Source organism: Medicago sativa, chromosome 8 (assembly GCF_051527215.1).
Source record: "Medicago sativa cultivar Bolivia chromosome 8, Bolivia_mono, whole genome shotgun sequence".
In the NCBI taxonomy this organism is placed as follows: domain Eukaryota; kingdom Viridiplantae; phylum Streptophyta; class Magnoliopsida; order Fabales; family Fabaceae; genus Medicago; species Medicago sativa.
This window is the reverse complement of record NC_140756.1, coordinates 12858347-13002525: the sequence shown is the minus strand read 5'-3', so window position 1 is coordinate 13002525 and position 144179 is coordinate 12858347. Positions and strand designations below refer to the sequence as shown.

Sequence of the window (144179 nt, the reverse complement as noted above, 5' to 3'; positions counted from 1 at the left end):
CAATTTTTATTTTTTTTAGGGGATTGTTCCACCAAAAATTGTACACAAAAAAAAAAAAAAATTGTTCCACAAAGAATAACAACGAGAAGCAGGTCTTTCCCATACTAAACCCCACCCGAGAAGCAATGCCCAAAGAAGCAAGTTTATCCGCACAACAGCTGCATTCTCTAACATATGAGAAACTAAAAACATCATAAATTGAATCAAAAGACAATGTTTCCATCTTTTTTTAAGATTTCAAGGAACAATATCAACATCCACAATGATAAATAAACACCTTTTACTTTCATTCAACACATCATTTTTTTTATGTATCTCTTCCTATGACATCATCAATCTATCATATTATTTTCACTATTTCTTTCTCTCTAAAGTTGTCAAAGAGAGATTTGGGTGTCTACAGAAAATTTATCTATCAACATTGGAGATAGCATCCACCAATCTATCGTATAACTCTCTATTTCTTTCTCTCTAAAGTTGTTGAAGAGAGATTTGAGTATCTACAAAACATTAAAGATAGCATCCACCACAAGTTTGGAATCACACTCTAACCAAATATCATTCCCACTCTTTTGATAAGAGAGATCTCAATAACTAGCATAGCCATTGAGAATTCAGGAGCGTGAACTTTAACTCTAGACCTCTTTCTTGAAACTCTTTTGGTGTCTCTTAGCTCAACCCGATCTATGTAATTTATTGCCAATAGATTATAATTATAAAATTAAAAACAAAACAATCCTAAAAGCATTTTTATTTTGATGAGAGTAATACCATATTAATTGGTGACAAATAAACAAATTCATATATCATGAGATATTCTTTCGTGAATTGGTTGTTTGAGTACGTACTGTTTTGTTCTTTGTCTTGGGTGTTGTTATTTGACGGGCCGGTGCAACATATCAAAAGGCCTAAATCAAATTTTATAATGAGGCATTTTGAACTTATTAAAAGCATAATAAATCAAGTTTTGTTGAATCCAAGAGACCAAAAGGATTTGAGGTCATAAAATTGATCAACTATGTTAGATAAATATTGATTATTAGCATGTCATATTATATATTTATAGCTAAATTGACTTATTTTGAGGTTTTTTTTAACCCAAAATCTTAAGGCCTAAAGCCTTTGCTTGGGTGGCTTGGCCCTTAGGCCGGCTCTGGTTATTTGATTTTTCGTTTTAAGTTGTTGGTGTGGTTCAAATTGTTAGGTCAGCATCGATCTAATATAGATTTAATCAAATGACATAGACATCAAGATTACATGTCCGGATACATGAATATTTTAGTTACTTAAGAGTAAAAAAAAAATTGAGAGTAAAAAAAAATTTGTATGGATTTACTACACATGGATCATGTTGATATATGAGAAAGACAGACTTGTAGCTCTTTTCAATCACAAGCTCTATCTTTGGGGTGGAGGGGTCGAAATTGAAATAATGAGCTGATCGTTATGCATATTGCCTGTCCCTTTTATTTTGAATTGATGTACCACTGTGAAGCCCCGATACTTCAAAATGGATGACGTACCGTATCCCCTGCGTATCCTGCACCGATACCTGCCCGATACTTCCCGATACGTATCCGAAGAGTATCCAAATATTAAATTTTATTTTTTTTAAAATTAATTATCCGATACTTTCCGATACGTCCCGATACACACGGATACTTGTGTTTTTTATATTATTTTGATTTCTGTTTTTTTTTTTTGTAAAAAATAAGAATAAAAACATTATATTACTATAATATATATACATTTCCTTTATCTTTCTTTGGTGCCAGTACGACCCACACCACACAAACAATTGCATCTTTCCCTTTCTAAGAAATTAGGGTTTCAACTTTTTCTTCTAAAGTGGTCGCCGTCCACTTTGGCCACCGTCGAAGTCTTGGTATCGGACGACTTTGGTATATATTGCGTATGTAATTGACTAATGACCCCTCTCTTAATCGTCAATATTATTTATATTTATGTTAATGTGCTATGAGCCTGATTTCTTGTGTTTGTTAATATATTTGCATATTAAAAAAATGGTTATAATTATATTGTACATTTAATTATATAATTTTTTTATTAACGTATCTCAGCCGTATCGTATCTTGATTTTTGAAATTTTTCCGTATCGGCGTATCGGTGCAGTATCGTATCCGTATCGTATCTCGTATCCGGGCATCACAGATGTACCATAATGATAATTGCTTTTCAACGCTTCTTCAAAAAAAAGATAATTGCTTTTCAATGATTTCATTTTTGTAGCAAAAAATTGTAGACAGAAAGTTCACAAAAAACCTCGTGCTGACATGACATGCAGGCCTTTTTTCACAATAATGTCATGGGGCATGAACTATGGTAGTGGGAAAATTTATCTCTACCCCTGCAAATAGTGAGGTAGAAATGAGCTACTTAAGTAAATACAAATATTTATTTTTATAGATATTTTTGACCTACTTAAATAAATGTAAATAATTTATTTTTATAGCTATTGTTGTTATATTTGATTTTGTAGTTTGTGTTAAACATTTTTATCTTTTTTACATAAAACATTTTTGTTTATTTAAGCATATTATCTTGCATTAATTTTGACATATTTAATTGTTAAATATAAAATTTAATTAAAATAGGTTTCCCTATCAAATCATACTCTCTAAATATGATGTTACTTTTTTTGAAGATGTTGATATGAAATAAGTTTTTAAGTAAGCTTGTACGCGATAACATATTTTTAAAAAGGTCAAATTGTTGACCAAAAATAAACATATGATAGGTAATATGTCATACTTATGCCCAGGGGCGGATCTCTATTGAGACCCCCAGGTGCCGTGGCACCCCCCAAGTTTACTATATATATAGTATTATCCATAATACAGCAAGGAATTTCCAGTTGTTCTAGCGGATAGGGGGTGTTTTTACAAGTCTAAAGGCTAAAGGTCGTGTGTTCGACCCTTTAGCCAGTATATTTTTGATATTTTCTTGTGCATTTTTAATATTTTATCAAAAAAACGTTCCCAAGGAGAGGAGAATCGAACCTGCAACACAACGCTTATTTAAATCAATTCAAACCACCAGATCACTTATTATTGTATGATATTACTTGAAATATTGTAATATATAAACGTTCATTAAAAGTGGAGTATACAAAAGCATTTGGCACCCCCAAGAAAATAAGTGAAGATCCGCCACTGCTCATGCCTTGAATTTATTCATCATGTCAAATATCTTTATGTCTTAGGGAGAAAAAATTTAAACAACTTAATCCCTATCGTTAGAAAATGAGTTATTTTATACCAACATATGGAATTTTTTTTTTTTGAACAATCAAAAATGGGATATATATATATATATATATATATATATATATATATATATATATATATATAGAGAGAGAGAGAGAGAGAGAGAGAGAGAAACAAAACAGGAAGTCTCAATAGCACAAGGCGTGCCAATGAAACTCCTAAAAATACAAAGTGTCAATCAGCTGAACAAAACAACCATTAGCCGATGCCCAAACATTGAAAAGGGCTCGACCACCATCTATCTGTGCCAAATACAAAGGTAACCTTTTTGGCTTTCAGCCAACCTAAAGACAAATATTTTACTTTATCCAGGAGCCTGTGAATAGGAGTAATAGCATTGTTAAACACCATATTGTTACGTTCAGTCCATAAGACCCAGACACAAAGAAGCCATAAAAGCTGAAGGAAAGACCTCCTAGCCTTACCAACACCTGATAAGTGAATAAACTGGATAAAATGATCAGACATTACATTGGAATCCACCCCATACAACCGATCCAATCACGAACCAAATGCCATAAAGATGCAAAATCAGAACACGTTAGAAATAAATGTTGAGCCGTTTCAGCAATGCCGCACCCAGAAACACACAAAGAGGCTTCTGGATAAACAACACCTCTATTAACCAGATTGGATTTAGTAGGTAATCTGTCACGCAGCAACCTCCAGGCAAAGACTGAGACCTTGAGAGGAACCTGATTATGCCATATCAAATCTTCCGCCGAGTCCACTACCGAAACACCCTGAGTAATAAGCAGCTGGTACGCACCTCGAACAGAATAACCACCTGTCGGATCAGGTAACCAAATCCACCTATCTGAAACATTATCAAACAAAGTAACATCAAGTAAAAGAGACCTACACTCCTCTAACAACTCCTCTCAAGCCCATAACCTCCTCCTCCACTGCCACGCTCCCCCCATGTACCCCACACCAAGGGAAAACAAATGAGCTACCGTGATGGATTTGTTATCAAACAACTCAAACAGCCTGCGAAAGCGCACACACAAAGGAACCGGCCCTAACCATTTATCAAACCAAAACAGCGTGTCAGTCCCATCCCCCACCTCTCTCGACACAGACTCCTCAAACCAACCACCTACATCCCCACTTCCCCCATCCCCGATCCTTCCCACCTCCCTCCACCAAGAAGAACAACTCCGGCCCCCAACCTCCAACCTCCCACCTACCTCGCCATAACGGGCGACTAAAATTCTATACCACAAACCACCCCTATCCACTAACATTCTCCAGCACCATTTTCCTAGTAAGGCAACATTAAACTCCTTCAACTGTCTAACCCCCAACCCTCCATACTCCTTTTGAAGGCATACAGTAGTCCATCCTATCCAAGATATTTTCCTATGATCCTCACACCCACCCCAAAAAAATTTATTCAATAAAGATTCAATGGAAAAGATTATACCTGATGGAGCTTTGAAGAAAGAAAGAGCATAGACAGGCAGAGAAGTTAGGACGGATTTGAGAAGTACCAAGCGGCCGCCAAAAGAGAGAAAACGACTATTCCAACCCGACAGTCTAGATTTAATACGATTCACAATAGGTTCCCAAAAACACAAACGCCGAGGATTACCACCAATAGGAAGACCCAGATACAAAAAAGGAACTTTTCCCACTTTACAACTCAACACGGATGCAGCCTCATTTAACCAAGATGTAGCAACGTTTACCCCAACAAGCATACTTTTATGAAAGTTTACCTTCAGACCCGACATTGCCTCAAAACTCACAAGAACCGCCCTTAAAGCACGGACATTCGCCCAGCTTCTAGTTCCCAACAACAAAGTATCATCAGCAAACTGCAAATGCGACACAACCGCCGGATTGACCTCCCCAATGCTATAACCAGTAAATAACTGAGTCTCAACCATAGATTTCATCAAAATATTTAGACCCTCTGCCGCTAGTAAGAACAAAAAAGGAGACAAAGGATCACCTTGTCTTAACCCCCTCTTTAACGGGAATTCATCTGTAGGACTTCCGTTCAGTAAAACAGACACTGTAGCTGTACTGAGACATTCTTTAATCCACTTTCTCCATAAAACAGGAAAAGCCATATGTTCCAAAACAGAGTCCAAATACCCCCAATCTACTGAATCATACTCCTTTTCAAAGTCCACTTTAAACAACATAAGGTCTTTCTGATTCTTACGCGCCTCATCGACAACTTCATTAGCAATCAAGATCCCATCAAGAATTTGTCTATCTTTAACAAAAGCAGATTGAGACTCCGAAACAACAGAACCAATAACCCCACACAATCTATTAGCTAACAGCTTAGCCAATATTTTGTACAAACACCCCACCAGAGAGATAAGACGAAAATCATTAAGCTTCTGAGGACTATCTACCTTTGGAATTAAAGAAATAAAAGTAGTAGTGCTACCTTTAACTAATTTTCCATTGCGATGAAAATCAGACACAAAACGCATGATCTCGTCCTTCATGTCAGTCCAAAATTCCTTAATGAAACCAAAATTAATTCCATCAGAGCCTGGACTCTTGAAACTATCACAGTCCCACACAGCTTCCTTCACTTCCTCTGTCGAGAACGGTTTGATTAAACCCACACCTTCCGCCACAGACAAAGACTGAAATCGCATATTAGCCACACTGGGACGGTCTACATGAGGTGACTGGAAATGACCTGCAAAATGCGAATAGACAGCATTACGAATAGGTTGTACCCCTTCCACCACCACGCTGTCAACTAAAATAGAGCACAAAGTATTATGCCTCCTCCTATTAGACATGATTGAGTGAAAAAATTTCGAGTTAGCATCACCATCACGCAACCATTGAACCCGGGATTGCTGCCAACAAATACTAGTATTAAGTCGAGACAAAGAGTGAATATCCGATGAAATACCATGTAACTCAGCACAGTCATCTTCATTCAACACCTCAATTATGCTTTTACCATCTAACACTGCCAAACGTTCCTTCAGCGCATCAATTTTCCCTGGTAAATTTTTTGAATGAGAAACATGTCATTCCTTAAGAGCCATTTTAATCAATTTAAATTTTTCCTTTAACACAAAACCTCCCCAGCCATCAACCTGGAAAGATTTCCACTTATTACTCACAAAGTGATGGTAACCAGGAATATCACTTCAACAAGCGAGATGGTCTTGGGCCCCAATTTTCTTCATCAACAGACAAAACCAACGGGCAATGGTAAGATAAACCTCTCAACTGAGCAATTTGTAAACAATTCGGCCACAACAGACATCATTCCTCAGAAAGCAGAAACCTATCAAGCCGACTCATCGACCTACCATCCTATTTAAACCATGTAAAATTCCCACCTCCAAGAGGAAGATCCAACAGGAAATTGTCATCAATGAACAAGTTAAAATGAACATAATCCGAAGACAATTGACTACCAGACACAGACCGTCTTTCCTCCCTGCACCTAACATCATTAAAATCACCACAGACACACACTTTCTTACCCCTCAACATATGGAATTATTGTCAATGACCTAATTATCTCCTTTGAAATGAAATGACACGATGGATAAACACATTGGTAAGTCAGCACACAAGTTAGAAAATTGCTGTTGACACATTAGAGAAGGCTGGGACACACATGTAAAATACGCTTTTGCCCCCTCGGCAGTTAACTGCCGAGGAATTTTAAATCCGGCTGCAGTTAACTGCCGAGGATTTCCTCAGTAGTTAACTGCCGAGGTTCTTCTGCTACAAGTCTGGCAGAAGCTCTCTCATCTCCATTATTCATCACATCTTCAAAAAAAAATTCTCAAATCTCTCTCACAAATCTCTCTAAAAAACCCAACCAAATCCAACCAAATTTATTCAACAAAATCACAAGTAAGTAATTATAATGCTATTAACTTAACTTTTAGTTGTTATAAATGTTTTTATTTTTTAGTTTTTGAGTAGATTTATTTTATTTTAGTTTTTGAGTAGATTTACATAGTATAATTCATTTTTAGAGTAAAATGTTTGTATGATGTTTGTATGATGTTTATGTTATAGTTTAAAGTTTATTGGTTATTTTTTAATTTGGTGTTTTAAATTAATTTTTTATTTTAGTTTTTTATTAGATTTACATGTTATAAATCATTTTTAGATTAGATGTTAGTTGATTAATTTTGTTAAAATGTTTGCATGATGATTATGTTATAATTTAAAAAAAATTGGGTTATTGATTAATTTGGTGTTTTATAATTTTTATTTTATTTTAGTAAGACTATATGATTTATTTTAAGAGTAAATATAATTTGAATAATTTTGCTATATTTTACGTTAATTTTTTTTTTAGACAATTACATTTTAGGATTATTTTTATGATTTTTATAGTCTATGTATAATTTGCACATTAAGTGTTTGATGAAATGTTTGAATGAGTTTTTCATTTTTCATTGATTATTTTAAATTTCTATGTGTGTAGATTTGAAACAATGGCCGGATGGATCGACGTTCATGCAACATTCAACGGCGGAGAAACGCATAGGTTGAAGGTTCGGTGCCTTGATGTAGCGTTAAGAGGTCTCAAGGATCAACTGAATGAATTCTACCAAGGAGTCATCCCCAGAGACACAAGGAGGGTGCAAAATATTCTGTATAAATGTCCAAAGCTCGACGAGGGGAGCGTATCATTCACTTGGGTGGAGTTAAAAAACGACGAAAACGTGACTAGCATGTTTTGGGAGCACACCAAGTTCCAGTGGATCGATATGCGGGTGACGTTGCTGAGATCAACTGAAGATATCATCAACAACTTGATTCCGCCAGAAGATCGTCTTTAGTTAGGGTAAGGTGCATTCTTACTACAACAATTGTCTTACCTCTGAAATGGGGTAATTCAAACTTGCCAAACGGCGAGGACTCAAGCATTTCGCTTCGCATTTATGTTTTTCCTTTGAAAAGATTAAATTTTTGTTAGACTTGCTTAGATGATGGTATTAAGTGTCAAGGAATGGACCTCATTTCGTTGGCACTTGAATACCATCATCTAAATCAAGCCTAACAAAAATTTATTCTTTTCAAAGGAAAGCATGAATGCGGAGCGAAATGCTTGAATCCTGTTGTTTGGCAAGTTTGAATTTATCCCATTTCAGAGGTAAGACAATTGTTGTAGTTGGAATGCACATTCCAACTGCAACAATTGTCTTACACTGGATGGGGCAATTCAAACTTGTTAATCGGCAGGACTCCAACATTCGATGAGCATCTTGAACAATGGTATTCAAGTGTCAAGGAATGGACCTCATTTCGTTGGCAATTGAATACCATCGTTCAAGATGTTCATCGAACGTTGGAGTCCTGCTGCTTAGCAAGTTTGAATTTGCCTCATTCAGTGGTAAGATAATTGTTGCAGTTGGAAGGTACATTCCGGAATGTGATGTAATTGTTTTTTTTTAAAATACGTCGTTTATGTAATGTAACGAAACATGTATCGCAATATTTATTCGAACGAATACATGCTATTGTAATATTTATTCGAATTCACGTTATCGCAATATTTATTCGAATTCACTCTATCGCAATATTTTAAATAACATAAAATAATTTTTAAAGAATTCCTAATAATTTTCTAACACAATTCTATTCTAAACAAAATAAAACAAAAAAAAATTAAAAAACTCGGCAGTTAAGTGCCGAGGAATACCTCGGCAGTTTAGTACCGAGGAAAACCTCGGCAGTTTACTACCGCCGGTTTCATCATTTCCTCGGCAGTTAACTGCCGAGTCGTCCTGAAGCCAGAATTTGCAGAACCTGTTACATGTGTTTTTACACATTGTAAACACATTGTTTCGATGCCAAACCATAAAGCTAGTCAAATAAAATTACAAACATAATTGAAATTGAAAATATAATACGAAAACGAGCAATTGTCATAAAAAAATGTCATCGAAACAACGTAACTACAAATGTACTGGAAGTACTAACAAAACGGCCAAATGTCATGAAAATACACCAAGTCCTAAAAATAAATCCTAAAAATAAATCCTGAAAATACATGCTGTCCTATTGCTGGTCCTGGTCATGCTGGTGCTGTTGGTGCCTCCTCCTCGGTCTCTAGGCTCTCCTCCTGGTAATGATCGGCGCGATCTGCTGCCTAACATCCTGCAAGGCCGCATACAACTCCTGAGGGGTCATGCTTGTCACCTCCTGACCCAAAAACTGATCAGCATGGGCAACAGCGCCGCTAACCATGTCATAGGTGTCAGGGGAGCTTCTCGCCTCGTACCGCTCCCACTGCTCTGCAACGATCTGCTCCTCGTTTGGAGGCCTCAGAACATCTCCCGGGAGAAGTGGCAAAATCTGAGGGTGAGACACAACCGTGTACCATCGTACATAGCCCTCTGCCATACACCATGGTTGCTCTCCTGCCTGCTCACCCCAATCAGCCGCCTTAAGCGTGCGAGGGCGGAAGTCGATGAAGGCCTGCACAATCTCAGCCGGTGTCAGCTCTGCAATATCCGTCGGAGGTCTAGGGACCGACTGGACGTATCCGTACTGCCTCAATACCCTCTCCGGGAGGTGACGGTACACCCTAATATCGCCGCACATGATCCGGCCAGAATACCAGAATACCTCCTCGAACGGCTGGAACTCCCTGTGCCCTTCGTACGGCCTCCAGCATACGTCATCAAACGTAATGCGATCAAGCAATGACCGATACGTGGCCCCCTCTCCATGACCCTTCTGAAGAGTCCACCTCGCCGCAACCGGTAAATTTTCAATGTAGTCTGGGTTTGGATCAACAGTGTAAAACTTAGGGAAGTGCGACAAAAACCATGCCTGCATAAACCATACAAATCACATATAAATAAATTAAAGTTAACTAAAAAAATAAAATTTACAATTAACAAAAAAATATAACAAAATATAACAAAATAATAATAGTTAACAAAAAAAATTAAAGTTAACAAAAAAATATAACAAAATATAACCAAATAATAATAGTTAACAAAAAAAATTAAAGTTAACAAAAATATATAACAAAATATAACCAAATAATAATAGTTAACAAAAAAAATTAAAGTTAACAAAAAAATATAACAAAATATAACAAAATAATAATAGTTAACAAAAAAATTTAATTTAAATTTAATTTTTACTTACAGTGAGCAGTGTCACGCTTCCCCCAAGCTGCCTGTCTCCGGGAAAACAGGCATGAGCTAACTCATCGTACAGGTATGCAAGTGTCATCCCTCCCCACGAATAAGCACGCATCCCCGCGTAGCCGTCCGCCATAGTCGTCAAATAGATCAACTGGATGCGCTTGTTGCTTCTATCCCCAAACAACAGGAATCCAACCAAGTATAGAAGGTAGCACTTCACACAATAAGTCCTAACCCTCTCCAGCTCCTCCAGCTCCTCTGGATCCTCTGTATTCGCCAACAAGTTAGCTCTACCAAGGTGCGTCGTATAGAAATCCCTCAGCTTTGGATAACTAATGTATCCACCATACTCTGTATTGTAGATTTTCTCTGCCTCCTTCCTCGACGCACCTAAGTGAGTCATCAGTAGTGCCTCTCCCTCATGTCTCAGTATCTTCTTCCGGTGGCCCAACATCCGCCCTTCAATCGGGACATGCATAAGACATGCGACATCGTCCAAAGTCACAGTCATCTCCCCAATGGGCATGTGAAAAGTGCTGGTCTCGGGATGCCACCTCTCGCATAGAGTCATCAGCAAATCGTGGGGCACAGTGGCGTAGCCCAAGTAGACCAAGTCATGTAAGCCACTCGCCCTAAGCGGATCCCAAAACCATCTCTGATTGGGGTTTGGACGTCCGAGACCCAAAATCTTAGGGTCGTGATTAATTGGCTTTACATAACGCTTCTTGCGGCACTGAAAAAATAGAAAATTAAACATAGTTTAAACAATGTAAACATTTAACTTATAAATATAAAACTTAACAAATGCTAAAAAAAAAATAAAGAAAACATATAAAGAAAATCACATATAAATAAAACATATAAAGAAAACATATAAATAAAACAATTTAAAGAAAATCACATATAAAGAAAACATATAAATAAAACATATAAATAAAACATATAAATGAAACAATTTAAATCAAGAAAAAAAAAATAAAGAAAATAATTAAACATAAAGAAAGGACTTAAAAAAAAAACACATATAAAAGTTAACTAAAAGAAAGAACACATAATTGGCAATACTTACGTCATCCATATAAAAAAAACACATATAAAAACACATATAAAAAAAACACATATAAAAAACACATAATTAAACATAAAGAACGAATATTTAAAAAAACAATACTTACGTCATCCTTATTATACCAAAGCGGCAATGCCACATGATCGGCATAAGAGTGAAGCAGCTCAATGTGTTGCGGTCCTCCAGGAAAGGGAGGGTCCTTAGGCAACACCTCCGGGGCAGCCGCCATAGCAATGTCATCCTCGTCTGCCTCCTCTGGCATATGCGGCTGCTCTGGCATATACTGGTCGTCGTACCCACCATCAGTCACATCATGGTGATCCTGATAGTTCAGGTACTCCACCGCCTGGGTCGGGTCAACCACCTGCGACTCTTCAGGCTGTGCCTGAGAAGCCTCAGAAGGCTGAGAAGTCCCTGAACCATCCGCCCTCCGACCTCTTCCCCTCTTTGGGATGTGCCCCCTTTGCCTCTCCCTCCGGTGGCTTTGAGTCATCGCACGCCTACCACCAATCATCTTAGATGGATCAATGGGCTCCTGATCGGCCATATCTACACATCATAAAATCAGTCATACAATCATCATTATGTCCATCATTCATAACCTAAACTAAAATCATCATTACAATCATCATTATGTCCATCAATTCCATCATAACTTAATCATTTCTATACACTTAATCATTTACATCATAACCTAAATACACTAAAAAATCGATATACACTTAATCAAACTATAATTAACATCACTTCTATCATTTCCATAACCTAAACTAACCAAAAAATCAATATAATTTTCGTTGAGGCATTTGATCAAACACTTTGTGTGCAAAGTTTCAAACATATTCAAATTGTGTTAATTAGACATCATTCAAAACCACATTGTACTTAAAACTCATTCAAACAACATTCACAACACCTACATTCAATTATAAAGTACATGCAATCATCTAAATATCAATTCCAACATCAATCCTAACCACATGCAAACTACCAATTTTTTTTAAAAAAAAACTACACAAACTAACATTATGATTAAAAATGAGTCAAGATACTTACTTGTGATTAAATGGAGATGATGCACTTGATTTTGCTCAAAAATCGAAATTGAAGGGCACTTGGGGTGGTTTTGGAAGTGTTTGAAGACAAAGAAAGAAACTGGAACTGCTTCTGTTCGTGTTGAACATAATCAGAAAACCTCGGCAGTTAACTACCGAGGAAATCCTCGGCAGTTAACTGCAGCCGGATTTAAAATTCCTCGGCAGTTAACTGCCGAGGGGGCAAAAGCGTATTTTACATGTGTGTCCCAGCCTTCTCTGATGTGTCAACAGCAATTTTCCACAAGTTAGCATAAAAAGACTTATTTTTTATGTTGATTCAGTTAAAGTAAACGTTATTTTTATTTTTCTTAGAGATTAAATTGAATTTTACTATTTTGTTATGGAGAATATTGAATCTTCACTCAGTAAATGAATTCAAAATTATATTTACACAATCTTTGTATTACTTTCAACAAGATTAAATTTAAATATGTCGAAATAGAATAGATTCTAGATAACTAAAAATTTGGATTTATGAGAGTTGAGATGTTGGAACACATTTACGTTTACATTTTGAAAATTCTATATAACTGGAATTTTGAATTTAATAGAATACATTTACATTTTGGTAGAGTTCTTTTGAACTTTCAGCACAAATTGAAAATTGTTCTTCTCCCTTTCAAACTTGTCAATTCCCTTAATGTGAGTTAACTTACGCTCAACATTTTTCAGCGGAAGTTAACTCACACTGACACTTTTAAGATCGGTTTAATATCTTTTTAAGTCGGTTCAACAGATCTTAAGATCGGTTAACTCACGTTGAATTAAGGGAATGAACAATTTTAAAAGGGACATGAGCAATTTCCACACAAATTTGGTTTTTCTAAAAAATGAGATTTAGGGGTTTGTAGGGTTAGAGGTAAAAATTTCTGGAAGTGGACTCAATAATTATGTGTGGGCCTGACAAAAGGCACTTTTGGATCTTGTTTTTGCACTATCCAATAGAATAGAAACTGTATAGAAGGTTCATCTTTCTTATGAGTTACTATGACCCATGCACGTACGTTTACATTCATCAATTGCTATTTGCATTTAATCTTGAGTCTTTTAGTCACATGGAATTCAGCAAAAGGTGAAAAAGAAAATAAAGGCTGCCCTATAATTGAGTACCTGGTAAGCAAGCCACACTCTAGAAAGAAAGAAAAAAAGTACTATCAAAGTTCAAAATTATAATGTCGTGGAGTATCATCTGTAAGATTATTTTGATATCAAAATTTTTTGCTTCCTACATTAGTCTAAATTTATTCAATTTGAGCCTTTGTCTAAGGTAAAGCCCCATGTAGGTGGTTACACATACATAGATGCTCCATGATTAATATCCACTAGGGCTGGCAATGACAATGAAAAGGGAATGGAGGGAGTATTTGTGTGGTGTATTAGAAAACACCAAAGTCCCGCATTAAAAGAGAGGGGTAGTGCTATTTTCAGCGAGAGTTTTCATCCCGAATTACTCACGAATATTAAGCCAGCCAATTAAATCTCAGCAATGGCGGGAAATCACGGCAGATTGTGGGTTAAATTTTTTTTAAATTTTAAAAAACGTACTCTCGTGATATTGTCGTGAATTGGTTTCTCATGATGTCACGACAATATCACGAGCGTACATTTTTTAAAATTTTAAAAAAATTTAACCCACAATCTGCCGTGATTTCCGGCCAATGCTGAGATTTAATTGGCTGGCTTAATATTCGTGAGTAATTCGGGATGAAAACTCTCGCTAAAAATAGCACTACCCAAAGGGAGACATCTTTAACTATACGATAAATTTTATAAGGATAAATAAGACTCAATATATCAACTCACTCATTTACTCTATTTCTTCATTCATGTAAGTGTGAAATATTCCAAAATATGTGCAGCTTTAGCAAAAGTAATTTGTCCAAAAATGAAGAGGGGTGTATTAAATTAAGATTTTGAAATACTATTTTGACAAAAAATTTAAAAGTTTTTAAAATATTTTGTAGGAAAGTATTGACCTTTAAGATTTCCTTAAAATACTTTTTACAATTAGGATTTTAAGTTTTGATTTTGATAGTTATATGGCCATATGATACCGTAAATTCCTTTTGTAAAGAAATTATATAAATGTCCAGGAAAGGTGTCTTACATTGCTTTGAAGCTGGATAAAGTTTTGAAGAGTGATTTTTGAAGTATTGATTGATGTTGTACGTTCCGTGCAAGAATTATTAAATCTTTAATGTTATGCATGATATACCAAAAAATATACTCCCTCCGTTTTTAATTTATAAATAAATTTAACTTTTTTGGTTCATTCAATTAATGAAGTATGTGGTCGTGGATCACATACTTCATTAATTGAATGAACCAAAAAAGTTAAATTTATTTATAAATTAAAAACGGAGGGAGTGTACCATATGCACGTGTTTTTGGCATTCAATGAAGTAGTAGGATAACATAGATGGGAAGAAGTAGGAAGAGAAGAGAAATGTAAAAACATAAAAATAATAAGAAATCAGAATCCTTATAAATTTGTATAGACTTTTTAAAGTTAAAAATTGACTAAATGTACACCCAAGTCTATTAAAATCCTATTTTAGAAGCAATCCATCGAAATTATAAACTTTTTAAATCCGATTTTTTTTAAATTGTAAAAAGTTTTGGTTACCTTTTGTAAGTTGTATAATATTTTGATTAAATACCACTAAATTTTTTAAAATTAAACAAAAATCTTGATACAATACCACAAGACTTTTTATCATAAAAAAAAAAAAAATCTTAAAAATCCTTTCAAATCCTAATGAATAGACCCCGTGTAATTTTACTTTTTCAATGCAAATTTAATTTATTTATTTCAACTCTACCTCTAATTAATATTGTGTACACTATTTTCTCTAGTCATTAAATCACAACATGCATTTTCCCTAAAAAAAAATCTGACTATGCCAATGTGACAGTAGATCAACAATAGTTAATGGGGCAATTTTGTAAACTGATACATTTATGTTTTCATTCATTTACTGTTTTTCTTAATTCATGTCAAACATTATTTTGAGACGGAATGAGTAATTAATAAATGTAAAGTATTAATTTGTCAAAAAAAAGTGTATGGTATTAATTGACAAAAATGTAGTTAATGTCACCTTTATTTAAATTTAAAAACAACAATTAAATAGTAACAGGTTCCTAAAACTTATAGTAACATAATACTCCCTCCATTCCTTTTCTTTTGATGTTTTAGCTCTTGACACAAGTTTTAAGGAGTAATTAAAGTATATAAATATTTATGTGTTTTTGACTAAAATGTCCTTATTTATCATTAAATTCACATGTGATAAACCAAATGTCACAACTACTTTAATAGTTTATGATGTTTTCCAACAAGGGTAAACTTGAGAAAACAATCATAAATTCACTAAAACATCAAAAGTTTTGGAATATAATTGAAACTCTAAAACATCAAAAGAAAAGGAATGGAGGGAGTACATTTCTAAGGGGGCGTTTGTTTCAAGTTAGGGATGGCAAAAAGGGTCAACTCGTCCCGCCTATCCCTGCCTCGTCAATAATCCGTCTAAAAAGGGACGGAGCTGGGCGGGCCAACTAGAGAAATATGGTTGAAATTTCACCCCGCCCTGTTTTAAGGCGGACCGGTGAGTTAACCCGTCGGTGTTTTTAAAAAAAATATTAATTATAATCTTTACATTAACAATGTAAAAATATATAAATTTAAAGAAAGAAATGCCAATTCAAAGAAATCTTTTTTGGTGGTGGCCGGGGTTTGAACCGCGAACCTTGCATATTTTATGCATTGTCCATACCAACTGAGCTAAGCTCACGAGGACCAATTTAAAGAAATCTAAATATATAACTAATGACTCCACTAAAAATATTAAAATAATTATTCAAACATATAAATTACATCTTCTAAAATTCTATAATAAATAAATAAATAAGACGTTGAAAATAAAAACTCCATGAATTATCAATTAACTAACTGTTAAAAATATAAGGCTAAAATCATAAAACAAAAGTGATAAAATTAATTGAATTTTTTTACCCCAATATATGGTGGTGAAAATTGGAAAATTGATTTGACTTATAAATAAAAAGAAGTGAAAAAGAGAGTTTCTTTTTAACATATCAACCCAACGGGTCAACCCGCCCCACCCCCGTCACGGCCCCGTTTTTTAGCGGATTAGGTAGAGCAGGCACCCTACTTGTGGCGGGTTCAAAATCTCAACCCACCCCGCTACAAATGGCGGGTTAAACGGGGCAATCCGACGGGTCCAATCTATTTTACCATCCCTATTTCAAGTCATATTTGGAGATTCCCAAGAATATGATAGTAGGAAAGATATATTCTTATGTTTGCTTCGAATTTTTAAAATTTTATTCCTGGGAATAGAAGTTTTCTGGGAATGTTGTTTTGTTCCTGGAAATTGGAAGGAATAAAGTTCCCATGAAGGTGAGAATAGAATCATTAATTACTATCCATAAATATCGTTTTATCATTCATTCTCATGAATACTTTAAATACTATCCAAACACATTTTCTCAGTGAACTCGGGAATAAAATTCCCATCCTTATATTCCCAGAAAAATTATTCCCAAATTTATATTTTGTAAACTTGAAACAAACACCCTTTAAGTCCCAAATTATAAGTTGTTTTGTTTATTTCATGCAAATTAAAAAATATAATTAATGTTGTATAGTTTTGCTTTCACTTGCTTTTAAACTTTTGGTGTAATCTGTTCCCTTGACAGGCTTTCTTCAGTACTCCTTGTACTGAAGTAGTCTGTTTTGGTTTGTTTGTTAATATATCTCGTTGCTCTTTTGGCCTTTTCAAAAAAATAATAATGGTCTTATTTATAAGAAACAATTGACTTTTTTGATTCATTACATAAATAATGTATTTGATCTATATTCTAGTGGTTAATGACTTCCTAGGATGAATCATTCATGGGAATCTAAGTGCAATTTTATGTGAGAACAATGTTTGGTCATACTTTACTTACATCCCGATCAAACTCTAGATTACTAAACCCCCTTCCCATTAAAAAATAATCATTAATGCTTTATTCGTATTACAAAACAATTGATAATTTGAAACAAATTTTTTTCCCTTAAGAGACTTATAATTTGATATTGAGCAAGTAGTTTTTAAGTATAATTTCCAATTTGCCTGGAAAAAAAATATTTATTTCCAACTAAGCCTTTAAGTCTCAAAATGGGCACACCGGTCCATTTTACATTCTTAAGGTACTTTTTTTTGGGAAATTCTTAAGGTACTTTTACACCATCCGATCATTATTATAAATAAAAATTAACATTTTAGATTTATCCAATTAATGATACATGTGGTTATCATATGTCAAAATTTTACTTATAATAATAACCGAAGAGTTTAATACATTTAGGGTCCGTTTGATGGTCGGGATAAGATAAAGACATGATATGATATAAAAATGGATAGACATGATATAATATAGACATGATAACATTTATCATATCATGTGTTTGACGCGCACATGATAACAAGTAAGATAATATTATTTTATCATATTAAATGTCATAATTACCCTTATAATCAATTTTATTTTGTAACAAGCTTTCATAATACAGCACCATCAATGGAAAATAATTGAAATCAATAAGTAGAAAAACAACACCAATAGGAATCTTTATAAAAAAAACGGATGAGAAATCAATTAAAAAAGAAGCGGAATAAAAAAAATGAGGAATTGAATTTTAAACAAAACAAAAATGAATTCAACAGAATTCGTTTCAGAAAGATGATTTGAATGGGAATTAAAAAAAAGGGGGAATTAAAAAAGAGGAAGTGAAATGGATGGGATCCATGAAAAGAAGAAAGAATAAAAATGAATATGTACAAGGGAAAAATTGAAATCCGATAATTAAAAAAAAAGTGAAATTTAGGAAAAAGATAGAGAATACAGTGCATATGGCATCAACAAGAGGAAGAAGAAGATGAGAGGAGGACATCGATCAGGTAGAGAGGACAAAGGTGAGGGCAAAATTAGGATTTCTTTTTATTACTTAATTTTAACCCAGCCTAAAATCAGGATAAAAAATACAAAGGAGTAATAGGATATGATAAGTTAAAGGAATAATTTATTATATCTTATTGGTGCATCAAACGAAGGATTAAGACAGGATATGATATATCTTTCTTATCCTGACTCTATCCTGACCATCAAACACACCCTTAGGGTCAATTTTACGATCTTCGCTTAATGCTTATCGAGTCATTATTGATTTGACCTGAATTAGAGAGTGCTGATGTGGCAAGGACAACTCATTCTTTGATAAAAAAAATATTTAACTTTTTAAGAACTTAAAATTGATCTCAATAATTAATGCAGCTTTATATTTTTTTTTCGTTATAATGCATTCCATTCCACAATTTTATATGATTAAATACTAATTGTTACTCCCTTCGTTTTTAATTATAAACAAATTTGACTTTTTAGGTTCATTCAGTTAATGATGTATGTAGTTCATAATATGGACCACATACATCATTAATTGAATGAACCTAAAAAATCAAATTTGCTTATAATCAGAAATGGAGGGAGTATATATTTTCTCAAAAAAAAAAAAATAGCTAATCAATAGTATATATATAAAGTAAGGTTTTTTATGCCACATGTCACTTCCACATTCATTCTCGATATTTTTATTATTTTTTCTATTTTATTTAACATAAATATCTCAACAAACTACACATCAATCAATCAATCAATAGTATATATATAAAGTAAGGTTTTTTATGCCACATGTCACTTCCACATTCATTCTCAATATTTTTATTATTTTTTCTATTTTATTTAACATAAATATTTCAACAAACTTTTGATCTTATGCACTCAGTGTTTTTTATCTCAACAAAATACACATCAATCAATCAATCAATCAATAATATATATAAAGTAAGGTTTTTTATGCCACATGTCACTTCCACATTCATTCTCAATATTTTTATTATTTTTTCTATTTTATTTAACATAAATATCTCAACAAACTACACATCAATCAATCAATAGTATATATATAAAGTAAGGTTTTTTATGCCACATGTCACTTCCACATTCATTCTCAATATTTTTATTATTTTTTCTATTTTATTTAACATAAATATCTCAACAAACTACACATCAATCAATCAATAGTATATATATAAAGTAAGGTTTTTTATGCCACATGTTACTTCCACATTCATTCTCAATATTTTTATTATTTTTTCTATTTTATTTAACATAAATATCTCAACAAACTTTTTATCTTATGCATTCAGTATTTTTTATCTCAACAAACTACACATCAATCCATCAATCAATCAATCAATAGTATATATATAAAGTAAGGTTTTTTATGCCACATGTCACTTCCACATTCATTCTCAATTTTTTTATTATTTTTTCTATTTTATTTAACATAAATATCTCAACAAACTTTTGATCTTATGCACTCAGTATTTTTTATCTCAACAAACTACACATCAGTCAATCAATCAATAGTATTTATATAAAGTAAGGTTTTTTATGCCACATGTCACTTCCACATTCATTCTCAATATTTTTATTTTTTTTTCTATTTTTATTTAACATAAATATCTCAACAAACTTTTGATCTTATGCACTAAGTATTTTTTATCTCAACAAACTACACATCAATCAATCAATCAATAGTATATATATAAAGTAAAGTTTTTTATGCCACGTGTCTCTTCCACGTTTATTCTCAATATTTTTATATTTTTTTCTATTTTTTATTTGACATAAAAATCTCAGCAAACTTTTGATCTTATCCACTAAATATTTTATTTAATTTTATATTTAATTCCTAATATTTTGTGTAGCCAAAATATCTCAACAAACTATATATAATACTTTCAATACTATCCATTAAATCTTCCTTTATTTTTTTCTTTCTTTTTTTTAGGAAAAGAAGTTTCAATTAGTTTTTTTCATTGAGGAAAAAAAGGCTTCGATTTGTTTTTTTTTAACTATAAATAAAAGAGAATTTTTTAATCACGTAAACACATATTTTGAGCAGAAACTGAAACTCAAACCTTCTTTTGATCTAAGCTTTTTCTTTCTTTAGGTTTGACGAACACTTATACTATTGTTTCTTTTACTTATGCTTAGATTTTTATTTTTATATATAATAGGAGAGGGAACTAACACCTACGAGTGAGTTTACCGATTGTTTTTTTTTCTTTCAGGTCCTTGAACTATTGTTCCTGGCATCCATTACAAACACCTACGAGTTTCAGGTCCTTGAACTAACATCTATACTATTGTTTCTGTTTCAAGTCCTTGAACTAACACCTATACTATTTTTTTCCTTTTCGTTTCAACGGCAGCGTTTTAATATTATTAATCACCTATACTATTTTTTTCAGACCCTTTTCGTTTTAATATTATTAATCAATAGCGTTTTGATTTTAATAATAATATTTCAGGCTGAAATATTTTTATTTAATTTTATATTTAATTCCTAATATTTTATGTAGCCAAAATGTCTCAACAAACTATATACAATACTTTCAATACTATCCATTAAATATTTCTTTCTTTTTTTAGGAAAAGAAGTTTCAATTAGTTACTATCTCCTTTAGCACCATATTATTCAATTAGTTTTTTTCATTTAGGAGAAAAAGGCTTCGGTTTTTTTTAACTATAAATAAAGGAGAATTTTTTAATCACGTAATCACATATTTTGAGCAGAAACTGAAACTCAAACCTTCTTTTGATCTAAGCTTTTTCTTTCTTCAGGTTTGACAAACACCTATACTATTGTTTCTTTTACTTTTACTTATGCTTAGATTTTTATTTTTATATATAATATAAGAGGGAACTAACACCTACGATTGAGTTTACTGATTGTTTTTTTTCCAGGTCCTTGAATTATTTTTGTTGGCATCCATTACAAACACCTACGAGTTTCAGGTGCTTGAACTAACACCTATACTATTGTTTCTGTTTCACGTCCTTGAACTAACACCTATACTATTTTTTTCTCTTTTCGATTCAACAGTAGCGTTTTAATATTATTAATCACCTATACTATTATCACATATACTATTTTTTCAGGTCCTTTTCGTTTCAATATTATTAATCAGTAGCGTTTTGATTTTAATAATAATATTTCCAGTCCTAAAATATTATTATTTTACCAGTAGCGTTTTAATATTATTAATCACCTATACTATCATTTTATGATAACACCTATACTATTATTCTAGGTCCTTATTTCTAAATAATTATTATATACATATATCAACCACTTTTTGATCCTGCTTTTTAATATAACATGTTTTCATCTTTTTGTTATTTTTATTTTTTGATTTTTGTAGACGAATTTTTAAACAGCATTTTAAAAATTTCTAATCATGTTTACGCACACTTGCAATACCTTCATTCAAATTTGATTCCTATTTAACCAATAAATTTGATCAGTTTGGTTTCTAATTTTCTTTTTCAGAAATTATGGCTGCAAAATTTTGATCTCATTGATAGCAAAACAATCAATAATAAGTACAGAGTATGGAGATTCAGGATTATGATCATTAGAATGTGGAGAATGCCAAACTTTAAAGATAGAGACTAGGTTGATTTAATCGATATGGTTTTCATGGATGAAAAAGTATGCATCAGTTCTTTTTCCTTATTAACTTTTACAAACTAATTAACATGATTTTACATTATTTAAAGTTATTTTTTATATTATCATTAATCTTTACCGGTTTTTATTTGTTTTGTTTTATTATTGTTTTATTATTCACAATTTTTGTTGACTTTTGCTCTTTCTAATATTCAAGAGGAGTAAGATTCAATGTACTGTGTGGAGTGACAAAGTTACAAAATATCAATCTATCGGAGACATTGTTCTCATTCCTAGAATTACAGATAACCTTAATCTACCATTCAAGTTTAAAAGAAGACAATTTCCAGTATCCATTTGTTCTGGTATGACCATTAACAAATCTCAAGGACAGACACTTTCAATTGTTGGGTTGTATCTTCCAAGACCAGTCTTTAGTCATGGTCAACTGTATGTTGCTCTTTCAAGAGTTAAAAGTAAGCAAGGGATAAGGATACTTATTGAAAATAGTGTTGATCTTCTTCCGAATACAACAATTAATGTTGTATACAAATAAGTATTTGAAAACTTAATATAGCAAGATATGTAGCATTTGTCTTTCATACATTAGTTGGGATTTAATTTTATCGACAAAGTACTATTCCTTTCAATTATCACATTATTATATTTTATTTTTGCACTACACTTATTAATTACAACTTTTGTATTCCAAGATTAGATAGCTTATTTTATGTTCTTTAATATTTTTTATTTCTAAATTTAAATCATTTCAATTTTTTTCATGTATGTGTCCATGAACATAACCTTATTTAATATTTTCTATGACTATTCCGGGCAACGCCGGGTCACTACACTAGTTGTTATATAAGAGCGATTCTTATAGAAGGCACATTATCCTTTTTCAACGGTGGAAACGTTCTTACCTCTAATAAAACTACTAAGAACTAACATTGGACATGGCTTAAACTAAGAAATTCCATTCTATCTACCTCAAACTTAGTAAATCAATCACACCCTATATCATTAAGCAGTCTTGGACATAAAACAGTAAGAGTTACATATTATTGCAGTAGACGGCAACGCCAAAAAGACAACAAACGGAATCATAACATCCATATCCATACACAATACTTGCATGAAAATACGGTCATAGCAGTCTTTTCTCAGAACCCTGTTTTGCCCTATTCCACCTAGTCTTATCATGAAGTGAACTAAGGTGGCTACGTCGAATAGTTACCTCTGAAGTCAATGAACTAAGCTGTGATCCTAAACCGACCCTTTGCTACTCTTCGAGCAATTACCCTTCTGCCACCCCTGGTTGCCTTCCTGCTCAAGCAAAAGAAAAAACACGTCATATAGACAACACAGTTTTGTTTTTTCTTGGATAACTAATGTGAATCTGCACGTAAGCAATATGGAAAATTTAGCAGTTACTTCCCATTTATTCACAAAAGGAAATGCCGGAATATTTCATATTGACTAGAAAGTAGGCTCATGTAGCCGATCCTACTTAGTGGGATAAGGCCTTGTTGTTGTAGAAAGTAGGCCCATGACAATTCACTCAATGATGAGGGGCAGCGACAATTTAAAAAAGTAAAAAAAATGATGCAAGCAATCCTAGAGCCTAATAAAATCATGTTCTAAGTATGACACTTTTCCTGGTCGTAATCTGCCAATTGTTCAATCTTCTTTTTAGAAAAAAATATCCAGATTATGCTAGAAGCCCTTATTATCAATGTATATTTCATTTATGCAAAAATCAAAGCAACCATACTTTTGAGACATAGGCAACAATATTCAAACGTGATGTCATGTTCCAAGAAAAAAATCTCTGTACAGCTCAAACATAGGCTTTAATTTTTGTTTATTAAAAAGAATTCAAATACTCTTCATGGTTTAGTTATTAGTTCGTTAATCATCTATGCCCCAATCCAAAGGTATAATGTAATCATATTAGATGTCGACATTAAAGCCATCTCCTTCAAAACCTCTGTATATGCCCCTATTTGATCTTGCATAGTCATTGAGTATCATGAAGCATAGTGACATTCTCCACAAGAATTTAAAATTTACCAACACTAACACACAAGTAGAAGATAAGGAAGGCTTAATCAGTCATGTTTTCTTGTTTCATAAAATATAGGACTAAATGAGACATCAGGGTGGAAGTATGAGATTACCGAGCAAAAAACCCATGATTCCTCTTCCGCCGGATAGTGCTAGGTTGAAATGTCCTTTTTGGGAATAAAATCATTGCTTCATCTGATGAAGAATCCCCTGCAAAACAACAGTGAACAAATAACTAAAAAAATATATTCTACATGGATGTAGTTTGTTTAAAATTTCAGAAAACATCGTCGGGTTTAAATTAGTACGAGAAATACACCTTGTAATAGAAATGTAAAGCATAACAAATCAGATAGCAATTTTAGCGCATAGGTAGAAATCGAGCATTGTAGGAGTAAGTTTCGCCAAACTACAAAACTTACTCTGCTTAATAACTTTTTATGAGCATGAACTGTTAAGTTTCGTCAACATATATTAATACAACATAAAAATAAATCAACACTTCATTGGACAACTTTACTTCAGTGACTGAAAATTGGTGTGGATAACCAGCAAAAAAATGTCATACCACTGATATTACTGATATCCAATGGTTGGATTTGCTAAATATGCATTATACAAAAAGTTAACAAGCAAATAACTTTTGACCAAACGTATGCCTAGAGTAAGTGAACCCCTATATAGATATATTTGGGGACAGGCATCCTTTTCAATTCTTGAATTCGCTTTTGATGTTCAAACTTTCCATGACTATACAGGCACAACAATCAAGCAGAAACCCAAACTAGAGGCAGCAGAATTTTCCATGATTTCCATAACAAAATCCACAAAATTTTACATTAAAACAGCTTTCCTTATCAATCTGGCGTTGAATGCATAAATGAATTGAACTAACACTACAATGGAACCAAACTAAGCCTCTTTTTATTCAGCGGTTTGATCTTGTAAGTAAAATTTCAACAGATAGCGGAAAAAGGGTCATATATCTAACTTAAGTTTAAGCTTCTAATACAACAACAAGTCAACAACAGCCAAGCCTTATTCCAATAAGTGGGTTCAGCTACATGGATCAAATTACGCAATAATGTTCTATCATAAATCATATTTCGATCCAACTCATTAATCTCAGGATCTTTTTTAATAATTTCTCTTATAGTTTTTCTAGATCTTCCTACGTCTCTAGTGATCTGATCATCCTCTATCTGATCTACTCTCCTTGCTGCAAAGTCTACAGGTCTTCTCTCTATATGTCCAAACCAACTAAGACTAGTTTCCATTTCCACCATCTTTTCTACTATAGGTTCTACCCCAACTTTTTCTCTCTCTCTAATGTTGCATTTCTAATCTTATCTCGTCTAGTCTTAGCACACATCCAAGGCAGCATCCTCATCTCCACTATGTTTATTTTATTTTCTTGTTGGTTCTTTACCGCCCAACACTCTTTTCCATACAACATTATTCGATAAAATTATTATACAACACAATTTAAACAAACTACGTTAAAACTTTGATGACACAACTAAGAAAATATTACTAGAAATCAGCCTAGTGAATCAATGAACAACTTAAAATAGTTATCACCAAACAACACAAATCACAACAATTGCCAAAGAAACTCTCCATTTTTTTCACTTTCAAATTAAAACCTCTCTGTCACAATAATTACCAAATAAACATTTCAACTAATGCATATCATCTTCACTCACATTTTCTCATCAACCACTAAAAAAACAAGACTTTATAGCCAACAAAAAAAAAAACCTTTTTTTTTTTTTTCATCAAGCACCATAAAAAAACAAAACTTTATACCAAATAAAAAGTACCCATTTTTTTTTTTTCATCAAGCACCCCAAAGATCAAAACTTTATACCCAACAAAAAAAAAACCATTTTTTCAACAAAAAGATGAAGGAGAGAGAAAGTACCATCGGGCAAGAAGAAGCGAAGAGAAGGGAGGCCACAAGGGTAGAGAAACCCATCAGAGCAAAGAAGCTTCTTCACTGATTCAGAGTCGTCTTGAGGAAAATTCTGGAGCTTGGATATGGATGGGAAAAGATAAGGTTGAGGGTTAGTAGAATTAATAAGTGATTTTGAATTTGATAGTGATAATCGATTCAACAATGCAGCACCATTTCTCAGAAGCGATCTTGAAGCCATTTTCGTAATTGGGTTTGCTCAGAGTGATTCGTAAACCCTAGTGGAAGAAGAACAAAGAAAGTGGATCGGTGATTGAATTCGGGTTTGAGTATTCGACCCGGGAAATCTGCCCCGATACATTATTTGGTGGCCTATATATTACACAAAATTGTCATTAAATAGAGATCTAATAAAACTTTAGGGAGGAAAAAACAACTTTTTTTTTTAAACAAAGCAAAATTATTGCATTTTATTAAAGATCAAGGGATACAAAGTAGGAGAGATTTTTTGAAAAGTATTGTGGCTAAGGTGCGATAAAGTAGCTCTAGCTATGTTATGAGCTACCTTACTTGTTTGCTTCCAAACAAACGACACTATATAATCGTGATTACTATATAATATATGAGGCTCTTACATTCAAAAACTAAATCACCAAATTCATTGAGAAAAATATTACGAGCTGAAATAGCGTCCATCAAAGTCTTACTATCCGTTTCAAAGGTAACATTGTGCATGCCATTAGAGAATGACATTTGTAAAGAGTGAAGGAGGCCAAGAGATTCCGCTTCCACCACAAATACAGATAAGCGGAGGTATTCAGATTTACCTGTTAATAAAGCATCAATTGAGAAAAAACAGCTTTTAATTTTAACAAAAATTTAAAATAATTCACGAAACGATCCTTAAACATATCTCATGTATACATGCCAACAAAAAACATAAATTAGATTAAAATATTAATAAAAACAGTGATTAATTTGAGGACGACTTATATAGAACCAATTTTATGGTTTACTCAAATAAATGGTCGTGAATAAATCAATTTCCCATATCACATAGTCCAGTTTTCTTCTCTCGCTGCAAACAACGACAGACAGTATTGCGTTCACTCTCAGGTTCCTCTCTCTCATTAGTTTATTGGATAAAATAAATCAATGTTCTTTCGTTCTGGGTTTTTCAATTTTTATCTCTAGTTAACAAAGTCATGAGTTATTAAGATTTCTGATGAGTGGACTAATAATTATACATAAAAGTTGAAGCATTTTCTATTTTACATATGATATGAGTAATAAGATATAGGACATGAATTACCTATGTTTTTGGATTTGGAGGTGAAAATTGGGGATCATTAGGATAAAATACCAATGAAGGTTGACTCAGTTCGTAAGGAGTTGGTTCAACTCCCGCTGCTGATCCGAGGACCTCTTTGGTGGATGATCTGTAAGTACCTTTGTAAGAGCTCGTGTGAATGGAGAGTGTTTCTTTGACAATCTTATGTACTTTTATTTCCCTATTTCTGTTGAATAAAGACTTCTAGTGAATCTAGTCATTCTTTTGATTACTCAACATTGTTTGGGAATTCAAATGATCTTAACACAGTTCATGCATTCCGTAGATGCATATTTGGGAAGCATGGTTTTTTCATTGCTTAAAATTTTAGTGGTAGATATACAGTTATACTATTCTGAGCTTTATTATCCTAAATATGAAATTTCTCTATTTCAACAAGGTGGTGCAAAATAGTGGGATAAATTGGAGGAAAGATTTTTGGCTTTTAGTTTGTAGAGGCCGCTTTAATCATGGTTTGGCTATAGCTTAAACATGGCTCACCAATTTGTGCAAGTGAATGTGATGCGGTTTCGGATTGGCAAAATAGACATCAACCTGAAACTTAATCTAATATGTTTGTGATGTTGAATGTTCTTGTTCCGTGTTACTTCATCTTTGCTGATAGCAAAATAGCAGTGAGTTAAACACGATTCTATTGCATCTCAAATTGGGTCTCATTCGTAATTATGTCTTTCTGCGACTCTTGAATATTGGACAGTTCTCATTACTTATATAAATGGAGCTCAATGAAGATCCTGGGCCAATTGATAATTATGTACTTTATCACCAAAATAATCATGTTTCTCTGGCAGTTTGGGATGGACAGGTGGGTGCATTTTCTTTTCCATTTATAATTTCTGGTAAGTCACATTTCTTAATATTCATATTATTGGTTACATGATGATATTTGTGCATACCAAATCCACAGGAGCGTGGCGTTCTTAGATGCCATGAACACACTTCACTGCTTGATCAGTGGAAGCTCACACCTAAACAGATTAAGTTGGTTGAGAAGGCCGGTTTTGGTTATCTACGATTACTTCCTGCTATGAGTCTAGACAATGCCCTGATAGCTGCTTTGGTTGAGCGGTGGAGGAGAGAAACGAATACCTTTCACTTGACCGTTAGAGAATTAACAATAACCCTGGAAGATGTAGCCTTGTTACTTGGATTGGCTATTGATGGAGAACCTGTGATAGGCCCTATAAGTGCACCAATTGCAGCTTGTGAAAAACTACTAGGGAGAGTACCGGAAGACTTGAATGGTGGAATGGTGAAGCTTACTTGGCTGAAGGAATTCTTTTCCGAGTGTCCTGAAGATGCATCGCCGGAGGAAACCGAGCGCTGTACTCGTGCTTACCTTCTATACCTAGTAGGCAGTACCATATTTTCTACAACATCTGGGAACAAAGTCCCTGTTATGTACCTTTCTTTGTTTGAAAACTTTGACAGGGCTGGGAAGTTTGCTTGGGGTGCAGGAGCATTGGCGTTTTTATATCGAGCGCTTGGCAATGCCTCCCTGAAATCTCAGAGCACTGTTAGTGGCTGTTTAAATCTATTATAGGTGAAAAAGTTACTTCCCTTTACTCTCTTTTTAATCTGATCGTTTCAATTTGACTAATCGAAGAATAACTTTTCAGTGTTGGAGCTATTCTCGCCTCAATGTTGGACAGCCGAATTTTAATCAAGATCCTGACAGTTATTGCTTTCCCTTTGTGCTTAAATGGAATGGGAAAAGTGGTTTTAGGACGAAATGTAATGTAGTGTCCTACAGAAAGGCTTTGGATTCTCTTAATCCTTGTTATGCAAGTGTTGATAACGTGACCTATTTGATGAATTAGGTAGAAGAAGATAATAAATCTGCTTTAGTGTTGACACTCAGGTCCAGTGGCTTCCTTACAAGGATATGAACTATGCAGCCATACCAGCATATATACAAACTAGTCTGGCTTTACGGGTGTCTAGGACTATGCTATTGTGTTTTGACAAGGCAGAAAGGCACCTTCCCGATCGTTGCTTAAGGCAATTCAACATGCATCAAACCATCCCAAAAGACGTCGAACGGTGGGAAAGGAAGAGTCGTATAGTGGATCATGGGGTAGACTTGATGGGTAAAATGGACACAGCTCTCAAAGAATGGTCAGTGTTGGTTTCATATTGTTGAAAATGGCGATATTTTAGACGAGAGTGAGTACATGCAGTGTTAAGATAAGTCAACTATTCTGTTAGCTAAATTAGGCAGTAAGATATTATGATAGCAGTAAATGTAAATTAGTCAATTGTACAGTGTGTAGTTAATTGGCAGCTGTCATTCCCTTAATAGAGGAGGAACTATAGGGAGTCTTGTGTATATATGTAACGTTGCATTACTCTATGAAGATATATATGAAATTATTCTCTGAAACTTTTCTATATGGTATCTAGAGCCAACACTGACTTCCTCTCTACAATATAGGAATCAGTGCTTGTTGGTTTCTTTGAATAATTTCTTATGGCTTCTTCCGAGAATGATAAACCGGAGAAACCGTTACCCAATTCTTCCGCTGCGATCCACTATCATGATGCACTAACCCCGGAACGACTTGACGGGAGAAACTATGTCGAGTGGTCGTTGAATGCACAAAACAAGATCAGAGACAGAAAACGTTGGGGTTACGTCACCGGAACAAAGGCTGCACCAAAAGACCAGAAATCTGAGGAATATGAAACATGGGAAGATGAAAACTGCTTGGTCAAGTCTTGGCTTCTGGATTCTATGACCAAAGAAACCAGATCCCTCTTCATTCGCTTGGCTATGGCAAAGGAAATTTGGGAAACCGTGAAGGAGACGTATTCAGTAAACCAAGATGCATCAAGAGCATATCAATTGTATCGTGAGGTAATCTCTACTCAACAAAATGGTGGATCTGTTATTACATACTTTAGTAAATTGCAGAGGTTATGGCAAGAGTATGATGCTATTAATGATTGTACCATGGAATGCCCTAAAGATGTTGAGAAGTATAACAAGATGGTTAATTCCCAACGAGTTTATGTTTTTTTGGCCGGGCTGGATTCACATTTGGATGGAGTTCGTGGTCATATCCTTGCTACCACTCCGCTCCCAAATGTTCAATCAGTGTATGCAACTGTTTGTGCTGAAGCAAATCGCCAAGAAGCTATGCTTGGTAGTGAGCCTACTGAGGGGTCTGTTTTCTCTGTGAAGAAGTATCCCAAGAAAGGAGTTCGTAAGTGTACCCACTGTAATGGTGATAATCATGTAGTGGAAGCATGTTTTAAACTCCATGGATATCCAGATTGGCATCCAAAAGGAAAAAGTAATTCCAGCAATAAGGCAGAAAATATGAAGAGCCATAATTCTACGGCTGCAGGATTCGTAACCAAATCAGGTATATCTAACTCTGCTCTTAATCTTTCTGTTGTTACTAGGGGTAGAGATTGGATAATCGATACAGGGGCTACTGACCATATGACTTGTGAGCGTCATGTATTTACTAATTTTTTCTCTGGTGGTTCTAATTCTAAAACAATCATTATTAATGCCAATGGAGTCCCATCTCCTATTGAAGGTGTTGGTACTGTATCCCTTTCACCCTCCTTATCAATATCTGATGTCTTATTTGTTCCTACTTTGAATTGTAACCTTCTCTCTGTCAGCAAATTAATCAAATCACATTCTTGTGTTGCTATGTTTTACCCGACTCATTGTCTTTTACAGAATATACATACCAAGGAGAAGATTGGCAGTGGTAGACAAAGTGAAGGACTGTATTATCTTGAAAATGTTTCACAACAAACCCATAATGCAGCATTGGCTCATCTTGCAAGTGATCACATACAAGATAAAAATAAAAAGGAAATTTGGGTATGGCATAAACGATTAGGACATCCTTCTTTTAGTTATCTAAAAAAATTATTTCCATCGTTATTTCATAAATGCAATATTTCAGATTTTCTTTGTGAAACTTGTGTAATGGCAAAAAGCCATCGTGCTGTTTATCCTTTAAGCAATAAAAAAACTGATTTTCCTTTTTCGTTAGTACATACTGATGTTTGGGGCCCTGCCCCACAATCTACGCATAATGGGAAAAAATGGTTTATCAGTTTTGTTGATGATTGTACTCGGGTAACTTGGGTATATTTGTTAAAACATAAAAGTGATGTGTATGATGTGTTTCGCTCCTTTTATCAAATGATAGTTACACAATTTAACACATGTATAAAAGTGATTAGATCTGATAATGGAGGGGAATATTTTAAAAAGGAATTAATGGAGTTCATGAACTCTAAAGGCATTTTGCATCAAACTACATGTCCTTACTCACCCCAACAAAACGGAGTGGCTGAGAGGAAAAATAGACACATATTAGAAGTGACACGATCACTCTTAATAGATGGTAATGTTCCATCTCATTTGTGGGGTGAGGCTGTGAACTCTGCCGTTTACTTGATTAATCGAACCCCTTCTAGTGTGCTTAACTTTAGAAGACCTCTAGATGTGTTGTCTGATCATTGTGTTCTTCCTTCCATTGTTCATTTACTTCCTCGTGTTTTTGGATATGTTATATATGTGCACTTACACCCACATCAACGTACAAAGTTTGAAGAACGAGCTGTTAAATGTGTCTTTGTTGGGTATGGATCAACTCAAAAGGGTTATCTTGCATACCATCCCACATCAAAGAAATTTTATATTTCTATGGATGTAACATTTCATGAAGATAATTTTTTTTTTCAATTCTACACTTCAGGGGGTGAATGAAAATGAAGTGCAACATCATGATATTAGTTTATTTGACATTTCAAATGTAAAATTATCTTGTGGGGATCACTCTGCAGGAAGTGAGCCAGTCTTAAATATGGACATTCCACTTTTAGATAATACAGTGTCTTCCGATCATATCCAACTAGCTCAATCTTCTCCACAGGTTCAACATGACTCTTCAGAGGTATCTCTTTATCCTATCCTTGATAATACACATACAGATGAAGTTGATCCTGTTTTTAATTCTGAAACTGATCATGAAATTGATCCTGGTTTACATGATCCTGTTTTTAATTCTGAAACTGATCATGAAATTGATCCTGGTTTACATGAGACCACCATCACACCTAACACTGAGTCGACTACTGTCCAATATATTCTTCCACCCTGGTCTAATCGTGGTCAACCTCCTGTCAGATATGAACCAGACCCTCAATCCAAAGCTAAATATCCCATTAGTAATTATGTGTCAACTCACAAGTTATCCCGGTCATATGCATCATTTGTATCTCAATTATCCTCAATTTCTATTCCTAGTAATGTACAGGAAGCTTTGGCAGATCCTAGATGGACCGAAGCAATGGCTGAGGAGATGACAGCTTTAGAAAAGATCAACACTTGGGATATTATGACTTTACCAAGTGGGAAGAAACCAGCGGGGTGCAAATGGGTTTTTACAATAAAACACAAGGCTGATGGAAGTATTGAGAGGTATAAAGCTCGCCTAGTTGCTAAAGGTTACACTCAGTCTTATGGTGTAGATTATCAAGAGACGTTTGCGCCGGTAGCCAAGCTCAACACTGTGAGAATACTTTTGTCACTAGCAGCAAACCAAGATTGGCCTCTTCTACAATTTGATGTGAAAAACGCTTTCTTACATGGAGAAATTTTAGAAGAAATTTATATGGATTTTCCACCAGGTATGGCAGAGTCCATGATAAATTCAAATGGAATGAAGGTTTGTAAATTAAAGAAGGCTTTGTATGGATTAAAACAATCCCCAAGAGCATGGTTTGGAAGGTTCACCAAGTCTATGAAGGCTTTTGGCTATAGAGCAAGTAACTATGATCATACCTTATTTTTGAAGAAAGGAGAAGGTAAAATTACAGCCTTAATTATCTATGTAGATGATATGATAGTTACAGGAAATGACCAAGATGAGATTTCTAGTTTGCAAAAATATCTTGCATCTGAATTTGAGATGAAACAACTTGGAAACCTCAAATATTTTTTGGGTATTGAAGTAGCTAGATCAAACCAAGGTATTTTTCTATGTCAAAGAAAGTATACTATTGATTTATTATCTGAAACTGGGTTGCTTGGGAGTAAACCAGTTGATACCCCAATTGAACAAAATCATGTGCTTTTTCAATGTTCAAATTCAGCTAGCATAGATAGAGGGAGGTACCAGAGGCTAGTGGGAAAATTAATTTATTTGTCTCATACACGTCCTGATATTACCTATGCAGTAAATGTTGTTAGTCAATTTATGCATGATCCACGCAAACCTCATATGGATGCCATTGAGAGGATTTTGAGATATTTGAAGTCTACTCCCGGAAAAGGAATTTTGTTCTCAAATCATGGAAACTTAGAGGTTGAAGGGTACACCGATGCTGATTGGGCAGGGTCAAAAAATGATAGAAGGTCTACCTCTGGTTACTTTACGTTTGTAGGAGGAAATCTTGTAACCTGGAGGAGTAAAAAACAACCGGTAGTAGCAAGATCTAGTGCTGAAGCAGAGTTTAGAGGCATGGCACTTGGGGTATGTGAACTTTTGTGGGTACAAAATGTTTTGTCAGATATGGGTTTTAAACCAAAGGAAGCTATGAGGTTGTACTGTGATAATACATCAGCAATAGCAATTGCTCATAATCCTGTCCAACATGATAGAACAAAACATGTAGAGATTGATAGACATTTCATCAAAGAAAAGCTTGAAGCTGGAGTAATTTCCTTTCCCTTTGTAAGATCGGAACGGCAGTTAGCCGATGTTCTCACCAAAGGAGTGACAAGCAGAGTGTTTAATGAGTCATTATTCAAGTTGGGAATGTGTGATATCCATGCACCAACTTGAGTGGGGGTGTTAAGATAAGTCAACTATTATGTTAGCTAAATTAGGCAGTAAGATATTATGATAGCAGTAAATGTAAATTAGTCAATTGTACAGTGTGTAGTTAATTGGCAGCTGTCATTCCCTTAATAGAGGAGGAACTATAGGGAGTCTTGTGTATATATGTAACGTTGCATTACTCTATGAAGATATATATGAAATTATTCTCTGAAACTTTTCTATATGCAGTGGTACCAGAAGATTACTCGAAAATACATCGGGAGAGTTACATCATCTGTAGAGTCAGAGTATCAGAGAACAGTACGATTTTTCTTATTTATGGTTGCTTATCTTTCTCTTGAATATATGTTATGAATACGTTGCTGCTACATACTGTTACAGGTTACTGCTATGAGAGAAATCGCAAACCATGCTGATATATTCTCAACAGAAGGGTTGGATTCTTATAATAAAGGGCTAATCGATGAAGTGAAAAATATTGCGCATCAGTGTTTAACAGAGCAGTTTGAAGAAACACCGAAGGAGAAAGTAAATAAGAAGGGTAGTCGGAAACGTAAGCAAAAGGATCATCTGAGTATGGAGTATGAATAGCAGAAGACTGTAGAACTAACCGAAGCTAATCCCCCTCCCCCGGGATAATTATATGATGTTGGTAAAGGACTTAAGGTATATAATCGAACGTTCAGCACCTCTAATAGAACAGTTCCTATAGAAAAGCTTGGCAAATTCATCAACAGCTGAAAAAACTTGAGACATTTGGATGCAGATAGTTAGTAAATTTATGCTGTAAAGAACCATTTGATCCTATTGTTATAGATATTTATTGGAAGTTTTTCCTTTCCTTGTTGATGTACGGCCTTGATTTTACATGTTTATGATATTAAATACAAGGGCTGCTCATCATTTTACTTAAAAAACAGACTTAGCTACCTAAAAACAGACTTTCAAAAATCTCCATTACAGCATCTTCAAAATTACAAAGAACAAATGGAAAAATTATTGTTGACAGTCATATAAGAAATAATTATTTTCCTCACCTTTTTATCAAATCAAATATGTATAGTAAGAAATGACATACATATTGATCATTATATAATGTCACATTAATGATATTTCAAGACAAGAATAGAAGAGCTCAAAATGAACTTTCACTATAAGAAATCCAGTATTCCACTCCTACTTTCTTCTTATAATTTTCCATTTAATTGTGCTTTCTTCATGCTCCAAGCACTCAATCTTGTGATCTTGACATTGGTAGTTCCATTATTGAAAGCATAAAGTAGTGCCTTATCATTGATGGCCAATGTAGGATAAACTCTGGATGTAATGCATGCCTTCCCTTCTCCTCCAAAACTCTCTACCACAGAGTGATCAATCTGTGAAAAAGGCAGAAACTAATTTATTAGAACTCCAAATGGAAAATATAATGAATGCAAACATAACTAAGACCTCTTATTGATGATACATTTCCTCTAGTCTTAAATATAAACAAAAAAGTCTATGCATAATGCATGTGTTAGGCAAAAAAAGTTTTCTGCATCATACTACTATCTCATTTCATGACTTCATAAATTGCAACTTTTGTGGACCACACTACAATCCATAAAAAAAAAGTTGGCGCATCTTAAATATTGTCAAATGCCTTAAATGCTCAATCAATTAGAACTTACCAAACTTCTCAATGACAGCTTCTCATGAAGAACATCCACGTCTATAAAAGTCCCATAAGTGGTCAAATCATTATCTTTATTCAAAGAAGACCTGTTAATTAAAGATGCATTTTTATAAGATAGAGTTGGAACTCAAATTTGAATATAAGCATAATTTATGAAAAGAATAAAAGATACATTTACACACAAAATTGATAACAAGAATCTTATGCAAATAACTAGAGGGCAAAGACAAACCTGCTTTGGTCACTACAAAAGAGCACCAAATTTTTTTGTTGGTATTTGAATATTCTAAAGAACACTGATGTGAACTCTTGCAAGCCCTTTGACGCAAAAACTAGCAGGCCAAAAGGTCCCAATCCACTTTTCATTGATGTGCCCTTTTGGCTACACAGAATTTGAGGGTCTGTCCAATTCTCCAAAACTTCAGCCTCTCTAATATTATTCACTTCAAATGAAATTTCAACATCAGCCTGCATAAAATAATTGATTAATTAATCTAACGTGAACACAATCATAATTCATAATCATTAATATATACTGCCTTGTAAATTTACTCTTTTAATTTGAATCATTATTGGAGGATGACTACATGAGTTCAGATACAGAATCTGATAATCTTCTTTCATGTAGAAAGAACCAAATATATCTTATTAGTCACAGTAAACTTGATTAAAATATTGCATTGTAAGACTTAGAGATGTGGCTTCAAATTGTGCAATATATAATATATGCATATATAGTTGCAATATTTTATTAATGTCATGAAGTTATTATGATAGTAAAAAAAAAATATAGCTTACTTGGGCTGGTGTGACACCATTAATTGGCAACAATTCACCTCCTTTGAGTATTTTGGTGGGCCATTTGACAGGATTTACTCTTAACTTCTCAACTTCCACAACTGGCCACTGTATCAACTGTTTTCCTGACTTGTGTAACCAAATAGTCCTTGGAATTGTCTGCATATACATGTGCATTATTGCATTATTATTAGTGAAATTTTACCCTGACTATTTAGCATAAACTAAACTACTTCAAGTCAACTTTGGTTATTCTCATGCTTGATCTTAGCTGGCTCATGATATATCAAAATATATATTTTATTGTTATCATTAAAAACCATGCCCTAGAAAATAAACTAAGGTAGATTATTGAGTCAATAGTCAATATTTATAACTATATTTTATTTTAGAAAATGAACAAACTAATAACAAAAATATCAAGGAAATTATTGCAACCAACTCACATGAATTCCAGACCATCCTTTCTTGATATCATCAGCAACACTTGAGGACTCATTGACCCATCCAAGCAAAATCCTTCTCTTCTTCCCATCATCAAAGAAAGTTTTTGATGCATAATATTTTCCATAATCATATCTCAAAATTTGTTCAATATTTTGCTCCTCAAACCCTTTATCAGGGACAAATTTGTCCTTATCATCATTATAAGTCCCAATGAGATAATAATCATGTTTTTTATCATCCAAACTAACCTTCAACACATGCCTCACATCATCACTATTTAATGATGTGTCAACACCAAATGTACCAATTCTCAAAACAGGAAAAAAATCAGGACACTCCCACATTCCAGTGCCTTTAGCTGAATGCAAAGGGTGTTTTGATTTAATCCAATTAATAAAATCTTTACTCTTATACAAAATTGCAATTCCCCTAGTGTTTCTTTTGCTACCAATAATTATCCTCCAATTTCCATCTTTTCCTAACCACCCAGTTGTTGGATCCCTAAATGAACTTGCATTAATTTTATTTTCACTAGTTGGTTCCATTAATGGATTTTTTGGTGACTTAATCCATTCCCTTAGAAAAGGGTCAGATAAATTTTTGGGGTATGCTATATTTTGAACTTGGTGATTCATTGGGTCAATTCCAGTGTATAAAATAGCTGGTTTGTTACCATGAAGTATTGTGGCTGATCCTGACCAACAACCATTTATATCGGACGGTTGAGATGGAAAGATGGCTGGATCTAGTGGGGTCCAGTTAACAAGATCAGTTGAAACTGAATGTGCCCATACAATATTTCCCCAAACTGCACCTTTAGGATTGTATTGGTAGAATAGATGATAAAGTCCTTTGTAACTCAATGGTCCTATCAAAAGTCACATATATAAAGACAATATTTAAATTTTTAGCCAAAAAACAATCACATAGAAAATGTCAATTAAGACAATATTTCATTTTTGAGCCAAAAAACAATGACATGAAAAGTCACAAATATCAACTTCTGAAAACCTTAAACTATCATTATATTCATATTTTACCGGTCCACTTCCTTTAATTTTTTTGATTAATAACTAAATTTCAAAATATATCCATTCTTTGAATGACAGTTTTTTTTTTTTGTATCATTGACTTTTTTTTATTGTTAAAATATCATTTTCCAATTGATCAAGTAAGTGATTTGCTTATACCTATACCTACAACTAAATAGTTAAATAGATGCTGATTGTTTTTCTTATATATTGGCTCTATTATTGAGAATATGCCTCTATACTATATTAATTTTTCTTGTTATGATTTATTTGGAACGACCGTTTATTATATTACTTTTGAACCTTTCAGCCTTTTGAGTTTTGACTAAATTCTATGAAAATTATTTTTGAAATTAATCATATTGTTAATTATTTAAAAATAATAGTTAGATATGACCTATGGAGCATAACACAAATGTTATACACGATAGAAAATAAAATAATCAAATATAATCATGTGTGTCGGTATCAGCGATATAAATAGTCATAATAGATGATGATGATGATACAATGGAATTAATATTGAAGAAACTATGTGCATAAAAATAAAAATGTACTAATTAAGTGTTATTTATAAGAGAAATGAACTAACCATTAGGATCTGCAAATCCACATAATACGCATCCACATATCCATTTGAGCATAACATGTCAAATGACAAAAAAAAAACAAGAAGCAAAAGAAAAATCTGTCAGAGATGTAAAATATTTCAAAAAAAGAAATAGGGAGCATATACAGCATTAATTAAGATCACTTTAATTACCATTTATCCAATTCTTTGGAGGTTGGAAATGATAAGCAGTTCTGTAAGGTTGTTTGAAGGAATCATCAGAAGATAAACTCTGAAGGTTTCTATAAACATGGTGAGTAGCTTCAATAGGAAGAATACCATTGATATAAATGAAAGTAAAGAGAGGCAATAGCCACATAGTAGAGAATATAGTCATTGTTGCTAGTTATGTTGAAATGTGAAGGAATTTACAAGTGATATGTTATCTACTTATATAGAGAATAGAAAAATGTTGTGCTGGCTAATGGCTAAGGTTGAAACTTGTGAGTAATAGAAAATGATATATATTCAGTCAAGGTATGTATATATATAATATATACCAAGTGATTTGTTCAATACATAGATAAATATATATTTAGAAGAACTATTGAGTAAAATTCATTGCTCATGTGAGGAAGCAACGACGAAGGTATGCGGTCTTAATTGTCAAAGGAAAGCAATATTTAATTTTTTGGGAAGTAAGTAATATTTAAATTTTTTACATATAAAATATATGGTTAAAAAAAGACTACTAACCAACAATGCAAGATCTCATATTTAAATTTTGTACATAGACAATATATGGTTAAAAAAAGAGACTACTAACCAAGATGGGTGTATTTTAGCGGAATAGACTAGGCAATCAAAGAAAGAATAGAGTTTCACAATGAGACGAATCAAAGTTAAAATTTGGGCTAATAAAAAAATGTCCATATTTGATTTCGACAATTCTCAAATATAATTAGTTTATGAAAAAGAAAAAAGAGAATACCAAAAATATATATAGTTAAACTTCTTACTTATTAATTTCTTTGGTCAAACTTAAAAAAACTTGTTTCTTACAGTGATCAAGTGTCTACTCCTTTATTTGCGATTAGAGAACATGCATAACACCCCATCCCAAAGCAAAACATCATGAGGCCGGCTGCTACTACACAATTTTATTAAAATAAAATAAAATTGAGGGGGCAAATTTAATAAAAATAAGGCTAAACTGCATTTTTGGTCCCTTAACTATTTAGATAGTATCGTTTTGGTTCCTCAATTAAAATTCGATTTATTTTGGTCCCTTAACATCTCTCCTTTACACATTTTGGTCCTTTCCGTTAGTTTTAATTCAAAAACGTTAGGTTTTCTTCATTTTCTTCTGGAATTTTTCTGGGATTCTTGATGTTGAAGGTTGATGGAGATGATATGAAGATGAAAAAGAGGAAAAGAAGATGAAGAAAACCTAACGTTTTTGAATTAAAACTAACGGAAAGGACCAAAATGTGTAACAAAGAGAAGTTAAGGGACCAAAATAAATCGAATTTTAATTAAGTGACCAAAGCGATACTACTTAAATAGTTAAAGGACCAAAAATATAATTTATCCTAAAAATAACTACTAGCACTAGTACTATTGCATACATGAAAAATGTGAAACCATGTATTTTATCGACCCCTATCAAAATATCCGTGAGATTCATGAGAAAATTTGAATATTAACTGTTAAATAACAGCCCTTGTATAAATATTAACGGTTCAGACTTTTATTTGTTAAAAATACTCTCTTCCAATTTGCATTTTTCTTTTCCTGTTTTTTCAATCTAGTTTTCTACACCATCACAATAAAGAGGTTGAGTTTTCATAAAAGAAAATATTGAAACAGAGTTTTGTTTATGGTTTTGTAGAAGAATCAAGAGATAATTTGACAATGCACCCAAAATTATTCCACCATAAAAAAGGAATTTAACTAATCTTTGTGTTTATAAGGACTCCATGTTGGTGTTAATATATTCCATTTTTGTTTGTTTAAAAAAAAAAACTAATCTTTGTTTCGTTTTTAAAAAAAGAAAAAGAAAAAAATTAGTCATTCTTCCAAATCTTCAAAAGTCCTACTTCCGCTGCATTGTTATATTTTCCGATGGACGATTCAAGACACAGAAAGAAGTGAAAACGGTCAAAAAGAAGTAATTAGTGTGTACATTTGTAAAGATAAAATATAACTGTTTAACCCTCATCTGTCATCTCTCACAATAAAAATTATTTTGTCGTGCTTTCATATAAAAAGATAAAATAAATGATACCCCAAAGAAAAAATTTCACTAGTAACTTTTCATATAATATATGAAAAAATATATTAAAGGGACAGAGGAAGTATGTAAATAGATGTGCACGCTAATTAAATCACAATAGTTGCATTTTGTTTTGTAAAGAAAATGTATCACCTGCTTACAAATGTAGAAACTAATTCTCTTGAATTGTATTCTTTCAACAAATATTTTCTCATACGCAACGATTATGGATCAAATCTTAGAGAAAATAATTGTACATTCAATATAGATATAATCGTATATTTTCCCTCTTCTATTTATATTCTCAAATCAGAATGTTCGTATCTATGAAATGTCACGAAAGCTGGTTTAATTAGTAAAACCAACTCATAACTCATAAGGGTTGTGTGATATTTATAAATATTTACAGGTTTTGTTAACGATTACTTCTGGAACATTCTTTAACTACCATAAGTGATAAGTTTTAATAAAAATATGTGTATTCAATGCATTATAAATTGAAATGTTTAATTTTTTTTAAGCAATAATTTCTTAATTTGTCTTAGCTACATTCGCTTGCATTTCTCATATTCTAAAAGACTCTTTAAAACTTAACATCCACGACCCTAATGGACTTGGAGAACCCATGACACAAACCTTTACTATCTACAAAAAAAATTATGAAATTTTGTTACTTGGTTATTGGTCAATCCAATTCAAACGTGAAGAAGAAGAGGACTATACGTGTTCAGTTGCTGATCAAGAATCAAGGAAAAGAACTAAATTGGACTTATCCATATAACGTGGCTGCCCCATATATAGAATTAATGAAGCATGAATTCCATGCCAATGAGAGATTTTCAGGAAAAAAGGCACCATTACCAAGTTAGATTGTGAATTTTGTTCCTTTTCAACAAGTGCTTATATATGCTGAATCACTTTTAGATACTTCTTGAAAGAGTTTTGTGGTGTAAAGTTGGTTGGTATCTAACGTAGTATATTTTGTTCTTATCCTTAATACATGCACAGATTTTGTGGGTCACTACTTCCAACTTTTTTTGTTTCAACTATAAACATAATTGTGTTCTCCCACTAGTTAACTCGATGTATATCCATTTATATCGAGTGTGTAAGTTTCTCGTGACTTCACTAGCCCATAGAGCAAAGGTTTTTCGTGACTTTACTTCAAGTTGTTCCCATTTGTTTGCATGATCTAATTAATTAATTGATTTGTTTGAACATTTTTATTACTGCTTACGTTTGTTTTATTGTTTCTATCTTGTCGATCTCTGTTTGTTTTGTGCAAAGATTTAACTATTAATAGATTTTGTTGTTCAAAACAAATTTCAAAGGAGAGTTCAAAATATCACACCTAAGTTCAGTTTACGTAGAGTATTTTTTGAATTCTGCTCTTCACCCAACTGTTTTTGTGCACTCCCAACTGAAAAGACGAAATTGCCCCTGCGTGAGTTAAGTCATGCAGAATTAACACTAACGTGAGTTAACTCACACATGGGTATTTTTGAAATTTCGGTTGGGAATGAGCAAAATGTGTTGGGTAAAGAGCAGAATTAGTATTTTTTTTTGTTTATTTGAATGTAATTGGGTCATGCAGGCAATCTGGGAGCAACCACATAAGTGAGTTGTGTATCACGTGTTAATTTAAAACCTTAGTGCATTTAGTTTATATGTTCTCTAACTTATATATTTCTCAATGTTCACTTTTTTAAGCAATATTAGATTTTTAACTCACACTTGCCACACAACAATCTCTCCCTCAAATGTGAGTCTATCAATTCATGGTGCTCCCTCTCAAGTAGAAGTTTTTTTTTTTAATACACAAACAATTGTACTTGCACCGCCGTTGACAACCCACCACATCAACGAGATCCGTCTGCTGACCACCATTATTAGGAAGACATTAAACACAAGGAGCTTGTCGAACTCTCGTTGAACTTTTGACCCTGATGCAACTGTTGGATCATGAAAAGAGATTGGGGATCAAACCACACTCGGTCAAGAGTAATCACACAAGTGAGTTACATACCACATCTTAACTCAAAATCTTAAGACATTGAGTTTATGGTTCTCTCACTTATATATATTGTTCAACGTAAAACTTACTTTTCTAAGCAATAAAAGACTTTTAACTCGCACTTGCTACACAACAATCTTATTCGGATCTACTTGAGAAGGGACTCACCCAATTACCATCATGACCGCGAGTGTGATTAAACTTTTATTATTATTGTTGTTGTTGAAGAAAATCATATTAAGACATCGTCAAACACTAAATGTGAATACATTTCTCAACCGAAATTGTGAAACTCTAACATTTTCCACTGTACTCAACAGAAACATTAAAAAAAAAACTTTATATTTCATACTAATAGTATTAAAAGTGTAACTAATAAATATGACTCAAATAAGTCTTCGATGTACGAGTGCTTATATGAGATGATACAAGTCTCTCTTAACTAAGGTCTCTGGTTCAAACTCAAACTTGGGTGTATGCACCAATGTTAAAACTTAAACTTTTATAGAGAGTTTACTACTCGTATGAATCTCAGGAAACGCAAAAGATAGATTTCTGTATAGTTGCACGTATTACTTTATTTACACACAAAAATAAAATTAAGTTATTTCTACTTCTAGAATATAAAAGGTATGATCTCACATTTTGTTTTTCACACAAAACAAAAAGAGGGTTTTATAATTTAAACGACATCACCAACATGTGCAATATTGCACATGTTAAAACAACTACAAGTAAAAAAAAAATTATTGAAAAACAACAATTATTTATTAAAAAGTTACAACATTAATATAAAATGCATAAGTTTGTCCTCATGAGTTTAACTCAATTGGTATGGACAATGCATAAAATATGCAAGATCCGGTGTTCAAACCTCGTCCACCACAAGAAAAAAATGCACAAGTTTCAATATAAACTTACTATTTTCAATTTCTTAACATGTGCAAATTTGCACATGATAAAGAAACTCTTTATAAAAATCATATTTGATGTACATTTTTTATTTTAAACTAATGATAAATTTTAATAATTAATTATGTAACTTATTCATTTTAAGTTATTTAAAAATGTATTGTTCTAATTTACTTTAACTTTTAAATTTTTATTAAATATAATTAGATAATATAGATGACAATAAGATATTAACAAACGGTTTATTTATTATGCTTGGATTTTAGGATATTTGTTTCATTTAACAAAGAATAAATGAAGAAGTTTAATTAAAATAAGAAAAAAAGTAATAAACCTCAAGCTATAGGTTCAAAATTCATTCCACATTTCATAAAAACTATAGTTTATTCTCTATTAAAATCTTTCAATATTAATTTTTTTTAGGGAATCATTCAATTTTAATTAGGCTTAAATGCACTTTTCACCCCCTAACTTTGCATAAGTTGCAATTTTGGCCCCCTATTAAAAAAAATGGCAAAAATCACCCCTCATGTCTACCCCCTTTTGCAAAAAGCCAATTTTGACTTGGTCAAGCCTACATGGCACGCCACATGTGTTAAAAAATCACCAGCTGTCAATTTTTTTAATTTAAAATAATAAAAAATGCCACAAGTGTATTTGTAGAATTAAAATAATAAAAAATAATAAATAACAAAATTTTAATAAAAAAATAACAAGTTCATGTTGATCATCAACAACAACACAACCATCGCACCATCATCAACAGCACAGTTGTGTATCACCATCAACAACACTAACATCAAAATACCATCATCCAGTTTTGTAATGTTCAGCACAGTTGTGAATCCAAGCCATTCTTCCCCTCTTTGACGGAACCTAGCAAGGGGAGAAGAGGCCGCAACATCACGACAACAACACCAACAGTGAGGAGTCGAACCAAAACAGACGAAGGGAGAAGAGAGTAAATCGTATCCGTGAAGAAGTTGAGGTAATTTTTTGTTTTGTGTTGTTAGTCCCGAATTCGTATATCTATAGTGATTTTTGTATGGGTAATGACAAAATTCCCAAATCCATAAAAAGGAGAAACTGAGAAGTATGGGTAATGACAATCCAATCAAAGGCAACTCTAGTGACTTGGTTGTTACGAAAACTAACAACAATAATGGAGAAAGAAGGTTCAATTAGAAATCACATGGACATGGAAAATAAGATGAGAAGAACAGAGAGTGAGATTTTGTGTTCCATGTTTGAACTTTGTTTTTGGCTTTATTTCCAGAATTCCAAAGATTGTTGTGAACTTTGTTTTTAGCTTTATTTGTATGTTTTTGGCTTTTTTCTTTTGGCTTTATTTGTATGTTCCAGAATTCTAGAATTGAGAATGAGTATTGTTGTTGTTGTTGAGAAAGAAAAAAAGAGTTGTTGTTGTTATTGTTTGAGAGATAAAGTAAAGAAAAGGGGAAATGTTGAAGATGAAGATTAGTTTTGATGTTTGGTTTTAAATTGAATGATTTTATGAAAATGAAGAGGTTGAAGATGAAGATGTTTTACCCCCTTTTCCAGATTCACGTGATCTTTTTTTTTTTTTTTTGCCTTTTTGATATATTTAATTACATTTATATATATTTGGCATTTTTATTTAATTTTTAATTGAAAAATACACATGTGGCGTGCCATGTAGGCTTGACCAAGTCAAAATTGGCTTTTTGCAAAAGGGGGTAGACATGAGGGGTGATTTTTGCCATTTTTTTAATAGGGGGCCAAAATTGCAACTTATGCAAAGTTAGGGGGTGAAAAGTGCGTTTAAGCCTTTTAATTAATAATCATTAGATTTCAACATGCAGTGATAGTTTTAGATATTTTATTCTTCTCTCTTCTCTCCTTCTCAAACCCTAGCCGTTACCCCTTTCTTCTTCTTCTTCTTCTCTTCAGGGGGTGATTTAGGATCAATTTTGACCCAAAAATCACCCATTCGAATTGTTTTTCCTTCTATCCTAATTGAATAAGTGATTTTACATATTTTCTGTTTTCTTTCGTTTGTTTTTGTGATTTCGTGGTCTCTGAACGCTCTATTTGTTTTGATTTCCCGTCTTTGTGCAGTGTATTTTTGATTTCCCGTCTTAGTGTAGTGTTTATTTGATTCAGGTTGAAAGATTAGCTTTGAGCAAGTGCAAATCCGATTAATGACAATGACTTTGGCGTCGTCAACGTTGCAAATCCGGAGACATGAGTATTCCGGAGACACGAATATAATCATATTTATAGGCATAGGAACTTTGCCGTTTTATGCTATTAACATGGATGTTGTGAGTTTGTTCACAGATTCATCCTTTTTGTTTTTAGCGAATTTGGATTGTATTGTATCGATGTACTCTATCAATTTGAATGGATGAATATCGTTAATTTTTGTAAAAAAAACATGCAGTGATATTTTCCAATTAAAAAAAAGGATTTTCTTCAACCCAAGAACAATTGGGCCTTTGTAATGCTTATTTATATAGAAAATTACTCAACATGCCCCTTTATTTGCGCAAAGACCCCTTAAAATGGAAAAGGTTCCCTCTCAGTAGTTAGGACATGAAACTATCGAGTTGTAGTTCTAGCTCTCTCAAGTTTAAGGGATACGACTCTATTTTCTTTTACATATATATTAGGCAACCTAACTTGTACTACACAACTCCCCTATACTCCACCTTTCTACTTCATCCTCCAAACCACAGTTCCAATTTTTATTTTTATTTTGATGAAAAAGTATGTTTCAAATATCATTAAACGATTACTTAAATATTTTTACACTCTTTTGGCGTCAAAAAACATATATTATATCTTTTAGACCAATTAGATCTATTAAGACTTGATCCTGGTTCAAGACCTAACTTCTGATCTGTTCAACGAACTGATTTCTTTATTTCAGTTGCAAATTTTGAAGACTTTAAGTTCTAATTTAGTTTATTTATTTTGTTTTGTGATATATTTATAATTAGGGTTAAACACTATTCGATGTTTCTAAACTTGTTGATATTGAAGTTGATACGCTAAAATACTACTCCCTTCGTTTCAAAATACATGTCCAATTTTTGCAATGTCCACTATTCACTTGACTTACTTTGACCATACTTTTTAACTAATGTATAAATACAAATAGGCTTAATTGCATGTTTGGTCCCTTATGTTTATTTTAGTTTTCAAGTTGGTCCCTTACGTTTTGAAAGTTTCAAGTTGGTCCCTTACGTTTTAAAAATTTTCAAGTTGGTCCCTTACGTTTTGAAAGTTTCAAGTTAGTCCCTTATGTTTATTTTAGTTTTCAAGTTGGTCCCTTATGTTTATTTTAGTTTTCAAGTCGGTCCAAAACATAAGGGACCAACTTGAAAACTAAAATAAACATATGGGACCAACTTGAAAACTAAAATAAACATAAGGGACCAACTTGAAAACTAAAATAAACATAAGGGACTAACTTGAAACTTTCAAAACGTAAGGGACCAACTTGAAAACTAAAATAAACATAAGGGACCAAACATGCAATTAAGCCATACAAATATTAGCATGTAAGATGTTTGATTTGTCTCGACAAATATTTTCTAAATATTAATTTTTTATAATTTTTTACTTTAAATAATTAAAGATATTAACGGTCAAAATTGTGCATTGACATATGTGAAGTGGTTGACTTGGACATGTATTTTGAAACGGATGGAGTATTTCATAAACGGAGGGCAGCATAACAAAACAGCTGCCACTTATTTTACAGAAGACGAATTAAGATGGGAGAAGAAGTGACTTTGAGAATATTAACCCATAAAATTCCCAATTTGAGTTGGCCTAGTGGTATTGGCTTGGGATCTGGGAGTGTGCTCCTCTTTGAAGTCTCAGGTTCGATTCTCTTTAATGTTAATTTAGGTGGGCTAATTTAGCTTCTTAAAAAAAAACCCATAAAATTTCAATTTTAAAATTTTTTGAAGGAGATAAAGCTGGAGAGAAAGAAGATAATGAAACGGGTTGAGTTTTAGGGAAGAAGATAGACCTTATTTTTTATTTTAGGATTTATATTTTTTATTAAAATTATTTAATTTAAAAATAAAATTTGTTGATTTAAACTTGTCACGACAATTACTAATAGCCATGTGAGAATTTTTTTGAACCGAGTTTAGATGGAAGTTAAAAAAAATGATCGATATGAGAAGCCACCATGGGTGGTGATAATTGGTTCATTTAGTCCTTGTGGGCCAAATTTTTTGATGTTAACGGAGGATCCAAACTATTGAGATGCTCACCGGTGCATAAGTGCATACATCAATTGTAGCCGTGTTTGTCATCGTAAGCTTAACTCAGTTGGTAAGGACAATACATAATAATATATGCAAAGTTCGATGTTCGAACCCCGACCACCACATAAAAAAATTGTAGCCGTGATTGGACAAATAAAAACCTTCAATCCTATTAACTGTATTATCCCATTAGACAAGTTAAATTTGTCTTCAAAGCTGAAAGTTTGCCTAGAATTTGGATAATAGCTCTTAAAAGTGATCCATTTTTTCTTGGACTGGTCGCGTTAAGGAAGAAACCATGTCCCCTAGTGAACTCAATATAGAAATATTGTTATAAAAGTTGTGTATTCAATTTTTTTAAAATTTTAAAAGTTTTCTTAAATACAAAATTTATACTTTTGATTTACTTAACATGTATCCTAAAAACACATGTTAGAAGACCCGTTTAAAATGCTAGTGATTTGAAAAAAAAAGAAGATAATAACATACTTTTCTACAAATAACAATCGATTATATTCAAATAATTAACTTGATTTTAGAGTATTTCAAACAAACAAATATCACAAATTTGAAAAATAATATTTAAATAATTTGATTGTCAGTAGTAACAAAATATCCTTTTTGGAGCAATCAACCAATTAATATTTTAAAAAATAATTTCAAAATAATGTTTGAAGTTAATAATGTTGAGGTTTGTTGATATGAAAAGACTCGCTTAGAGATATAAAATACTGAGACACTAACACATGTATATCGAATTTTGAAATAGAATGTAGATGTGACATCTTTTACTTTGAAGACCTATTATTTTTTCTTTTTATTCAATCTACAGAAAACATGGTAACGTTCCATATCAATACAACAAACACTACCGACGAATCTTCTACATGTCAAACAAGCATCTTCCTTCCATGCGTCTTTTACGTGACAGGATCAAAACAGTAGGGAAAGACTTGGCCGACCTGACTAGGAATCGAAGGCAAGCTAGCCAGGTCTACAACCGTCTAAATCAACACAGACTTGTACCTGATTTCCAACACCCGTAGGCTATCTCACCCTTAGCTTTGCCCCCGGACACTTTTTTTAGATCTATTTTGGTGCCAATGAAATGGAATATTGGAAACTTCTAACTTATTTATTTTTTTAAAAAAATTTATATAGTAGTGATATAGATTAAAGTTACAAACAAAAAAATATCTTCAAAAGAATTATTATTAGATGTCTAATTTTTATTCTTGTTGGGGAGTCTGGGGAGCCTCAGGAGCGGCAATGGGTTAAAAAACGTTTAGGACCATAAGAGACTTGGACACACCCAAAACCTTAAAGCAATGGGTTTATGGGTTCCCTCTCTTATATATCACTTGTTTTCTTCATTTCTAGTCGATGTGAGACATAATCACTCACACTTGATTACCCAACAATTTTTTTTTTTTTTGAGAAACCTCAATTATCTTTATTAGAAAAATTTAGATGGAATATATATCCCTAAACAGGAAGTAAAATCATACTTTTTTTTTTCAAACAAAAGAAAAGTCATACTTTTATTAGCTCTCGTTTTGCCTCAGAAAAAACAAAATGCATACTTTTATTGCATTACTTTCCGTCAATCAAGTGGAGATCCCGTACTAAGGCTCTACAGGTATTCATCGATTTCCTTAAAAAAAAAAAGGTATTCATCGACTTATTATTTTTCATGAATCTAAAATTCGATATTCAGTATAATAACCGACTAATTCAAAGGTTTATTTTTGTTGTCTATTTGTGGATCCTGATTTAAAGCCAAATTAAAACTTTGTATGAATAGTCCAACAAAATTAACATCGAAAAAATTGAACCTCGGACCTTAAGAGATTTAATTTGATATTTTTTTTTTTAAAATTTGATTAATCTTAAATTAAAGCTAAAATAAATTAATAATGTTAATGTTATTTTAAAAAGTGTTTTACATGCATGCAAGTGAAAGTTGCTCATAAGTTAGCGAAAGTGACCACATTGTTAACTAGTTTTTAAATATTGGTTGAACCTTTAAGTTGAACAAAACATATTTTAATTAATGAAATGTTATAACTTTATTTGAAAAAAATGCATGCCAGTGAAATTACATTTTATGCGTACGCCCAATCATAATTGAAAAAGCATGGGAGAGATGACAAATAATTAATGGGTACTTGTAATGTTGTCACCAATGGATATAACTCGTCGTAACAAATACAAGACAAATAGCTTAAGGGATACTCCACGTAAAATAACTTTTTTTTTGACAAGTCCACGTAAAATAACTGGAATTTCTTGTTTCTGTAAGTTAAGGAAGGTGAATGACAGAAATACAACAAACACAGCAATTTTTTTTTTGTTACAATACTAATCGAAAACAGAATGAAAAAAAAAAAACAAGTTATTCTCTAAAAAATAGTTCCGGCTGCGCTAATCCTTAATAAACTCCGAATGTTTTTTGGCGAAGATGCATGATATCAAAATTCAATATCCAAGGTTGCTCCAAATTTGTCAAAAACACAGTTTGTTACCTGGCTGGGTATCAAAAGGAGTTCAAGGCGTGAGTTCCTGCCAAATTTATCTTTTTTATTCTTTTAAAAAATGTTGTCTTAGAAAGAAAGAAAAAAAACACACACACATATGCATATACCACGAACGACTAATGGATATTTAGTGTATGTTTGTTATGAGATGATAATAATTGATTTTGGAAAATTGATTGCGACTAAAAATGAGTTGATTAAAATGTAAAAGTTATTTTTGTTTGAATACATTCATATAAAAGTGAGTTGAACCATAAATTTGTGTGTAAAAATCAATTCTAGAATAAAAAACTACAAATCCTATGTTCAATAGAGTTATTCAGGAGGTAAAATCAATTATACTTAAAAACAATCAAACATGTGAGAATCAATTCTGACATCTATAGAAGTGGAACCAAACATACACTTATGCACATATGATTTATACACGAGGAGGGTTAGCAACATATTCTTGTTAGCCTGTAATTTCGACATGCTTAATTAATGCAGTAAATGAGCTCTGACTTTTGTTCTTTCAAGAATTAAAGATGTTATCTTTAGCATAAAGATTTCGACATGGTCTGGGACTTAGCATTTAGAAGAGTTCAAGAGTTTTGAAGTTCGACAAAAGGGTATTCAAAGAGAAGAATGGTCGAAGCCAAGCAGTAGCTGTCGAAAGGAAAAGAATTCAAATTCAAAAGCAGCAGTTTCTTTAGACGTGGGGAGTTGGCAGTTTCCGTCGAAGGCCTTCAGTTTTTAGCAGTTTAGGTCTTTTCAGTTATTTTCACTATGTATATATAGTAGTTTTTCATATAAAAAATGGGTCAAAAATCATCTATAGAATTCTAGCACTCGAAGTACCAACGTTTAAAGAAAGAGTCACAAAATGTATGTAATTTGATTTGTTGTACCACATTTACATTAATGCAATGCAATTTACATTTTCTTTAAGTTTCTGCGTTTTAAAATTTTAAAGTCTTTTTTACTTGCATTTTCTTTACTTATTCCTGTCGAAAGGCAGTTGTCTTCGAAACAAAGCAGTTTTACTCATCTTGTTCATAAAGTAACCTATGAATATGATGAACATTCAATCAATTTTTGAAAAATCATTGCACAACATGCTCCCATGATTTCTAGTTTGATCCTTCTTGCAATAACCAAAACTAGCCCTATTGTTTACCAAAAACACCGGTAAACAATTTTGTTTAACAGAAAATTTTCAACACATTCTCTTATTGATTGAATTCATCCCACTAAAACAATATAAGTCTTAGAGTGTGTTTGATTGGCTAAAAAATGAAGGATATAATAACTTCAGTTATAGAGTATTTTATTTGTAAAACTATTTTAGAGACATGACAAACTGGACGCAAGAGACAAGATAAAAACTGAAATTATTGTCTTTCATTAAACCGCAACATAACTTTTTGTCACACGTACAAGTTGTCTAAAATACCAAATTAATCTTTTGTCCGTAAAAAAATGTATAAGACCAATTACTATCAATACCATAAAAGTTTGTTATGCGATGTTCTATCTTCTGTTGTGCTGTTTTATGTCTTGTGTTGTTCACTCATATAATAACCGTTTGGCAGATGATGAAACGAACCTTTAACTGCATTTGATAGGATTCTTATAAATTTTAACCACCAAAAAATAATATGTTAAAAAATGTGCGGTATAAAGTATGTTGCTATTTGAACAAAAGTGATAAGTGGCACTAGTAGAGGACTGACTGCCTACGTATGCCCTAGAGACATAAACTAGCAACTTTTTTTCTTCTTCTTCTTTCGATTTGAACTTTAAATAGCAACTATCCCTTTCAAAAAAGAAAGAATCGGCAACTTTATAATTGACGTTAATATGACAATGGTTTTAGTATATCAAGGGCAATTTGCTTTGTAAGTTTGTTAATCATTTTTAAATGAAATAAGACAATCATGCACTAAATTTTCGTTTGTGCTTTAGAATTCCCTCTACATATTATTCATTTTGGTTAGGGTCAATTCTTTCGGTTACTATCACTGTCACTTTTTATATTTCTTTGCTTAGAGTTTATATTCCATCCGACGGTGAATATGCATTAATTTATTGGTTTAAATATACTTTTTAAAATTATACTTTTTTTTTTGTCTATGTAAGCATGATAGGAACAATGCATTGTAAAAGTAAAGGTTGGTTTTCAAACCTCAGACACCCCACTTATTCGTCTTAAGCGTGAATTTTTACAACTCGAATACTTGATAAAAAAAATTATATACATATTTTTTTTGTACAAAGGAACAAGCTTTTGGTTGGTAGTTATTTCTGCATAGACTTCCAACTCCTGGGAACTTATAAAAGAGGGGAATTCTTGGAGAGGATGGTTTGACAAATTGTGTATTGTGTGAGGAAAATGGTAGAAGAGGCAGACCATCTCTTTTGTAGGTGTGATTTTGCCGATTCAGTTTGGTATCATATTTTCAAGTGGGTGGATACGTGTGTGATCTTGCATGGGAACATTATCACCTTTTTTGTTAGATTTTTTTACTAAAAATTGAATTCCTTTGTTAATGACAAATATATGGATAGGCATAGTGTTAATATCTTTTTATGAGTTTTACAATTTCATATCTCTAATTAAAAAAATAATATTGATTTTCCCTCCATGGTAGTTGGTGGAACCCAACTTGAATTTTTATTTTAGTAAGTGTTTGAATTTTCGGGGGTGAAAATTGATTTTCAAGTATTGATTTTGTATAATTAATTTTAATTGAAAGTGACATGAATGTAAGATAACTAATATAAATTGATATATGTATACTTTTCTAATCAGAAATGAAATTTATCAAAGAAGATAAAAGATCTCATGTAATGATGAATTGTGGAAAAAAGATGCTTTGTGAATGAAGGTATTTGGCTGAAATTCATGACAGAGACGATGCTTGATGGTGACAATGTATTATCAAACACTCTGACAAACAAATCAAATTGAGGTAAGGGAGAAGTGTAGAATGAGACGGAAAATACTTGGGTGACATAACGTTACCGTGACAATAAATCTGGGTCACATAAAGATGTTGTGTTGTGTGGCCCAGATGTGTTGTATGTGTTGTGTGGCCCAGATGTTGTGTGGCAATGTGTGTTGTGTGACCCATATTTAATGTCACGGTGACATTATGTCACCCAAGTGCTTCCCGAATGAGACATACCTTAACTGATGATGGTGTGAGACTTTAAATAATTTGAAGGCGATGGTATTGAGTTTGGGATAGTCCAAAAGTCCAATGAAAAACATATATTTATGCAAAATCAATTTTAAAGAAAAAAAAGAATGAAATTCAAATTTTATGTTTGCATAAATTCTAAAACCACAATCAAATATATTCAATAATATCTAAACATATCATCGTCAATTGTATAATTTTACAATTCCCTCATAAAAGAAACCAAAGTGGATCCAACTTCAACCCAAAGATGTTCTTATAGAAGAACGGTTCTCTCAAATGTATAAGAAAGTAATATAGAGAATGACACTTTTACAGTGGCTTGTAGGGTGTGGAAGAATTTAGTAGAAAATTGCTGTTCACACATTAGAGAAGGCTGGGACACACATGTAAAATACGCTTTTGCCCCCTCGGCAGTTAACTGCCGAGGAATTTGAAATCCGGCTGCAGTTAACTGCCGAGGAATTCCTCGGTAGTTAACTGCCGAGGAAAGCATTTATGCAGACAGCAGGTTCTGCATTAATGCTAAGCATTTCCAAGCCATTTTTCGGCCAGTTTTTACCTGTAATTTTACCAGAGCATTTCCATATGCAATTCAAATTATACAACAATGAAACTCGGTCATAAACAAGAAAAATACAATATCTTTTACATATGTCCATAATTAAATCAAACCGACATTTGGTTCAAACCACACAAAAGTTTGAAATTCATCAAAACGGAACATAGTGTCCATAATCAAACAACACATTACAAGTCATTACACATCATTACACATCATTAAATTAAATCCCTACTTACATTCATTACAATTGCATATGGAACGAACATATATATATAATACATTATTTTCCACCATATTCCTAAACATAAATCCGACGTCGCTATCGTCTTTAATAAGCCAAGGCATATAGCTTGCCGTTTTCCATGTGAATTCATCTCTATCTTCTCCTAGGTCTATCATTGGCATTAGAGCAGACAAGTGACGTGTATATTGATTTTCACCAAGATGCTCAAAATAAGTGTTAAGTTGTGTCTTCAAATCATCAATAGAGTCCGTCGGTGTTATCATAACCTTAACCGTCTTTTTAAACGCGCAATACCAACACGCCCTTCAATTCTTGCAACCTCTGACATGTTTCACTTGACAAAAGCTTTAACAAAATAATCATAGATTAGAACAAAATTAAATGGAATGTAATAACGAATAAATCAAATGTGCAAACATTAATAAGCTATAAATAAGTATTGCACTAGTTTCAAGTCAATAAAAGTCATGTTATCATATATATCAATATAAATTACATAATGTTACTTATATATTGGCCACAAAAAATTGGCATTACAATTTTGACCCCAAAATATACGTCGGTGTAATTTCTACCAAAAAAAAAGGACTAACACCGACAAAAAAATCCCTTGTTAATTGCCAAGTGATTGGAGAAGATCAAGTGACATAAAATCTTCCTCATCTTCCGCAATAACTTCAAATTGTTGCTTTGGTTTTTCGGGAGTGTCCAACAAAATAGGCGCCGCTTTGTTTGATTCCTTTTGTGGTTTTGGCGGTTTGTTTCCACTTTCAATAGCCATGAGCTTTCGGAACAACTCATGTTGATCCAAATACTCATCTTCCCAAGTCACCGCATCTTGTTTCTTGTGATTGTGCCACTCCGTAGATGATGGAGGTAGTGGACAACCATTCCTCAAGTAAATAAGCACAAAGTGATTAGGAATTACCCCAAGGCACATGATGGGAGTTTTTTGCTTGCCCGGCGGTGGTGGCCCTCTTAGTGGGAAAAAAGATTCCGAGTTACCAACTTCAAGATTTGTCAACACAACCACACACCTTTTGTAATAATTGGCAACAATGTGCCCCATGTCCGGAAAAGTCAACCACTTATCAACAAGATGTGCACAACTTTTTGTATTTGCGGGAGGATGTAAGCCATTTAAAATGTAGTTATAACGATCCTCACCCGCAAATACTTCAACATAATCATCTCTATGATCTTTCAATTCTTGAATAAGATGTGTACGAATCATGAGATGATTTTGTTCGGTTAAGCCCATGAACTCGGCTATAGCCCGGAATCCACAATGTCCATCGCCAATAACATCCACCACTTTTTCAATAAATGGAAGCATGAAGCGTGGCATATAATCAATAGGCCTCATAACCGGGATAGCCTTAGGCTTTGGATACCGAGAAGGTGGTGGAAGTGGGGAAATTGGTGCTTTACCAAGACGAGCACCTTTTTTCCTTTTATATGATGATGTTGTTGGTGATGGTGACGGTTGACTATCCGGATTTTGGGAATCAACAACCTCCCAAGAAGAAGGGATCCGGCTAGTGGATGTAATTCTTCCTTTAGACCTCGCAATGTCCACTTTTTTCTTGGCTCCCTTGGTTGTTGCCTTTTGTGGTGGTGGAGACATCATGGTGGTTTCAGGAAATGCCAATTGCCGCAAAGCCTCCTTGACTTCAAGCTTCATTTGGAAAGGGAGTTTCTTGAGACGTTCTACAATACCCTTCAACTCATCATCCACCGAAAAACCAAGTTCATTACTTTCTTCTCCCATGCGTAACCTTTGCCAATGGTGGTGTATCTCATCCAATAAAATTGGCTTTTCTTCAAGGAGTTTAGTTGCAATTTCGCATGCACATGGTAAGCCATAAGATGTCCTTTGAACACAACCACAAATTTCCTTGTTCATGCACAACGTTTCCCTACAACGTGACTCTTCCATAGCAATGTTGTCCAAAGCATATCTAGACACATGACTACCTAAGCCGGAGTACAAAGTGACATCTTTGAATCTATGTTCCAACACGGTAACGCTTTGACCAAAGGCTGTTTGTATCGCAGTGTGTTGAAGCAACAACATGTTATGTATTTTCTCCCAACAAGTACCCAAATCACCCACACTATTGTCTAAATATTTCTTCACCAAAGCATGAGCCGATTCTACCCTATTGGTGGATCTACAACCAAGATGCAACACACGGTCTGTCCATACCCTCACTATTTTCTCCTTCACTTCATTCAAGGTGGTCATGGCATAGGCTAGGAAAGGTGGGAAATCACTACAAGCATCTTGGAACTCCACTAATGCATTTGCATATAACTCTTGAGTGGACGATTCAACCATATCTTTCCATGCCCTCATGATCTTCTTGACAACATCGCGATTACTCACCTCTTTCCCATCCTTTTTTCCCATAGGATATTTACAATCTAAGACGCACCTTTGTTTAACATTTGCTTGCACATGAAAGTAACAATTCATACCATAACTTTCCGGGAAAACAATTCCAACCGCTTTCATCAAAGACCCATCTCTGTCGGTAACAATCACCTTAGGCATATTCATCTTTGAAGTAAGAAGTTTACGCAACATTTTTAAAACCCAAACAAAGTTTTCCTCTTTCTCATGCATCAAGAATCCAAACCCAACCGAATATGTCAAATCGGTCGAAGTTACCCCAACTACCTCAAACATTGGCATCTTATACAAGTTGGTTTTGTAGGTGGAGTCCATAACCAAAACCGTTGGAAAATTGTTAAACAACTTAACGGATGTTGGATGAGCCCAAAAGATATCTTCGATTGTATTACTTTCACCATGTGTTCTTGAGTAATAAGTATAGTTGTGCTCCTCCAACTTCGAGATTAGATATTGCAACGGCTTCTTGTCACCTCTATTTGCCTTCCATATTTTTTGACGTTCATTGTACACTTGCTTCACATTTGTCATGCAATGTGGTCTTTTGTTCTTCAAGTGTATCAAAATATTTCTTGGAAGCACCTTGCTCTTGGTCAAGTCATGTACAATCTTCTTGTCATCCTCCTTTAATCTACCGGCAAGAATGTGTCCTTCTAAAGCCGGCTCCATCGCATGGTTGTGAACTCCATTAAGAATGTTCAATCCCCATTCCTTTGTTTGCGTACTTTGATATCCACTAATCATGAACAAGCACCCGCATTTTCTTGAGCCCGTTGTCGCATGCTTCGGTTTTTTTTAGGCACTTTGTGAGCTCCACTCCTTTCACACACTAGGCGCAATATTGGATGGACCAAGCTTGATCTTTGTGTAACAATTGTAAATCCCGCCTTGTTTGCTTGACAACGTATCCACCCAAGCAATTCTTCTCTATCTTGAAACTTAATGTCGTCAGAAAAAAAACCTAGCCGTGTCCACTTCGTGGGCTTGAAGTGGGACGACACCGGGGCTAACATATTTAGAAGCTTGTTCAATGTTTGGTTTGACTTCAACCTTAGGCGGCTTGACATCTCCGGAAATTTGGACAAAATTACGTTTTGTCTCTTCCGAAACATCTTCCGCGTTCTCGGTCATTACTATAATTAAACAACACATAAATATGAATTAACAACTAACTAATGCATAAACATCAATGCCATAATGAACTAAAACAAAAAAAACAAAAAAAAACAAAGAAAAAAAATTTTTTGAAAAAATGGCAGTAGCTGCCATTTTTTCGTCCTTCAAAATTTTCGTAAGTGTTCCTCGGTACTTAACTACCGAGGTTTCCCTCGGCACTAAGCTACCGAGGATTTCCTCGGCAGTAAGCTGCCGAGATTCCCCATGTGTTTACGTTGGATTTTCGTAAACAACCGCTGGTTTACAAATGGTAACTTGCAAGATCAACCAGTAAATCTTAGGACATATTGTGTTTGTTCTTGTTGTTAGAAATTCTGTGTTTTTGGTGTCAAAAATGTAAGAAATATGACAAAAAACAATCGAATTCAATCCACTTGAACTCAATCGAACTTGATAAAGTAAAGTGCAAGAACACTTAAAGAACAAAGGGTAAATTGCATTGATTAAACAAAAGTTGGTACACAGATTCATACATTGCAACTTGTGACTCGTTTCTCGCTTCCATACGGATACTTTGAGTGTAAGTTTGTATGACGGAATTGTGACCCGTTTTTCCTATGAAAAACTACTATTTATACTAAGTCTAGAAATAACTACATTTCTTTGAAACTAAAACTACAACTGCCACAAGTCGACAGTTTTCCTTATTTGAAAACAAACTTAAAATAAAAACTGACTTAAAGAATAACTGCTGATAACCACCTTCGAAAACTGCTTTATCGAAGTCTTCTGCCATCTTCGAACCCATATTTGCTTTCAACACAACACTCTGTTCGAATCTTCTTTGAATCTAGGTCAACTATACTTTGACCACATTTATTACAGCTAGTAAAATATATTGGCTAACAAATTGCCCCCCAGAAACGCCATTTTCGATTTCTCTGAAGAAGAAAAAGACGTTTTTGAAAGAAAAAACTAACATTCTCCATCGAAATGAATGATGTCAGTATTTAATTCAAAACTAATTCAAATTCCCTTTAAATACTGACCCCACAATCTTAGTTAGTGGGCCACGTTCTCTAACATTGGAAAAGACAACACTTTAATGGTAAAACTGTCAAAATAAGATCTTGACATGTGTCATGATCAAAGGTCCATATAGAAGCAAACTCACCTTTACTCTTTTCACTTTTCACCATTTCATTTTCACTTTCACTGTTCCTCTTCTCCGCCAAAAGTTCTCCCGAAGAAAAACTTTGAATTTTCTGCAACTCCTATCTTTAAACACGAACTATTCATCAAATTCTCACCAAAACACTTAAACAATGACGAACGCAGCAGGAACTTCTCATGTGAATCGCGAAGAACCCATTGATTTTACCAAAGAAATCGCCAGTGCTGCTCCTGCTTTTATGAACGAACCAGAAATCAATGAAGCTGAAAAAGCTATCTGGAAAACCCAGGTAATCATCCCTTGTACTGATACTCCACATGCATTTTTAGGCCCCATTTCTCTAGAACCTGAAACTCCAGAAATTAATTCTCTTTTCCCATGCATTGAAACTCAACCTCCTTTAATTTTCACAAAAGGTCCTTTTGACCTAAGTTTTGTAAAATCCAAAATTAGGACTGAACCAAAAACTTATCCCGAATATATTGCTTGGTTAGACAAAGTTCAAAAACAAAAGGGCCAATTTTGGAAGGAGAAAGGGCTTTTTGATCTCATCCAAATATCTCGATATGGTCCAAAATACCATAATGAATTGATATTTGCTGCTTTACATTTTTGGAACCCATCGAACAACAGCCTTCACTTGAAATGTGGAATGCTCACTCCTACCCTTTTAGATGTGGCTGGCCTTACTAGCTTAAAACCAACTGGATACACCTTTAATCCAGATGTTACCACCTCTCAATACTCAGTCAATTTCGATAGCCCTGCTTATGGTATGTTTATAGCTAACAACCATGATACCGAATGTGCTGAAGTATCTGCAGATGAACATGTAGCTTTTTTGACCTACTGGTTATCTATGCATGTTTTTTGCTCAAGGTCAGTCCAAGTCCCTAAGAAATTCATGTGTCTAGCTAGTCAGTTACATGAAGGAACAGATATCTGTTTAAGCAAACTGATTCTAGGTTCTTTATATGAAACCCTTAACCAAACAACTAATAATCTTAGAGATTATCCCCAAACTGGTGGAAATTTAGTTGTATCAGGACCCATATGGTTGTTCCAACTATGGCTTTTAGCCATTTTTGGATCAAAACTTGCTTCGATCCTACCTTCCTTTTACACATCAGCATACTCAGACAAGACCACTGAAGGTATAGGCTTAGCTATGTTTCACCCCGATGGGAACAAGTCTTCACAACAACTTTTTGCAAATGCTTATGAAACCCTGCTTGATTGTCCCATTTTCACCCCTATGATGGCACCATTTACCACTAGGAAATATGGACCTAACTGGTTCAAAGAAGACTTTCCCACCACTTCGAAAAAAACCAATAAAACAGAAATCAATGCTATATGGGAAGCTTATTTGACCCCTACCTATCTATCTAGCAGACTTACACCTGGTAGCCCTTATGGAGTATATGGTTATCAACCTAACCATGTAGCTAGACAGTTTGGTATGGTTCAATCAAAACCCAGCTCTTTGTTCAAAAGTATAAGTGAATGGAAAATTCCTCTGATCGAACCTGTATGGAAATCCATAATTCAAGCCAAGAGAACAACTGTGTTCGAGCCTACATATTTCTCAACATCATTTGCATGCTCTGAAGCATTCTTTCGATGGTGGCGAAATTATTACATACGTCAATCCAATCGAGGGAATCCTGATGAATTGCTGCCTCAACTGATCAGTACTTTTCACACTTTGCAGAACAAAGACAAGAAGACTAGAGGTACGCACATTAAAGAAATTCAGCAATTTCAAAGATATTATCAAACAACATATGACCCTTTACATCCAAAGAGGACAGTATACTATGCTGCTCAAACTCTGAGAGATAAAGTTCGAGAGAAAATTTCAGAAACAATTTTTTCCCCTGGAACACCCAATAAATATCTTTATGTTTTAGAAAAGAAAATGAGACTAGCAAGACTTCCATCTTGTAATCTTGCTTTGGCCTTTAGGCCACCATACCCAAAATGGTTACTTTATAATTTCAAATTCCCACAAAATAATTTAGTAACCTATGCTAAATGCAATTTATACCAATATAATGGTGAACTTGGCTATGAATTGTCCCAAGTTCGAATCGAAACTCCCAGTATCATGGGTATGATTTTTTCTTTCGCTAAAACACATTAATACTATTGTTAAAAGAAATAGTACTTATCTGTATGATCACATATTTCAGCTTTGCCTTTAACTCCAGGAGAAGCAAAGCTTGATGATGCCAGCACCCAAAACACTTCGAAAAGCAAGTCTGACAAGAAGAAAAAGAAAGCTTCCCAAACTAAAGAAGTTGAATCGAAGAAATCTGAGGCTGCATCGAAGGAACCTCCTAAATCAAAGGAACCCAAAGTGAAAACAACTTCATCAAAAGGACATTCTAGATCGAAGAGCAAGAAAGAACAAGCAACTGTTGATCTCTCTGATGATGATAGTGAGGTGGAGATAACTAAAGAACAGATCGAAGCTTCCAAAGTAACACTTCCCAAAGTCCATACTGAAGGAAGAAGGAAAAGAAAACAAGAACAAATATCACTTGTCCAAGAAAAAGAAGTCGAAGTGGAAGCTTCTGAAAGTTCTCCCCCCATCTCGCCATCTAAACCACTCAAACGTCGTCGAAAGACTTCTCATTCTAGTGCTCATTCACATGTTGGTGATAATGGTTCGAAGGTATTTTATCAAAACCATATTTTATACAAAATATCTCTAAATGTCCTGTTTTTTAAGCATCTATCTTATTCTTTTTAGGGTATCGAACAAGAACAAACTAATCCATCACAACATGGGCAAGTTCTTCCTTCTTCGAAGACCACTTCACCAATTGCTGAAGATAAAGAGGATGAGCATGATGATGCTAGCAGTCCAGAAGGTCTTAAAGTGGATCTTCCTCAACATCAACAGGCAGAAACACCCACTGATGACTTGGTAAATGATGAATCACTCAACAATGACCAATCTCATTCTGCACCCACCCTTGGAGATAATGTATCGAACTTTGTTACTGAAGATACAAACATAACTACTCGACAAGATGCTCCTGGTGATGCAGAGATGATTGCTCAACAAGATGCCCCTATGATCGATCTGGAAGAAATCGATCGATTGGCCAAAGATGATCCTTTCAATGCCTTTGCTTTGATAGCTAAGAGTAATACTCTTTTCTCAACTAGCACTGGCCAAACTTCTGATTCATCCAAGGGAAATCCCTCTGAGACTTCAAAAAACAACCTGCTAGCAGAATTTCAAAAGAAGATCATCGAAGCCAACTTGCTAGAGTTGATTGAAAAGGATGCTGGAGCTCTCGCTGAAATCAAGAGTTTATTTGAAAAACTTGATGCTCTCCCAACTGGTTGGAAATTTCGAAACCTGTTTAATTATCTTGAACCAATGTTGGAGAGTGCTAATCAAAATTTCCAGAAGAGGAAAACTGGTCAAGCTCAAATGGCAGAGAAGAAAGCGCATCATGATCAAATTGTGATCGAACTGTCATCCTTCCAAGAGAAATTTAAAACTCTTCAGCAAGAAAGAAACAATGCGAAACAGCAAGTGGTTGACATCGATGCCAAAATTAAAGAACTGGAAGCTCAGAAAGCTGAAATTTTGGCTAAGGATGAAGCCAGAAATCGAGAAGCCAATGAAGCTGTTAACAAATTCAAGCTCTCCAAGGAACTAGAGTCTACCATTGCTCAACTTGCAAATGACAACCATACTCTCGATACCCAACTGGCTGAATACAAAAGCCAAATTGAGAAACTCATCTCATCATTTGAGATTTAGTTCTGTTTCTATTTTATTCTCTAAGACTTTTATTTTGTTTCAGCCTTATCGAATATCTTGGTCTGTAATGTCTTTATAACAATCTGTGGACCATTTTCTATTTCGAACGACAATTTCTTTTCAATCATCGAAATTCCTTTCTTATTTTCTTGTATCGAATTTAAATTTTATTTAAATCCAAATAAGATTGGAACAATTTCCAAGACATTTTAATGATGAGGAAACAAAAAAGTAACTTTTTGTTTAACCCAACAAGTTAAACTTGCCTAGGAAGTTGAAAAGAAATAAAACAAATAAATGACCTTTTAATCATGAATTAATCCTTTTTAAAATAAAACCTTTAAAACTTCCCTCAGATTACAAAGTTAAGTAACCATTGGCCATCAGAATAACTGCTCCCACGTGTCATCATCTTCAAAGCAAGAAGAACCGTTTGATTGAGCCACTTCTTTCAACTTCCCTCCATTATAAATATGATTTTCCCTTTTATAAAAATCATTCTTTTCTTTGTTTCGTCTTCGTCCGAAAAAATCCTTCTTACTCAAAGCTTTTCTTTCTTAAATCATCATGACCACCATTGATAATCTGAGTGATGATCTTTTAGTCAAGATTGCTACAAAGATTGCTGCTCAAAGCAGGAAAGATCTTTTCGCCTTTCGCCATACCAATAGCAGGCATTGGCGCGTCAGTGAGGATTCTGAAGTTTCTAAGGCTTTTGGAGATGATGTCCTCTACTTCCTCTACGACCCCAATGAATGGTACAACAATGCTATGGTGGCTCATTCTAAGTTTGCTTTTAAACTTAGACTCTGGAATCATGGCAACGCCATGTTCTGTATTCTTCGAAGCACTCAACACATGTTGGATGCTAATCCAAACATTGAAGAAATGAAACGCCTCCTTACCACTGCTATCAATGCCACTGGCTCTCTGAGTGCAAGGTACTACCTTCTTCTCATCAATGCGCTCTCTATGCCTATGCCAGAAAACATCCTCGAAGACTTCAAAGATCTTGCATGGACACATCGATTGGCAGAATTTCGAAGCGACATTTTGGGGGAAACTTCAACTTATCGATTTCGCTGTCCTTGGTGGAATAGGCCCATGCCTATTTGGCTTACTAGGCGTCGTTTTTGCAACAACTACCACAACTGTGCAGGAGATGGGAGAATTGGAGGCTGGTATTCACTTCTACCTGGGCCAGACCATGACTACTACCTGGTCAATGCTTGCTTCAGGTGTCGTCTCGATACAGAAATTCGCTGGTTTCTCGATCGTTTTGGGATTGTAACTGAATGGTGAAAACCATTTCTAAATGCTTTTTTGTCTTTAAGTACTTTGTGTTTTCTTTTGTAATGGTTTTTCCATTTTAAGCATTTCGATGTAACCTGCCCATCAGTTGGCATTTTTTTTTTTTAAAAAAAAAAGAATTAATGCCAAGTTTTTATTTCGAATCAAATTACTCTTGTGTAATTTTAATTTCTTGTAACATCGGTTTATATTTTTTCAAATATTTACCGTTTATGCGTAGAATTCTCTGATCTTCTTGCAGTTCCTCGATCTCATACGCATTATTCGAGAAAACTCTTAGAATTTTCCATGGTCCTTCCCAACTAGGAGACCATTTTCCTAAACATCGATCCTTTTTATCCATAGGCAAAATAACTTTCCAAACTAAGTCTCCTTGCAGGAATAATTTCGATTTAACTCTTTTGTTATAGGCTTTTGCTATTCTTTCTTTTTGCTTTGTAAGCACTTCTAAAGCCATTAATCTTTCTTCATCAATATCTACTAATTCATCCAACATCATATCCAAATATTGATTTGTTGGGATTTCGATTTGTCTTTGAATTCGAGTAGATTGAAGTAAGATTTCTGTTGGCAATACAGCATCATGGCCATATGTTAATCGAAAAGGAGTAGTATTTATGGATTCTTTAGGAGAAGTTCGAACTGCCCATAAAGCTTCATAAAGAAACTCATGCCATTCTTTGGGTTTTTTCTTTTGGCTAGCTTTTCTTTTGATTATAGTAATCAAATTCTTATTTGCTGCTTCTACCTGACCATTTGCTTGAGCATAATATGGTGTTGAAGTCAACAATTTATATCCCATTTCTTCAGCAAATTTTGCCATCTTTCGACCAGTAAATACAGATCCTTGATCTGTAGTAATAGTTTCTGGTATGCCAAATCTATAAATAATAAATTTTTGAATGAAGTTTATAACTTCATCTTGAGTCACATCTTTTAGTGGAACAGCTTCTATCCATTTAGTGAAATAATCTATTCCAACCAAAATATATTTGTAGCCTTTGGATGACTTAGGTTTGATTTCCCCAATTACATCTAAAGCCCATCCTCTAAATGGCCAAGGTTTTACTATTGAATGTAATTCACTAGCTGGTACTTTTTGAATTCCAGCATGTTCTTGACACTCTTTACAACCTTTAGCAAAGTTTATGCAATCTTTTAACATGGTTGGCCAATAAACACCTTGTCGAAACAAAAGCCATTTTATTTTATGGCCTGCTTGATGTGTACCACAAGCACCACTATGAGTATTCGATACAGCCAAATATGCTTCTGCTTCACTAAGGCATTTGAGTAAAACTCCTTCTGGAGTCTTTTTAAATAATTCATTGCCTATTATCATATAACTCAAGGCTCTATATTTGACTTTCCTACAAGTTGTGCCATCTGGATTTTCCAAAAAATTGACTATGGGTTTTCGCCAATCATCATCATCCAAATTGTTAATGACCAAAATTTCAGAAAATTTTGCACTCTGAAGGTATCCTTGAGATGCTTCCATGCCCCCAAGTTTTGGTCTTAACAATTTGTTAGGCACAATGTCTATCGAATTACGCTTTGTTTTAATTTCAATTACCTCTTGCTCTTGTCCCTTCGAAAGTTTGTACCCAGAAGCCAATTGAGCTAAATCATTAGCTTCTTGATTTTCTGTTCTAGGAACATGTTGAACTTCAATTTGAACAAAATGTTTAAGTAATGCATTAACTATAGTGTAATACATTATCAAAGTTTCTTTGAGGCATTTATATTCTTTTGTTATTTGCTTTATTACTAATTCAGAATCACCTCTAATAATTAAACATTTTGCCCCCAGTTCGAGCAAAATCTCTAAACCATTTATTAAGGCTTCATATTCTGCCTCATTATTCGAACAATATTGGCTAATTCGAAATTTATATTTGGTTACTTCATTCGTTGGTGAAACTATAACTATACCTATTCCAGAACCATTTTTATGACTAGACCCATCGAAATACAATGTCCATGGAAATGTTTCGATGCCCCCAGTCACAGGTTCTTCAATGGAATGATCAGCAATAAAATCAGCCACTATTTGGCCTTTCACAGTTTTCAAAGATTGATAAGTTAAAGAATATTCTGTGAGTGCCAAAGCCCATTTACCAACTCTACTATGTAGAATAGGTTTAGATAACATGTGCTTAATAATATCGAAATGGGAATAAACATAAACATCAAAAGGCTTTATATAATGTTTAAGTTTCATACATGAGAAATATAAACAAAGACATAGTTTCTCACTAGGATGATATCTTGTTTCAACATCACTTAAAACTCTACTAAGATAATAAATGGCTCTTTCTATACCATTTTCATCCTCTTGTGCTAACATACTCCCTATAGTTCTTTCAGATGATGCTATATATAACTTCATCTTCTTGTTTTTCAACAAAGGTGAAAGAATAGGAGGATTAGATAAATATGACTTTATGTCTTCAAATGCCTTTTGGTGTTCAGGCTCCCATCTAAAAATTTCCTCTTTCTTTAATCGAAGTAATGACGAGAATGCTTGCGCTCTGCCACTGAGATTAGAGATAAATCTTCTGAGGAAATTTATTTTGCCTAATAAAGACTGCAACTCTTTTTTGGTAGAGGGTGCTTTAGCCTCCATTATAGCTTTAGTCTTATTTTGATTGATTTCGATGCCCTTTTTATGGACAACAAATCCTAAAAAATCACCTGCACAAACACCAAACGCACATTTTAATGGATTCATTTTCAATCCATATTGTCTCATCCTTTCGAATGATAAACGTAAATGTTCTAAGTGTTTGTTTTCAGAAGATGATTTCACAACAATATCATCAATGTAAATTTGCATAAAATCTTCAATAAAATCATGAAACATTGAATTCATTGCTCTTTGATATATAGCACCAGCATTTTTAAGACCAAATGGCATTACTATCCACTCATAACATCCTAATGCTCCTGGGCATCGAAACGCTGTTTTAGAAACATCTTCTTCAGCAATAAATATTTGATTATAACCTGAATAACCATCAAGCATACTCAAATATTCGAAACCTGCTGCAGAATCTACCAACATTTCTGCTACTGGCATAGGATATTCATCTTTGGGAGTAGCGAGATTTAAATCTCTAAAATCAATACAAACTCTTATACTACCATTTTTCTTTTTAACAGGAACTACATTAGCTAACCAATCAACATACCTTGCAGGTCTGATGAAGCCACATTTGAGGAGTCTTTCGATCTCTTCTTTTATTTTTGGTAGAATCTCTGGTGCAAACCTTCTTGGAATTTGCTTCACTGGTTTCTTGTCTGTCCTGATTGGCAATTGCAACTCTACTACCTTTCTACTCAAACCAGGCATTTCATGATAATCCCAAGCAAAGCAATCCTTGTAATTTTTCAAAAGCGCCACAATTCGATCTTTGAAGCTCTTAGGAATCTTTGAACTTATGTATGTTGGTCTTTTTACAGAACCATCTCCTATATCCACTTCTTCAAGAGGATCTTGGGCCTTCATTTTTATTGTAGATCCCATTGGATCTTCTTCAAAACCCAAAGGTTCATCATCATAAATACAGTCTAATTTTTTATCATCAATGAGGTCATCAGAATTATTTCCTACTGAAGCATCGAAGACCTCTTCTTCTTTGGCTGTTTCAGCCAAATCGAAGTTTTTCTCGGCTACATAAGCCGTAATCTTTTCCCATATGCTGGGCTCAACCATTGATCAATTATTGATATCCCACCTGGTTGGTGAGATTCCCTTTGCTGAACATCCTTGGTCATCAGTAACCCTCTTGTACGAAGTACTTCTTGTCTTCAGCAAATCTTTCTCCTTTACAGGTATTTTCTCATGGCAATCTTCGTTGTTCACCACTACGAAGTCATCGTCGAATGCAGTTTTCCAACGAAAACCCCATTCTGGAGCAAGTTTTACAAAGAATTTTTCTTCTTTAGTCATAGAACTTGATGCATCATTTTCCATGAATGGTGCAATAAATTGAAGTTGTTTGTCAAAGTTCTTTTTGTTAATATCTTGATTATCAACTTCAGCTTTGAAATAATAACTCTGATCAGCCTCAATATTCTCTACCAAACCATCTTTCCTCCAAATCACAATCCTTTGATGCATTGTAGAAGGAACTGCACCTACAGCATGGATCCACTCCCTTCCTAATAATGCATTGAAATTGGCTTTAGAAGGAACTACCAAAAACACAGTTGCTCTGGTTATGCTTCCTACTACCAATTCTAGTTCGATGGCACCAAGAGATTGTCCAGTAGATCCCTCATAATTAGTGAGCACTACATTATGTGGTTTCAAATCACATTCAGAAATACCAAGTTTCCTTAGAAAAGATTGTGGTAGGAGATTAACAGTAGCACCACCATCTACTAATACTTTGTTAATTCCAACACCATTTAATTTAGCTTGAATAAACAAAGGCTTTAAATGAAGCTTCATGCTATCATCAGGTTTCTCGAACACTGCATGTTGATCTTTGATACAGCCATTATTCATAACATAATAACATAGAGGCCTATGACGAGCCATTTCCTCAGTGAAATCACATTCATCATCATGATTGGCCTTCGAAGATACATCATGTGCATATTCAATTGGTAGTACAGAAACCACACATATAATGTCAAGACTTGGTTCAGAATCTGAAAAAGTAGAAGTTAGAATATCATCATCCCCTTTAGGGATGTTTAAAGCAGAAGATAATGGAGGGAAAATTCTTTCAGTAGCTGGTTTTTTAACCATTTCGAAAACTATTGGTTGTTTTCCCTTACTTTTGTCACCATTAGTGACGTCTTTCAAAACTCCTTCCTTTTTCTGGCGTTGAAAACGGCGCCATTGAGTTCTAGTCATAGGATTCTTACCTTTATAGTTATTTTTGTAAGCATACTTGTTAGGATTAGAACTCTCTGGTTGGTCTGGAACTTTGACAACTCTTTTTACCCATTTTGTTGGTGGTGCTGGAGGCGCAGAATGACCAGTTTTCTTGCCTCCAGAGAAAACCCAAGTATCAATAGGAGACTTCGATGAAGGAACGAACGTCTTCTTATGGTTCTTCACTTGATACTTCTCTGAAGTTTTCATCTTGTAAGGAACACCTCTTTTGTTAAAGCCAAACTTAGAACGGTTCTCGAACCACCCTCCTTTACGTTTTGTTTGAGGTTGATATCCTTCAACTGATTTCGCAGCTTCTTTATCGAACACTGCACTGCATCGAGGACAAAGCATAGCATGGGTGTTAGATATTTTACATCGATTTAAAAAATCAACCAAATCTTCTTCAGCCTTTGGATATGCTTTCTCCATTTCCTTGGCCAATTTATCTTCAGTAACCACTGGCTCTTCAATTCGATGGTCCTCAGTAACCATTTCTACATCAATATTATCTGAAATTTCCACCATATTGATAGAAATACCAGCAAACATGGATTCTACCACATTGGTAGACACATCAGCAAACATGGACTCTGCCTTTTTCATAGGATCTCCATCCACTTGTTGTTTTGATTTCTCTCCAAATTTCAGCCTCCCTTCATCAAGAGCTTTTTGTACAGAATCCCTGAAACGAGTACATCGAGATAGGTTATGACCTAAAAAACCATGGAATTTACAAAATCCTCTTTTCTTCCTTTGTTCCAAAGGAGGTAACTTCATATTAGGTGGCACTAATATTATGCCATCATTAACTAAAAGATCAAAAATTTCTTCACTTTTAGTAATATCAAAAGTATAAGTTTTAGAAGGATATTTATCATTCTTGGGATCTTCAGGATTCTTTCCATTGGATGGCCTCAACATTTTACAAGCATATGGAGGTCCATCTTTTAATTCTGCCAGGTTTATATCATTGTCTTCAATGATATCTAAACCCCAATCGAATTCGGGTTCACTATCTCCTGTTTCTATATAGGCAATTTTTTCTTTTTTGGGAAATTTGTTATGAGTTCTAATTTTTTCAGCTTTAAGTCTTTCAACTTGTCGAACTCTGTCTGCCAATTGGGCCATGTCTCTTAAGTACTGGGTATCTAATTTCTTCCGAACAGAATAATCGAGGCCACCAGCAGCCATTTCGACTAATTCATATTCTGGAACAGAAGTAAAACATCTAGCCTTAAGGAGACGAAACCTATTGAGATAATCATCGATTGACTCATGACTTTTACGTCGAACACTGGCCAATTCTTTCAAACTAATCTTAGATTGACCCATGTAAAATTGTTCATGAAAGGCTTTTTCTAATTGGTTCCAACTATAAATTGAATGAGGAGGTAAAGTTGTAAACCAAGTAAAAGCATTTTTTGTCAAAGAACTTGGGAAATATTTCATTCTCAAATTTTCATTTTCTGCAATATTTCCTGCTTCCATGAGAAACCTAGCAATGTGTTCGACAGTAGATTCATTAGTTTCTCCAGCAAATTTGGTAAACTTTGGAATTTTCCAATTTCTAGGCAATTCAGCGTCTAAAACATACTCAGACAAAGGAGACGCAAAATTTGGTCTACGTAAACCCATATTAAAACCATTTTGGGCTAACAAAGCCTCGACAATACCCGCTATATTATTCTGACCATCGAAATTGTTCCGACGGGCTTGTAAAACCACTTGATCGGCATCTTGGTTTCTGTTAACCAAAATGGGTTGTCTTTCAGGTTCTGCCTGAACTTGTAGTTGTACTACTTGTGGTTGGACAAAATTTTCATGATTTCGAACCACTGGTTCATCAGCAATTATTTCAATTGCCCTCACATTTCGATTTTGAGGCAATGGGTTATTTTGGATTGGTGGAGCGCCAAAGAAATTGGCAATTCTTTCCATTTGATCAGACAACCGTTGATAACTAGTGTTGGTATCTCGAATCAAAGGATTTATGACAGTACCAATTTGTTGGGTCATCATATTAACCATATCATGATTAGTTTCTTCCATAGTTTGCCTAATGGCAGCCATAGAAGCGTTGGTTAAATTTTGTTGGGGACTTCTATATGTTGTAGATACCCCAGGACCAAAAAGTTGTGGTAATGAAACATTTAAATTCTCTGAAAACATATTACCACTAGTTTGTAAGCCTTGCATCAATGATGATGGCATACCATACGGCATTGATCTATGATCCCAAACCCCTTGAATAGAAGTATTATTTGGATAATCATGGGAAGTTTGGGTAACCATCGAAGGCATGGCTTGAGAAATTACTGTGGCCATCGAAGGCATGGCCTGAGACGATATTTGAGTGACTGTATTACTAGTTGGAACAGCCTGTGATGTTCTAACATTCCCTGGGGATGAAACATCATCTTCAACCGTCACTTGATCCACATCTTCATTTGAAGATGTTGGATTTGTTTTCTTTTGGTTGTTAGCGCGTGTCATATTAAGAAGCAATTTCTTGTTTCTTAATTGCATACACAACAAAACAAACCAGAATTAAAAGAAACTCTAACAAAACTATAAACAAAAACACAAACGGTCCCACTGGGCGTGCCAATTTGTTTACGTTGGATTTTCGTAAACAACCGCTGGTTTACAAATGGTAACTTGCAAGATCAACCAGTAAATCTTAGGACATATTGTGTTTGTTCTTGTTGTTAGAAATTCTGTGTTTTTGGTGTCAAAAATGTAAGAAATATGACAAAAAACAATCGAATTCAATCCACTTGAACTCAATCGAACTTGATAAAGTAAAGTGCAAGAACACTTAAAGAACAAAGGGTAAATTGCATTGATTAAACAAAAGTTGGTACACAGATTCATACATTGCAACTTGTGACTCGTTTCTCGCTTCCATACGGATACTTTGAGTGTAAGTTTGTATGACGGAATTGTGACCCGTTTTTCCTATGAAAAACTACTATTTATACTAAGTCTAGAAATAACTACATTTCTTTGAAACTAAAACTACAACTGCCACAAGTCGACAGTTTTCCTTATTTGAAAACAAACTTAAAATAAAAACTGACTTAAAGAATAACTGCTGATAACCACCTTCGAAAACTGCTTTATCGAAGTCTTCTGCCATCTTCGAACCCATATTTGCTTTCAACACAACACTCTGTTCGAATCTTCTTTGAATCTAGGTCAACTATACTTTGACCACATTTATTACAGCTAGTAAAATATATTGGCTAACACCATGCCAGTCTTACGTGACTGACGTTGTAAACCAACATATGACAGTGTAACATATAACAAAAATAAACCGAATAAAATGCACAATACCTTTTTTTTTACGTCAAAAGTATGTTGAATGATCCTAGGCTTGATGTTTGAATCATTTGGGGGAAGATTTGATAGAAAAAAATTATTGGATTTGGGGGAATGGATGGGTTTGATATGGAAGTTGATGAAAATAGTGTGTAGGGGAGCAGGTTTCCTGTTTCATCTGATGAAACAGCTTTTTTCGGCAGTTAACTACCGAGGAAATCCTCGGCAGTTAACTGCAGCCGGATTTCAAATTCCTCGGCAGTTAACTGCCGATGGGGTAAAAGGGTATTTTACATGTGTGTCCCAGCCATATGGAATGTGTCAACAGCAATTTTCAATTTAGTAACAACAAATTATGTTGCTCCTTATAGTAGAAGTTTCGAGATATTGTTTATCATAACCATCAATGACCCAATTGGTGAGAGTTAAGCACAAAATAATAATATATAAAAAAAGAACAAATACTAATGCATCCAAACTCAATTTATTTTAATTTTCTCTTGTTTCATTAAAAAAACAATGTCTATTGTTGTTGTTGACAAGAAAGATGTGGAGTACCGTAAATGTTTTATTTCAAGGTGACGACATTAGTCATCATTTATTTTTGTTGTAATACGATGCATATGTTATCATTTCTCTAAGTTAATTACTATTGTGTTTTCCTGACCAATAAAAAAAAACAATTACTATTGTGTTTCCTCTAGAAAGATGTGGAGTACTGAAAGTTTTTTGTTGTAATACTAAAGGCACGTGTTATTATTTCTCTAAGTTAATTACTATTGTGTTTACTCTAGTCCAATGTTACTAAACATTCCACTAGTAGTTCACAGTCACACACTATATTGTCCTAACAATAATACCAGAGTTATGTTCGGTCATATATTCTGTCGTAGCAAAATAATTCCTCTTGTCACCATTTTTTTTTTATGCTTACACTATGACTTCCGAGATCAGGTATGCTCCATTTAAACAATGCTTCATTTAGTCCATTTATAGTCTAGATGCAAGACACGTGGCAACATAACATCCAACGGTTGAGATTTTAAATTAAAAAACAAGTGTATGATAAAAGAATACTCCCTCCGGTCTCAAATGTAAGAAACTTTTCACTTTTTTGATTCATTCAATAAATGATGTATGTGGTCTATAGACCACATACATCATTTATTGAATGAATCAAAAAATGAAAAAAAATTTACATTTGAGACCAGAGGGAGTACATCAAATCACCTTTGCCCAAGTGTATGTTTAATAAAAAAAAAACTGTATCATCTTGTTCCCTCTTCCTCTATGCGTGACCACTCTGCCTCTTTCTCTCATCACGTCGCCGTCAACCTCCGTCCACTCCACCTTTGTCAATCGCGGCGTCCTCCTCTCCTCTTATTTCCGCTCGCGTTGTCACCCCTATCATCCCAGCGCCGTCTCGTCGCCGCAGCCAAAAGCTTATCCATCGTCAAAACCTCCATCTTGTTCTGTCAGTACTATCTGTTATGCTTTCAAGGCCGCCGTTCAAACCTCCATCATTGTGTGTTTTCAATCCATTAAAATTTGATATAACCCTTTGTAATTTTAACAATCGTGTTCTTGAAATTAAGTTGGAAATTTTGTCTAAAAAACATCATTATTTCAATTAGATATAGAAGTAGTAGATTCCTTGCATTTTCAGCAGTACCTTCTTAGATCTGTGACAAGAATATTAGTTTGTAAGGGTGATGGGCGACGATGAGAGGCTATGAGAGGAAGAGGGCAGAGGTTTGCAATGGGCAGAGGTGATTTTTTGTTGTATTCTTTTATCATACACTTGTTTTTTAATTTAAAATCTCAACTGTTGGATGTTATGTGGCCACGTGTCTTGCATTTAAACTCTAAATGGACTAAATGGAGCATTGCCTAAATTGAGCATCCTGAACTATGAATGGACTAAATGGAGCATTGCCTAAATTGAGCATCCTGAACTATGACTTCTACTGTCCTATTAAACTAGAAAATGAGGTATTTGACTCAAATCCAAAAGGAGTATAAATAACCATAAACCTAAATTTGATTGAGTTCAAACCCAAAACTAAAACGAAGATAAAGGAGTTCATGTAGCCTATTAGACCAACCTTCATTAATTAAATTCCAACTAATGTATGTGGTCTTTGAGACTCAAGTTCATACAGAGCACACAAGCCTAGACGATAAATAAAATGGAGATGTGTGGCCTCTGAAGCTTAGCTTGAGTACAAGCTCATGAAGACAAATGCAATTACTGGAACTAGAATGAGTCTGTGTCCAAAATTCTTCTTCAATAGTGACAAGGAGACTCGCAAATCACAATCAACTAAGAAGCAATAGTGGTCTCAAAAACTTTCAACAAAGAGATTCACATTCAACTAATAAACAAGAATGGTCCTTGTTATAAGTCTTTAACAAGACAAACAAGGAACATCACAAACACAATTAATGAGAAAGAATGGTTTCTGGTGGACGTCTTCAACAAGACTGACAAGGAGACTAATAACAAATATTGTGGCAAGTGGTGTTGCAAAATTACTATCCTTTTGGAGCTGATAGTTTTCATAATCAATTATGACACCTGAAGAGTATCAATGTATGAGGAGATAATTTTACAAATATGTGTTAAAGCAAAAATGAATTATGTTTGTAGTTTTCGAAATATATGTAGTTTTCGAAAATGCATCACAGACGAGTGCTCAAACTTACACATATTTGTTAGGCATGGCAACGGGGCGGGTTTAAGCATCCCCATCCCCGCCCCCGCTTCTATCACTAATAATGAAGAATTATCAATTTATGCTTTTTACACCTAATACCAACTTTTTATGCAGGAAAATGCATGCTTGGATCTTTAGAAAGCAAAGAAATCATCCAAATGCAAAGGGTAACTCGCAACAACGAGTAGAAGCTCGCTACAGCGAGAAGTAGTTCCAGAGACTAGTTTTCAGAAGATCAGAAATCTTGTCTGGGGAGAGAATCTCGCCATGGCGAAATCTTGCCTGGCGAGAAAATCCTGTCTGGCGAAATAAGGAGGTTTTGGGACACTAAATGGTTACGTGGCAGAAACCCAATGGCAAAGAAAGGTCAGCTCGCCATGGCAAGAAATTCTTGCCTGGCGAGTTCATAAAATTATGCAGAAGTATAAAAGCCTCTCTTCTCATTTCAGAAAGATGATTATGTCATTCTAGGGAGAGAAAAAAGGGGAAACACACAGAGAGACCATCAAATGGCAAGGAGCAACAAGGATTGAAGGTGGAGTCACAAGATTCATTGAGAAATCATGGCTTGATATCATCCATCTCTTTTCTTCTCTTTGTAAGGTTACCATGAGTATGAGTAGCTAAACTCTTTTTGTTGGGATTAAATGTAATCAACTCTACTAGTATGTATTCCTTTTGATTACGATATTATATGATTTTATAATCTTATGATATTGATGTTATTCTTGATCTCCATGATTTTTATCTTATAGATTTGAATTGTTATTGAAAAATACATTTTGAATCTAGGTTAGAATAATGTTTATTGAACTCTAAATTCTAGACATAGATTTAGGTTTAATATTTACTTAAAAGTATTGAATCTTAATGCTATTATATTGGTTAATAGACCGAGACATCGTCGATTAACTGATACAGTTGAACTCATAAGCTTATTTAGACATGAATAATGTTTGTCGAGCAATACATGATAATATCGAGTGATAACTAGAATCCGTAACACTAATCACAAGAATACATATAAGTTAGGTTGATGAAGTTTAATCCCATCATATTCATTTCCCTGTTAACTCTCATACCATTTATATTTTTCTAATTTATGAAACAAAACACTTTATAATTCTATAGCTTAAAACGATATCAATTGTTGAACAACTCTAATTATATCGCGCTAGTCCCCCACACCCGCACCTCTACCCAATTAAATCGGCTTTTTCCCATTAAATTCGGGACGAGGGCGGCCGGGTGTGGGCGGAGGCGGGTTTTGTTGCCATGTCTAATATTTGTAGAATATTCTAGTAAAAGTAAATTGTAAGTGTAAGAGAGAAAATTAGAATAACTTAAAGTTTCTACATATTTTTAGATTGTTCTATTTAGAAAAATGATTTTTGAACAACCAATTTGTATAACCAACAACTTATTTGTAGTTTTTATTTTTTTTTTCTCAATCTCGATTTATGTGAACTTAACTTTAAAGGAGTTGTTAAGAGGGTTTGAGATGGTGTCGGGCATGAAAGTAAATTTTCATAAAAGTTGTCTTATGGGTGTGAATGTGTCGGCGTATTTTTTGGAGATGGCTTCTATTTTTCTTAATTGTAAAGTGGGTTCCATGCCTTTTATGTATTTAGGTCTTCCGGTTGGAGCTAATCCTAAGAAGTTGTCTACTTGGGAGCCGGTTTTGGAGAGGATTAATGCTAGACTTAGCTCTTGGGGTAATAAGTATATTAGTTTAGGAGGACGTATTGTTCTCTTAAATTCGGTTCTTAATTCGATTCCTATTTTCTACCTTTCTTTCTTGAAGATGCCGATTAAGGTGTTGAAAAAGGTGGAAGGCATTCAAAGAAGGTTCCTTTGGGGAGGTGTTGGGGGGAGAAAGAAGATTTGTTGGGTTAAGTGGAGGAAGGTTTGTCAACCGAGGCATGAAGGGGGCCTTGGGGTTCGAGATATTAAGTTGGTGAATATTAGTCTCTTAGCGAAGTGGAAATGGAGGCTTTTAGAGGAGGAACCGGCCTTATGGAAAGATGTCCTTGAAGATAATTATGGTCCTTTGGTGAGCGTTAGAAGTAGATCGGTGGGGGTGGTGTGGCCGTCTTATTCTTCTAGGTGGTGGAAGGATCTTATGGGTTTGGAGGCGGTTGGAGAGGCACGGTGGTTTAATAGGGAGTTGGAGAGGAAAGTGGGAGATGGTATGAAGACTTATTTTTGGAAGGATGATTGGGTGTCCAACATGCCCTTGAGGGATGTATTTCCAAGGCTTTTCTCTTTAGCTATTGACAAAGATGATTTGGTGGGGGATGTGTATAATAGGGAGGAGGATGAGGTGACTTGGAGGTTTGGGTGGAGGAGAAAGTTGTTTGAGTGGGAAAAGGCGCTTGTTAACGATCTTGTGGGTCGGTTGGAGGGGGTGTTTTTGGGTGGGAGACCGGATGTGTGGGGTTGGAAGCTGGCTCAAGATGGAGTGTTCTCCGTAAAATCATGTTATTCTTTACTTCTACAACTTAGTAATGTAGAAGCATCTTTGAATGAGGTGGATAAGGTGATTTTCCGGGAGATTTGGAGGACTAAGGCTCCGACTAAGGTGTTGGCTTTCGTGTGGACTTTGTTGCTCGATAGAATTCCAACTAAGCTGAATCTAGCCAAGAGAAATCTTTTGGAGGAGGAAGAGTCTAAAATTTGTGTTTTTTGTGAGGTTGAGGAAGAATCCGCTACACATCTATTTCTCCATTGTGAGTGGGTTTTGCTAGTTTGGAGGAAAGTGATGTCGTGGTTGAATTTCCATTTTATCATGCCTCCTAATTTATCGATACATGCTATGTGTTGGTCTAGAGAGGTAGGGTCAAAGAATCTAAGAAGGGGGGCTTGGTTGATTTGGAATGCGGTGGTTTGGGTGGTGTGGAAGGCTAGAAACAATATGATTTTTAATGACATGGTTTTTGAGGTGGAGGAATTGGTGGATCAAATCAAAGTGTTGTCGTGGCAATGGAGTTTAGCTTATTTGAAAATCGAAACTTGCTTGTTCTATGAATGGTGTTGGAATCCGCGTTTTTGCCTACGTGGTTGATTCGGTTGGGATTTGTGGGTCTGTTTTTGGCTGCCTTTTGGTTGGTGTTTTTGCACAGGGTTGTTTTTAGGTACTGTCTAGTGGTGGAGGTCTGTTTTTGAGGCTTGAGCTGCGGTTATCCGGGTTTTGCTGGTTCCCTCTCGCTGCTGTTCTGTTCTGTTGGGGGTGCATAGGTGTTGGCAGCTGCGGTGCGTTGTTCTGCTGTGTGCGTTGGAATTTTGGTGTTGGTGTGGCTAGCCAGTTAGTGGATGGTGCTTATTTGGTGGACTTTTTGCTTTGCTTTGTTCTGTTTGGTTCTTGTTCCTTGTTTGTGGGAATTAAGACTTCAGGGAGTTTTTTAGTGAGTGTTCCTTGAGGAGTGGTTATTCTTATTAGACCCTCTCTTTGTTCTCTTTTTCCTCCTTGCGGATTTGTGCTCCTTGCGCTAATCTCGCCTTATAATATTTGTCGTTTCAAAAAAAAAAACAATGCTATAGGTTGTTGAATTGGTTGTCTAATTTTAGTTGTATAAATAACACAACTCTGAATGAGCCAAATGTAAAGAAAAAAAAATTAAAACTAAATATATTAAACTCTTTATTTTTTAAACTGAACGAGGAAAAAGTTAATTGTTATGAATAACGACGACACTAATGATTATTTTAAAATTGTGTCTCATGAGATTCGAAATTCGTTATAAAGTCATACTTTTACCACTGGGCAAACATCTCGTAGACAATATGTAACTTAACTAATAAGTTAAAGCAAATCACAATAATTTTTTTTTGTTCAAATACCTCCCCGAGTCCTTTAAGTTTGACAAAAATATCGGGTTAATCCTTTACCTTTTTTAAGTTTTAAATAGGTCCTTTAAGTTATACAATGTTTGCAGCGTTGTCCTTTTCCATCAAAGTTCGTTAAAGGGTGCTGATGTGTTAGTTAAATGCTTACGTGGCACGCCTAACTCAGCAAACCCACAATAAGTACACACTTTGTCTATCATCATCTTCTACCCTTTTTCTTTCACTTGTATCTATCTTGTTAAATTCAAGGGTTAAATATGTTTTGGTCCCTATAAATATATCAAATTTTCGTTTTAGTCCCTCTAAATTTATTCTTTAACTTTTAGTCCCCCAAAATTTTTTTCATCTTCACTTTTGGTCCCTCATTTAAAGTAAACTTCTATGTAGAATTCTTATTTTTGAATAAAATTTTGCAGAAAAATTTATAATATTCTAAGAATCTCTAAAAAAAAAATAGATTTTTTTTTTTAACAAAACATGAATTAAATATCAATTTTTATATTTTTTGCGGTTAAATTTCATATTTGATTTATGTTTTGTTAAAAAATTCTAATTTTTTTGGTGAGATTTTTACAATATTTTACACATTTCTGCACAATTTCATTAAAAAAAAATACAAAAATTAACTTAAGAATAGGGACCAAAAGTTGTGATTGAAAATTTTATAGGGAAAAAAAATATAGGGTTAATAGTGTTTTACCCCCTGTAATATAGGTCATTTCCGGTTTTGCCCCCTGTAAAAATTTTTTTTTGAATTTCATCCTTGTAATTTGAAGATTTTTTGGTTTTGGACCTTCACAAAAAATTTCACCCCCTGTAATTTGAGCAAATTTAGGTTTACCCCTTTTTAATTTGAGCAAATTTCGGTTTACACCCATGTTAATTTGAGCAAATTTTGGTTTACCTCCTGCCATATCTTCAATTTTGTACAGTCAAAATTCATAAAGGTCCAAAATCAAAAATCTTCAAATTACAAGGACGAAATCCAAAAAAAATATTTTACAGGGGGTAAAACCAGAAATGACCTATATTACAGCGGGGTAAAATACTATTAACCCAAAAATATATTTAAGCCTAAATTCAAATACAATTCAATTCCTTTATTTCTTCTTCTTACAAACACACTCCTTTTTCTTCAAATTAGTCCTAGATTTTGTCAAAATTCACATGTGAACATAAATGGGTTTGGATTGAGATCTCAATTTCCCCCAAATTCTGGGTTGATATGCATTTGAATAGACATTGAACTGGTTTGTGGATTTCGATAGACGTGGATTTGGGGTTGAGAATTTTCTGGGTTAAGTAGAGAGATAGATTGTAGTGATGAAACATGTTCATGATTTTCTGAGCTTTTTTAAATTTGATAGGGGTTGTTTTTGGACAATGATTGTTATGGAAATAATGAACATGCAATAAATCTGGAATGAATTTTTTATAATCTTTTTCTTTTCGATCTATAATTGTTGTTAGATTTGGAAAATCATGATTTTTTTTAGGGTGTTTTTGGAAGAACATTGGAATGGAGAAGATGAAGATGAAACTCATAATCTTTTCTTTATGGAACTCTATTTTAATTAAAAAAATTATTAAAAATAGTGTTTTTCTGATTTGGACTTGAAATGTAAGCTCCTAAAACATCCACCTATGCATCCAAACTGCCACAAAAGCGCCTTTTCACAAACTTGGATGGAAAAGGGCAACGTTATAGAACTTAAATGACCTATTTAAAACTTAAAAAACTTAAAAGACTAACTTGATATTTTTTGTCAAACTTAAAAGACTCAATGAGGTATTTAGCCTTTTTTTTTTCTTTCTTTCTATATAACATGCAAATGCAAGAATCACAACTGAAATAAAAATTGGCAAGGACACCCTCTGGTCACTATTATAAACAAAAATCTACTTTTTATATTCATTCAATTAATGATGTATAAGGTATTTATTATAGACAACATACATCATTTAAGGAATGAATCTAAAATGTTAACTTTTGCTTATAATAGTGACTGGAGGGTGTAGCAGTTTAGGAAAGTTGAGCTCGACGACGCTTTAAATGGTTAAATTCATCCATAATTTATTGTTCCAATGTGAACAATAAATTATTTGTAAGAAATTCATCGTCCATGTAGTTTTTTTATTCTTGTTTTGATAATTCTTGTTATTGATAATTTGAAGTGGCAAACCAAGCAATTGGGTTCAATGAGCTCCGCCAAAAGACGAATTGTTCGGGAAACCAGAGTTCGATTCATTGATGGAACAGTTCTTGATCAGACTATACTTACCTCACGGACGAACTCTAGATTATTAGGGTCTCCTTCTCCTTGGCTACCAGAGAGTTAACAAAAAAAGATTTGAAGTGTCAAAATAAGATAAATAAATTTATCAATTAAGTGATTTTTTTTTTCTTGGAAAGAAACTTGATTGGGATAGCTAGATAAACATTATTAAGATAGCTAAATATAAATATAAAAGTATACCAACAAATAAGAAAAAAAAAATAACAAGAAGAATATGGGTCCTTCAACAAAAAAAGAAGAATATGGGGTAGCTCATTATTGAAATATATGGCCTTTCCACCTGACCACCTCAGTGTACTCAAAGTTTCATTTGCTAATAAATCATCCTTTTTTCTGTCACTCTTCTCACTCCATTCATTTCATACTTTAATGCAACCTATTCTATTCTTAAGCTAAAGCCAAAAGACTTATTCATCAAACTAAGGAGAAAAGAAACAAGACATCAATCATGGCACATCACTCTTGCTGTAGCAAAGAGAAGGTCAACAGAGGACTATGGTCACCTGAAGAAGATGAAAAACTCATCAAATACATCACAACTTATGGACATGATTGCTGCTGGAGTTCTGTTCCAAAACTTGCTGGTACTAAAAGAAATTCTTAACCACTATATATACTAATTTTTTTATATTTTTTTGAGGTGCACTTTACTATTTCATTAAATATATAGTTCCGTCCATACTTTTTTTTTTCCTTATTATATTGTTCATCTGTTTATATCATGATGTGTGTAGGTCTGCAGAGATGTGGAAAGAGTTGCAGATTAAGATGGATAAATTATCTAAGACCTGATTTGAAACGTGGAAGTTTCTCTTATGAAGAAGTAGCACTCATCATAGAACTCCACCGCATTCTAGGCAATAGGTATATCCATTACAATATAGCTCTTTTTCTTTTGCTCCAATGTTTATTTTCATGTCAATCATTACCATTTATTATTCTCAAAGTTCAAAAGGTTGATTATACTCTTTCCGGTTTCAAATAAGTGTCTCTCTTTTTCAATTGGATCTTAAATTTTTTTGCTCTAATTTTAAAGATAATTTTTAGAGAAATGATATTTGAACAACCATTTTTTGACAACTTTTGTGACAGCTTTCTCTCTTATACTCACATTGTGTTTTTACTTTCTCTCTCTATTGTTTTGGTTTTTGTGTCAATGCCTAAACTTCTTTGTATATTTTGGTTGTTCAAAAAGTTGTCCAAACAAAAGGATTGTCAAATAACATTCCTCTAATCTTTAATATGTGTAAGAAAACTTAGAATGACACTTATTTTAAGGGAAATGTTAATTTGTGCCTTAGGGCACATATTAATATACCCAAGATAAAATTTTTGCATTGGAAATTGCACCAATTTATTTCTCAAAAGATTGAAATTTAATTTTCCTAAATAAATACTTTCTTTTTTTTGGAAACTTTAACATGTGCCCTTAGGGCACAAGTTAGCATGACCCTTATTTTAAAACGGAAAGTGTTGTGTATCCATTTTTCCCTTGACAAGGTTTAAACTTGTTTGGACAGATGGACACAAATTGCCAAGCACTTGCCAGGAAGAACGGGTAATGAGGTGAAAAACTTTTGGAATTCAAGCATAACGAAAAAACTCCTTTCTGATGATATTGTTCCATCCTTCACCCCATTTTATGATATTCGCCTCCCCTACAACGCTGTTTTTAAGGAAAGTTTTTTTCCTTTAAATGCAAACCCTAATGTGATGCTAAACTTCAATCCTCACCATCAAGATCACCTATACCTTTCAAACTCGTCTCCAAATATGCAATGTTTTCACCAAACTGGTACAGTGGTAGACATCAATAATCATTTCAATGCCAGGTTCCTACCCAATCAAAATCCAATTATACCTGAAATAGTACTACCATCTAATCCTTCCTCTTGTGAAAATACATGGTCATTGGATTGTGTAGCTCTTGATCACAATCCAAATCAATTGGAAAATCAAATTTCAAAAAGTGGCACCACTCCATTTAATATTGGTGACACATCAATCAACCAAAGTTCATTAATGCAGCAGTATGATCAATATCATGATCATGAAGCCATTGTGCCTAAATTAGTCAATTATCAAAGCCTTGAGGATTATGCATGTAGCATCCTCGATTATTCATCTGATTCCAAGGAACATGTGATCCTAAACTCCAATCATCATCATCAAGATCAGTTCCACCTTCCAACCTCATCTCAAAATCTACAAGGAAATTTTTACCAAATTGATACAAACGTAGACATGATCAATAACCATTATAATCCCAATTTCCTTGACATTGAGAATCAAATACCATCTAATCCTTTCCCTGATGAAGATACATGGTCATTAGATTGTGTGGCTCTTCATATCAATAGAAATAAAGAAAATCCAAGTTATACTACCCAGCAAAACAATTTAGTCAACCCAATTGCATCAATGGCACAACAATATGATCAATGTCATGATCATCACTTGGTTGAAACTGAACCCAATATTGTGCCTCAATTAGTCAATGATCAAAGCCTTGAGGACCATGATTGTTGCATCCTAGATTCATTTGATTCCAAGGAACATGAAGCTCTTAGTATTATTTATCCACAAGATCAAAATATGGAAACTAACCAATTGGATAATTACATTGATGCCCTCAGGTTTTCATTGCCATCATCAAGCAGCCAAACAGTTAATTACAATACAAACCCTAGTATTCCTTTAGGATGGGAGCCATAGTTATGTTAAGAGTATGTAGATCTTTTATTTTATTTGTTATATGCATTTAATTATCTAATGTTATTTTATTTCTCTAGAGGGTGTAGATTTCATAAAGTATTGTTTCCATAAAGTAATGTTTTTTTTCATAAAGTAATGTTTCTTTTTTTTTTTTTTACTGAATTAAGTGATGCTTGTTGAAGTTCAACAAAATACTATGTAATGTACGTTTAGGTTCATTTAATTTACATGCATGCATGTACGTTTGTCACCTAAAAGTATCTGTTTGCCTCCCCCCCCCCCCCACCCCCACGCTCTATTTCTCTGACAAAAGCCACATAAAAGTCAAAAGCCGTATACAGACAACACCATGGAGACTAAAGTAACTTAAATGTTACCTTTATTATGTCTTTGTAAGTCACTCTTAAAATTGTTTTTGACTATATTAATATTTCAATTTAGTCTAATTTTCTGAATTAAGTTCTTCATCAGTGACAAATAAAGAGAAAGAAATTTAATTGAGAAACTTTTAACAATATTTCAACATAGTTCATGTCTTTGTTAGAAGTTTTCAATTAAATCCCTGTTATGTGACAAAAAGATAGAGAAGAACTTTTAACAAAGACTTTCTCATATTTACTTATCAAAAGCCCCCCGCAGCAGAAGTGCAGTAAAAGAGCTAGGGAACAATACAAAAAAAGCCAATCAAGGCCAAACCGCTTAAACAACAACCTAGCGCAAAGAAGGCAACACACAGGCAGCAGAAAAACAAAAATGCAGCAGCAAGTAGAAAACAAAGCCACTACAAAAACCACCATCCTCAAGAACAAAGGATCACCTAAGTTACCCTCTCCTTATACACTCCTTTAGGGTTCCAACATCACTCATAGTAGAGACACGAGGCGTTCCTCAACCTTGATAAACTCCATTGCCAAGATAAGATTTTGACCTCCTCAACAATCTCGCCCACTTCCTTTACCAGTTCAAGATAAGACTATTTTAAATATTAATAGAATCAGAGACTAATTTAAAAGTGACTTACAAAGACAGAAACTAAATTGGTAATTTACTTTCTTAAATGTGACCTAGAGGCCAGCATGCATATACTCTATGATTTAAGTTATTTACTCGTTGAAGCATGCACCAATCTATAAGAATAACTAAATACCTCTGGAGTATTTTGCAATCGAAGATAAACTTTTTTAATTAATATTTCCTTTTTCTAAATGGCAAAAATTATATTATAGAACTAGACAAAATACCTCTGATGTTTCTTTCAAAAAAAAAATACCCCTGATGTACTCATAATATATGGAATGGATCATATGTTTGTGATGTAAGATTTTTACTTGTCATATAACTATTTACACGTGAGTATAATAGGATTCTTTCCACAGGGATTAGCGTACCTCATAAGCATTTTAACGACATTTATCATCTTAAGTGTTTGAGTTTAAAATGTTTGTTTGTGTAAACCTATAGTGCCTATTTGACATAAAATAAATAGAAAAGAGATAGGGTCATTTCGCTTGGGGTCAGAGACACTCAAACAAGCGTAACAACTGCAAACTCACGATCAAATAACGGATTCTAGCTTTTTAAACGATATTATCACAATCACTCAACAACATCATTCATGTCCAAATGATGTCATGATTTCTAATGGATCATTTAAATGTTGATTCCCCAAACTATTTAAACAATCACAAAGTCGATTGGATCGTTTAATCGACGATTTCCCAACCTATTAAACGATCCAAAAAAATTAAGTTCTTGATTACAAAGTGATTATCAAAGATTAAAACCTATGTGTAGAATGAAAACTTAGATAGATTATTATTCTAATCCTAGATCCAAAAGTATTTGTCAATAACATTTCAAATCTTACATAAAGCTTTAAATGCAAGAATAATAACAATATTGAATAAATAAGGTAGAACCATATATTAAAAGATCAAGAGTTTACATAATAGCTTGTTTGAATACCTCAAAACTCACAAGGGTAGACGTAGCTACATATGTCTATGCAAGCTTGGCAAATGATGAAAGAAAGATGAAGATTCCATGCTAAGATTCATGATGTCTCAACAAATCTTGGTAAGAATCTACTCCTAACAACCTTGCTTTGTGTTTCTCTCTCTAAAAAAGCCCTAGTTCTCTCTGTAAAAACCATAAAGATGCAATAAAACAGTAAGTGAATCTGTGAAAAGAGAAGAGAAAACTATTTATATGGGCAAAATTCGTGCCTGCTGGCTTAAGCGTGCTACGGTCGCTTCAAGCGTGCAGCCAAAATATCTTCCATTGGCCATTTAGGAACTGCCACATGTGCCTTATCCATTGCAGATGAAAGACTACGCTTAAGCGTGCTGGAAGCATACAAAATCTAGTGCTCTCTGGACCTTGCACGCTTAAGCGAGATGAGGTCGCTTTAAGCGTGCAGCTGATCTTCAATGAGTGTGCTGAAAACGTACAGGAAAGCGTGCACATATGGTAGCCTCTGGAACTTGCATGCTTAAGCGAGCTGAGGTCGCTTTAAACGTGCAATTGATTCTTGGAAGCGTGTGGGAAGCGTGCAGCAAGCGTGGAAAGGCTCTGGCTACTGGAACTTGCACGCTTAAGTGAGCTGAGGTCGCTTCAAGCGTGCAGACTTTGGTTCATAAGCTTCTTTCTTGTTCCTTGCTTGTCATTTCCTGCATAAATGGGGTGAAATTTGGCATGTAAAGCATAAATGGTAAATCATACAACAATTGGTAGCTTTTCCTTAGATAACTTGCAGAACAAGTCACTAGAATGCCTAGTTTAACACAAGAATTATATTACTTTTGAGCACTTATCAGTTTGTTTAATTAAATTGACCTAACAAATGTTTAACTCATACAATTGAAATTAAGCTTCATAAATTTAGTCAAACATTTGTCATGTCTATGATTTTAAAATAAACTTTAATTAAAATATTATAATTGTTCTTAACTTTATTTAGAATATATACAAAATACTAAATTTAACAAATTGATTAGTGACATAAAAAACATTTATCATGTGTATGAATTGAATGTGCTAACGACTTCTTTAACAACTCATTTCCCGAAAAATAACTTTAAAAATTTGTGTGTGAAAAATTTATCAACAATGTTTTATAATTATTGTAAATTAGAGTTATTGTATTTATTTGTTCTCATTTTTATGTCGACAGTTTTAAAAATACTAATTTTAATTAATTCTTTAGTCACAATCATGTTACTCATATAAGAATTTTACAACAAATTATAATTAGTCTCATAATCTTTAAAATTAGTTGAATTTTAAAATTTAACTAATTTAACTAATTGATTACCAGCAAAAACTTTTCTCAGTGTTTGAATAGTATGCTCCAACAACACTCTTTAATGTCTCCTTTAGAGAAAAACAATGTAAAAATAATAAAATTGGCAAAAATTATAACTGATGTATTATAACTGTTCTATTTTGTCAAAAATATTAAAAAAATGCATATTTTAAGTAAGTCTTTAGTGACAGATATTTGTTTAATGTATGATTTTTAAAATAAATGTATTATAACTGTTTTATTTTTTTATGTCAAAAATATTAAAAAAATACATATTTTAAGTAAGTCTTTAGTTACAGATATTTGTTTAATGTATGATTTAAAATAAATTATAATCAATATGTTATAATTACTCTTATTTTAATTTAGAAGATATAAGAAAAACCAAATATAACTAATTGATTAAGGACACACAGTTGTCCGATGTATAAATTGTATGTTCCAATGTCACTGTTTAGTGACTCATTTAAGGAAAATAATGTAAAAACAGTGAAGTGTTAACAAAAATAGTTTGTGTATTTTAATTTTTCTCTAATTTTTTTTGAAGGAATACTAATTTTTCTCTAATTTAGTTTCAAATATATTAAAGAAATACTAAATTTTAGTAATTCTTTAATAACATAAGTACATTTGTCATGTGTATGCCTTTTTTAATAAATTATAATTAGTATACTATAATTATTCACATTTTTGTTTCAAATATGTTTTTTTAATTAATTAATGACAAGCAACCCATTTACTGAAAAGAACGACAAAAAAAAATGACCAAATGATTAATTGATGAATTTGACAGATTTTTTTTTTTTTGAAAGATGATGAATTTGACAGATGTCAACTTAATACTTTTTAAAATGAATGAAAATGCATACAAATATTTTTTATAATAGAAAATCCCAAAAAATATTTTATAGGTTTTTTTTTTTTTTTATTGAAAGGGTAGGTTGTTTGTTTTCTAAAGTTTAGGGTGGAAGAATAAACACCGTATGACAGAAGTACTCGCACAAGTGTAAAGAAAAAAAAAACAATGGAACTGAACATAAATAGAAGTATTACAGGTAGAAATAATTTTAAATGGAAAAAGCTGAATGGTACACATATGAGTGACGAAAATAAACGAATGCATTGTTTACATTGGGTCATGCATAACAACCATTAGATTAGATTTTGATTTTAACTTTAAATTATCTTTAAAATATAAATCACCACCCTCCTTTTATCGTGTCCTTGCGTGTATAATTTGCACCATACAACAAGGAGGATTTTAAATTGTGATTGTGATCACAAATAAGATCGTAAAGTGTTTTACCGAGTTGTCGAGAACTCTTTCTCTCTTCTACACTCCGTTTATGTTAACGAGCAATTCGGCTATTCAACTTTTTTTTTTCTTTTGTCCTTCGAAATTAGAAGTGATCCTAAGATCATGGTCCATTTTAAACGCCCTTTCAAAATTAAGAATAGTCTTAAGAGCATATTATCTTCGATAATTTATGTCCCTTCAGAGAATAAAAAGTATTTTAATATCATATTTCTTTTGGAACTAAGAATGATCTTAATGATATATATCTTTTGGATATTTTCTCTACCTTTGGAGAATTTAGAGGTTAAAAATGTTATAAAATTTATAAAAGAGACACATAACAATGATGTTTTTTTACTTTTAAAGTCATTGTAGATCAATAACTAAACCCAACAAACTACTATAAACCATAACTTTGCGGAAGATAAGTGGATTTAAATAGCTTTACCGTTAAATCACTATATACTTTTTTTAGTAATAAATTTCTTCCTCCTAATGCCTTATGTGCGGCAACAAGAAGGAGGTTAAGGGGAATATGGTCGAGTTTGGCTCCACAAAAGGTTCAATTTTTCTCTTGGCAAGTAAATTTTGGTAGACTCTCGACTCGCTCAAATTTATCTAGAAGAGGAGTGTTAGTGGATGGTGTTAGTTCGGATTGTCCGTGGTATCCGGGAATTCGAGAGGTGGAGGATCACTTGTTTTGTAGATGTAACTTTATTGCGGAAATTTGGTATTTGATTTTTAAATGGATCGGAACGGGGGTCATTTTACTTGGAAATGTGATTTCCCTCCTAGATTAGTTATCTTCTTCTTTATTAAAAAAACATTGTAAGGGCTTAACACTTATCAGGCATGCAACATTGTGGAAGATTTGGGAAGCGCATAATGATGTTATTTTCTCCTCAAAGATTGCGGGGACGGAAGAGATTTGTATAGAAGGTATCAAAGTAACATCTTGGAGATGGTTTCTTGGTAAGAAAAAAGGGGGGACCGTGTTTGTATTATGAATGGTACTCAAACCCTCTTCTTTGTTTAAATACTTAAGTTAGAGTTTGATTTTTTACGAGGCAAGTCCCCTTGTACTTTGCTCGAGTTATAGATTAAGTACTCTTTATTTTTAATAAATTTAGTTGTTTAAAACAAAAAACTATAAATCATAACTAACGTCTTATATTCTCAATGTGTGTTTGCGCACTTTCTCAATTTTTTCTTATATATTCTCAATTTTTTCTAGACCTATTTATGTACGTGAAAATAGATGACAGTAGCCAGCAAGAAAACTTAATATATGACATATATAAGAAAAAATTGAGTCAATAAAAGTTAATGTATCTAGTTTAAAATTTAAAACAAATTATATATCAATTTTGTTCACCTCACTTTTTCTTATATATATAAACATATATAAACATGATTTGAGGGAGTATAGGATTAATATATGACATAAAAAGTGAGGACTTTTATCATGTGAGATTAAGATGAGTAAACAAACGTTATTAGATCAAAGTGTGACGATACAAGATTGAAAACATAAAGTCATGAAGTGGTCATTGATCATAACTTTCAAAGCAAATGATCAAATTAAGGAATTATTTTTTATTAAGCAAAATGAATTAGGTAACTTTTGGAGCAGCTTTTTTCTATCGTTACATTAGCTAATCTTGTGTACGACTATGCCCTGCCCTCTTTCCACCCACTTAATGTTCTTATTTTTATAAAGCAAATTATGCTTTTATAACAAGGTCTTATATAATTTATACAGAAATGGAAGATTTATAAAAAAGAAGAAGCCATGTCTCTATCATCCCTTTTGATTTACCTAACTACGTACTGTTGAAAGAATGGCTTTGCATGAAAGAAGAGTACCACACCAGCAAAGTATATCATGTTTAACAAAGACAAAACTTAAGAGTTAAATCATCAGCAAATTATTATGTATATCATGTTTTACCAAACATGTTGAAAACTTTCTTCATGTCTACACTCTACATCAGTGGCGTTGCCAGGAACCTGAGTCAGGGGGTTCAAAATTTTTGAACTTTAATTAATAATTAATATATATATATATATATATATATATAACAAATTACAACGTATCAAAAAATTATATATATACTTTATAATTGTCTTCTTTGTGGTTTTATATTTTATATTTTGCGATCGTTGAATAATAAATTCATTATTAAATTTTTTATGTTCCATTATTAAAGTTGTTGAATAAATCTCTCTCGATATAAGTCACAAGACAATTATCTATCCTTCATTTCATATTTGACTACACAATCTAGTCTTCAAAAATTATTTATATATATGCTAAAAATAATTGAATAATCATGCAATATAGATATTAATTGTGCAAGTAATTTACATGACCATCACTTTGTCTTAGTGGTAGATAATACTTATCTAACTTAAATATCAAAGAAAATAAAACAACACTTGTCTAAAGAAAAATTACATGAAATAGTTTTAAATTAAAGATGATGACAAAAGATATAAGGAAGTACACAAAGTGGACATGTAAGAAATAAAACGTAACAAGTGAAGGAAAGGAAAGGGGCTAATAAGCGTTTGGCAATTGTTGTGTTATGACTCAAAAATTGAAGATGTGGAAAAGTGAAGAAACGTGACACGATTTGGCAACCGTGTCACGATTTCTGAGGGCCGAATGCATGTTTGTCTTGGAGGGAAAACGTGACACGATTTTGGGAAAACGTGACACGATTTTTGGCTTGCTGGGCAAGTTTTTAGGATAAGGTTGGTCGTACCTTGGGTCGTACGCACCAAACGTGTTACGATTTGGGAAATCGTGACACGATTTTGACAGATCTGAAACACGTTTTAAGCATTCTTTGACCCATTTTGTTGGGCAAGCTTGGTGAATCTCATGGAAACCAAAGGAGGGAACTTTTAGGGTTTTAGATACTAAAGGTTGAGGGTCTTTGGGTGAGGTTCAAAGCTTCAAGATGTGAATCTTGGAGAACCAAAAGAGGGGGCTCTTGGGAAAAGGGTTGGTGCCTTTTGGGGAAGATTCATGGGGTTGGGAAACACATGAGTGAAGAGTCTTTTGTAAGCAACATGGGTGAGTCTTGTGAAACCAAAAGAGAAGACCCTTAGTGAAATCAAAGGCTAAGGGTTGGTTCTCTTTTGGGGGTTAGATTCTAGTGTTGGGAAACAATTGTAAACACCTTGGGAGAGTGAAAATTCATGAGTGTCTTGTTCATTGGTGAGATTGGGAAAATGGGTAGAAATTAGGGTTGTTCTTTGTGAGCTTGTTGAAGCTAATTTCTTGTAACCCATTTGTATCTCTTTGTAAGAACTCATTGATAGTGGATTGGAGAGATCAATCTCTCCCCCAGAGTAGGTCAAGTTGGACCGAACTGGGTGAACATTTCTTGGTGTTGTTATCTTTTTCTTTACTCTCTTTATCTTGTTTATTCCTTGGTTGGATTGTGGTTTTGCTATGCACTTGGTTTATAGACTAGGTTTATATTGTTGTTGTTGCTTGTGGTTAATTTTGGTTGTTGGTTGCCATTGATACTTGCTCCACACATCAAAGTTTGTATTGGTGTGAAATTTGAGTCCGGAATTCACAACAATTGGCGCCCCCCGTGGGGCAAGGGGAGAAGTTTGTCAAGTGTGCACCATGGGTACCAAAGGTTACATCTTGGAGATGGAAGCAAGCATGGTTCAATGGAAGTGTATGGAAGCATTGAAGGTTGAGGTTTCGAAGCCGGTCATCCTAGCACAATCGAAGAAGGAAAAGTGTGAAGAGAGGAGGTCATGATGGTAGTATCATGGCGGTGATGTGTGTGTTCTCAATGGGTAAGTTCAGCCTGGAGAGGCGGTGTGAATAATACTCACGATCAACCTTTGAGGTGGAGTGGCAAGGTGGAAGCATAGTGTGAGTACGCATTTGGAAGTTGAGGTAGAGAAAGCTCAACTTGAGGTGGAGTTGATGACACCGGGAATGGTACGACTATGGAGGCCTTGGGTGCTATGCTCTAGTTGGGAGCATGTGAATTCTTCAAGAGGACGGAAGGCATTCCGGGGTTTGAAGAATGTTTGGCATGGCTTGTGGAATTACCGGAAAAGGCCAATGGTAATTGGAGGCAAGTGAATCTTTGGGAGGACGGGTTTGATCACTCCGGGGGCCGAAGAGGTTATGGTGTAGGCTTGTGGAACTACCTAAAAATCCTAGTGTAGTTGGATGCAAGGAACTTCAAGAGAGCGGAAGGCATTCCGAGGTTTGAAGAGGTAAAGGTGAGAAAACTTGTGGAACTACAAAGTGTAGTTGGATGCAAGGAATAAGACTTGGAAGCTTGTGGAACTACCGAGGGTGGTTGGATGCAAGTGGAGGTCGGTGTGTGGATCAAGGTTCAAGCGGGGATTTGGACTTGATTGGTGTTGTGTCTTGAGGAATAGATCAAGGCATGGTTAAGGAGAATGGTGGTCGATGGTTAAAGTGGCATCATCATCATTTTAGAGTCAAGGTGGAGAATGTTGTGTTATGACTCAAAAATTGAAGATGTGGAAAAGTGAAGAAACGTGACACGATTTGGCAACCGTGTCACGATTTCTGAGGGCCGAATGCATGTTTGTCTTGGAGGGAAAACGTGACACGATTTTGGGAAAACGTGACACGATTTTTGGCTTGCTGGGCAAGTTTTCAGGATAAGGTTGGTCGTACCTTGGGTCGTACGCACCAAACGTGTTACGATTTGGGAAATCGTGACACGATTTTGACAGATCTGAAACACGTTTTAAGCATTCTTTGACCCATTTTGTTGGGCAAGCTTGGTGAATCTCATGGAAACCAAAGGAGGGAACTTTTAGGGTTTTAGATACTAAAGGTTGAGGGTCTTTGGGTGAGGTTCAAAGCTTCAAGATGTGAATCTTGGAGAACCAAAAGAGGGGGCTCTTGGGAAAAGGGTTGGTGCCTTTTGGGGAAGATTCATGGGGTTGGGAAACACATGAGTGAAGAGTCTTTTGTAAGCAACATGGGTGAGTCTTGTGAAACCAAAAGAGAAGACCCTTAGTGAAATCAAAGGCTAAGGGTTGGTTCTCTTTTGGGGGTTAGATTCTAGTGTTGGGAAACAATTGTAAACACCTTGGGAGAGTGAAAATTCATGAGTGTCTTGTTCATTGGTGAGATTGGGAAAATGGGTAGAAATTAGGGTTGTTCTTTGTGAGCTTGTTGAAGCTAATTTCTTGTAACCCATTTGTATCTCTTTGTAAGAACTCATTGATAGTGGATTGGAGAGATCAATCTCTCCCCCAGAGTAGGTCAAGTTGGACCGAACTGGGTGAACATTTCTTGGTGTTGTTATCTTTTTCTTTACTCTCTTTATCTTGTTTATTCCTTGGTTGGATTGTGGTTTTGCTATGCACTTGGTTTATAGACTAGGTTTATATTGTTGTTGTTGCTTGTGGTTAATTTTGGTTGTTGGTTGCCATTGATACTTGCTCCACACATCAAAGTTTGTATTGGTGTGAAATTTGAGTCCGGAATTCACAACAGCAATGTTTGGTGGTTGGATGGAGGGTGCAACATTAAATGGTCAGGGGGTTCATAGTGCAGTTTTTAAAGGATTTTTAGTATGATTTGTAAAAGTTCAGGGGGTTCACTTGAACACCCTCAATGACATGTAGCTCCGTCCATGCTCTACATATATGTCTGAGGTGGGACATGCAGCTAACAAAGACATTAGTCCGACCATCTTCATGTGTCACATGCATGCCTGTTCAGACCCGTAGCTCCAATTAATTAGCAAAAATAGCATCTCCTGTAATATAGAATCTAATTTTAGTTGTCAATATCTTCATGTGAATTTTAAAATTGCATATTGGATATTTCAAGAACTACACTGATTTTCACTCAATGATAAAACCCAACTTGAGTTTTTAGTTTAGTTTGTTTGGTTTTCGTTGTAAAATTTAATTTTGTAAAATTAATTTTTAGTTAAAGGTGAAATGACAAATGACAGTAAAATGATTTTTATGTGGATAATGATCGGATCATAATGTTAGAACAAGAATGGTTCATACAAGTTCTCTAAGGTTTTGATGATAACAAAATATTGAAGAACAATTGGAATACTAACATATGTTCAAGTGTGCAGGATCTACTTATCATGAAGAAATAACATATGAAGAGCATCAGAAAAGGATAGGGAAGCTTAGAAGACTATGGTGGAAGATTTACAGGAAGGTCAACCAGAAGTCAACATCCTTAGAAGAAGGATGCCTCACAGAAGCCGGAGAGTGATCTCAACATATTATGTGAAGGACATCAGACACAGAATATCTGACTGGCTACTTGGATCTGAGAGACTCGGAATTCACGTAAGCTTTTGTCTTATTATGTGAGCTGTCACTATCATAATATCTGATAGAGCGATGATTTTGTCTTTTTCTATCTACGTGTGCAACTAGATAAAGGACATCAAGAACGAAGAGAACAACGGATAATTCTTCTTTCAGCAAAGAAAAATCAAAGGACTTTCCAACATGATTATCCATATTAGGCAAAGGGCCAACGTTCTTGATCAAAGCTTCTCAACGACTCTATTTGTGCTAACACTCTTCTCCAACGTCTCTCAAATCACTGTCTATAAAAGGAGCTAAAGACCTGAAGAAGAAGCAACAAAACTCTGCTACTTTTTTGTGTCAAAACTCTGTCAAATCAAATAGCGCAAAACACTTACGATTTATTTTCAAGTTTATATCTTAGATATCCTAAGGAGTGAATCTGTTCATTTGTTTAGTTTACACTATCATTGTTAAATATAATGTAAGAACAAATTAACATGTTTGCAGTTGGGGCAAACATTTTAGAAAGTCTCTTGCATGCGTGTTTGGGCATATAAGTCTCTTGGTGAAACCTTGAGTACCTAGGAGGTCTCAGTTAGTTGTGATTGAGCAGGGTAAAGTCTTAAGCAGTTGTGCTTAAGCAAGGGAAGTCTTTTGGAGTTGTCCTTGAGCATGAAGTCTTTAGGTAGAGTCCTAGAACATAGAAGTCTCTTGCAGTTGTGCTTGAACATTGAGAATTATCTTGGTGTGTCCTTGAGCAAGTTGTAATCCAGAGTGATTATAGTGAAATCCCCTGAGAGTGAAAGGGGACTGGACTACTCATGTGTTGTGGGAGGAACCAGTCTAAATTTCTTTGTGTCTGTCTTCTCTCTCTCTCTCTCTCTCTCTCTCTCTCTCTCTCTCTCTAATTCTTTATCTTTTATCTTTGTGTTTTGTATTTCCCCTACATTCAGATTCTGAGTCAGAATCTGCTACATCAGATTTGACCAGGTTTTATAAACACTTAGAAAAAGAACTCATCAAAAGACTCACACAATTCAAACCCCCTTCTGGTGTATTTTTCTCACCTTCACATAACTTGTGTTTATAAGGAAATAAATGATCTCACAATGATGATGGATCACATAGTTTGGTTGGAATTTATGGTAGGGCTGATGTTCAATGGCGTGAGTGTACCTACAATCACTCCGGCACTCAATCAATTTTTAATTGAGGTTACTAAGAAATGATTTTCTTGGAAGACTTCCAACTCGGGGGAATTTGATTAGAAGTGGTATGAGATTCGAAGGGGGAACTAAGATTGTATTTTGTGCATGGGAACTTTAGAGGTGGAAAAACACATATTTTACGGATGTAGCTTTGTCGGTAAGGATTGGTATTCAATTTTAAGTTGATTGGAATTCAATTTTTTGTTATATTGTTGCTTTCATTGAAATAGATAATCATGGTTAGTTTAATTTGTTATAATTTAAAAACAAAAAACATTTATATTTTTACTTTTAATCAAAATTAAAATTTCATAAAAACACTATTCATAATTTTCATACGTTAACGCATGTGCCCGTCTTTTCGCTAATAATAATAATAATGATTTTTAAAATCAAAACATCCAAAAATGATACCATTCCACGTAACAATTAATCAACCCAATTGCACTAATGCAGCAAATATGATAAATGACATGTCATAACTTAGTTTAACTTAAGCCATTAAGTCTAAATTTGTCAATGATCAAAAGCTTTGAGGATTATGCTTGTTTCATCCTAGATGATCAACTTAAGTCATTAAGTCTAAATTTGTTCTTTTTTGCTCTCTCTCTCTCTCTAAATTCAGAAGCCGTATACTATATCATGATAAAAGTTCAGGACTTAGCCATAGATCACTAGATACAAATTATAGGCATATCATCAATAACAAAGAAAGAATAAGAAATTGTGTACCTTTGAATTAGGTTGATGAAGGATAACTGTAGACAACGCCGACAACTATGAGAGGGGTAACTACCCTCATTCCGTCTAGCTCTAGGTTTTCACACTGATGTTCAGAATAATTAACCGTCTGATGGGATGACGTTTAAATAGCTAAACGGCTGAGGGCAGGGACCTCTTATTGGGCTTAGCTAAATGGTCCAACTCATCACGGTCCATTAGAAAGAATAGTCCAATCACATATATTCATCAACTAATTAGTGCTTAACACAATAGACCATAATTTATAATATAATATTAACTTATAATTATTGATTATTGTCAATCCATAATTGATTAATTAAATAATTAATCCAACATATCACGGAGGCTAAACTGTCCTCAAATGTCGCTTCTTTTTCCTTCCAAAGGCACAGTCCAATTAAATGTGACCTAGGTAGAAGACAGCATGCATATACTTTATGTGTGATAAGAACTTTATGAAGCATGCACCAATATATAAGAACAATTCAGAAATACGTACTATCTTGCAACCGAAGATAATGTTTTTTTTAAATTAAGGTTTCCTGTTTGGTGAACTTTTGTTATATATTGCTGAACTGTTTGGTGAACTTCTGTTATATTGCTGAACTTATGTCTAGAGTACTTTTACTCAAATTAATAATAATATATAATAATTTTCCTTAAAATAATAATAATAACTAATAAATCACATTGTCATACGATAATTTTTTTAAAGCAAAAAATTAGAGTGCAAAGACATTTCATGACTACAACCAAAAATCATCACCTATCATTTCAAGCGCCCAAATAAATTTATTAAAATCAAAAGAAAAAATAATAAAAGAGCTTCACGGGCCGAGTGAAAACCCAAGGAAATTAGACAACCATGCATGACAAATAAAGTGGACAAAAAAGCAAAACCCCTGAAACAAAATCAAGAAAATCTATAATCATAAAAGCCATAACGATTGAAAAAAAAAAACCTCACATCAACGCATTGAGGAATAGTGTTCCACCAAATAAAACTATTTAGGTTAACAATATAGTGTTTCAATAGAGAAATGTCAATAACACAAAATGGCTAGGGTTTCAATAATATTACAATGACATTCCAATAGCATAGATTACAGACAAATATATAATAAAATTTAATGGACTACTAACTTAATAACATAAAGGCACAATAGCCTAAGCTCAATATTTTATTTTATTATCTAACAATTTATATTTGGTCCATGAGAATCAAGAAGATTGGCACATGTATTTCCTTCATGAAAGATATGAAAATACCAAAACAACAATGCTATGTCATACGAAATCAAACTCACTAATTCCACGATACAGTGCAATGCAGTTATAATTAAGAGTATTATTTTAATTAAAAAAACATAAAATTGGATGTAAGGTGGAAAACACGGTGGGGTTAGTGCTTTTCTTGTAAGGTGGAACACCAATTTTATCTATTTTATTTAAATATGTATTTGTTTTTATTATATTTTTAGAACTATTTTACTTCTTTTTATTTATTTTTCAATAAATAGATAAGATCAAGATAAAATGAGTAAATGATGAAGAAATAGTAGGAGACATGTATTTGATGAGGACTTCGTTGCCAAGGAACCAAAGCATGTAAGTGGATTGCTTGTTTATCATTTAATTTTATAATAAATGTATATTATACATTTTTTCACTTTTAAAAAATTTTCTTAAATATAATATGACAATGGGATGTATATAATCAATGACGTTGAGGTTTACAGTAAGTGATTGGTGCGGAGTATATGCGAGGATTGTAAATCTCTTGATTCCTACTCGTAAATAATAATATAATAAAACAAATTTCATATACAATAATACTTTAGGGTTTGGGATTTAATTTTTGTTTGATATCACATATTCCTTTAACGAACAACTCTTTTTTTTTTTTAAGACATAAAAATGGTATATATTAACAAAGGCAGTGAAACCACCTTGGTACAAGATGTACTAAGATGTCACCCCTGAACCAGTCTGACAAACACTGTAATTACAAGAAAAAAGGTCAATTAATACGCAAACATAATATAGGGTCCGACCACCATCTTTGGGATACACAAATATGGCGTTACTAGCTTTTAGCCACCATAATGAATGAAATTTAAATTTTTCTAATAAATCATCAATGGAGGTTTGGATGTTATTAAAAAGTCTGTTATTACGTTCATTCGAAACCAACCAGACACAAATTAACCAAATGAGCTGAAGAAAGGATTGACGCGCCTTCGAGTGACCTATATAGTGAGTAAACTGAATGAAATGCTCACAAATGTCATGAGGGTCAGCACCTGACACGCCTATCCAAGCCCGGATTCGCTGCCACAACGCGCCAAAAGCGGCACAGTGAAGAAACAAGTGATTTGTTGATTCATCAATATCGCACCCAATCACACACCTGGTTGCCTCGGTATTCAGACACCCACGCCTGAGAAGATTGGTCTTGGTTGGCAGCCTGTCCCGTAATAGTTGGATGGTTCATTCAAATTTCTGCCCACACCAAGCAAGGATGGAAACCTTCAGAGGAGCCTGCGGATGCCAGACAAGATCTCCCACACCAACAGTTGGATGTTCGCCCATCGTAGTCATGATGTAATAGGCCCCACGCACTGTGTAAACATCATCAATGTTGGAATCTCATTGCCACCTGTCAGAAATATCAGACTGCAAAACAACACCAAGTAATTGCCTACACTCCTCTACCAACTCTTCCTCCCACACCCACAACGGTCTCCTCCAACTCCACGCCCCACCTCCGTCCTCCCAACCAAGAGCAGACATATCAGCCACCGTACTCAACCTATTAGTCACTAAATCAAATAAACTAACAACTCTGCTTCTCCTAAAATGAACAAATCTTTTTTTTTTATTAAATATTTCTTTGTGAAGAAGTAAGGTGTTTGGGGTTCGAACTAGGCCCTGCACATGACATGCAATATCTCTACCAACTGAGCTAAGCTCACGGGATGTAACAGTACTGTAGTGTAACAAATAAAATACTCTTTTTCTAAAAATATAAAATATAAAATACATGCCTTCAATTGAGAACGGTTAAAAAAATGTAAACCATAAATTTGGGTTCCTGTAAATTTTAAGTTTCCAGCAAACCATTGTGAAAGTAATTTTAACGGGGTATTATTTTTTAAAAAAAAATTACGGTAATAATTTTTTGTAAATATCCTCTAAAAAAATCATTAAAACAGGAGTACCTTAAAATCATTTTTACAGTTCGTATATATTTTCACCATAAAATTTATATTTATTGTTAGTTAGTCCAAAAATCTCGAAAGAAATGGTGAATTTTACGATGGATATTTTTAACTTAAGCTAAATTTTAGGGGTATGATTAATAATTCTCTTCCGGTAGAAACAAGGATTTGCTTCAACTAAAATACAACTGGGCTTTCTAATGCATTTTCCGGTAGAAACTTGGGCTGCCTAATGAATATTGCTTTTCCCACATAAGAAGTTGCTTAAAAATACATGGAAATGATTAAAAAAAACAACGGTAGTTAACTACAGTTCACTTTTCTCTTTTGAAACGAGTTGTAGTTAACTACCGTTGAAGTTTTTGGTCATTTTCATATGTTTTTAAGCAACTTCTTGTTTGAGAAAAGCAATTTTCCTGCCTAATTCTCTTCTTTGTTTACATGAAACAAAAACACTATGGAAATGTGCTATCTTGGATGACAATTCCTTATCTCGTCTTCTATGATTCTTGTGTGCCCTTAAAATTTCTATTTTTGTCCTAATCGAAATTTACAATCCAAAATATGTTTTTGAGTTTTCGAGTTATAGAATCCAAATGGTATCTTTTGTTTTTTTTTGAAACGGCAAAATATTATTAACCAACAAGCCCGTGCAAGATGCACTAATAAGCTCGGGTGGAAAAAAAACAAACATACAAGGGGAAATCGGTTGCCTTAAGACATCGGCTCGAACAAAAACCCCTTAAAAAACCACCCCAATACAAAGGAAAAAAACCACACCCATAGGGTCTACAAGCAAGAAACTGATGCAATTGTATACAAAGTCCCGAACACAAACCGAAGATCCATTTGGGAAGAGCAAAACTCCCAACGCATACTGCCGCATCAATACCAGCCCCCACACACCCCAACACACGATAGAACACACCACAAAACCGCTGGCAGCAGTGCAACCAAGCTGACAGCAGGTTCCAGCCGAGGCCAAAAACAGCAGGCAAAAACGAAACAACAACCAGCAAACAGAAAACCAGAGGCTGCTCAAAACCCGACCAACACAGGAACAAAGGCCAGCCGCGATGAGACCAATCAGCAGAAGATCAGCTGCTAGAAAACACAGGAGAAACATCCCTGGCCACCCGAAAACCTCAACACAAACCTGCTGACAACAACCACTCAGCAATCAACGCATCAAACAATCTCGGGGACTCCATTCCCATTCATAAAACAGGCAAGCCGAAACCTTAAATCTCCCTAACAACCACCTCCAAGACAGCACTTTAATTTCATCAACCACCTCATCCCACCTTTTAATCCCCATATTAAAAATACGATCATTCCTATCTCTCCACATAACCCAAATTGTCGCTTGCCAAATCATCATCAAACCCTTTCTAATTTTCTTATGGAAATGTCCTCCACTCCAACACTCCCAATGAATAAACAAATTTGGTGGCATAAGAAAATTCAAGTCTAACCAATCCATGAGCTTTCGCCAAATATTCATAGCCATCTCACAATGAAGAAAAATATGCGATGTGGATTCGGGCACCAATCCACACCACACGCAGTTATGAGCAATATCCGGATGCAAACAACGACGGATCTCCAAGTTCACTCTAGTAGGGATGTTTATCCTTTGAACCCTTCGTCTGCAAATTCTAATTTTATTTTACTAAATTTAAGAATTTTAGATTCTATACTCTATACCGTGTTTTTGTTTTTCAGATTATATAATTCGAATTATTTTGATCTATATGTGTGGGCCTACTTTCCATAAACAGACACTCTTTCACTAACTTTCTCCTCTTCCACTCCAAACCCCTCCAAATACACCTCATTTTCCATGAAATCTTTCTTTCTAAGCACAACCCAATCATCAATGGACTCCACACATAGTAGTGTCGTTTGGATTATAGAAGTTGAACCTTGTCTTTACATAAACATACCCATTTATTGAAATAGTATGTATTGTTTCAGAGATGGATGCTCCTATTGAACCCACCATTGATTTGATCCCTAACATTACACCTCTAATTATGGATCCTTCTAATATTAATGTGATGTCGGACGTTGCAACTCTAGTTGTGGATTCTTCTAGCAATTCCAAAGTCGAGGTTTTACCTCTAGGCTCTAGTTGAGTATCCTTCCAACAATGCCAAAATTGAGGTTCCACCTCTTGTGAAGAATCCTTCTGGAAATGAAAAAGCTGAGATGGAAACTCCATTTGTGTATTGTATTGAGTGTTGCATACATTTCGCAACCGAAATAAAATTTACTTCGCATGACGAGTTATTGGCGGGTTTGACGCGAAGCAGAGAAGTTAGGATTTACCATTGTTATTTCAAAATTAGATAATATGGGGAACGGCATAAAACAATTTGTTGTGTTGAGATGTGAAAAAGAAGGTTCATGTAAAGAGAAACAAGTTGCGGAAGTATAAAATCTCAAGATTCATGATATCAAGAATGTCTTGATACTTGAATATACCTTCATCTTCACGATACATTGATCGTAGCTTTTGCCATCAAAGATTGGTACATGCGCAAGGAAGTTTCCATTGTTGGAAGTTGTTATCTTTCTCAGATTCTTTTAACAATGGCGATTTAAATCAGACTCTTGATTCCAATTTTATATAACAATGGAAAATTATGAGGTTTGAGAAGAAATGATTTAGAGTGAGATTAAGAGAATTAGAGAAGAGTGTTGACGAGTATCCAACGATATGATTGATTATGAATTGCATACTTCTGATTTACACAAAGTCTCATTTATACAACAAATTTAACAAACTTTCTAACAAACTTGAAAGTTATTTGTGATACAAGTCTCTAAAACTCCTTAATTCAAGGTAACTACCCAACCAACTAGTGGATTAAACCTTCTAATAGCAAGGGTGAGACGTTTTGTTTGTTTTTATTGAACTAGACCATCGACCCGTGCTAACGCACGGGTCATATGGAAGGTAATATTTGACGGTAATAGGTAGCAAAACAGTTTTGATGAATGTCATGATTGTCATATAATATTTCATAATATTATGAAGCATAGACTTTGGTACTGTACCATAACATAATTTTCCATGACATCGTCCTTGATACCGTAACGTAACATAATAGGTTAAGTATAGCAAGACGGGTTATCATTTATAAGTAAGAGATTATGTTAAGTATAGCGAGACGGGTTAACGGTTATTCTTTTACAAAAAAAAAACAGCATATAATTAGAAACATAATTTTATTTTACATTAGATAAACATTAAATGCAAAAGTGTGGAAGGAAAAATTAGGTTAAAATTAGGTTAAGTATAGCGAGACGGGTTAACATTTATAAGTAAGAGATTTTTAAAAAAAATAGCATATAATTAGGAACATAATTTAATTTTACTTTAGATAAACATTAAATGCAAAAGTGTGGGTGAAAAATTAGGTTAAGTATAGCAGGACGGATTAACATTTATAAGTAACGTAACATAATAGGTTAAGTATAGCGAGACGGGTTAAGATCTATAAGTAAGAGATTAGGTTAAGTATAGCGAGACGGGTTAACGGTTATTCCTATCCAAAAAAACAGCTTATAATTAGGAACATAATTTTATTTTACTTTAGATAAACATTAAATGCAAAAGTGTGGAGGGAAAAGGTTAAAATTAGAGATGACATTTTGCATAAATTAAATCTAGGGTTAATATAGTAAAGTCACGCGGAAAAATTAGGTTAAATCTAGGGTTAATACTGCGTCACGGGTTAACTTTTAGAAATAAGAGATGACATTTTGCCTAAATTAAATTTAGGGTTAATATAGTAAAGTTAAGCAGATAAATTAGGATAAATCTAGGGCAAAATATTGCTTACGGGTTAACTTTAAGTAATAAGAGATAATACTTTTGGGTGCTATAGATAATTGTTGATTTGTTTTGCGCCAATATATAGATAATTGTTGATTTGTTTTGCGCCAATATAATTAGCATGTTAGTAAATATAATGATATCTTTGCACTAACAATTTTGAAGAAAAAAAAAATATCTATATTTTCCCCCCTAATTTCCCCCCTAATAAAAGCCTATATTTTTCTAAATACTCGTTTCATTCAACAGATAATAGTGCCCACATATTTACTCTTAAGTCGACAATAAAACATATCATATGCTAAGTTCGTTGTAGACTGGTCAAATTTGACGACCAAATATATTACAAAAATAATTGGATAAGACAAAACAGAACCAAAATTGTTATTATTAAAACAAAAAGAAAACCAAAACTATACACACACATTGTATAATTGATCGAAAACAAAACTAAGCGTTCCTCAATTGTATCAATGACTGAAAAATAAGATTATTCTTTACCCTTTTCTCACTGGCTTCCACTATATGAAGAATGAAGATTAAAAAAAAGCCTTAAATAAAGCAAAGCCAACACCACGACCTTATATTTCTTTCAAAAAAACATGACCTTATATTTATCATTTACTATTATTATATAGACATTCATTTTTCAGTGTTAAGACTATAATTCAATAAATAATCTACTACAAACAATATTAAAAAACAAATTATCTTGACATATTTTGAGTGTAATTGGAAGAGGAAAAAAAAAAGATAAATTATACTTTCAATTTCTAAAATATTTGTTATTTTAAAACAAAATAAAAATGCTAACAACCCCAAGTTTTAAATTTCAGAGATTTATTTATATATATCTTTCCATAGTTTCCCTCTTCAATAAGTAATCTTATTACATACATATTAAATACTAAATTTGAATATCTCTCATAGTTAAAGTTTCAAATATTAATTCGTTTTGCTGTGAGAATTAACTTAACTCATTCTGTTGAAAACAAGGTGAAGTTTAGCCTGGGAAAGCAAAGTTGCTTCCCACCATGGGAAAGGCTTCAATTTAAGGACAGGTGGTGGTCATTGCCTGTAAACCAAAAAACAAAAAAACTTAAGGTTTTATATTTTAATATTTTCTGTCTTTTTGCTACTTGACCTCCCTGCTTTGATCATAACAACACAAATTACTACATCTTACAATTAATCTTTGTAATACACCCCATCAAGTTTCAGACATAAAACTTAAAACTTAAGAAATAAAAAATTCGACATAAAGCTGTCTCTAACAATGTTGTTGTCTTTAACTTAGTTGTAGTTGTTCTTACCAAAACCCAGAAAAGTGAAAAAATATCATGTTCATCCAAACTCCAAAGCTTCATAGTCCAGTGAAAATCGAAAGCATCATTTACTAATTTTCATCAAAATCTTCATTCACGAGTGTTCGAAAGCTTACTCCAATTATTTAAGTACTTCCATTTCCCTTTCAAAACATAAAGTACTCCGATTATTATTCTTTACATTAAATATTTCTAATAATAAATCAACCCAAAAACCTAAAATATAAGAAAAAATAAAACCTTTTTTCCTATTATTATGTTTTTTTTTTAATATTCATCTTTTTACTAAACTCAAATTAAATGCAATTTACATTCAATTTGTTCTCCTTTTTATTTTCTTCATAATCATAGTAACAAATAGTACAAATTGTTTTTACATTTTTTATGATGCTTATTCCAAAAAAAGGACAAAAAATTATACATCAAATTACTATGTTTTAGTTTTCTTAATAAGTGTTATTTGGTGTATTTTTTTCTTATAAATTGGCCACGTAGGGATTATTTATTTAACAAAATATACTCAGTTTCCCAATTCCTCCTAAATGTATTTACGTACACCTCTTTTATTATTATTTTTAAACTACAATACCACTAAATATGACTAAACTATTTCTTTCATAAATAAAACACTAATTATCGGTAAGTATCTAAAAAATCACCACACTTGTTATTCTACGTAAACATTTTTTTTCAACGTGTTATTCAAATTTGATGTTATTTCAAACTACTATTCAATGTAAACATTTATTTTCGTATATTAATTTAATTTAATATTTGATCTAATTATTAACACAATTTTACAAGGAATAATAATGGAGTCCAAATAATATTTTAAAGTTCACATTTTAAATTACAAGCTCACGTTTAATTGCCAAAAACCCATAAACTATTCCAAAAAACCCAACACTCCAAACAAATGAGATAATATTATTTATTCCTGAGGTGGGGTCACAATTTTTGTTTTTCATAGGCCATCAAAAAGTTTAAGCAAGTGCCAGGTGAGAAATCTAAGCCGTCCAAATATAAAACCAATATATCAAGGGTCTTGCTTAAACTTTCCCATCTTGGGAAACAACTTTGCTTTCCCATACTAAACCTCACCTGAAAACAATCCCTCTTTATTTCTAAACTTTTTGTATATGACTCAAATTCTTTGTGCGTAATTATAAAGACTAATCCGCATTAAGGAGGTACTTTGGTACTATTCATTTTGCATACTACTCATTTCTCATTTCAACACACACACACCTACAAAGTAACTACAAAACAAAAAGAAGAACCGTTGTCAACGCGCGTGCATGCCCATTATCATCATCTTCCATAGTCAGGTACCAAATTCTCTTCCTTTTTCAACAACCCATTACTTTTTTTCTTCTTCTTTTTTAATTTTTATTTGTTGGCTTGTGACTTTTTCAACCATGGAATAGTAAAGTTATCATCTTTATTGTTCTTTATTGTCTTAATTTGATTTTGTTACAAATTTCCTTGATGGGCTTTGAATCTTTTTCTTGCTTTTCCATTAATATGTGAGTTGGTTTCTTTGTTTCAATTTTCTTTGAGGTTTCTGTTTGTTTATGAGGATTGGTTTGGATTGGATTGGAGAAGTTTTCAAACTATGTGTTCTTTTTTACATAAAATTGAATTGCTGATATAACCAATCATTGAAGGAGCCTCAAATTATTCAATGTTATGCATCAATAGCACCGGCACTTCCGATCAAAGGTGTGTCCGACCGATGACATGTCACCAAATTATGCCATTTTTTAAAATTATTATCGGTGTATGTGTCTGTGTCCGTGCTTCATAAACCACCGGTTAATTACTCATCTTGATATCTTCCACTTCCTGTTGCTAAGTTTTCTTATGAGAATGTATATATACTATGGTTCTTTTTATAAGGAATAGTTAATGTGTTTTAGGTCCTAAATCCTAATTATATGAAATAGTGATCCATTTTTAAGTTTAGTAATTGCTAAGTATCTACTAATTCTATTTTCATTTCTAATGCAAGTGAATAAATTAATCTTGAATGAGTTTAATAGTGTATGTACTATTGGTATTTCTGGAATAAGTTAACACTTTCCATTGATCTTGGTGATATCAAATGCTTTTCATTTGTCTTGGTGAATTAGTTGTTTGTTTCTTATATATAGAATCGAAGGCAGTACTTAAATTTTCCGTTTTTTTGTGTGTTGTTAGATTGTACATGGAGGTATGCTGCTGCTGAACCAATCAGCTATTCAATGGATAATTTCTAGTTTGGAGGGTAGTAGTTTGATGGGAATGTGATTGAGAGCTTCAACTCGATCGATTCAGTGTGTGTTGTGAACCTGGAATGCCGAAAACTAGTTTACAGGAATCTGGTTCTGTTATGAAGAGGTCTAAAAAGACAACTTTGATTTCTCAACATGTGTATAATTGTGTTGCGACAGGACACCAGGACAGGCTAGGTGACATGCCAGATTGCCTTATTCATCATATTTTGTCTTTTATGGAGACAAGAGATGCAATTCGAACTTGTGTTCTATCGAAAAGGTGGAGGTATATTTGGACATCAATTCCCTGTCTGTACTTCAACAGCAAATCATTCACTCGGTTGGTTGATTTCAAGAAGTTTGTGTTGTGGGTTCTATCTCATCGCGATAATTCTCATGTCAAAGTTCTTATTTACTATCGCTTTGGGGTAGATTATGCGACGGATCAGTATCTTTTGAATAAGGTTATTGAATATGCAGCATTACATGGTGTCGAAGAAATCAGAATTAATCTCCGGGCCAAAACCTCTGGCTGTCCACCAATTGAAATTCCGTTGCCTCTTTTTACTTGCCAGTCCTTGAAAAGACTCGAGTTAAAAGATTGCCAACCTACAAACGTCTCTTCTCCTTTTGGTTGCAAATCATTGGACATTTTGCACCTCGAGCATTTTTCAATGTTTCCTACCGCAGCCGACTTTTCAAATCCATTTGCAAGTTTAGCCGAACTTTTTGGTTTTACAACATTGACAGCTTTGCACCTAAATAGCTTTGCCCTATGTTATACGGGAATGGAGCGTCTGGATCCATTTGCTAATTGTGTCAATTTGAAGATTTTGCAATTAAGTGAAATGTCCTTTAAGTCAGATTTGAGTCCTAAGGATTTTGTGATATCTGCTCCGCAACTCAGTAACTTGAGTCTAATTTGCAACCGCTTTAGATGTAAGATCGTAGTTACTTCACCACAGCTTCTCAATTTCAGTTACTTGTATTCCACACCTTGTGCCTTCTTTGAGTTTAGTCTTCCTTCTTTGGATGGATTGATCATTGATGTTCATGAATTACACGAACCTTTGGAAAAATCTCATCGAAATAAAAGAGAGGAGACTTTACATGGTTTGATCAATATGTTACGGGGACATCATAAGGCTGAAGCTGTTAAACTATCCTTCTGTACAGTTGCGGTATAGAGAAAAATTTCTGAGTGTGTTTATCTGTTTGTGTTTGTAAACGCACACAGTGTGTGTGCGCGTGATAGAGTATGTGTTTCTTCTTTGAATTGTCAAAAGAAATATAATTAGGATGGACTAATTTTTTATTTATATTCAATTTCAGGTTACTTGTGGGGCTGCAGCCTTAGAAAAGCCAGAATGTTTGTCTTATAGTAAATGGAAGTCATTGAACTTTGGAGTGGGATCAACATATAAAATCTTCATCAGCAAACTTGACCATATAACTGCCTACTTCCGCAATTGCTCTCAGCATGTAGACTTTGAGATTGTGAATATTTAAAAGGTATGCATAGATCCTGTTCATCCTTAAATAATTTATTCTCCCTTTATTACTATGAATATGAATTTTTGGAACTTTCTCGTTTTCTTCTAATCTGAATATAATATATTTGTGTCATAGTTGATCACATATCATTCTAAAATAACAAATTGGTCTAATGATTGGTTAAAATTTCTAATTAGTGGATAATACTCAAATCTATTGACTATTTTGATGTCAAGTTTCTACTAAATCTTATATTAATTTGCGTGTATACTTTTTCCGGACATGAGAATTTTGGATGTTACCCAATAGGCTTCAAAGTCAGGTTGAGTTTGAAAACTTTTCAAAAATATGTATAGGATAGGCTTATTGAAAGTATTGAAGCGATTAATTTTATCGAAGTGATTGAATCTATATTAGAAATGATCTTAACTCTAGTTTTTTAATACCCACAGCAAGATGTATAGGTTATACAAAAATGTCAAATAAATTATTGAAACAAAGAGAGTAGATATAGAAAATGTGTGAACTGATTTATCCCAATTTTGTTACTTGAAAATTCCTTCTGATATAGACGTTTGTAAAATTTATAATGTGTACCTCTTCCTGAAATATTCATCCCATAGCAATGTCTCACTTTATACAAGACTAAGGGATACCTCAATCTTTCCCAACAGATAGGGATACCCTATGAAGCACAAACATGGACACCGGACACGACACTGATTATAATTTGAAGTGAAATATTTGAATTTAACCACGTGTGTCGGTGTTAGACACTGCACGTGGTGCAGATTAGACACGCCTTCAAATTGAAGTGTTAGTGCAACTTAAGGGATACCTCACCAGATGCTTAACTAAGGGTTACCTTACGAAAGATAATGCGAATTGATGCCATGAAAATTGAAATAGCTCAATATGTACTAAGAAGGCTGAATCAGAGTTTAGATTTTCTCAAATGTGTTCCTGTGTTTTCATTGTTCGTTCTCAGTTTTAGAAACCCTAGATTAGGTATATATACACACCCAAAATAGTTTAGGAAAGAATCAAGTATGGAACTTGCGAAATGTTCATATTTCACTGTATAATCAGGTAATCAATCCTCTTGAACTTGTAAAAAAAATATTCAAGTCTAGAAGCTTAACAATCGACTGCCCTATATAATTGATTATTTGGTTCTTATGAAATCTGGTAATCAATTTAGAACAGAATAACCAATTATGAGAGTATGGTCATTGATTTCTACTTCAAATAAAAGCTATATTCAAAATTTAGCATGAAATAATTGATCCTGGACTTAAGTAATTGATCAAATGAATTGTAAAAACTATTTTAGCAACTTTTTCATAAACACACTTACAAAGAAGAATGTACTTCTATGAAAAAACTGTTTGGAATTTTATTTAGAAGAGTCTACATTTCAATTTTACTCACATAGAAATTGTATAACTGTGAAAGATATATGTTGACTCCCCAAAATACTTGCATAACTGTGCAGAAGACTCAAATTTTAAATTACAAGATTAATGTTTTCTATTTTCTTTAGAGCAGTGGAAGATGATTAGTATTTGGCTTAAGCCTTACCCATTGTTTTACAGTTCATTAAGTATTTGTACGGTACTTTTATGTCGTGCCTGTGGATGTAAATAATTATACATGTATCTATTTATGCTCGTATCAAAAGAGTCACCATGATAACATTTTTGGGTCGACTTTACTAATGAAACTATTGATTCTACATTTAACATTTTCTTGGGAGTGTTTGATTATAAACTTGAACTTTAAGTAATTTCTGAATCAGTTTTTCCCTATTTGATTCTTTTTTTTTCTTGTTTTTGTATTAGATTTTGAAGGATACTTTGCACAGAAGGTTTGGCTTATGCATTGCTGAGGTGAAGGTTAACCCAACATTTGGATCCTTATGATGATATACACAAGGATTATTGCTTGGTATGGTTTGAATGGGAAATGATTCGGATATATTCTCCTTATGTGAATAATTGTAGTAATAAAACAAGATATAATGAAATAGAAATTAGAAATTTAAATACATTACACAGATTTGTATTTTGACTGTAATTTTGTGGCCATTTCTCAGTTTAAAAAAAAACTGAATATAGACTTTTTTTGTTCTTTTTCTCTTTCCCTAAATAGCAAAATAACAAGAAAATAAATAATTTTGTCTCCAAAATTGAATCATGAGAGAAAAACGGGGTACTGGATTTCCATTTCGGGTGTTATCGGAAGTTAAGTCGGACCATGCTTTATTTTTGGGTCATGCTAAAAGAAAGTTTTAAGTTGAAAATGACACTTTTTAAACTTTATATTTATCACAATCTCCTTTTTACTTTTTTTGCCATTTATAATTTATGTGTATTTAAAAAATACACATAAAAATTAATGGATTGTCGTACTTGACATCAAATTTTTGATGTCAAAATATCATTTCTCTTAACCATATACATAATTAACAAAAAAAACACTTCTGACATACTAGTGGATTATTGTTAAATTAACTAATAGTGGTTATGGCTGATAGCAAATAAGTTAACAAATTGAATTTGTAGTATTTTGTATAATGTTAACAAATCGAATTTGTAGTACTTCGTAAAATTAGCGGTTAAATTAGCTGATAAAAATGAAATGTTAAAAAAATATAATTAATATTTTTTAATTAAGACAACACATGTAAAATTGAGAAAAAACGATAAGATATAAGGTTTTTTTTTATATGTGAACATAAGATATAAGATATAAATTACTTGAGACATATTAGAAAACACTATAAGTTATAAGTTAGTAAAAAATATTAATTATATTTTTTACTAATTGTTACTCCTTCCCATTTATAATAAATGTTTGTTATTTTAAAAAAATAAAATTGTTTTAAAATGAATGTCATTTTCACTTTTCAAGGTAGATTTTTTTTTTTAATTATACCTCTAATTCATACATATCATGCACATTACTCTCAAATCATTATGGGCCCGTTTGTTTTAGATTTTAAAAAAAATGGATTTTCCTTCGTATTTTTAGAAATGGAGTTTTTTGAAATTTACTCAAAAATAGTAAAAGTTATTTCAAACTCATTTGATATAAGTTAAAAAGGAGATTTTGACATTCACTAACTTAAATATTCATTTTTTGAGATATTACATAGTAAAAATTACATATTTTTTCAAAATGACATCTTTCAAAAATGATTTTTATGAAAAGCTATTTGAAATAGCTTTTTTTTTAGAGATTTTCTCAAAATTTAGTATCCAAAAAAAATTATAACCAAATGATGAAATACTTAGAATGACATTTTAAGATAAACTATTCAAACCGATTTTTCATTTGAAGTTTTCCTTAAAATTTTCTTTGTTAAAAAAATTATAACAAAAACACATTACACTACCAAAATCTATTTTAAAAAAAGCTATAACAAATGGGCCCTATATTTCACTTATGATTTGGAAAACACATCAATAGTTAACAAGATTATTTAATAAAAATGTCATCTATTTTGATAACTTTATTGCATTTTTAATACGTGTGTATCAATAACTACTACACCCTCCGGTCACTAATATAAGCAAAAATTCACTTTTTAGATACATTCAATTAATGATGTATGTGGTCTTTATTATATGTCGTATACATCATTAATTGAATGTATCTAAAAAATGAATTTTTGCTTATATTAGTGACCGGAAGGTGTATATTAATTACACAGTTATCAATACAATAACTACTATATTATTTCCTTTTTTAGCATCCTTAACCAATGCCGCAAGTCACCGGTTAACATTTCCCTTATTTATTTCATATGAATTTATAAGCTTTAAGCTACATTCCCTTGAAAAAAAGCTTTAAGCTATCTAAACTCAATTTGTTATTGTTAAACTTAGCTTTATTAAATTGATGACTAAAGTTATTAATAAACTCTATCAAATAATAAATTATTTCAGGACACTCAGGAGGAGAGCGAAGATTTTCAATTGGAGCTGTAATAATTTTGGTGATTTGTGTGTTGTGTAACTGTAGACACAACACAGTTGAACCAATGGTGGTTACCTCCTCCATTCGTCTTCTTCCTTCTTCCCTCACTTCTCTTGTTCATCATCGCTCTCCCTATTCACGCCGTTTACGTCCCTCTTCCATCTCTTTTCCTCTCTCTCCCATCCACTCTCGTAACCTCTCTCTCTCTCTCTCTCTCTCTCTCTCTCTCTCTCTAACTACATCTTCATTCCTTATTATGTATGAATTTCGCTTATTATAATTTGATTTGTGTTGCAGTTTCTTCCAATGGAATTGGTGATGTTGAATTACCCGTTGATCAGTCACAAGTTATATTCATTGGAACTGGAACTAGTGAAGGAATTCCGAGAATTAGCTGCTTGACTAATCCTTCTTCTACTAAATGCCCGGTACTATAATTATCAACCTTATCTTATCATCAAATTCATAATTTGATTATCGAATTCGAACATATGTAGCACTTAGAATTCATATTTAAGACATGTCACTGACGCATGTAGTTACATTCAAATTCAGTCACTTTCATTTTCTTAAGTTATCATCAGGGTTAATGTGTCAGTGTCGTGTCAGTGTCAGTGTTTCGTTTAGGATTTATTTTGAAGTATGATGTTTGTTAAGGGAGTATTTTTTTTTACCTTTTTTAATGGTTATTACAATAATTGATCCTACCATCTTATCTTACCATATCATAAAATCATAATTTGAGTATGGAATATATGTAGCACTGACATTTCAGATTTAAGACATATTAATGTTAGATACCGAAACAATATCGATAAACTTAATTACGTTCAATCACTTTTATTTACTTAAGTTAGTGTCTTCATGTTAGTGTCAATGTCGTGTTTGTTCAGTGCTTCATTTATGGTTTATGTTGAAGAATGTTTGTTAAGAGATTAAGTATCACTTAAGTTGAGGAAAATTTATAGGGTAGCTGTAATAGCGGTAATGTTGTATGGGACAAAGTGTTGGGTTGTAAAGAACCAACATGAAATTATAGCATTAGAGAGAGAGTTGGGGTAGCAAGTGTAGTTGAAATGGTACAAACCAGGCCTACGTGGTTTGAGCATGTAATGAGAAGACCTGTAGATTTTGCAGTAAGGAGAGTAGTCAAATCACTGAAGGCAGAGGAATACCTAGAAAAACTAATTAGAAAGATCTAGAGATTAATGATAGAACTTTATGGCATGCTTCAATCCGTGTAGCCGACCCCACTTAGTGGGATAAGGCTTGGTTGTTGTTGTTTATGTGTCTGGATCTTGTTTGGTGTTTGTGTCGGTGTTTGGTTTAGGATTTCTATTGAGGAATCTTTGTTAAGAGAATTATTTTTGCCTTTTTTTATGGTTATTGTAGGTTTGTACAAAAGCTGCTAAACCGGGTGATAAGAATAGGAGACTTAACACAAGCATACTCATTCGCCACGCGAATGCCACAGGAACACACAATATTCTTATAGATGCTGGAAAGTATGTTTCAAATTTCTGTGTGTAATATGTATTGCAATTATGCTAGGTTATGAATTAGGATGAACATTTTCTTCCTTTTATTTTGATTTCAATCCAAGTTTGTGATTTCTTGATGTTTTTTCCAAAGTTAGAGTTTCTTTTCTTTTTATGGACTCATGAAAACTCTAATGGAATGTTGACAAATTAATAGATAGCAATTGTGGTCTTCCTGGAATATTTTGCTTGTATAATTCATATTATATGCTGAAGAAGCTTGAAGTTGATTCATTTACAAGTGAAGGATTTTTTCACTGTTTGTTATTGCAGTTTATGCATTACAAAACCTTTCAACGGCTTAATTCATAGCAGAAAAAGAGAGAAAACCAGAGAAAACCTAGTCAGGATATGATATATCAGGGAAAGAGAGAAAACCTAGAGTAGCGAATAATTCATAGCAGAAAAAGAGAGAAAACCAGGGAAAGTGAGTTCTCCCTGTTCTTGTATTTCAGGAAATGAAAGTTAGATACACATTACAATGAGATTGGTGTTTATGCAAAGAGTGGTCTCTAAATCAGTTAGTTTACTGCACAGTTGGTTAGGAGTTAGGACTGTGTCCTGAAACAGCACCTGTCTGTTACAAAATAAAGCTCGCTTAGCCTATCTTGACTATAACTCGATTAATATATAGTGTGTTAGGAAATAGACATGCATACAGTATGGATATGTTGAAGTTTTTAAAACTGAGAAATTCAATTCAAGGCCAGTTTCGAGGAAAACAAAAATATGATTGTGCCTCACGTGTTTGCTTAATTTGGGAGCTGATAACAAATTTTCATTGTTGCAGATTTTTCTATCACAGTGCTCTCCGGTGGTTTCCCGAATTTGGGTTAGTTTACCTGTTCAATTATTTTTTCTGTTTTTGATATTGTTATTTGAGATAGCTTCTCCTATTTTCCATATTGCTTTTCGGAAAAGTACTCTACAACTTTAATAAGGGTTAGGAACTGCATGTAGAATGGAATATTTGAGCAGGACATTCCAAAACAGAATAGATAACCTGCACAAACAACGCGAGATATATCATATATGCACCATTAGAGCGGTTCATATAAAGTTGTAGTGGGACCAGGGTGTTGTCCATAGTGTATGAGTTAAGCTTGTGGCTTTGTGCAAGTATTATAATTGGGATTATCAAATATCTGGAATGCATTTTGATACCTATCAACTTAAGAGACAAAAATTTCACAAGAGTTGTACATCAGTGGCATTTCTTGTGGTTTTAAATATTTTTCTTCTTGAAGATCTCTTCATGAGCCTAGAGCTTATGATGTAGATCGCATTCTTGCTGGTTTTCTTTTTCTTGTTATATTTTTCTACTTTGCTTTTTTTAATATCTCTTTGATTAGTTGTATTTCTGTCAGGATAAGAACACTTGATGCAGTTATTATTACTCATTCTCATGCTGATGCAATTGGAGGTCTCTGATGTTAATACTTTCTAATACTCTGTGGATAATTCATAGCAATATGAAAAATACAATTCTTGACTGAAGTATCTATTAAGAAAACTAACTAAACATATAGACTAAGCATGCTTCTCTCTTCTCCCCAGGTCTTGATGATCTTAGAGACTGGACTAACAATGTTCAGCCCTCCATTCCAATTTATGTAGCCAAGCGTGACTTTGAGGTCCTCTTCGCTGCTCTTTCCTTCTGAAATTAAAGCTTTCAATTTTACTTTCTTCCTCTGCTTGTTGTCTATATATATGTCTAAGAGACTAGGACACGTTGCTATTATTAAGATCAAATGTGGAAACTGTAAGGGACTCCCACATATCACCGTATTAAAAAAAATCAATGCTTTTCATCAGAATTTGCGATACTATTAGAATTTTATGTTGTATTTATGTCAACATGTTTAAATGGTGTTTATGCCTTCACTGGGATTACCCGAGGAAGGTACAGAGCTGATATTATTGAAGTACTCCCTCCGGTCCTATTTACAAGAGACAATTTACTTTTTAGATACATTGAATAATTTATACATCTAGACTAGAATCTAAACCAAATACATAATTTATCTAATGTATCTAAAATGTCAAATGTTTCTTGTAAAAAGGACCGGAGGGAGTATGTGTTTACATATGTTACTTAACAGTTAACACCAGTTAATATCTGCATCTGCCTCAACATTTAAAAGATGTATATGATGATTTGTAGTTAAAAATTGAGAAGGATCAAGTCTTGCTCTTCTGATATAATATGAAGACTAGAGAGTTGTTTATTAGAAATTCCTGTATAATATCTTGATCCAAAGGTTCTGTATTATAATTTGTGTGATGGAACAATTTTTTCACTATGATAGCTTTTGAAATTCAGGGAGGGATGCTGTCCATCTTGCTTTACAGTTATGCTTGTCTCTTAATAATTTACTATACATTTAAGATAATTTTCAGGATTTAGATTGCTACTGTAGAAAAATGAAGTGTTTTCAGGGATATATTTTCCTTCTCAAATATTATAACTTTCGGGATGAAGTATAATAAGCTTGATTTTGTTAGGAGACCCTTATTGAGTAGATAAAGTGTGATATTAATTATTAAGCAATGAGGCTTTTCCACCTAATGGACCAATCTTTTGGATTTGTCTCTTCTCGTGGGCTTAAATCCTAACGATTGGTGAACTTCTTCCTATAGTAGACGCTTACAACCCTTTCAGTAGGGGTGGTGACATCCCGCCTAATAGATTTCTTGACGTTTAATTGTTACATGTTTCTAATATTTACTTTCCCTTGTCCCATGGATTTGGATTTCCTGTTAATAGCACCTGCTGCTTTATCCTGAAAGTATAAAATGATTTAAAGCTTGTGAAGATCACCGGACTCATGAATCATTTGTTATTTCAGTTCACAATTGCTGATATATGTTTTTCTTGAATTTGCTCATGTGTTCATCACTGAAATGTGCAGGTGATGAAGAAGACCCATTATTATTTAGTTGATACAAGTGTAATCATACCTGGTGCTGCGGTCTCAGCATTGCAATTCAATAGCATATCTGAAGAACCTTTTTTTGTACACGGATTGAAGGTCGGCATTATTGACAAATATAATATAATGAAATGATCGAGGGTGTTTCACTACTTTTTCTGTTCACTCAATTTATTTTCTCATTTATTGCACAATCAATTGATGTATTTAAAGGATTTGAATTGTTAGTGCAAAAGTACTAACTAGCTTACGCTATTTTGCTACATCAGTCCACTCTTATAACTGCATTTTAAAATTAATGCTATGACCTGAAAAAATGAAACACTCCCATTGGAAATCCGTGTAAAACTAATTTACACTGATATTCTCTGCCTATTAAATTCGTAATTTCTGACTGAAATTGTTGTGCATGGGCTTGGCTCTAATTTCTTGTTCTTTTTATGATTGTACTTCAGTTTACTCCACTACCAGTGTGGCATGGTCAAGGTTATCGGTCCCTTGGTTTCCGTTTTGGTAATATATGTTACATAAGGTGATGTTTCTCACTAAGTGGAAAAGTTTTTGCTCATATTATAATTCAGTCCAGATTTTTTGTCAATACATATGTGAGTTGATCTTGAGTCTAATTTTGCAGTGATGTCAGTGAAATTCCTGAAGAAACTTATCCACTTTTGAAGGACTGTGAACTTCTAATAATGGTGACTCCGCTCCCCCTCCTACCTTATCTATCTTTCCATAAACTAGCCTCATTTTCACATTAAAAAATTAGAACTATGGCATAGTATTTCTCTTTGGCTCATAATGTGTATACTTTTGACAGGATGCTTTGAGGCCCGATCGCTCTTCAGCTACACATTTTGGACTTCCAAGGGTAATTCTGATCTTCCTTTCACATTTGTTGATTTTTATCTTGGAGAATAAGTTTATTCTGATCATCCTTTTCAGGCCTTAGAGGAAGTGAGAAAAATTCAACCCAAAAGGACACTTTTTACTGGTATGTTCATCTTCAACTTCCATGTCAGCATAATCTTCCTTCAGCTTCATGCCTTGATTTTCTTTATGCAACAGTCTACTTAAGTTCATTGATCAAATATTTAGGCATTATGATAGAATATCTCCTAAAGTTCATAGGTAGTAACTAAAAAAAATTGTGGCAGTCACTATTATACACACCTGGTATCGTCTGCGGTCGCGTTGCAATCTTTTATATTGTGGAGAATTGCGATCAAATGCAGCCGATGCTGCATCAATCGCAGTCACCTTGTGGTTCACTTACATGAAAACCTTTATACTGCAGCCAGTTGCAGTTCCGAACCTTTATTTAAAACCATAATTACATATTTCATCAATGAAAATGTTTCAAAAAAGTAATTTTTGATGTCTCGTTGTTGGCACCTTGAAGGTATGATGCATCTGATGGATCATGAAGAAGTGAATGACTACCTTACAAAATTATTGGAGTCTGAGGGCCTTGATGCGCAACTGAGCTATGATGGGCTTTGTATAGCAGTCAGACTCTAACTACAGTTTCACTCATAAAAGGACAATTATTATTATTATTTTTCTCTCAAAGAGAAGTTTTTGCTTATTAAATAAACATTGAAATGAATGTCATTACCAGGTTTTTTATGGTATGTACATTTTGCAGGCTCCTGCAGCTATTCTGCCTTTTTCCCTATCACCATTCTTTATTTCTTCTTTACCTCTCTTAACACTATGATACTATACATATGTTATAGGAATTTATCATGTGATAACTTTGCTTTATTTTATAGTTTCATTTCCCTAATAGTGGTAAGTCACTAAATGTGATCTATCAGCATGTTTTTAATTTTAGTTTGTTATTTGCTTTGGTGATGTATCATTTGTGACTGGTGATGATCTAGAGTATTTCAATTGATCACTTTGTAACTGCCTCAGCTATATAACTAGCCCAATTTCTTGAATTAAGGTAACTCGTATTTCCCAAACTTATCTTCTTTTCTATGAAAACTCTAGCATTTCAACATTTATTCTTTAACACCGGAGTTCATTCAATCATTGAGTTCCTTGTATTAAAGTAGGTAATTTCTAGGTTAATCCCTAAAAATCCATTTTCCGTCCAAACATATGATTAGAGATTTATTTCCTTCAATGAAAGATTTAATGATTTTTATAGTGAGGTGGTACTATTGGGATAGCCGATAATAATGTGAAATTCAATTAAATCCATATTTAAATGAATACCATATTTTAGAAAGTTTTGGTTGGATTTGTGGTAAGATCAAACTGGGTGAGAATTATAAATGACAACATTAGAGAGTTGGTGTAAAGTAGACTTGGGTGGTTTTTGCATATAAAGAGAAGACTTGTAGATTTTATAGTAAGGAGAGTATCATATGGAGAGTAGTCAAATTGCTAGATGCAGATGAAGGTCTGGAAAAACTATAAGAAAAAATACTATAAAAGGTCTAAAGATTAATGAATTGGCTAAAAATATGATATATGATAGAACATTATGGTGTTGGTTGATCAGTGTAGCTAGCCACACTTAATGGGGATAAGACTTAGTTGTTATTGTTGTTCTTGTAGTCTCGTTGGCGGCATTTTAGGATTCTATAGGGTATTGACTGTCTTCAAAAATTATTGTTCACAATAAGCCATAACTAGAACCAAAATTCCAAATGACTACTACCATCAATTATCAGTTCTGGTTGAATGGATGAATGAATGTCCAGGCTAGGTTTGAAGGATCTTATTTATTTATTTTTAAAAAAAATTCTAAAGGAAATATTAAAGTGGGGTCTTTTAAAATCTGGTTTTAGAAAGAAAAAAAAGTATAAAAGGAAATATTAAAGTGGGGTCTTTTAAAATCTGGTTATTATAATGATATGATATGATAAGATTATTATAGCTTTATCATTTTATGTGAAATTTATCTTCAAGTGTGTTTTTTTTTAAAGGTTCAAGCTTTTTTTTTTTTTTGAAGGAAAGGTTCAAGCTTTTTGAAATGCAAGTTATTTGCGCTTGCACAATACAATATTATTTCTTTTTGAAGAAAACATAACTACTTCATTTCTTAGAGAACGTTAGTAATAGTCACCTTGACCTTACCGACATATGAGCTACCATATCTATTTGTCTCTTAGTTAAACACAATTGTAAAAAAAAAAAAAAAATTAAAGATTTCGAGTTTGAATCTGAGAAACCACAAAAGATATCACCATAACAATGTCACATTACCTTCAAAAGCAACATCGAAATTAAACTTGAGCATACGCATGGGGTTTTGGTCCAATTCATGTCCGGAGCAAATCATCACTTGGTTGCTGCCAATTAACAATATTAATAAGGTGCCACAATGAAGTTTTAAGGAGTATAGGATTTATAAGGTATGAATATGTTTGAAACACCAGTGGAATATCATGGGGAAGAGAAGAGTCATCACCTATCCTCCATCTTGACCCTACATTACTCACAGTTCAAGCATTGCAAATACTTCGCCATAAAAATTTAGCATTATGCCCAACATACGCATGAAGAAAATCGCATTAAGGGTTTAACACCTTGTATTGTGATTTTCACCGTCCAATTAACATTTTCCGATTTGATTTCGTGGTTGATTCTAAAACAACAGGCTTGATGTTGCAGAATTCGGTAATCAAGCGAGACTGTTTTATCAGCTAGTGCCAATATTTATTTTGAAATACCCTATTGTATCAATACGTTTCATGTTAATGACATGCTATAAACATGACATGGGGTTTCATCACTTCATGGTATATTTCTTGTAACTAGAATTTGTTAAATTTTAGTCCGATGCTCTTTACAAGTAAGTTTAAAGTTGTATGATATATTCTTGTTCAAAAAAAAAAAAAAATTGTATGACATATCTTATATGAATAAAAAAAATTATAGGCTAAAGTGCAACTTTGGCCCCTTATCTTTCAAAAAGTTGCGATTTTGGCCCCCTAACTTTGAAAACTACAATTTTGGCCCCTTAACTTTGAAAACTGCTGAGAAGGCGACACGTGTCCAAAAAAAGGGGCCATTTTGAAAAGATAAGGGGTCATAATCGCAACATTTTGAAAAGATAAGGGGTCAAAAGACATTTCCCTTATGTTAGGGGTTAAAAGAGCATATTTCCCTTAACATGGGGGGCCAAAATTGTAGTTTTCAAAGTTAAGGGGCCAAAATCGCAACTTTTTGAAAGATAGGGGGCCAAAGTTGCACTTTAGCCAAAATTATATTCACCAAATTTTTCCTTTTATCTACGTTATTTTCGCAAGTTTGGGATAAGATTGTCACATTTAGCTTATAAATTAAATATGTGTGATATACTCTTTAATTAACAGAAAATTGTTATTGGTTTAAAGTGTATGTATCATAGATCGTGAATGCTTATCATATTTAGAGAGATAATTGGATTTGGCGTAATTATAGGTAGGTAGGTGTGAATGTGAGAGATAAGAGGATGAATTGGGATCAGATTATCTATCTACCTATCAATTAACCATAGGTTATAAACAAAAACAACGGGAAGGTTTTGACGAATTCCTTTCTCTATCTCTTTGTTTGGTGTGATGTAATGTATGTGAAGTGCCACTTGTGCAATCACATATCCTTAACTTCTTATCAAATTAAAAATATATCCATATCATATATTCAGTTGAATTTTTTTGCTATTTTTGATAGACGGTTATTGTTGTTACTATTTCTGGAAAATATTATATCTTATCGTTATCCGTATGAAAATCTTTAAAAAAATCATTATCCGTATGAAAAAATGTCATTGAATTTGAATTGAGTTGTGTGCGTGTGTTATTGTTGTATTCATTGTCGTGTTGGGATCAATGGGATTGTGCATCTCAGGAGCTTCTTTAGCTCCTTCTACTGATACAAATTATTATTATGAATCTCCATTTTCATCCTATACACATAAACGTGATTCGGGCGTGGAAATGGGGTTGCACAGAGTTCCTGGAAGAATATTCTTGAATGGTTCATCTCATGTTGCTTCCTTGTGTTGCAAGCAAGGCAGAAAAGGCATCAACCAGGATGCAATGCTTCTTTGGGAGGTATTATTTCTCTTCATTCTTCAATCTTTGATGTGATATATCATTCAATCAAATAATAAATGTATATATTTTTCAGAACTTTGGTTCCATGGAGGACGTCGTATTTTGTGGTGTATTTGATGGGCATGGACCTTTTGGACATGTGGTCGCCAAGAAAGTCAGAAATTCTTTCCCTTTAAAGCTAATGGAAGAATGGAATTCATGTCTTCGTGATGATTATGATAATAATAATTATAATCAAAATAATAATAATAACCATTTCGCGATATTGAGAGAATCATTTTTGAAAGCGTCTAAGTTTATGGACAACGAACTGAGATCGCAATATTCCATGGAATCTTATGGCAGTGGGACTACCGCTGTTACCTTGCTCAAGAAGGCATGTACGCCATTTCATTTCTTTTCATCTTATTTCGTTAAAAGAAAGAGAGAAAAAAATACTTATTTGCGCATTCCTCCCTCACTTTTCTTGTTTCAGGGTGACGAACTAGTTACTGCAAATGTTGGAGACTCGAGAGCGGTTTTAGGTACCCTAGATCCAAATGGTTCTCTTATTGCTCTTCAGTTGACAACTGACCTCAAGCCAAATCTTCCAAGTATGATATAATTTCTTTGTTGCATACATAGTACTACATTTGCATACATAGTACTACATTCAGGTTCTATATATAAGAAAAAGTTGCGTCAACAAAATATATGTATTTGATTTAATATTTTGTCTATTAACATCAACTTTTGTTAACACAATGTTTTCTTATATATATGATCAGAGGCAGGGAGTATAATCTTATTCATGATTATTGTGCTTGTGTGTTAATTAGGGGAAGCAGAGAGGATAAGGATTTGTAAAGGAAGGGTGTTTGCCCTAGACAACGATTCAGCAGTTCCTCGACTTTGGCTTCCCAATGTTGATTCACCTGGCCTAGCTATGTCACGAGCTTTTGGTGACTTTGTCCTCAAGGACTCAGGACTCATATCTGTTCCTGAAGTCTCGTATCACCGCATCACCGACCATGATCAGTTTGTTGTTTTAGCCACAGATGGGGTTTGGGATGTTTTGTCCAACAATCAAGTTGTGACCATTGTTGCATCTGCTCCACGATCTTCAGCTGCTAAACTAGTTGTTGAGGCAGCTGTTCAAGCATGGAAGACCAAGGTTCCAAACTCTAAGCCTGATGATTGTTCTGCAGTTTGCCTATTCTTTCATTCAAACACCAATGCTAGTACTCCTAACACTAAGACTGGTATGGGTACATGGGAGGAGGGGGCAAAAGAATCACCCTACAAAACTAAACAAAAGCACCTATAGCATATGTTCTCCCTTAATGATCTCAACCCTCTCTCTTTTTTGTTAAGAAGGTTGGGAGTTTTAGTTTTTTTTTTTGTTTCTCTGTCAATATTTGATAGATCATGTAAAGGACTGTGTGTATATTTGATAGATCATCATCATATAGACTTTGTAAACCAAGTCTCTTTTTTTAAATCTTATTTGGTTTACCAACATATTTCCTTTTGTACAACTTCATTAATTCACTATTGTCTTGTTGATTAATCTAGTATAAATGTACAACTCGGTATTGTTCTATTACACCTTAAAGTTTCACAATGCTTGAGAATCGAGTCTAGTGGTAGTTTATAAACAACACTCACATTTTTTAACTCAACCGACACCTTTCATAAAACACAAAACTTTGAAGGGCTTACACTAAAAGTGAACAATATTTCGAAAGGCCGTGTGGCGTATTTGAGGTTTAAATGAAACCTTGGCACCGTTTGTAGCAGTCGGACTCACGAACTCTCCCTTAGCCTCGACCAGGAACGAAACAATTAAGTCTGAAATCGGGTAAAAAACAATAATTTACATGACATTGTTTTAAAGGATTGTTAGCAAAATCATTGTGTGGGTGTCTACATTGACAATTATGGGTTTCTTCTTTAAGAACACAAATTATATTTCAACAAGGATCAAGCAGCTACAAGCATTGTGGGTTATAATCCCAACTTTCTGCTCTGAGTACGTACTCCAAGAAAGACACATTTTTATTGGTTGGTTGTGTTTATTGTAGCACTTTTCCTCCCATTTCTTTTGATGCAATTTTATATCAATTCTTAAATTTAAACACACTTAAATTTTATACATCTATTCAACACTTTATCTTTTCTTTATCATTCATTCTTCTTATCACTTCATCAAAGCATCACATTTATGATGCCAATCTCTCTATTTTTCCTTTTCCCTCTCAAAGTGTCATATGGCTTTTGGGTGTAGATAAACTCTTATGTTGAGTTTACCGGAAGTCAAGTTAATGAGGTCGCTCATAAATTAACAAAGATAGTCTCGTAATGCTAGCTCCCACCTCTATAGTGATCTATTGTCATGTCTTTGGTCCATTTTAAATAATGAAATGTATTTTGTCAAAAAAATAATAGTGACCTCTATAGATTAGTGATCTATTGAGTTGCTTCTTTAAAAAAAAAAAAATTTATATACTATAGTTACATCTTTTGATTTTTTAAACAATGTCCACACTTGTTAGAATTTTCTATAAGTTTATGCAAACTTTCAACACAAAAACTACAAATGCATACATGAATTTACTCTTTCATGATCAGACAATAAACATACAATAATTGTATTGGCATAATTAGGTCCAATAATTGTATTGGCATAATTTGGTCATAAGCAAACACTTGTGAAAAGACCGTTTTTTGATCCACGTTGGAATGTTTCATCATGTCTAGCATAATCGTCTGTTTATTAGGGGAAAAAGGTTGATGAAACAAGGGAAATCTTAATTGAATTTCGAGCTTATATTTGATTTAAAGAAAAGCATTGCATGATTGATGTTATTAATAGATAATGCTGTGATGAGCAGCACCACAAAGTATCCGCAAGTCACATCTTTTTGATGAATTTGTAATTTACTTAAAATTACATAATAAATCAAGGGTTAAATAAATTTTTAGTCTGTATAAAAATATCAAATTTAGTTTTTAAGTTTTTTTTTTCAAACAATAATCCTTTAAGTATTTTTTATCGGTATTTTTTGTTCCTATTTTTAAGTTAATTAAAGTATATCGCTTTTGGAGCAACATGTTCTCTCCTTTCTTTTCTTTGTGGGGCAGATAGTTTTATTTTATTAAAAAGGGTTTGGAAAAGTTTTGATCCGTTAAAAGTCATTATCTTTTCTTGGCAAATGCTTCAACATTGTTTACCTACAAGAGAGAATTTGTTGAGGTGTGGGGCATTTGAGCCGGGAAATGAACCGAAATGTTGCTGATTTTCGAGGGTGAAGGAAACGGAAGACAACCTATTTGCAAAGTGTGAGTTTGCGAATGAAATTTGGTATAAGATTTTTCATTGGTTAGGCGTATCCATGATACGGATACGGTTTGGGGACCTCTTTGTCTTGTGCTAGAAAATTGTTGTTTATGTCTTGGGAAAAATAAGAAAGCCAAGGGGTTGCTTCTATAACCATGCCTTGGCAGTGGTTTGCTATCTAAAATGATGGGACCTATGTGCCTTTTCTTCAAGTGGTTTGTTAATCCATTGGAATGTATCTTTATCGTGGAGAACTATTATGCTCACCAACCACTTAGCAAAACCTGGTCAAAAACAAAAATCACTTGGCAAAACGATTAATTATTTCTAGTCACCATCACATTATTGACATAAAAAATCTGCATTAAACTTTAGTTGCAGTGTCCATTCATAATGTGATTGTTGATACGTTGATTACCACGATTGTGACTACCATATATTCATATATACACATTGCTTTGTATGTAATTTGAATTTCATATGAAGAAAAAAAACTTGTATAATCGATGTTTCATTATAACACTCCTTAGTAGGTAAAATTAAGTGTAAGAATAATTTTGTTCTTGACGGAATAAATTATTATGAATGGTGACTTGCGCTATGATCATATGATCAAACACACAATGCTTAAATATGTAAATGATATCACCATATATTGATCAATTTAAATAATTATTTTTTTAAAGGATGATCAATTTAAATAATTGTAATTTTACTTCAACATGTATACATTAATTCATTTTATTCGTTTGGGAGTAGCAATTGATGTTTGATTGTATTTTTTGTTGGGTATTGATTTTGTGCAGAAAAATGAGAGTGATATGTAGACTTGGAGACACGGTCATAGTGATTTTTGTTGGGTATTGAATTATTTATTTTATGCGGTAAAATAAGCTTATCGGATGTTGGTGGAACTTAAATTGTATTAGTGTGTGAATTAAAAAAAAAAAAAACTTAATGATCGTCTCAAAGTCTAAAAAATGATCTGGTAAAAATAAAAACAAATATTTGGACATGACCACAAAGCATGTGGGTACCTGCTCAAACCAAATCCAAATTAACGTGTTTTCTCCGTTTTGATTGAGTTTGAGTATGTGTTTGAGTTTTCTCCGATTTCAAAACATGAGTGTGGGACATGTAATGAAGATATAATTACCCACACATACCCAAACTCGTCTCAAATGTAAAAAAATCAATTAATTATCTCGTTTATATAAATAGAAACTCAAACCCTAAATCATTCCACTCACACAACCAAAGTCTAAGTCTTTCAGACGACACTCACTTCTCTAAGTTCTCTCTCTTCTCCTTCCACATCTCACGCCCTCAGTCTCTCTCTTATCCATCACCATAGTCATCGATCTCCATCATCTTTTTGCTCGATAATGCCTTACAACATTGATCCCGGGCTGAAAAATATTACTTTTTTATTATTATTATTTTTATCCACGGCGGGGATGTGGATGGGGTGGGGATACTCGATATATCCCATCGAGGACAGAGATGAAATTCAATTTCTCATTCCCGTTGGATATGGGTGGGGTAATGCGTAAGTATTTGGGAATATGGTATGGAGACGGGGAAGGTATAACCCGTCCCCATCCTGCCCATTGCTATGCCTACACACATTTTATTAATGTAATTTAACATTCTTCTTATTTTTGATCATGTAATATATGTGAAATCTATAAAAATTTCTTAGAGGTTGAATTTTTTTACAATTGTTTGCATACATGTTTAAAACGTTAAAATATGGCTTTCTACAGCAAAAAAAAAATTAGAATTTTTCAACAAAAGAATGATTGATTAATTATGAAAAGGCATATTTTTAACGTCATAAATATGTATGCAAAAAGTCATGAAAAATTCAACATCTGAATCACTTCTCTCTACTGCTCGTAGATTACAAAGTAAGAAATGAGATGAATATCAAATTACATGATTTGAATATGTATTTTTAATTTTAGAGGATCAATTGAAACAATTAACCATTGTTTTTACTATATCATCATTAAAGTTGGTACAAAAAATTTCTTCACCACTCGTTTATGGATATGTGATGATATATGTATAAAGAGAGATTATGACTATTTAGCATTTTACTTTAATTATTTATCCTTTAAAAAAACATTTTCCTTTAATTAATTATCTTATAAAAAAAATCAATTAGTATCTCACAAGAATCACAAAATTTTGGAACTCTTGACTGCGGGCCTTGGAATCAACTTTAATGTAAGAGAGAGTGTCTACAAAGCAACACTGATATACACGAGTCTCCAACTTGAGGTGGCTTTTAAGGTGGGAAATTGTTTCATATGGTTTAAAATTATCACTTTAGATATGTAAAATTGATTTTGATATACTTGTCTACTCTATAATAGATTGATTTTGTCTCTAGAATTTATTCTATATAAAATTAAAGTTAACTTTAAAAATAATTTTTATAATAGATTTATTTTGTCTTTAGAATTTATTCTATATAAAATTAAAGTTAACTTTAAAAATAATTTTTACATTTAAATTTATTGTTCAAATAACTTTATATAAATGTATTTAAACATAAATCACTTTACATTTAACTTTATTTTTTCCCGAATCAATTCACTAAAATTTTTCTTACTACAAAATCAAACATATACTAAGTATAGAATATCATGGTATTACTTGTTTTAAATGGTAGTGCCTTCAAATTCAACCTATATTTGTTTTCTTTAGTTGAGGTAGGGTAACTCTACTCATTTGAACCCTTAAGGAGTTTGAGGTTTAGAATTTAAATCGCAGACAAAGAGAATAAAAACTAATTTAACAATTAATATATTAACATTTGACATTCAATTTTTTTCCCCCTTATTTTTGTTGAATAGATCACAACAATATTTCAGTCGGTCACTATCTCAATTGTATGTATGTGGAGAATGCCAAACTTAAGTATTTATCTACCATAAATCGTATTCCACATATAACACTTCCTTATCTTAGCAATTGTAATAGAGTTTTATTTTATTTTATTTTTATGGAAAATTTGAAATAGAGTTGAATAATAATTTGTAGTGTTGAAGTTTGTTGTATGTCCCACATCGCTCAGGTTCCCGGGCTGTCGAGTGTATAAATATACTTGAGTTCCCTCCTCCTTTGAGCTAGCTTTTGGGATGAGATCCAAGCTTATTTAACATGGTATCAGAGCCGGGTTAAGGATTGCGATGTGGGAATTTGACCCAGGTCCACGCTAGGTTCCACGCTAGCCACGCTAGGTCCCACGCTACGCGTGAGGGTGGGTGTTGAAGTTTGTTTTGTATGTCCCACATCGCTCAGGTTCCCGGGCTGTCGAGTGTATAAATATACTTGAGTTCCCTCCTCCTTTGAGCTAGCTTTTGGGATGAGATCCAAGCTTATTTAACATGTAGCATTATTAATTCATTTTTTCCATGCTGATAATGACTAGGGAGACAAAAATTGTGGCTATTAAATATTGTGCCTAAAGTTTTCTAGGCACGCAGCATTGCCCAAGGAAGACTTTCTCCCTAACAAGATCATTTGTTTACAATTTAAAACAAAGAACCATGCAAAATTTGTCAGAAAATTCAGCTTTTTTCATAGTCAATAGTTACAATGATAGTGAAATGGAAGATGGTGAAAAAGAAGTGTAGAATAAAATACAAGAACTTTATATAAAAATGAATTAAGAGGGTATACTTTTAGCCATGCTTGTTAGAATTTAATCAATGAATCAATCATGTCACAGTAAAAGCTGAGATAAACTCCCCCATTCAATTTATACCAGAAAACCAAAATTAACAAATGCATCACACATTTACTTCATGCAATTCAAATTTGCTAATTTAAACTCCTCCATTTTCTAATTTTCTAATCTATACCAAAACTAATTAAGATAAACTCCTCCATTTTCCACACTTTACATTAAATATTTATAATACAAAAGAAGTGATATACTAATATGATACAACAATGAAAAGACACAAAAAAAAGTTGAAGTGTAACAAGACTTGATAAGGTAAAAATTGTGAAAAAATGTGCTATACTTTTGCAAGAGAATGGAAAGACATAATGGTACTATACATGAAGAAAAGAAAGTATTTTAGCAAAAAATAAACAGAACTTTATTAAAAAAAATGATATTTTCTAATGTTGTGAAAGAGAACAGAGGAAAAGACAGAAAGTGCAACGTCAGAGTTTAGCAGTAGGGTTCCCCTTTGGTTTGTGGTTTTGGACAAGTTCAGGGATTCCCTCTTCTCATCCACATCTCTCTCTCTCTCTCTCTCTGAAACAACCAAGTCTATATTTTTGTTCATATTTGTGTGGCTATAGTTGGATTTTTCTTGGTAACATTATCAACTATGGTTATCAAACTATGAACAAGAAACAAATGTAGATTACTACTTCTTATTCATCTTCACTTCCATTTATCATCTCTTGTTTCTTTTACTAACTCAAATAAAAAACAAAACTTGTCTCTTGGGTTGGTTCCAAACTATATCACCAAAAAAACCAACTAGTCCTTGTTCTTGTTCCATCCTTCATAAACTGTTTCTGAGTTCAATATCAACTTTTTTCTTCTTCTACTTTGTTCATTCTCTCTCACTATTCACTACTGTGAACTAAATAGTGTTTGTGTTCTTTTTCTGTTTTTGGCAAGGTTTTTTTATCTGTCTTTAGATCCATAAAAACATTACCAACATATCAAAAACACAAAGATCTATATGGTCTAAAACACAACACAAAACAAAACAACCTTAGCTTTCTAGAACAAAACCTTAAGTTGTAATCATAAGATGGTAAAAGGTTTGATGATGTTCCAACAGCAACAAGTAGTGGAAGAAAACATGTCAAACTTAACTTCTGCATCTGGTGAAGCTAGTGTTTCTTCTGGTAACAGAACTGAAATTGGTACTAGTAGTAGTTACCCTCAAGTTCAACAACAATACTTGGTTCCTCCAACTCAACCTATGAAAAAAAAGAGAAATCTCCCTGGTAACCCAGGTTTGTTTTCATCTTTCTTTTTTCCAATTTTTCATATTCAGTCATTTTTTTGTTTTGTTTTGATAAACATGTTATTTGTTTGAAAAATGTTTTTTTTTTTCAGACCCTGATGCTGAGGTTATAGCTATGTCACCAAAGAGTTTACTAGCAAAAAACAGGTTCATTTGTGAGATCTGCAACAAAGGCTTTCAAAGAGATCAAAATCTTCAACTTCACAGAAGAGGTCATAATTTACCATGGAAGTTGAAGCAAAGAACAAGCAAAGAGATTAGAAAGAAAGTTTATGTATGTCCAGAACCAACTTGTGTGCATCATGATCCATCAAGAGCATTAGGGGATTTGACTGGAATCAAGAAGCACTTTTCCAGAAAACATGGTGAGAAGAAGTGGAAATGTGAAAAGTGTTCAAAGAAATATGCTGTTCAATCTGATTGGAAAGCTCATTCCAAAACATGTGGCACTAGAGAATATAGATGTGACTGTGGAACCCTCTTCTCAAGGTAACTAAATTAACATCAAAATATTCAATGTCATGTGAATTTTTTTAGTTCAGACATTAATTTCATTCATTTATGAAGGTGGTCATAGGTTTTGAATTGTATCCTAGGTTGACTTTGGTGCAAAAATTTCACATTATTAATACTAGGGTCATGTTATCCAATGTCTCTAGGACACCGGTTAACGAAGTCAAAAGAGGAAATTTTAAACCAAAAAGAAAACATTTTAAATTTTTAATGCATTGAATACACAACTTTCAATTCAAAATATTACTATATTTGACTCCTTAACCGGTGTTCTGGGGACACTATTAGCATTTCCCTTAATATTATATAGTTTTACATTTATTTTTACACACACTTGATTTCTTACATCGGAGAAGATGATGATGATGATAAGACATTGATATAGCACTCTCCCATAATCACTAATTCCATTCTTTGGAAAAAGTGGAAATTCCTAGTAAGGAAATTTTTTAATGCACTACCTAATAATAGACTATTTGTCTTTAAAGTATTTAGGAAGTTTTTAAAAAATGTTGAAAAAGTAAAGAGAAAGAGAAAAGGAGGGTTAATATTTTTTCACTGTCACACACATATATTTATAGTATATTTAGCATATAGCACTTTAGTAAAATTTATTAATTTTGTAATTTTTATGATGAGTTTTGCAGAAGGGACAGTTTCATAACACATAGAGCATTCTGTGATGCATTAGCAGAAGAGAGTGCAAGAGCTATGACAAATAATGCAATGCCAATTTTACCCTCACAACAACAACCTTCATCATCATCTTCTCAACATCATCACATGATAAATCTACAAAACCAATTCAATAATCCTCAACAAGATATTCATAATTTCCCATTATTGAAAAAAGAACAACATAATCAAAGTTTTAACCTTTCTGAAATTCCACCTTGGCTTGGCCCACATAATGTTGATCATCTCTCATCATCATCATCAATATTTTCTCAAAGTAATCAATTTTCATCACAAACACAACATCATCAAGAAAACCCTAACCCTAGTCTTGTTCATGTTCCTGGACCCACACTCCCTTCTTACCAAACAGTACCTTCAGCTCACATGTCAGCTACTGCATTGTTGCAGAAAGCAGCTCAAATGGGTGCAACAATGAATAGAACTGGTTCTGCTTCTTCACCAACTATGAATATTAAGACCCACCAAGTTGATTCTCTCAATAATGTCTCTGGTAACTTTGGTTTGAATTTGTTGTCATCATCACAAGAACAACAACATCAACAAAACACACCAACAACTACTGCAACTACTTCTTCATATCTTAGTAATATTCATGATGTTATGTTTTCTTCTTCATCTCCTTCTGGATTTGAAGCAACCCAATTTGATGAAATGTTTGGTGGCATTATGAATTCAAAGAAAGATCAAAACTTGCATGATGAGAAAGTAATCTCTAAAACAACCACCAATGACGGTGGCGGCGGCGGCGGCGGTGGTGGAAATGAAGGTTTGACAAGAGATTTCTTGGGGCTTAGGCCATTGTCACATAGTGACATTCTAAGTATTGCAGGGATTGGAAACTGCATGAATGATCAACAACAACAAAATCAATCTCAAAAGCCATCATGGCAAGGTTAGGTCCATATATACAAGGGATATATATTATGGATTTTTGGTTAAATTTTATTCATCTTCTATATAATTTTTATTCTTTTTCATTTTGGTGGTTCAATTTTGTTATGATCTTTGTTGATATTTATCTTTCCGAAGGGAAGGACCTTTCTTGAATGATCCTAATATTTTCATTGCTTATGTATTTATTTAAGAATATAATAGTTTCATTGATGAATTATAATAAAGCTAGATAATAATGAAATAGATATGTCTAATATATTTCCATAAATAACTAATATTATTTTATATTTATTATGAAAAAAATATTATAGGGAAAAAATATTGTATCACAAGAAGGATAGAATTTTTTATTTTTTTTTTTACAAATGAAGGATAGCAATAATCTTTGTTTACAATAATAAAAATTACTTTTAATTTTTTCTCGTATTACGTAATACCCACCATGATAAATATTTTTCATGAATTACTAAAAGTATTTTATATATTTTAAATTTTTTTTAGTTAGTCAATATTTAATATTTATTTTGAAAATGAGTAAAAGAAAAGGATACAAAATTGGATAGTACATTTTCATTTTTTTTTCTAGGAAGTTAAATTAGCCACCGAAATTGATCGGGGAGAATCACACATGAGATCTTGAGGTACACACCCCATATCCATCAAAGCTAATACAACCAGACCAACTTAAGCGGGTTAACTGAAAAGCACATTACTATATTTTCTTCAATATTTTTATAATTAAGTGTAAAAAACAATGGACTATGTTTATTGCTTTTTCTTAGATAAACAAAAATTACAGCAACATCGTCATTTTTTTTAAGGGACATCATTTATTCAATACTTTTATAATTAAGTGTAAAAAACAATGGACTATGTTTATTGCTTTTTCTTATATAAACAAAAATTACAGCAACATCGTCATTTTTTTTAAGGGACATCATTTATAATTGAACCTCTAAAAAAGTCATTTATAATTGAAATACCATTAGTCTTCTCCTGCTCAAAATTTACTATACATAATCTCCAAAGTTTTAGTATAAAAATTTCAAATTTTTCTATCCCTCAAATTCTAATCACATACTCCAAATTTTTATTTTTAAGAATCAAGTTGATTGATATATAAAGTATATGATAAACCTTCAAATATGTTAATTTAAAATTTAAAATAGGAACTTATTTTATATAAAAGTTTATGATAAACCTTCAAATATGTTAATTTAAAATAGGAACTTAAGGGTTTTAGGGAGAGAAAAATTAATAAAAATATGGGTCGGCGCCTCGGCGGCACTGGTTAAGGAAGGCAAAAGAAGAAATTGCAAGTCAAAAAAAGACACTTTTTAAGCTTTTAATGCATTGATTACATAATTTTCAATGCAAAAATTACTATATTTACTCCCTTAACCAGTGTCCCGGGGTGCATTGGTTAACATTTTCCAAAAAATATTTTATCTCCTTAATTTGAATGTTTGACTAATTTTATTGGTTCAAAGGTTTTTGAGAAATCAAAATCAAATAATTTAGTTGAATTATATCTACATTTTTTTATTAAATCAAAGATTGATTCATATCCAACCATGAAAATGACATTGCAGTCCTATCTGACCGATAGAGTGTAACAATTTCTTTTTTATTTTGGACTGTATCCTCTACTATGATTGTGTAACTCTTTCAGAACTTAAAGCAATATCTTATAATAAATAACATCACAAGTTGTTTGCCATTCATAATATTTTTTTTTATTTATTATATTTTTAACCAGATTTAAAATATATTTTTTTTAAGGAAGGAAAGGATAAAATAATAATTTTGATTAAAAAAAGCAAATAATAATATTAGAGTTTTGTCATATCATATATGTCCCACTCAATGCGACTTTGAACTATTGTGTTCACCAATGTTTACTGTAGTTACGACTTCCAAAAGATAAAAATTCTTTTCTTTTATATATCATCGCTGGAACAGAATTTAAAATGCCATTATTTTGTCATGTACAAATTAAGTAAGGTGGAATATCCAAAGACAAGATCAAAACAACAAGATGAAGACAAAATAACAAGAGTTGGCGACACATGTGCATATAACAACAATAATATATCCTATAGTCTGATTAAGGGAAGTATAAATATTGTCCAAGTATAAAGTTTCATATAAAGTATTTGGACATGGATGGGTATAGATCACATGAAAAAGGCATTGGATTCTTTGTTATGGGAGAAGGATTTGTGTATAATTATACATATGCATCAATATGCATGTTCACCTTGTCTAAATATGTCTTTTTTTTCCCTTATAAAAAAGCATATTTCTTAAATTTTGAGGAATTAAATAACCCAAAAACGTTTAAAAAATAACAATAAATAAAAAGTATATGCTTTTTGATACCTGATGTGGGCACAAGTGGGATCCCTATGGACATCCTTCAAATCTATTGTCCCAATTGTGGTTATTGGGATTTTCTCCGATCTTAAATATTAAGGATGGAGGAATTGTGTGTGTTTGTAAAATAGAAAAACACTTTTTGGAAACCATCCTAAGAACTTGATTATTGTTCATAAGAAACTAAATGTATGTCTCATAAGTATAACTTAAATGATAATTACATAGACGTCTTGATGTGTTGACCGGTCGTAGGTATGAATCTCCGACACTTCTCACCACTTAATATGTGGGATTCTTGTCAATACTAGGCGATTTGAAAAAGAAAATAAAAACTCAATCTTTGATTCAAAGGTATATAATGCCTTTGGGATTTACGTTAACAGTACCATTCAAGGTAACAACATTAGTCTGTTGATAAAATAAAAACATTACCCAAATAATTTCTGATGTTGATAAAAAAAAAACATAATAATTTGTTAGAATCAATTTTATAATGAATCTAGCCGCGATCGAAACTCATACACCCTAAATACCAAGAAATGAGAATTTGAAGGTTCAAACTTACTACTCAACATATAATCTTCATTGAGGGGTGGTTTTGGGTCAATTTTTGACCAGAAATCACCCCATCTTCATTGTTTTCTCTCTATTTCAATCTAAATAAGTGATTTTCACATAGATCTAGGTTTTTTCTTTGTGATTTCATCATCTAAGTGTGGTGGTTTGTTGTTCGTCGTCTTGTGCGGCGCTGTTTGATTTCCCTTCTTCTTGCGGTATTTGATTCATCTTGAAAGTTCAATTATTCAAAGATTTGGGCGCCAACATTGCAGATCTGGAGGCCATGGATATTCCGATCACTTTAATGTTATCATATATTTTTGTAGGCATTATGCCGTTATATGCTATTAACTTGGATGCTGTGAGTTTGTTCGTAGATTCATCCTTTACGTTTTTAGAGGTGTTGAATGATGTAATCTCTCGATTTGAATGAATGAATATCATTTTGAGTTTGTCAAAAAAAAAATATAATCTTAAAGTTTTTTTTTTTTGTGAATACCTTGAGCTTTTTACTACTTGAGCCATAGTTACAAGAATTTTTAAAAGCAACTTTAAGATATGGAAAATGCGATACATACGGTTATCGATCGTCACCCTATATATAATTATGTATGTTAGGTCAATGTTGTACGTAGATATGGGTAAGGTAAGGAAGCTTTGATAGTGGCCTTGGCACAACTAGTTTATTTGTAAAAGGCAAAACATTTGTGCAGCAAAAGATTCCTCTGAATCCCAATGCTCTATCTAGTGCAGTGAGCCTTCATCTTACACATGAAAAGGAAAGGGTTAAACAATTAGGATCCCTATTCTATAATTATATATTTTTGGATGCATTTGGAGAAGCCAAAATTGATTATGGGTGCATTTGATTTGCTAAAAAAATGAATTACGAGACAAGACAACTCTACTTGTATATTCCTTCAAAAAAAAAAAAACTCTACTTGTATAATATTTGATTTGTAAAATTGTTTAATGGACGGGACAAACTGAAAGTAAGGGAAAAAACAAAAACTAAAATTTTTGTCTCTCATCAAACATCACAACTTGTTGTCCTACGTACAAGTTGTTTAAGATACAAAAAAAGTATTGTCTACAAAAAATCGTATAAGATCAACAATTATTCAATATTATAAAAATTTATCTTGTGTTGTATTGTTCTATCTTGTATTGTTCTATACGATGCTTACTGTTTTGCAATAAGTTTTAACATATCTGTCTTCTCTTGATACAATTGATTCAAATTTATTTTAAAATTAATTTTCCATTCAAATTTATTATTCAAATCACTTTTACATAATATGTTACATTCAACTTATTTTTAATCCTAATTAACTTTATATCACCTCAAATCAAAATCCACTAATTCATATAACCTTTTTGTCTCAAAGAAACGCTATGATTAATGTTTTTTATGCAACTTGTTCCTGGTTCCTACAAGCCATTTGTGTGGAGCATATATATACTTCATCCGTTTCAAAATGAGTGTCGCTTTAGCCAAAAAAAATTGTTTCAAAATGAGTGTCGCTTTCAGTTTCCAATGCAATAATAACTTTTTCTTTTCAATTGTACCCTCCAATTAATAATCTGCACACTACTTCCAAAGTATTACTTTTAAAACTAACCAATAGTTAATTAGGATAATTTGGTAAAATAACTATTCTCTTTCTCTTAATCATTGAATTTCTTAATATGTGTGCAAACATCTAAAACGACACTCATTTTGAAACGGAGGGAGTAGTAAATAGTACTGATTTGTGATACTCTTGTAGCTTTATTTTTTACTAGTCCCTCCGTCCCGGAATATCTGACCCATTTTCTAAAAAAAAGTGTCCCAAAATAACTGAGTCATTTCAATTTTCAATACAACTTTCATCATTTCCAATACAATATAACTCTAATTAATACTCCCTCCGTCCCGGAATAACTGACCCATTTTCTAAAAAAAAATGTCCCAAAATAACTGACCCATTTCAATTTTCAATACAACTTTCATCATTCCCAATACAATATAACACTAAATAATACTACTTTTATCATTCCCAATACAATATATTCCATTTTCCCTCTTTATTTATACATTTTTCTTAATATGTGTGAAAAACAAAATTGTGTCAATAAAATTGGGACGGAGGTAGTACTACTTTCATCATTTTCAATACAATATATTCCACTTTCCTCTTTATTTATACATTTTTCTTAATCTGTGTGAAAAACCAAACTGACTCAGATAAAACGGGACGGTGGGAGTAATGAAAAATTAATGATTTGGTGATTGGATGTTTGTCATATTTATGTAAGTGCTGAAATTTCTTTTATGTGAGAAAAGGAAGGTGCAAAAACAGCTAAACGTAAAAGGAAAAAGTAGTGGGCTACCTAGGAAGCAAGCTATAGCACGCAGAGCAAAAAGCACAATCCCCTATTACCAATATTCCTGTACTCTATACTGTTTGTATTGGTTGTATAAGTGCTTTTTGTCCTGCATTTTCAATTACTAGCACAAGGCAAAACATAACAATTTTTAGTGCTACTTCTAAAAGCTGAGAGTTTTGCTAGATAATGACCCAACACGTTTTGTATTTTTGCATTTCCCTCTCTTTTATATTAAATGTTGATTAAAAATTTGTACACTTTCAAAATAAAATTATTGAATGTACTAATTTCGGTAATAAAATGGTTTTTTTCATTTAATTATTCTTATAAACAGTAGTTACTAGTTGGTGAATTGAGATATACTAAATAATTATATATTAATGGAAAAAATAATAATGGTTTATTAAAATTTTAACATTGCCAACTTTTCTGCTTGTTTGACTAGCCCCTCTCTTCTTATCACTTTCTTTTACCATTGCATACAGCTTTTTGGTTTTCTCTCCAATCCATTACTTCATTTCCAAGGTGATGATCAATAAAGGGACAAATCTTTTTTCATAAATTGAAATGAGTGCTTAGAGTTTTTTTAGTTATAAAGTGAAGATGTAACAAAGTTGATTATGCTAGTGTTTCCTAAGTAATTGTGCATGATTGATTTTGTAACTTGTAATGCATAAAAAAAGGAAAATAAAAATAGACAGCTATAATAGTTTGCCAATAATCTGATAGAAATCTAACAATATGTTGATTTTTTTGCCTTCGATAAAGCGTGGAAGGTGAAAAATAAAGCTCTTGATGATTGCTCAATAGCCCCTTTAAATTGCTCACATTTTTTGTGACCCGATCGAACATACACACAAAAATCTGGTCGCAAATTGCAACCCGATCGGTTGAAGGGCCTCTAAGCAATCCAAGTGACCTATTGAACAACCATCTCATGTCTTGCAGATGCTACAATCATTCTCCAACAAGTCCACGCTCTTTTCAAATAGGACTTTTGAACAAGTAAAAGTGATGCATAAAAAGTGTCACAATGGCAACAAGATCTTTTATTTTTATTTTTATCAATGAAACAAATCCTTCTTTTGACATCTTACTTTTCATGCTTCTTTTATTACAAAAAATTTCATACTGATTCCAGCAATAAAGAATAGACCTATCACATCCAATAATTATAAAGAGTGCTAGAAAAAGTGTCAAATTATGTGTATCATCATTTATCCTTTTAAAAATGAAATTAACAATATGATCACAATCAGCTCAGTTGACAAGATTAAACAGGGTGAATCCACTCATACAAAATCAAAGATCTTGTTTAGCTTTGTCTCAAATCTTCGTAACTTCATCTTAAACTACAGGAACTTTACAAATTTAATGAAAGCTTGCTACAAGGACTCAACGAGTTTAATAGAGTATCATCTGTAAAAACTATAAGTCGCATACGGCCTCTTATCTTTTGGTTCAACTAACCGAATAGTGGATATTGAACTATGCTACATAAACTTTCGATAAGATAGTTATTTTGTGGACTGTTGAGAAGGATCTTTTTGCTCTTGTTTTGAACCAGTCACAGCTGCAGTTGCTGCTGCTGTCATGGCAGCTGCAGCCGCACCCATCTTTACGCCACCTGCAGCCTTCATTGCACCTGCTATTTTAGCAAATGCCGCTATACCTCCAACAAGGATGGCTCTTAATGCAACAGTTGGTTTTACTGCCATAGCTAATAAGATATGGATAACCTGCAAAATGTAGATCAAACTGACACTTTTCATACTAAATAGTAGTTTCACAAATCACGACACAAACATAGGATGATCATGGCATGCTACACCAACACCATCATGGTTTCTATCAACCAAGCAATATCAACAACCTAAATGAATGCAAACAGACTAATTGTAAACATTCATTATTTACTAACTTCAGAAAAAAAGAATTATCAAACTTCACTTTCTGATAGGCTGTATTCTTATCGAGCATAATGATCAAAAGATGGGTTTGAATTTTTAAATGAGAGTACTATGTCAATTTTCTCTGTTCACGAGACTTGTTTTTTTTCCTAGTAAACAGTACTAGTTGAACCTTGAGGGACAAATATGATTCTTTTCCATTTAAATCCTTACAAACAACAAAAATTTGTAGATCATGTACGTAATACGTATGCCATCTCCTCTTTAATTTTGTTTTTTTTGAGAAATGTGTAATTAACTAGACCTTATACATTAAACAGCACCTATTGAAGAAAATCCAAAGCTACACATTGACGTAAAATGATACCCTCTAAGAATTTTAAGACAAAGAAAGGGCAACACTTTGAGAAGCTTTTAAGTAACTCTCCTCATACCGAATGTGATTTTACTTCCCATGGAGCAGGCCATTAAAACATAGTTCACACTAGCTAGAACTTTGTATATAACTTTTAAATGACAACAAACACACCTAGCCTCCAAGAGGTTGGTGTTGAAAGTATATCAGAATCGGTTTCTGATAACATCTATCCCAAAACAACTTTGTCTATTGGTGGACTCTAGCTTTTATCTCTCATTTTTTTACTGAAGGATCACATATCATAAGCCAAAACAGCTTTAACACAAACAAAAAATGCAACAATTCCTATGTTTCCCATCAATCATTATTACAGAAACATATTTTTTTTCCATTTGTCCTATTTCTTTCTGTGTCATCAGGGCGCTTGAGAGAACCATGTTGAAGGAACTTGGAAAAATGACACAGTAACTTCAGGAGAAAGGGAGCTCTCTTGTGGCTACGATTTACGAAAGTATCCTAGAAGGCTCAAACTCGAGGAAATCGCAAATAATAGCAGTTTGTTCAAATTCCACTACATGACTACACTACAAAGCTATAATCTCCGCTATTTACCAAAATGTTGTACTAAATGGCGCATCGTGGAACAATGCCGATTTGTTCAAATTCTACTAGCGCTATAACGCTAAGATAGCCGCTATTGGACAGCGCTGACAATCAATCAAGATATCCCCCTTTTTCATTATACTAGTCTGCAAGGTTTGCATAGTTGCATCATATGGGTGGCAGGGTGGGGAGAAAAGGACTAATGTGGAAGCATAAGCCAGACTCAATGAAAATTATAAGGGGGTATAAAAAAAAATAGCATTGTACAAAAACCCCTTTTTCTCAAACTCATTGAACATGAATTAAGTTGAAGCATTGAGCAGTTAAAACCTAAAAAAAAAAACCCTCCTTTTGATATTCTTTTTTCATTTTCCAGTATTAATTAACTTCTAATATCACAAATTCACAATCAACCCAGCTAAATAAACCCTAAAAAAAAAACTTTTTTTTTGCCCCAATTCATAATCTTGATCAAATTCTTTAGGAATGAATATCTAACAAAACAATTGAACATATAATTTTGATGACATGTAGAATATATACTATGCAGCAAGTTAAAGTTTAAGAAAAAAATGGGGATTAAATTGAAAAATTGTCAAACCTGGAATTGAAAATGGAGGTTGAAACCTGAAAGGTGAAAAACCTTTAGAAAATGATTATGTGAGGAGTGAAATAGAATTGAAGACTCAACGAATCTAAACCTTGATGTTTCCTTGTACCTCGGACCTTGAAATCAGGAGGCTGTGTTTGGTGGTAATAATTTTGAAGACAGTTTTTGTCCTAAAAAATATTTATAAAGGTTATTCTTGGCCCCATTTTAATTGTTACTTTACCTTCTTTTTTCTTGATCTCAAAACAATTTTTTTTTGAAGGATTGATCTCAAAACAACAATTGTAGGTAACATTTATTATTATTTTTTAGTAATATAATTTATTTTTTAAATTTCACTTTATTTAATTATTTAATTAATCATAATTAATAAAAATGTTTTAATAAAGAATACAAATTTTATCATTATATTGAATCTTTTGAGTGAGAATTTTGTAACACATTATTGTCCTATCCTACTTTATTCATTAGTCTTTAAAGTCGCACAAAGAATATTTAACTAAAAAAAATCTCAATTGTATTCCTTAAAGACGAATGAGGAGATTAAAAATTCATTGATTTTGAGGTCATCACCATAATACAAATATTTACTGCTCTCAAAATCTCTTTTTTGTTTAGCACAGGTTAAAATTGTCTTAAGAAGAATTTTGCTTTCATATCTTTCCCCCTCATTCCCTCCAAATAATTGAACCAGACAATTATAAAACATAAATAAATGAAATAAAGACATTGTATAATTAACACAATATAGACACCACAAAACTTTATACCTTTAATTGCGACATCTTACATATGGTGTTTGGAACTGATGAGTATACCATCGCGAAAGTAGTACCTTATAATCATGAACATATTGAGTTTGACTTAAATATTTCTATTGAAGGTAATGTAAGATTTGCTGCGGACCTGAGCAGGGCAGTAGGGTGTGGCAAAATTATCAGTTCAGCCCATAACTAAGTTTTTATTTCCTGTAAGTGCAAAATTACACGCGTGTTTTGTTTTCCTTCCTTCTTCTTTTCTTATGCAAAACGCCATTCAGACAAAATCCAACAAACAACACACGACCAGTCCACCACCACCACCAGTGAACCATCGATCCGTTCTCTCCTCTCTCATCCGGTCAGCCCATCTCATCTCCTCTCTCATCCGGCCAGTCCATGTCAATCTCCTCTCTTCTTCTCTTTCAGGTCAGTTTCTAAATTACTACACTGAAATTGATAGTAGTGAGAGTAATTGAATCTTGATGATATTGAAATTGAATTTGAATTAAGATAATGAGAGTAGTAGTGATAGCTGTACTGAAATTGAAATTGATTTTAACTTTTGTTACTAAAATTGATTTTATATTGTTTGAAGTTGAGATTGAATTGGGATGTTGGTTGCTTCTGTTTTGTTCCTGCGTTGTTTATCTCCTCCTTCTGTTGTTTTTATTTGTTTATTTTGTTTGCTCATTGGTTCCTTTGATAACCAGTAGCGTGTGTTGGCCTTAGGATGGTTTAGCTTTGTTCTTTTTGATTCTGTTTGATTGCCTCATAGCTGTTTCAATGCTTCAGCTGTGCTGCTTCAGGCTAGGATATTCTCAGTTATAGCTTTATTTCAGCTGTGCTGGCTGTCTGCGCTGCAGAGTTAGGAACTTTTGTTGGAATATTCTAGCATCATATCATAGTCTTGGGTTGGGGTGAGTTGTTTTTAGGTGGCTATGTTGGATGTTATTTATGGGGGTTGTTTGTTTCTATTGTTATTGTTTGGTAGAAGCAACTTTGGTGTTTTTGTAAACCTGTTGTAATGTTGGGCTTAGAAGGGATGCGACAGATTTTTGTTAAGCGTTCCTTATACTTTCTCGACGTGAGTAGCGTTTGCCGATTAAAAAAAATACAACTTACTAAATTTTGTATTATTTAATCATTTAACAAAAAAATATAGCCCCACTGATATTGGAAGTCCAGGTCCGCCCCTGGATTTGCACCCAAGACTATGAATCCAATTCCCTTTGATGCTAAAAATTTAAATCACAATGTTATTGATGATATAGAAATAC

General features: G+C 33.3%; 9 protein-coding genes and 3 long non-coding RNA genes across 20 annotated transcripts; 8 read left to right on the top strand and 4 right to left on the bottom strand.

The window, feature by feature from the left end:
• Positions 1-20592: 20592 nt before the first annotated feature.
• Positions 20593-23099, top strand: LOC146897078 (uncharacterized). Its single transcript, XR_015021685.1, has 3 exons — positions 20593-20826; positions 21452-21502; positions 22038-23099. It is a non-coding gene; the product is annotated as an uncharacterized LOC146897078 (long non-coding RNA).
• A 54-nt stretch (positions 23100-23153) lies between these two features.
• LOC146897077 (Ribosomal protein L34) lies at positions 23154-26503 on the bottom strand. The gene is made up of 3 exons (XM_085733222.1): positions 26149-26503; positions 24338-24434; positions 23154-23483 (listed from the first exon to the last, which is right to left on the bottom strand). The coding sequence occupies exons 1-3, from the start codon at positions 26378-26380 to the stop codon at positions 23411-23413; spliced, it is 402 nt and encodes a 133-aa protein (XP_085589348.1). The 5' UTR covers positions 26381-26503; the 3' UTR covers positions 23154-23410.
• An 8747-nt stretch (positions 26504-35250) lies between these two features.
• LOC146897076 (beta-fructofuranosidase, cell wall isozyme-like) lies at positions 35251-39233 on the bottom strand. The gene is made up of 7 exons (XM_085738920.1): positions 39023-39233; positions 38852-38860; positions 37228-38096; positions 36782-36940; positions 36216-36451; positions 35979-36069; positions 35251-35684 (listed from the first exon to the last, which is right to left on the bottom strand). Exons 1-7 carry the CDS (start codon positions 39204-39206, stop codon positions 35496-35498), a joined length of 1737 nt encoding a protein of 578 aa, XP_085595046.1. The 5' UTR covers positions 39207-39233; the 3' UTR covers positions 35251-35495.
• A 5224-nt stretch (positions 39234-44457) lies between these two features.
• On the top strand, positions 44458-45817 carry LOC146897075 (uncharacterized). Its single transcript, XR_015023532.1, has 2 exons — positions 44458-44998; positions 45091-45817. It is a non-coding gene; the product is annotated as an uncharacterized LOC146897075 (long non-coding RNA).
• A 20712-nt stretch (positions 45818-66529) lies between these two features.
• LOC146897074 (uncharacterized) lies at positions 66530-68480 on the bottom strand. Its single transcript, XM_085734135.1, has 2 exons — positions 67805-68480; positions 66530-67307 (listed from the first exon to the last, which is right to left on the bottom strand). The coding sequence occupies exons 1-2, from the start codon at positions 68326-68328 to the stop codon at positions 67304-67306; spliced, it is 528 nt and encodes a 175-aa protein (XP_085590261.1). The 5' UTR covers positions 68329-68480; the 3' UTR covers positions 66530-67303.
• Positions 68481-81816: 13336 nt separating this feature from the next.
• On the top strand, positions 81817-84544 carry LOC146897073 (uncharacterized). Of its 2 annotated transcripts, XM_085734587.1 has the most exons (4): positions 81817-82272; positions 82423-82552; positions 83209-83735; positions 84135-84544. In XM_085734587.1, exons 1-4 carry the CDS (start codon positions 82137-82139, stop codon positions 84401-84403), a joined length of 1062 nt encoding a protein of 353 aa, XP_085590713.1. In that variant the 5' UTR covers positions 81817-82136; the 3' UTR covers positions 84404-84544. The 2 variants fall into 2 exon arrangements, with proteins under 2 accessions (XP_085590713.1, XP_085590712.1); XM_085734586.1 differs by having other exon boundaries at positions 83209-84544.
• Positions 84545-94666: 10122 nt separating this feature from the next.
• On the top strand, positions 94667-96164 carry LOC146897072 (uncharacterized). The gene is made up of 2 exons (XR_015023263.1): positions 94667-95349; positions 95440-96164. It is a non-coding gene; the product is annotated as an uncharacterized LOC146897072 (long non-coding RNA).
• A 10786-nt stretch (positions 96165-106950) lies between these two features.
• On the top strand, positions 106951-111537 carry LOC146897071 (putative F-box/FBD/LRR-repeat protein At1g78840). 7 transcript variants are annotated; one of them, XR_015021328.1, is made up of 4 exons: positions 106951-106986; positions 107858-109169; positions 109246-109425; positions 111249-111537. XR_015021328.1 is itself a non-coding variant. In XM_085732107.1 (4 exons), exons 2-3 carry the CDS (start codon positions 107994-107996, stop codon positions 109420-109422), a joined length of 1278 nt encoding a protein of 425 aa, XP_085588233.1. In that variant the 5' UTR covers positions 106951-106986; positions 107858-107993; the 3' UTR covers positions 109423-109425; positions 111249-111537. The 7 variants fall into 7 exon arrangements, 4 of the variants coding, with proteins under 4 accessions (XP_085588233.1, XP_085588236.1, XP_085588232.1 ...); XR_015021329.1 differs by having other exon boundaries at positions 106951-107184; XR_015021327.1 differs by having other exon boundaries at positions 106951-107380.
• Positions 111538-113312: 1775 nt separating this feature from the next.
• LOC146897070 (Metallo-hydrolase/oxidoreductase superfamily protein) lies at positions 113313-119690 on the top strand. Its single transcript, XM_085739322.1, has 12 exons — positions 113313-113579; positions 113686-113816; positions 114781-114893; positions 115717-115758; positions 116294-116349; positions 116484-116560; positions 117839-117958; positions 118315-118391; positions 118494-118557; positions 118680-118730; positions 118805-118853; positions 119262-119690. The coding sequence occupies exons 1-12, from the start codon at positions 113453-113455 to the stop codon at positions 119378-119380; spliced, it is 1026 nt and encodes a 341-aa protein (XP_085595448.1). The 5' UTR covers positions 113313-113452; the 3' UTR covers positions 119381-119690.
• A 2599-nt stretch (positions 119691-122289) lies between these two features.
• LOC146897069 (putative protein phosphatase 2C 33) lies at positions 122290-124399 on the top strand. Its single transcript, XM_085739321.1, has 4 exons — positions 122290-122916; positions 122993-123295; positions 123395-123512; positions 123738-124399. Exons 1-4 carry the CDS (start codon positions 122692-122694, stop codon positions 124223-124225), a joined length of 1134 nt encoding a protein of 377 aa, XP_085595447.1. The 5' UTR covers positions 122290-122691; the 3' UTR covers positions 124226-124399.
• A 6092-nt stretch (positions 124400-130491) lies between these two features.
• Positions 130492-133530, top strand: IDD11 (indeterminate(ID)-domain 11). The gene is made up of 3 exons (XM_085739320.1): positions 130492-131236; positions 131340-131736; positions 132408-133530. The coding sequence occupies exons 1-3, from the start codon at positions 131029-131031 to the stop codon at positions 133354-133356; spliced, it is 1554 nt and encodes a 517-aa protein (XP_085595446.1). The 5' UTR covers positions 130492-131028; the 3' UTR covers positions 133357-133530.
• Positions 133531-139854: 6324 nt separating this feature from the next.
• Positions 139855-142368, bottom strand: LOC146897067 (uncharacterized). 2 transcript variants are annotated; one of them, XM_085739319.1, is made up of 3 exons: positions 142251-142368; positions 142133-142158; positions 139855-140399 (listed from the first exon to the last, which is right to left on the bottom strand). In XM_085739319.1, the coding sequence occupies exon 3, from the start codon at positions 140376-140378 to the stop codon at positions 140178-140180; it is 201 nt and encodes a 66-aa protein (XP_085595445.1). In that variant the 5' UTR covers positions 140379-140399; positions 142133-142158; positions 142251-142368; the 3' UTR covers positions 139855-140177. The 2 variants fall into 2 exon arrangements, with proteins under 2 accessions (XP_085595445.1, XP_085595444.1); XM_085739318.1 differs by having other exon boundaries at positions 142233-142360.
• Between the last annotated feature and the right edge of the window lie 1811 nt (positions 142369-144179).

Excerpts from the sequence above, each read along its gene's own strand:
- LOC146897077 (XM_085733222.1), bottom strand. The coding sequence starts at position 26,380 with ATGGCTTCAAGATCGCTTCTGAGAAATGGTGCTGCATTGTTGAATCGA. Across the intron at positions 24,435-26,148 it reads TCGCTTCTTCTTGCCCGATG|GGGATTCTTCATCAGATGAA; the intron begins GTACTTTCTCTC and ends GTTGTTTTGCAG. Across the intron at positions 23,484-24,337 it reads AATCATGGGTTTTTTGCTCG|GAAGGCAACCAGGGGTGGCA; the intron begins GTAATCTCATAC and ends TTGCTTGAGCAG.
- LOC146897076 (XM_085738920.1), bottom strand. The coding sequence starts at position 39,206 with ATGACTATATTCTCTACTATGTGGCTATTGCCTCTCTTTACTTTCATT. Across the intron at positions 36,452-36,781 it reads ATGGTGTCACACCAGCCCAA|GCTGATGTTGAAATTTCATT; the intron begins GTAAGCTATATT and ends TATTTTATGCAG. Across the intron at positions 36,070-36,215 it reads TTTTGTAGTGACCAAAGCAG|GTCTTCTTTGAATAAAGATA; the intron begins GTTTGTCTTTGC and ends TTTAATTAACAG.
- LOC146897074 (XM_085734135.1), bottom strand. The coding sequence starts at position 68,328 with ATGGTTGAGCCCAGCATATGGGAAAAGATTACGGCTTATGTAGCCGAG.
- LOC146897073 (XM_085734586.1), top strand. The coding sequence starts at position 82,137 with ATGGCACATCACTCTTGCTGTAGCAAAGAGAAGGTCAACAGAGGACTA. Across the intron at positions 82,273-82,422 it reads TTCTGTTCCAAAACTTGCTG|GTCTGCAGAGATGTGGAAAG; the intron begins GTACTAAAAGAA and ends TGATGTGTGTAG. Across the intron at positions 82,553-83,208 it reads CACCGCATTCTAGGCAATAG|ATGGACACAAATTGCCAAGC; the intron begins GTATATCCATTA and ends TTGTTTGGACAG.
- LOC146897071 (XM_085732107.1), top strand. The coding sequence starts at position 107,994 with ATGCCGAAAACTAGTTTACAGGAATCTGGTTCTGTTATGAAGAGGTCT. Across the intron at positions 109,095-109,245 it reads TATCCTTCTGTACAGTTGCG|GTTACTTGTGGGGCTGCAGC; the intron begins GTATAGAGAAAA and ends ATTCAATTTCAG.
- LOC146897070 (XM_085739322.1), top strand. The coding sequence starts at position 113,453 with ATGGTGGTTACCTCCTCCATTCGTCTTCTTCCTTCTTCCCTCACTTCT. Across the intron at positions 116,561-117,838 it reads TAGCCAAGCGTGACTTTGAG|GTGATGAAGAAGACCCATTA; the intron begins GTCCTCTTCGCT and ends TGAAATGTGCAG. Across the intron at positions 117,959-118,314 it reads TTTTTGTACACGGATTGAAG|TTTACTCCACTACCAGTGTG; the intron begins GTCGGCATTATT and ends ATTGTACTTCAG.
- LOC146897069 (XM_085739321.1), top strand. The coding sequence starts at position 122,692 with ATGGGATTGTGCATCTCAGGAGCTTCTTTAGCTCCTTCTACTGATACA. Across the intron at positions 123,296-123,394 it reads CTGTTACCTTGCTCAAGAAG|GGTGACGAACTAGTTACTGC; the intron begins GCATGTACGCCA and ends TTCTTGTTTCAG. Across the intron at positions 123,513-123,737 it reads CCTCAAGCCAAATCTTCCAA|GGGAAGCAGAGAGGATAAGG; the intron begins GTATGATATAAT and ends TGTGTTAATTAG.
- IDD11 (XM_085739320.1), top strand. The coding sequence starts at position 131,029 with ATGGTAAAAGGTTTGATGATGTTCCAACAGCAACAAGTAGTGGAAGAA. Across the intron at positions 131,237-131,339 it reads AAATCTCCCTGGTAACCCAG|ACCCTGATGCTGAGGTTATA; the intron begins GTTTGTTTTCAT and ends TTTTTTTTTCAG. Across the intron at positions 131,737-132,407 it reads TGTGGAACCCTCTTCTCAAG|AAGGGACAGTTTCATAACAC; the intron begins GTAACTAAATTA and ends TGAGTTTTGCAG.
- LOC146897067 (XM_085739319.1), bottom strand. The coding sequence starts at position 140,378 with ATGGCAGTAAAACCAACTGTTGCATTAAGAGCCATCCTTGTTGGAGGT.